Source organism: Hirundo rustica, chromosome 3 (assembly GCF_015227805.2).
Source record: "Hirundo rustica isolate bHirRus1 chromosome 3, bHirRus1.pri.v3, whole genome shotgun sequence".
NCBI lineage: Eukaryota > Metazoa > Chordata > Aves > Passeriformes > Hirundinidae > Hirundo > Hirundo rustica.
Window position 1 is genome coordinate 115,358,593 of NC_053452.1, and position 143,655 is coordinate 115,502,247.

The window sequence follows — 143,655 nt, forward strand, 5'->3', positions numbered from 1 at the left end:
CGTCAAAACGGAAAGGGAATGGAAAGGGGAACAACGACATAGGAAAAGATTCCTCGATCCCTTGTTTTGCTGTGGTCAGTGGTGCTGGTGAAGGCACGAGCCAGGGGCTCTGCTGGGAACAGGCTGCTCCTTCCCTCCCCTTCCCACAGGAGGAAGTGTCAGTGCTGATAGGAAAACCTGGGAGAGAGGAGCTTGGAGAGGCCCCAAAACGTGGCGCAGGAGGAGCGTGGACAGGGCTGACCCTGGGAATGAGCCCAGGAGCTGCTGCTGGACCGTCCCTGCCTCCCACACACCAGGGACACACCAGGGGTGACTTCCAGGAAAACCAGGGACACGGAGGCGACCACACAAGCGTCACCTTCCCACCTAGAGCGTCTCCAGGCTGCTCACGAACACCTGGGATGTGCTGAGGGAGAAGATGACATGAGGCCAAGCTGTGCCCTTCCCTCCTGTGCTCCCTCATGCCCAGCTGTGCCTGAAGCAGGGAGGAGCAGCCGAGCTCGGGTGCTCACAGGTGCGACGGCATTTTGCTCTGGGGGAGAGGAACCGGCTCCCAACCCGCGCTGTGAACGTAATCCCAGCGGAATCACACACTGGGAAGCTCCTGCTGGGACCCAGCCCCAAGCCAGGGCGTGAGGATGGGCTGGGGTTAAGGAAGCTGAGGCCCACGGCAAACCCGACACGGGCACGGCGCGCTCTGGGACGGGGATGAGGCAAAGCAGGAATTGCAGCCCTCCACACCCAGGCTGGGCTGAGCACTCACCCAAGGGAGAAGGGTCAGAGCCTCCAGGAGCCTGGAGCACCCCGAGCTCCGGCTGTGCTGCAGGTGGAGCTTCCCTAAGCCCCAGACACGCTCCCTGTCTTTAGAGGATCAGCAGGACAAGGTGGGAAAAGACACTGAGACAGCAGCAACCGAACCCCCCCGGGCTGCGGCAGGGAACGGCACAGGGCCAGAGCTGGAGCTGCAAGGAACATCCAGGCCAACCTCAGCCTGCCCCAGGGGCTCAGGGCGGGGAGCAGAGCAGAGCAAAGGGCTCCTCACCAGGTGACACCTGAGAGGCCTCAGTAGCAGCCACAGGGCAAGAGAAGCCCGGATCCCGTAGGTGGGAAGGGCTGCGCCACGGGAGGAAGGATGGGGACAGCAGGGGTGACAGGAGCTGCACCCCAACGCCTCCAACCTGGCCTTGCCACGGTCCCCTGGGATGGGCTGGAGGGTCCAGAGCGGGAAATGGGGTGGGGAGAGGGGAGGGAAAAGAAAAGAAAACAAAAAAGCGCCTCACTCGGCAAATCTAAAACACTTTCATTTTAAATAACAATAATTAGAATTAAAAAGAACGGCTGCCCTTGGCTAGTGAAGGGGCAGAGCCAGTGGCCAGCGAGCCATTCCTCAGTGTATGATCCGTGGGAGTGTCCTTACAGGGGCTATGGATCCCATTCCCTGTCTGGATGAGTCCTTACAGGGGCCATGGATCCCATTCCCTGTCTGGATGAGTCCTTACAGGAGCCTTGGGATCCCATTCCCTGTCTGAATGAGTCCTTACAGGAGCTTTGGGATCCCATTCCCTGTCTGGATGAGTCCTTACAGGAGCTTTGGGATCCCATTCCCTGTCTGAATGAGTCCTTGCAGGGGCTGTGGATCCCATTCCCTGTCTGGATGAGTCCTTGCAGGGGCTATGGATCCCATTCCCTGTCTGAATGAGTCCTTACAGGGGCTGTGGATCCCATTCCCTGTCTGGATGAGTCCTTACAGGGGCTGTGGATCCCATTCCCTGTCTGAATGAGTCCTTACAGGAGCTTTGGGATCCCACTCCCTGTCTGGATGAGTCCTTACATGGGCCAAGGATCCCATTCCCTCTCCAGGTGAGTCCTTACAGGGGCTGTGGGATCCCATTCCCTGTCTGAATGAGTCCTTACAGGGGCTGTGGATCCCATTCCCTCTCCAGGTGAGTCCTTACAGGAGCTTTGGGATCCCATTCCCTGTCCAGGTGAGTCCTTACAGGGGCCAGGGATCCCATTCCCTGTCCGGAGCCGCTGTGGGAGCGCAGGGAAGGAGGGAAGTGCCCGTCCCAATCCAGCGGGGCCGAGGCCTTTTGCTCTCGTGGCCCCACAGAGCGGCCCCGTGCCGGCCTCTGGGGCCTGGGGCCGCAGCGGGAGCTGGCAGCGTGCGGCCGCCGCCCTCGCTAGATGAACTTGAAGCACTTGGTCTTGTCGTGGGGCAGGCGGGTCTTGAAGAGGACGGAGTCGACGCGGAACTGGGTGTAGAGCAGGGGCATGTACCCGTACACCTTCACAAAGAAGTTGATGCACTTGTGCCGCTCGTGGAAGTGGGAATCGTCGTGGGAAAGCGCCTGGGGGCAGCCGGGGCAGCGGAAGGTCCAGCGCGAGGTCACCTGGCAGCAGGGACAGAGGGGTCAGAGCCAGGGGCTCGGGAGCGGAGCCGAGCTCAGCATGGATTGAGCTGGAAGGGAGCTCAAAGCTCATCCAGTCCCACCCCGGCCGTGGGCAGGGACACCTCCCACTGTCCCAGGCTGATCCAGAATGGCCTTGGATGCTGCCAGGGGCAGCCACAGCCTCTCTGGGAATTCTATTGCAGGGCCTCACCACCCCCAGTTCTTTCCCAATATCCCATCCATCCCTGCCCTCTGGCAGTGGGAAGTCATTCCCTGTGTCCTGTCCCTCCATCCCTTGTCCCCAGTCCCTCTCCAGCTCTCCTGGAGCCCCTTTAGGCTCTGGAAGGGGCTCTGAGCTCTCCCTGGATCCTTTTCCTCTCCAGGTGAACATTCCCAGCTCTCCCAGCCCGGCTCCGGAGCAGAGCTCATCTCTGCTGGGGGCAGGGAACCTTTCACTAGACAGAGAACTCAGCCTGATTCAGTCCTGCAGTGCTGAACCTCAACTCCCCTGCTCTGTGGCAGGGATCTGGCTGACTCCCAAGGCTGAGCTTTCCCACCGGAGCTGGATTTCCCTGGAGCTGACACCGCTCACTTCCCAACCACAGCTCCTCCAGCAGTGCCAGCCCCGGGACAAGGCCCTGGCTTTACCTTGATGGGAGGCTTCCTGGTGAGGTGGGACACCAGGAAGTTCATGGCGATGTCCTCGCAGTTGATGTACTCGTCCACCATGTCCCGGATGGCCTGGGGCATCACGTAGGAGTACAGGTAGGCGTAGTACTGCCAGGGGAAAGGCACAGCGTTCTCCAGGTGCTCCACAGGTGGCAGCGACGCGTGGGACACGCATTTGGGACTCAAAACTCAAGAGCCCCAGCGGAGATGTTCCCCGTAACGGAGTTAATCCCAAACCAAGATCCGCTGTAGCCGCAGCCACAAATCTTCCACAGCTGCCGCCCCTCTCCCAGAACCTCAGAAACCAAGGAATGGAGGCTCCAGCTCCCTCAGATCCCACTCTCTCTGCTGCTGTGGAGTCAGCCCAGCAGGAACAAACACTGGAAACCCCTCCCAACACACTCAGGACCAGGTTCTGGCTGTGCTTCAGTTTGGAGAAAGCGAGGGAAAAGGGACAGGGGGTTCCCACACTCATCCTTAAAAACCCCAGAGCTGCAGCCGCAGGCGGCTGTGAGCAGGAAGGGGCGGCCCCGGGGAGGTCTCACCTTGTGGAAGAAGGCAGCACCAGTGAGCACCATGGAGAGCTCGCAGGAGTAGTTGGAGTTGTAGAGCCAGGACTGGTGGGGGATGTCCCAGGCGTGGTAGCGGCCCGGGAAGCCCACGATGCGATCCCTGGCCTCCCTCCACACCCTGCAAACACAGAAGTGTCCGTGAGACACGGAGCTGGGAGCACATCCAGAGGGGCTGCCAGGGATGGAGGGGTCTGTGCAGAAAGGAGTTTGGCAACTGCTTTATCTGAGGAACGCCCCGAGGGTAAAAAGGGAAACTGTTAAAATGTGCTCCTGTCCTAGAGCACAGCCGAGCTGCTTCTGCACGGGGAAGGGCTCCCGATCCACAAAACTGGGATTTTGTACCTCACAGTCCGGAGGTTTGAAAGGAAACTAAGGGCCAGAGCAGCCCAGGCTCAGCCTGGGAGGAGCCCAGCATCTCCTGGCCTCTTCCCCAAATCCCTGGGACTTTCCATCTCCCAGCAGCTCAGGAAAGCCAAGATAACATCGACCTCCCTTAAGGAAAGCTTCACGACCAGGTTGGATGGGGCTTGGAACAGCCTGGGATGGTGGGAGGTGTCCCTGCCCTGGCAGGGGTGGGACTGGAGGAGCTTTGAGGTCCCTTCCCACACAAACCATGCCTGGACTCTGGAGATTCCATAATTCTGTGAAAATTCCCTGATTCTGTGAAAAGCTGCTGAGATGCTGAAGGCCCCGGTGTCTCCCGAGGGAAGATCTGGATTCCCAAACTGCCGGTCCTCACCCCAAACTGCAGCTCCTCATCCCAAACTGCAGCTCCTCGTCCCAAACTGCAGCTCCTCATCCCAAACTGCAGCTCCTCATCCGAAACTGCAGCTCCTCATCCCAAACTGCAGCTCCTCATCCCAAACTGCAGCTCCTCACCCCAAACTGCAGCTCCTCATCCCAAACTGCAGCTCCTCATCCCAAACTGCAGCTCCTCATCCGAAACTGCAGCTCCTCGTCCCAAACTGCCGCTCCTCATCCCAAACTGCCGCTCCTCATCCGAAACTGCCGCTCCTCATCCCAAACTGCCGCTCCTCATCCCAAACTGCAGCTCCTCATCCCAAACTGCCGCTCCTCATCCGAAACTGCCGCTCCTCATCCCAAACTGCCGCTCCTCATCCCAAACTGCAGCTCCTCATCCCAAACTGCAGCTCCTCATCCGAAACTGCAGCTCCTCATCCCAAACTGCAGCTCCTCATCCCAAACTGCAGCTCCTCACCCCAAACTGCAGCTCCTCGTCCCAAACTGCAGCTCCTCACCCCAAACTGCAGCTCTTCACCCCAAACTGCAGCTCCTCATCCCAAACTGCAGCTCCTCGTCCCAAACTGCAGCTCCTCACCCCAAACTGCCGCTCCTCATCCCAAACTGCAGCTCCTCATCCCAAACTGCAGCTCCTCATCCGAAACTGCAGCTCCTCATCCCAAACTGCAGCTCCTCATCCCAAACTGCAGCTCCTCACCCCAAACTGCAGCTCCTCACCCCAAACTGCAGCTCATCCCAAACTGCAGCTCCTCACCCCAAACTGCAGCTCCTCACCCCAAACTGCAACTCCTCATCCCAAACTGCAGCTCCTCATCGCAAACTGCAGCTCCTCATCCCAAACTGCAGCTCCTCATCGCAAACTGCAGCTCCTCATCGCAAACTGCAGCTCCTCATCGCAAACTGCAGCTCCTCATCCCAAACTCCTGCTCCTCACCCCAAACTGCAGCTCCTCATCCCAAACTGCAGCTCCTCATCCCAAACTGCAGCTCCTCACCCCAAACTGCAGCTTCCTGGGCTCTGGCCATACAGGAGAAGCCTCCTGAGTGCCTCCCTCACCCCGACACGTGTTCACAGTCCGGCCTCGGGAATAAAATCCTGAATTTTGCATGTGGAGCGTGGGATTGCCTAATGCTCTGCTCTCATCTGCTCCTCACGCTCCTCCAGAGAAATCCCCCAGGAGAGCTGCAACACCGGCAGGAATAATTAAGGACAAAGTCAGTGCCTGATGCCTCAGCAGGGAAACAAATCCAGCTTCCACAGGCTGGGGTTTGGCTTCCTTGGGATCGCTCAGTGCCCCCTCCCTGCTGCTCAGTGCCCAGGCTGCATGAGAGAACTCCCTGTGGACACAGAAGGGTTTTCCCTTCTTCCTGGGCACAAAACTGGGCAGAAAGTGCCATTTTGGGGGTTTTTGGATGTGAGTTTCTCCCACAAGCCCTGTTCTGGCAGAGCTACAGGAGGAGAGCAGCTGAGGAGACCGAGATTCCCTGAGCTTTCCTGATGGAGCACAGACATGTTTGTTGTTCAGTCCTCCGCTCCAATTAATGAAACTCCAAGATAATCCCGAGGAATCGACGCCACCAGCAGCTTCCCTGGCTCCATCCTCCCCCCAGCACTTGTTTGCTGCAGCTCCTGTCAGTCCAGGGTGATTGTTTAGAAAAGCTGAAGTCGAAACCATTTATTGCCTTTCATTTCTCCCACATCCTCGCTCTCCTACGAACATGACTGAGCTTCTCCCTTCCCAGCTCAGCCACAAAAATCAGGAATTCTCTGGAGAATCATTCTGGGGGTACTCAGAGAGCTGCCTCCAGCTGCCTCCCGAGTCGCAAGCGGGGAAAAACGACGATTTTGGCCCCAAGGAATCAAAGCCTGGAGCAAAGTTTTGACAAAGTGCAGTTGCTGTGGGCAGAGGCTCACTCCAGCAGTTCCTGGGAATGTGTTAACACGGGGAGGCTTTGTGGGAACAGGGCGTTTGCAAGCAGGGATAGGAGTGAGAATAACACAGGGCACTAAAAACCTTCATTTGACGCTCTCCAGGAGCAAAACCTTGGCCAGGCAAAGGAAAACAGAGACCAAAAAAGGGGAGAAAAGAGCCCAGTTCGGATAAAGAGCCTGGAATGGGGCAGGGAAGGGAAGCCAGGAATCCTGACACCTCCTCCTGCACTTGGATTCCTCTTACACCTTGTTTCTCATCTCTCTGAGGGAGCCTGGTGGGTTTCCAGGCATTCTGTGCCCTTTAATCCTCCTCCTGAGCAGGTTTTGGTCCCCCTCTCCCATCCCTGGCCAGCTGCTGGATGTTCTCCGGCCGGGAATCGCAGCCCCTGCTCCTTGTGCTGCCCAGCAGTTCCTGGCAGAGACAGAGCTTTGGCTGCAGGAGCTGCAGGAGCAGCTGGCACAAAGCTCCCCCGGCAGGAGCCCCCTGTGATCAGGATTCCCGTGATCAGGAAGCTTTTGCCAGGGAAAAGAGAAGGGAAAACTGGGGTTGGAAAGTGAAGGGAAAACTGGGGGGGAAAAGTGAAGGGAAAACTGGGGGGGAAAAGTGAAGGGAAAATTGGTGCTGGAGCAAAACGGGGGGGAGGAGTAGGAGCAGCCAGCACCTGCCCTTGCGGGGTGACACCTGCATTTACTGGGTGACACCTGCCTTGGCTGGGTGACACCTGCCCTTGCTGGGTGACACCTGCCTTGGCTGGGTGACACCTGCATTTACTGGGTGACACCTGCCTTGGCTGGGTGACACCTGCCCTTGCTGGGTGACACCTGCCCTTGCTGGGTGACATGTCCCTTTACTGGGTGACACCTGCCCTTACTGGGTGACACCTGCCTTGGCTGGGTGACACCTGCCCTTGCTGGGTGACATGTCCCTTTACTGGGTGACACCTGCCCTTACTGGGTGACACCTGCCTTGGCTGGGTGACACCTGCCCTTGCTGGGTGACACCTGCCTTCACTGGGTGACACCTGCCCTTGCTGGGTGACACCTGCCTTCACTGGGTGACACCTGCCCTTTATTGGGTGACATCTGCCCTTGCTGGGTGACATCTGCCTTGGCTGGGTGACATCTGCCTTCACTGGGTGACACCTGCCCTTGCTGGGTGACATCTGCATTTACTGGGTGACACCTGCCTTCACTGGGTGACACCTGCCCTTTATTGGGTGACATCTGCCCTTGCTGGGTGACATCTACCTTCACTGGGTGACATCTGCCTTCACTGGGTGACACCTGCCTTCACTGGGTGACACCTGCCCTTTATTGGGTGACATCTGCCCTTGCTGGGTGACATCTGCCTTGGCTGGGTGACATCTGCCTTTACTGGGTGACACCTGTCTTGTCTAGGTGACACCTGCCCTTGCTGGGTGACATCTCCCTTTACTGGGTGACATTTGCCCTTACTGGGTGACATCTCTCTTTACTGGGTGACACCTGCCTTCACTGGGTGACACCTGCCCTTGCTGGGTGACATCTCCCTTTACTGGGTGACATCTCCTGCTCTGCAGGAGAAAATGCCCAAAGCACCGTCACTCCCCACTGTCACACGGAGCCACCACCAGCAAGTGGGCATCACCCTTCCTTTCCTCCGGCTCATGGATGGAGGCCAACGGCCTCTCGGATTTGTTTCCCACCCTAGGGAGCCCCAAAACCGTTCAGGGAGCATTACCAGCACACGGAAGTGAGTTAAGAACTGGAGGTGACGGGTTTTCCTGCACAACCTGGGCTCCGGTTCCCCACCCCACACCCCGTCAACGGTGTTTCTCCAAGAAGCGGAGCTGGGAAGCCGCGGGAAGGGACGGGACAGCCCCACCGTGCTCAGGCTGCTGCCCAGCAGCTCCTGGCTGCGGGGAGGAGCGCTCTGGGCACAGGGCGCTCACCGGAAGCCGAACATGATCTCGTCGTGGCGCAGGTGCGCGTCGTCGTCGATGGACAGGATGGCCTCGGTCTCGATCTCGTCCCAGGGCAGGAACCGGTTGTTGAGGCTGTTCTTCTCCGTGCGCACGACCTGCGGGGTGGGAGAGGCATTCCTGGGGCTGTGGCCGTGGCGCCCCTGGCGCGGGGAGGGCTCTGAAGCCACGAAGCGTCGGCTCAGCCCTGCGGCGGCTCCAGCTGCCAGCCCCAGCCACGCACCTGTAAAATCCTCCTGGATTTCTCCCTCTTCCAAGAATCACGGAGGAGAATCACGGAGTTGGAAGGAACGCACCAGGATCACCCAGCCCAACCCCTGGCCCTGCACAGACACCCCAACAATCCCACCCTGTGCATGCCTGTTGTCCAAACGCTCCTGGAGCTCTGGCAGCCTCAGGAACGCCCCCATTCCCTGGGGAGCTGTTCCAGTGCCCCAAAACCCTCCAGGGAAGAACCTTTTCCTGATATCCAGCCTAACCCTCCCTTGGCACAGTTTCACACCGGTCCTGACAGCCCCATCCACCCTGGATCCTTTCCCTGCTCTTACACTTTCAGCCTCCCCTGGCTGATCCGAAGTCACTCCGCACATCCCACATTTCCCATCCAATCCCTCCAATCTCGGCCTCTGCTCTCAACAATCTCCATTTAAAAATTAAGCCCAGCCCGGTGAAAAGACCAAAGCGTCACGGCAATGGGAACTCCATTAAATAAGATTGCACTTGATCCCACAAAAAAAGCCCAGGCTGAAAGCATGAACAGTGGGAATATTTGTATCAGGATCTGCGTGGCAGCTGGGATGATCAAATCCCCATGGAAAGGCGCACTTGGAGCTTTCATCTGCCCATGGCTCCGGGGGGATGGAATATTCGGCAGGAACACGGTGAATGTTTCACTGAAGGGCCATCAAAAGCACCAACAATTTACTGCAGGTGGGCAAAGGGGGCAGCTCTGGGCTGTGCAAGAGCAGGGCCAGAGCTGAGCTGCATTCCCACCCCGGGAGCTCTGCGGTTTCATTAGGACGTGGGAAAAGCAGGGACAACGTCGGCACAGGAATTTCTCATCCTGCTCCTTCCCAAGGTGGAGAAGCATCACAAAACTCAGCTCAGTGTTTGGCTTGGCTGAAGGGTTATCCAGAGCCAGCAGATGCTCCCAGGGGCTTCTTGTCCACCTGGGAGCTGCTGGAAAAGAGGGTGCAGGAATCAGGGTGGGAATGGGGTGAGGGGGGAAGTGGGAGGAGGCAACTCCACACTCCGTGTTCAGCTCTGGGGTCCTCGGCACAGGAGGGACGTGGATCTGCTGGAGTGAGTCCAGCCTGGGGAAGGGAAGGATCCAGGGAGAGCTCAGAGCCCCTTCCAGAGCCTAAAGAGGCTCCAGGAGAGCTGGAGAGGGACTGGGGACAAGGGATGGAGGGACAGGACACAGGGAATGGCTTCCCACTGCCAGAGGGCAGGGATGGGTGGGATATTGAGAAGGAATTGTTCCCTGTGAGGGTGGAGAGGCCCTGGCACAGGGTGCCCAGAGAAGCTGTGGCTGCCCCTGGATCCCTGGAAGTGTCCAAGGCCAGGCTGGATGGGGCTTGGAGCTCCCTGGGACAGTGGGAGGTGTCCCTGCCCATGGCAGGGGGTGGAAGAGGACGGGCTTTAAGGCTCCTCCCCACCCAAACCCTTCTGGAATCCTCGATGTCACCAGCGTTGAGCTCCCGCGCGCTGCAGGGCAGCGGAGCTGTCACCGGGAGATCTCTGCCAGGAGGATGTCCTGACTCCACCTGGAGAGGCAGAATCCACCTTTCCCCTGCGATGTTCCCTCTCCAACATCAACGCTGCTCCTTGGGAATTGTCTCCCTGCAGCTCCCACCCCTGCCCTGGGTGGGGCTCACCCCAAGACGAGCCCAGAGGTGACACGGCCAGGCCCTCTCTCCATCCTTTTTCAGACACTGAGGTCTCAATCTCTCTGCCAGCGCTGCTCCTCCAGCCCTTCCATCATTTGAATGACCCTTTTTTTGCCACAACTTCGCTCCTTAATGGCCTTGAGCCAAGAGCTCTGTCAAAACCCAAGGAAAGGTGTTCCCTCAGCGAAGCTGAAAGGCTCTGGCAGAGCGGGGACTCGGCAGTTCTCCTTCCCAAGGAGATTCAAAGGGTGAGGAGGACACGGAATCAGCCAGAGAACCACGAGAGAGATCCCAGCCCCTCACCAAAACACCACCTCCCCTGACAGCACCCAAACAGCGAGCAGAGCACCGGTGGTGGGACCTGCACCAAACTCCAACTCCTCCAGGCTCAAAACCAGCCCAGACCGTGCCCCGCTCGCCTTATTTTGGTTATTTTTGGCTTTTGTTTGCGACGAATTATCTTTAAAAAGCTTTGCCATCAGCTAAATGGCCCAGAGCTCGAAACCATGAACCTCCTGGGCAGTTTGCAAAGTTTGGAATCACCTGAAATGCCAACAGACCACACCAGAAGATTCTTCTCCTTTTGGAAAATCAGTTCCAAGTGATTCAGTGCCACAACGTGGGATTTGTTTGACTCAAGGAGCACAAAACCCCACAACTCCAGGACGTCCATTTCCTCCCATCGGACGAATGGATCTTAAAAAAACCTGAGAGAAAACTAAACCAGAGCATAAATCCAGAGCCTGCCCAGCAATTATGTCCTTTTACCAATACTTTAAAATACGTTTTTATACATAAACACAAAAAAAAACCCCGCAGCAAAATCAATACCTTCCAGCAATCTCCTTGCTAGTGAGGCCTCACACTTAAGCTTTAAATTAGGTGTCACATACAATTTGATGGTGAGAACATGAGGAATGCCTGTGCCCTTGGAGAAGTTTTGACAGCTCAACTTAGTGAACTGGATTGATTCCTGGGCAAAGAGCAAACTCTGCAAGAACCCGGGCGCCTCACTGCTCACATCAGGTCTCCGTGAGGGGAAAAAAGCCTGAAGGACGCCCTTAGGAGAGCTGGATAATTTGGGGAGACAGAACAAGCTCTCAGGAAAAGGATCCCTTTCCATCTTGGCCAAAGACGAGAAATTCTTCCCAAACGGGCTGGGGGAAGAGAGCCGGGTAGGGTGGGGTGGGGACACCTTCGCTGAAGGACAGGCAGGACTCGGATCCTCTCCATGCAGGAAAGGGATGACGCATCTCCGGGATCGTGGCAGTGACTGGTGCGACCAGCCCAGGCTCCAGAGGTGCCGCCATCGTCCCCACCCATCAAGGACTGCCACATGTGGGAGGTGGTGATGTTCATCCTGCCCACATCCATCCCACGTCCTCGTTCCCAGCTGGGCAGGTCTCCTCCCACCCTCCATTCTTTCTGCAGGAGAGCACAGGGAGCCACGGAGCCTCCAGCTCTCCCACGCGCACGTGTGGGAAAGGAATCAATTAAAAACCAGCCAATCTAGGCTTAATAGAGGTCAGGGAGGGCTCTGTTGGAGGACTTTGGGAGATGGCAAACTCTAGGAAAAGGGAACAGTGAGTTCCAAGTATCCCTGAAACCACCTTGGCACACACATTTAATTTCCTGGTTTGACCAAATCCAGACACGTTTTGAAGAAAAGTTGCCAGACTGAGATCCACCAGAGTCCCTTCCCTCTACACATCAGGCACAAGTGCTGGGATTATTTACAAGACTCCCTGGAAGGAGGGAAGGGCGTGCAGATCCATAAAAGGAATAAATCACATCCTTCATTACCATGGCCGACTCCATTCCCACTCCCTCTGCAGCCGAGGTGAGAGATCAGACTGGCACCTGCTGCTCTGCAAAAGCCACCAGAGATGGGCACAAGGAAGAAAACAACTCTGCCCGGTCCCACCAAACAGCATCTTCCTGGGAGCTGGGTAATTCTTTTTTGGAAGTGAAGCTGTCAGAAGGAGTTTGCACTGAGCCAAGGCAACGAAGGTGGGATGTCAGACAGGGACAAAGCACACGGCCTCAGGCAGGAAAAGAGGAGGACTTTCTTCATGGAAAGGGTGGTTGGGCATTGGAAGGGGCTGCTCAGGGAGGTTTGGAGTCCCCATCCCTGGAGGTGTCCCAGGAGTGACAGGATGTGGCACTCAGAGCCCTGGGCTGGTGACAAGGCGGGGATCGGTCACAGGCTGGACTCGATGGCCCTGAAGGACTTTTCCAACCTGAATGATTCTGTGATTCCTTCAAGATCCTGGCTACAGCAGGAATTCTGGCACTGGGTAAGGCTCCACATGGAGACGACACACCTGCGGTTCCCTTTGCTAGAGATGACTTTGATCCTGACGTCTCTGAGCTCTGCCTCATTTCATGGAAGGAGAGAGGAGGCCGATCCCGGGCACGTTGGCTCCATGACAAGCAGCCAAGCTCTCTGCCAGGACAGGTGCCAAGGAGAAGCCAAAGGAGCTGCTGTCATCACCCAAAACCTCTGCAGCCCATTCCCAGCGAGATGACACTGGAGTGAATCCCACGAGTCCGACCACGGCCACATTTTAAACTCGACTTCCTCAGTGTTTTATCTTTACCCGCTCTGGGCAAGCTGAGCTGCTCCACAAAAGCTGGCAGGATCACCGTGGCTCGCAGCCCAGACCTCAAATCTTCTTGGCTGCCCCTCCCAAGGACAACCACGGTGGTGCTTACTGAAGATTTCCAAGAGCAGCCTCACACCCAGCGGCGCTGGTGTCCTGCCCTGCCCACGCAGAACCTTCTCCCTCCTGCCAACCTCAACTCCCCACCCTGAGAAAACCCTCAGAGGACAGAAATCCATCCAGCTCCTACTGGCCAGCATCCTGCTTTCCATAGCCAAAAGCACAGGTGCAGCAGGCCTTTGGCTCAGCCAGGAGTTCTTCATTTCGTGAGAACTGAAATCGTCTGGCCTCACTCGGTACAAACACGAGGCTCCTCCCGGCACACTGCCAGAGCTGCATGGGCAGGGAGGAGATGGGATGCCAGCGGGGCATTTTCACCAGAGCCAAGCCCCTGGGACGATGCCTTTCCTCCCCAAAGCCACGCTCTTTTTCCTAACACAGACCCAAAAACTCGAGGAAATGAGTCTGGCACAAGACGGGACTCCGGAGCGTTCGTGGCAGCTCCCGATGAGCTGCAAATCCAGCAGGATCACACTGCGTGAGGAGGGCGTCAAAGATCCTTCCAGACACGCTGCCAGATCTGAGCGGGATGGCATTTTGTAAAAAAAAAAATAAAAAATAGATGTACTTTTGGCTGTGTTTGTGATAATGGATGTTTCAAAAACTCAGGCCGCCGAGGCGAAATGGCAGGAGCACAAAAAGTGGCTTTGAGGCGTTTGTTAGGACAATGATATTCGGGTGTTTCCTTGGGGTCAACACCCCCAGATCCTGATAAATCAATAAATGGGAACGGCTGGGACCTCAGCTCCTACAGCAAGCCCGTAACCACATCCAGAGCCGCCCTGAGGGAGATGCCTGGATCCTCCTGCATCCAGGCAAAGCTCCTCTCATCACTGGTCTCTCCCCACCGACCATCCTCACCATTCCCAGCTGGCTCCCAGCTCTGTTCCAGGATTGGATGAGTCCCAGAACGTGCTTGGATGGAGCTGTGGGTAGCCAAGGACATCAGTCCTCACCCACCCCATAGAAATCCTCCAGAATCTGCTCCCTTGTTTGACTTGATGGCACCAAAAACATCCGTTTATCTGAGCACCCACCCCAAGCCTGACACTTTTAGCGGACGTTTCCCCAGCCATGCATCGCCTGAGGAGCTGTCCCTGGTTTTTACAGCAGTTTCCCCTGGCAATTCTTCACCTTCTTGTTTTCCCTTTAATCCTCCTTTGCAAAGATGGATCAGGAAGTTGCTGTTATCCCTTTTCTCAAGTATTAATTATTCCCTGCTCCTTTTTCTTCACCTTGAAACAGCCGCAGCCCCTCCTTTATGCCCCGAACCTCCAGCTTTGCTGCCTCCGACTTGAAGTGTTCTCAAAATCTGAATTAAAAGGATTTATAGACTATTTTAAGACTCATCTCCAGAGGTATGAGAGGGGCATTTAGCTCCAAAGCCATCCAAAGGCAGCACACGCCAAATATAAACTGGCGAAACAGACGCATTTTAAAAATACGTGTAATTAAATAATGCAACATAAAGCCCAGCATCAGTTATCCCCCGCTGAGAACAAAACCACACAGGAAGATACCAGGGAAAGGCTTTTTTAAAACTGGTGCTGTGTCCGTGCACGAAAAACGTGCAAACACTTGGTCTCCCTTTAAACTCCTCAGCTGAGATCAGTGGATCACTCATCTCCGAGAGGAGAAAACAGCTTGAGATACAAATAAAACTGATTATTTATTCATTTTCGTACAGGAGCAGCTGTCGCATCTTCCCTGAGAAACGAAAGGAGAAGGATGCTCGTTTTAACGTTAAAGGGAAGCAGATACTTATTTTTATTCTCTGTGTGTTGCTGTTGGTGGCTGTGCAATTAGAGATGCACATGGAGCTGGCTGTCCAATTAGATTTATTTTACAATTAACTGTAATTATTTGGCTCAAAGAAGGTCCCTGAGATAACACGCTGTCATGTTCTAATACTTCCACTGTTGCAGCTCATTCCCTTCCCAAAATTCCTGTGTGTGCTTTTCATGAAAGCTCACAGGGAAAAACTGCGGAGTGCAAAGCTCGTGATCCAACTTCCACTGGCAGGTCTGGGATCACGAGCCAGATTTATGAGCTGCCGCTTGCTGTGAAGCCAAGAAAAGTCATTCCAAGAAGAAAGAGCTCACTCTTTTGGGAGTCTTGATACCAATAAGCCAAATTTTTAGTTTGTTGGGGGGGGGGGGGTTGTGCAGTGGAATGGGCAATTCTCAAAGGTGCCATCATGGAACCGCAGACTCTTTAAGGCTGGAGAGATCAAAGTGATCAAATCCAACCACTAACCCACGACCCACACCCAGAACACTCCACGTGCTTTAAAACCACCTCCAGGGATGGGGACTGCAGCACTGCCCTGGGCAGTTCCAATGCCTGAGCACCCTTTCCATGGAGAAATCCCTCCTGGTGTCCAACCTGAACCTCTCCTGGCACAATGAGATGCTGTGTGCTCTCATCCTGTTCCCTGGGAGCACAGCCCGACCCTCCCAGCTGTCCCCTCCTGTCAGGGAGTTGTGCAGAGCCTGAAGGTCCCCCCTGACCCTTCTTTTCTCCAGGCTGAGCCCCTTTCCCAGCTCCCTCAGCTGCTCCTGGTGCTCCAGCCCCTTCCCCAGCTCTGTTCCCTTCCCTGGACACACTCCAGCTCCTCAATGTCCCTCTTGTCACAAGGGGCCCCAAACCAAACCCGGGATTGGAGGTGCCCCAGCAGCACCCAGCATGTGCCACGTGTGATGCCCTGAAGGATGTCACGGTTCTTTATCGATGCTCTCTCAAGATGCAGCTGGATGGACCTGCTTTCACCTGGCAAATCCTGTCCTGGTATTCAAGGCCTGAAAATTCCAATGGAATTCTGCCCAGCCTAGGAACAATCCCAGATTCCAGAGCTGAAACACCCCAGGGAGATGATGGACGGCAGCAGGAGCGTCCCCAGCACGGATTCAGCACAAGCAGAGCTTGTACACCGTTATCTGTCAACTCTGAAATTCATCCTCTGCACCTCTTCTTCCTCTCCAAATGCCCTTTGGCTGCTTTAGAGGCAATTTTAACAGCAAAAAGTGTCGTTCTGATGAAATGGGGACGCCTTCCCCACATTGCCTGTACCAAAGCCACTTTGTAACACTGAGTAAAACACAGAGATGGCGTTTGGGACCGCTGTTGAGAAAGAGAACACGCAAGGAGGCAGAAAGAGGGCAGGCAGCAGCTTCTAACTCCATCCAAAAGCTGGAGTGTTACTGCCCGGGGCTCAGGGATGAGGGATTCAAACCTCTTGTGGGCAGCAAGAACTCCCAGACTGGTAAACCCCGACAGCTCAGGAAAGGATGTGTGCAGTGCATGAGAGCAGATCCCACCCTCCCACCCCTGGGACTCAGCAGGAGTTTGGCTGAGCCAGCTGCAGCTCCCTGGAGCAGAGAGAGCCTGAGGAGCACATCAGGTTGGAGTGATCGCTGCTCTGGACCGGCTCCCATCTCCTGGATCTGTTTTGGGAATCCCAGGGAAGCTGCCGCTGCACCAGGGGCAGAGCTGCAGAAGGAACTGACTGGGAAAGCCTGGCCTTATTTTGGCAAAAATCCTCATTTTCCCTGCCTGCCTCACTTTCCCAGCTGTGCTCCCAGAGCTGTGTCAGGCCAGGTACAAGCTCCTCGTTATCCATGGAAGAGCCAAATGAGAGCCCAGAACAGCCACAAGAGTCCAAGAACCACTCACAGGCTGCAACTCCCTGACCCTGACCCAAAACTTCTAAAGTATGAAAGTCCAGACCCCCCTCAGCCCATCACCAGCTAATTCCTGCACTTCTGATCTCCCTGGAAAATTTCCCAGTCCCCTGATCCATGCCGAGAAGTCTGGCAGCAAATGGACTGGGAGCTCAGGGGTGGATCTGAGGAGGGGCTGTCACATTTCATCTGTAAGACAGGAGATGGAAAAGTCAGGAGGGGGCTCAGGAGCACCCCTGAGGTCTCCTGCCCTTGCCAAGCCATCAGAGCCGTGCAGCTCCAGGTCATGGCACGGGAGGAAACCCTTCAACTTCCATCCTGGGGACACAGAAATGCACAGCAGAGAGGCAGAGAAGAGCAAAGTGCTGGAAATCCAAGGGCTGTGATCCCAGGGGATTGTTGGTAGTACCTCCTTTCTGCTCACTAAGTGAGGCAGAGCTTATCTTTCCACACTTTGCTCTTTGGCTGATAGCCCAGCTGCTTTAATTACCAGAGGCTTTCTCAGTGCAAGTCCTCTGCATTGTTGTGCAATTACTTCTTCAGCGGGTTTCTCCTCGGGATCTGTCAGACAGGATTTCCACCACAGCAGGAAAACAAAACACCTGGCAGGGCATTTGTTCACATCGGTGCACCTCACTCTTTGGAATACATCACAGCCAAGGATGCTGAGAGATGTTCCCAGCATTTAAAACCTGCTCTGACCCATCCTACAAGAGCTTCAGTGCAAACATTCGTGTCTGAGGGCATCCAAATGCACATCACAGCCCAACAAAAGGAGGAGGGAACTGGAGTCAGACGATAACTCACTGAGCAGCTACTAAAAAAACCTCGAATATAAACTCTGATACAAGCAGAGCCAAGAAGCCATCAAGTTTGTAGGCAGGTTATTGTTTTGATGGGAAGAGGACAGCGGATTTATTAATGTTTATGTGGCTGGGAGCAGCAACCATAAAGCACTCGGGCACATAAACTCACTTTTGGCTTCCAGGTTGATTCCAGAAACCTTCCAGAGACTTCTGAGATGAGGAGGCTGAGATCTCACCGGGGAAGTTCTGGGTGAAATGAAGACAGCTTGCTGCCAGCATGCCTGCCCTCAAATCCATCATGGAGGGATGAGAGCTCCCTTATGGAATGTTAGAAGAAAAGAACCATCCCAGGACCCACACCACGATCCCCAAACTGACATTTTATCCCTTGTTGTTCCTGTTGTTCCATGAGCAAAATTCATCGTGAACTGCAATTTTCATCAGCTCCGACAGCAGAGGACGGGGCTGGGATGTCCTCCTGAAGGTGGCCAAATAAAGGGAGAGGTATCTTCCCCAAAAACGCCCATTCTCCCTCCAGGTGGCAGAGCCAGCCAGTGACAAATCTGGATACGAGGTCTAGATGGGTTTCCATGGAATTTCCCTTTGCTCGTAATCTTCAGTTTCTGGATCCCAAATGCTGGAAGCCTTGGCTAAATCCTACTTTAGCTGGTCCATGACTCACACCAGCCCCTCGTTCTTCTACCCAGAGGAGCAGAGAACTCAAGCCAAGGGCGATGTCACGTCCTTCAAAGCTTGATTTATCCCAGGGCTTTCCATACTTGGTTCAGCGAAATCCAGGAGGAATAAATGCTTCCATCAAGAGGCAGGTAATAATTCCTGCCAAACACATGGCTGGGATGAATCCAGACTCCCAGAGCCCCCTCCCACAAGCCACAGTATGGGCTGGGAATTAAGGAAAATTAGAAATTACGGCCATCACATAAATTAGTCACAATTCAAAACAATTCCATTTATAGATTCCTGATAAAATCAACCTAAATATCAGTGTTTCGAAACCAATTTGCGTTGTCACCTGCTTTCAGAGCAAGAGGAAAACGAGTCCTGTTGGAAAGAATTACCCGGTTTATGGCTGTCCTGAGGCTTTTCTTACTCCCTCTCAGCCCCAAGATGGGGCTGTCCCTTGTCACAGAGATAAGCCAGGCTCCCACAAGCCGGGCTCACAGCTCAAAGCCATGATCAGGCTGGAAATGGAACTTCCCTGCTCCAAATGCTTTCAGTGTCGAGAACAAAACCCATTTCTCTTCCCTCCACGAAGCTCAAACCCCTCAGAGTTCAGTTCAAATGAGCATTCAGGAAGATGAAGACTTTGGATCCAAGTTTGGAGCTGAACTATTTGGATCTGAATTTGTCATCTGGGAAGATAAAGAAGCTTCACCGCATCTCCCATCTTTGTGCTGTCAGAAAATCCAGGAATGGGTGAAAACAGCATTTCTGTGAACTTACATGGAGACATACAAGTGGATGTTTCGGTGACCAGGTGTGGCTTTCTCTGTGCCTCAGTTTCCCTCTAGTGCCCTTAGCTCCCCCTTTGACCAATTTCAGGAGAGGGAAAAAAATCCTCACTTCTCTTAACAGGACTAACACAGATTTTCATTAATTAACTAAAGTTTTTAAATAAACGTCTGAAAGAGTCTGAAAATTACTGATTTCCCCCTGATTTTCTCCCAGGCTCTAAAATGACATCCCCTCACTGTCATCAGGAGAAAAAGCTCCATCCTTTCTGGGTGCTTGCAGTGGAACAACTGATTCCAGGGATTCTGGAGACAGGACAAGGGGAAAACAAACTGCAGCCCTTGGTTCTGAACCCAGCTACTCCATCACCTGTTGTCAATGGCTTTTCACAGGAGATGAACCTTTTCCTAAAGTCCAGGAAAAGCCAGGTGCTGCTTTTTGGAGAGGGGAGTGCTCTGTATGCCCAGCAGGGCGGGGAGACCAACCACAGTTTGATTTTATGAAAATTATGGGGGGGAAAGCATCTATTTAATACAAAAAGCATCGATTTAATACCCAAATTCCTGACCCCGGCGAGTCCTGCTCGCTCCTTTTCACTTGTGCCAGGGGATCCATCCGTGTCTTGTGGCACAGCATCAGGTTGTGGCCACTCTGGGACACAAGGCTGTCTCCACAGATAAGGCAGCCTGTGCAGAATGGCTTTGCACAGCAGAACTGCTCCACCAGGACAGATAAAAGCCTGGGAAGGAAGGAAATGCAGATATCCAGGCTCTGGGATTTTATGGGAAGAAGGGCTTCCAGTGTAGCTTGCAGTGAACACTCAGTTCTATCATAACAAAGTCGCAGAGGATGGAAAGTAGGTGAAAACAAAAGGGAAATAGAGAGAAAATTCACCCACACACTCCATTCCCCCCATCCTCGTTCCAGCGCATGGAATAATTTGAGGACATTTGGTATTCTGTTTGGTATTTAAACAGGTCACAAAGCAAACCCTAAAAGTAGCAGGAATGCAGCCCTGGAAAGTCGGAGTGGGTTTTGCTGCCAAGTCCTGTCGTGCTGCTTTTGTCCCCCAGCAGTTGTGACAGAGCCTGCTCCAAACAGGGAGCGTTTGAGATGCACACGCTGCTTTTATGGCGATGTTTAACGGCTTCGGCACAGGGGACTGGCCCCTGGGACACCTTCAGGCTTTCACATGTGACCAAACCCACCCAACGATGTCCCCAGCAGCATCCAAGGACGTTTCCCTCCCTTGATTTTCCTTCCCAATGCCGCAAACACGCTTCCTTCTGCTCACCGACCCCATCAGCTGCATCCCGAGCCAAGGGGATTGGGAGAGCTGTGGCCACAGGAAGGTTTTGTCTGTGGAAAAGCCATCACAAACCAGCACATGGCACAGGGGAGAATGGAGGACCAGGTCTAGGCAGCGGCAGTGAGGGACACGAGCGTGTTGGAGTTAATATTCCGAGTGCAAATTCCAAGGAGCCAGCGCCGCTCGTTCCATTATCGGCCCGTGTTCACGCATCGCTGCACCTGTGCTCGGGCCCTGCAGTGACAAGCATCGGGATTGCAGGATCCGCAGGTAAACTAAGCAGCAAATTTGTTCCTTCCTCCGCTGCTACACAACGGATAGAAACACACAAGGAGACGGCAAAACTCGCGGGGATTTCAGAACTCAGCTGCCTCCGCGGCAGCGCCGGCTCAGCGGGGCAGCAGGTGGTGCTGCAAACCCGACAGCAGCAGCCAGGCACTTCTGGGGAACATCCCCCTGCCTTCTCCAACTGCTCCCCTGGAGAAACCGAGCTCACAAACCTGGGATGCGCTGCTGGTAACGCTGCTGCACTGCATACAGGCTGTTCGACCCAGGGACGGGGCAAGTCTCCTGAGGGAAGGGACCCAGTGCTGAGAAATGGGGATTTTCTCAGCTGGTTTTGTGTGAATTGTTCCTTCTGGAGGTAAACCTTGAGCTCCCCGCTCCCATATGCGATGCAGGACCTCAAAGCAAAGTTGGGGTTTTCCTGATTTGGAACGCAAGAGCTGTGAGTCAAAGCAAGGCAGGGAAAAGCAAGATAAAGCTGGGACTCACCCAAGAGTTGCTGCGGGTGAGTTGGCCCAGGAAAGCACAAGTCACATCAGCAAGCAGGAGTTTGGAAAATGCTGGATTACCAAGCTGAACCAGACCCTGAGCTGGTCTTTAGGCAAAGCTGCCAGGAAGGAGAAGGATTGACTGAAATGGTGGAGTTGGTCAGCATGGGCAGCGTGATGATCTCACCCTGGATCACACACACCACTGCAGCTTATCTCGAGCTGCTGGTTACTTTGGAAGGTTGGTGCTGCTCTCGTCAGAAAACCAAGCTCGAGGATCCAGCTGCTTGCTGAAGGACAAGCAGAGAAGCTCATTCTGCCACCATGGCCACCAGCCTGACCAGGTTCTGTCCCCCTCCTCCTCCTCCTCCTCCTCCTCCTCCTCCTCCTCCTAGCCAGAAGCATGACCTACAGATCCTGCTGTGCTCCTTAAAACGGAGATATGAAACACCCTTTGAGTCCTTCTGCTGGAAATGACGTGCAAACCTCAGGCACCCGAGCTTCAGAGCCAGCTCAGCACAGCACATTTCTCTTCCCAAAGAGAAGGCAAAGTCAGGACAGCCTTCCCTGCCCAGCCAGCTCCTGATTAATAAATGCCATGTCAAGGGACTCATGTGCAGCCAAACAGGTCTGCAGACCCGGCAGCGCTTCCGGATTTGCCGTTTTTCCACAGATTATTCCTTTTTAAACAAGCAGCTAAATGGAATGAGGCCTCTCAGCCAGCCACCAGGCCCGCGGCAAAGGACCTCATGCCACTGGAAGTGGCTGCAGGGATCAAAGGCAGCGACTTGTTCTGGAACAAAGCTGGAGGAAGGGATTAGTCACTGCTGGCAGCCACAGGAGCTGGCACTGAACCCAGCCTTAAGTGCTCAGAGACCCTCCAGCACTCCCAGCCCACCTCAGCCACGAGCAGGAGGAGAAACCAAACTGCTGCAGGGCTTTTCCAGCCACTGAGGGACCTCACAAACCCAGCAGAGGGAGAGGAGCTGCAGGTTCCGGCTGTCACTTCTTAGAATGCGAGCAGAGGTTGTGAAAATAATGCTTCAGGCTGAATAAGCTTCATCCCCAAAGCACAGAATCCCAGAATGGTTTGGGTGGGAAAGGACCTTAAATCTCACTCAGTCCCAGCCCCTGCCACAGGCAGGGACACCTTCCACTATCCCAGGCTGCTCCAAACCCTGTCCAGCCTGGCCTGGAACATTTCCAGGGATCCAGGGGCAGCCAGAGCTTCTCTGGGCAATAAAGAAGAAGCTCAGCAGTGGCTGTGATGTGGCTGCTGGAGCTGGAACAGTCACACTCCTATCCTGAGGAGTTCTCCTAAGGCAGTGCTAGAGATACAAACACATTTTTTGGAAAAAAGTGAGGTTTTGAGCTTGCACAAACAAGACTTCTCATTCACAGCCTTTGGGGTTTTGCTGCAATACTGATTAGCGTGAGATGGGAAGAGTTTCTACAGCTTTAAATGTGAGGGTAAAGTGGCTACATCTGTTCCAGGGGCAGCCCTGAGTGACTACACACAACTTCACATTACGTTGGATTTCCACCTACTCACTTCAGGCTGGGGACGGGGACAGAATATTTGATCAGACTCCTGCGTTGCTCAGGAACCTTACTGATGTTTCAGTAAATTATGCCATCTATATTTAAGTCAAAGCTGGGGTTTTTTTTTAAATCAAATACATTCTGTAGCCCTGTTTATCTCGTTATCCATGAAAGATTTGAAGTTCCAATGCAGCTTTGATTAATTCCCAGCCCACCAGGGAAAAGAAATCTGCTTGGGAGGACAAGCCCCAAATCGCAGCCAAGCAGCGCAGTTGGCAAACGACGTTTCAAGGAGCTCGTCAGTAAATAAAGTCAACACGTGGAGTAAGGAGAAGTCCAACTCTCCTTTAGGGAATTCTGCCAGCACAGAGCCACACTTCTCTGGCCACCAGCAGGTCCTGGTGGGGCTTGAGACTCTATTTTGCTTCCAAAGGCTCTTTAACATGCTGCAGGCGTTGCTTTGTTTCATTAGCTTGTAATTTGCATAAAATGATGAAACTGTTTGGGTTGGAAGGGACCTGAAAGATCATCCCATGTCAACCCCTGCTACGGGCAGGGACACCTTCCATGATCCCAGGCTGCTCCAAGCTCTGTCCAGCCTGGCCTTGGACGCTTCCAGGGATCCAGGAGCAGCCACAGCTTCTCTGGGAATTCTATTCCAGGCACTCACCACCCTCCCAGCCAAGAATTCCTTCCCAATGTCCCATCTATCCCTGCCCTCTGGCAGTGGGAAGCCATTCCCTCTGTCCTGTCCCTCCATCCCTTGTCCCAAGTCCCTCTCCAGCTCTCCTGGAGCCCCTTTAGGCTCTGGAAGGGCTCTGAGCTCTTCCTGGTGCCTTCTCTTCTCCAGGTGAACATTCCCAGCTCTCCCAGCCTGGCTCCAGCTCTCAGAGCAGCTCCGTGGCCTCCTCTGGACTCACTGCAACAGCTCCACATCCTTCTGATGCTGGATTCTCTTCAAAAACCTTCTGGTGCAGGTGCTTTGATCCTGGATCATGCTGGCACACGTGTGCCGCTGCTCTGCTGCTCCTCGGGTGCCTGGACCCCCTTCAACCACAACCCAAATCCTCCCTCATCCCCTTCTCCTCTGCCCTCAGGTTTCTTCACAAAGCCCTGTGCTTCGGGACCTGAACACGGAGCAATTCCTTGCATCCCAAAGTCACTGGGAACGTGTTTGTTGCACAGACATACAGCACCACTGCCAGATCTGAGAGAATTGGATATTCCCCATCAAAAGAGCTTTTTTTTTTTTTTTCCTCGTAAAGAAACGAGAATCGCAGCTCCTCACTTTCTGACACTGGCACACACTGGCTCGTGTCTCCTGCCTATCCCACATCCCCACCTGCCTCTTCCCCTGGCCAGCACGTCCCACATCTCAGCCAGCAGGGCTCAAACAGAGCCTCACCTCTGCTCCAGAGTTCCTGTCACCCTTTTCCAGAGCAGACCTTGGCATTTCTCACTGCCTGATGAAGCCCAGGGAAGTTTTCCATCGTTGCCACACCAAAGCATCCCTGTGGATGAATGGTACAAACTCCCAAACACCCAGTCTGGAGATGGCCTTAGCAACAGGCACGTGAGGAGGATGGATGCCTGGAGGCTGCTCAGGGTTTAACCTTCCCGGGAGAAATCCCAGATTCAGGCTCTTTTAACAACTGGGATTTAGAGAAACTGGAAGAAAGCAGAGCTGTTACCAGACCAAGACGCCCCTTCAGGAAGGACCTGGCCGAAGCTCTCTGTGATCCAGCCATCCCAGCGTGTCACCAACCACCATCCCAAAGCAGGCACACGACAATTCCCTCCTCTGGAAGCACACGGTTCCCCACGTTCCCCCCACAGCACGCGGCTCCAAGGTGACACGAAGCAACTCGTGTGTGTCAAGCCCCCAAAAAACCAGCAGGGCTCCAACACAACAGATGTGCAGATGAGAGCCAGGTACAAAAAGCCATTATCTTCCATCAGCAGAAATGCATTTTTCTTTCACAAATAACACCCATTAGCAGCTCCAAGGAGAACAATCCCCGCTCCGAAGGAGGACGCAGTTTTTTCGGCACGCACAGTGTTCAAAGATTTTGTAGAATTCGCAGGTTCAAAAGGACTAATGTGAAAGATTATTTCGCAATTATCCAAGCAATTTTCTCTCCTCATTGTTCCCGGACCATAAGGGTTTTTAAATGTGAGCAGAAGGATTTATTCATCACAATAATAATAAAACGAAATATTAAATCAATGAATCTCTTTGCATGCAGCATAAAGCTCGCATGGCCATTAAGCTCAGTAGCGCCCTGTCACATAAACCACACGCAGTTTGTGTATTTAAGTACCATCTCCCCTCTTTCATTTTTCCCTTCCCTAATTTGTAAGGCATTATCCTTCCATTTGTCCTCTAAACACAACCAGATTCAGAGCACTCAGTGTTAGTTCTTGTTAGTGGCTCAGTGTCCTTGCTCTCTTTTTGAGGGGAGATTTCTATTTAATTTTGACTGTTAACAATGGCCAGTGAAGAAAGTTATGCTGGGATGACAAGGAGGTCCTAAAATAAATTTAAAAAATGGGGAGAATTCACTCCTTACAAGTCAAGTACTCCAAGTGAGTACATTTTCATGGGTCTGAAAACAAATGTTGGCTTTTGAAGGTGTCATTTCTTCAGTTTGGCTGAGGGGGAAAAAAAAAAAATCATAGACCCAAATATATGCAAAAGTCAGCTACAGCCTTGGGAGCATGGAAGCTCTCATGGTCACGTCAGCCTCGGCTTGTAATGTTATAAAATCAGAGATGAGTTTTGAGGCCTTTGCAGTCGGCACTAATTCAGTGGGTCCCTCTTTTGTTTTAATAAAAAATTCATCTGGCAAAGTGCAGAAACAGTTACTACTTAGGTATTTATAAGGTATCAACTGTCCTCACAGGGAGGCACTTAAAAGAGCCTGAGCAAAGATTTCCAACGAGCAGCGATCTTTAGCTTTAGGCATCAAAATTCGCATTAGGCTCCTCAGAAGCAATTGGCATTCTCTGAGTGCCAAATACCCGGCACCTCTCATTTTTTCTCCACGGATAAAAGTATCCAAAGGAGGGACAGACACCTTCAGCCATCCCCCAGGACTGCAGCTGAGCTGACACGGCCAACTCCAACACGCAAACCCCACCACGAACCAGCCCAGCGTAGCTACATCTGTCTTACCATGATTGGGACGCCAATGTCTGGCCACAAGAGATCCTCGGAGGGAAGCTTGGGAGAGTTCCACACCACCACCACTTTATTTAAGTAGGGGAGACCATTGAGCCTTTCTAGGGAGTTCATCAACACCTCCTCCCGCTCGTAAGTCAACATCACCACCGTGAACTGCTCCCGCGGGACGTTGCCGCCCAAAGCAGCCTGGAACTCCTTCCCAGAGCCACCTGCTCCTCCACCAATTGGTCGAAATCCAGTCCCAGACCCCAAAAATTTTGCTTCTGATGGTAAAACGGGGTCGAAGGGAGTGTAGGGGAAGAGGTGGAAAGGCCCCGGGGCAGAATTCCAATTCCTGTAGATATCCATTGCGGTGAGGGTGAAATTGCGGAGATATTTGGGAGAGGCGTAGGGTGGTTCTGTCTCCACAGGCCCCAAGTCCAGGTCCCCATTGTCTGCCATATTGGGGTCTGTACCAGCAGCTTTGCCAGACCGGTGGGGGATCTCCACGGCAGGTTCTTCTCGGATCGGAGCAGCCGGGATTTGGATTCGAGTCCTTATGACAGCTAAGACTGTGCTGAAGACGTTGTCGGAGGTGGAGAAGTAGGTCTCCCACAAGAAGCGGCCCTGCCTCCTCATGGCAAGGAGATCGTTGTCAGAAATGCTTCTCAGAAGAAAGTGCACTTCTGTGATACGTGGCTTTGGTATAATTAAGGCTGCCTCGTTCCACCGGATCACATCGTTGTAGGGTAGCTGAACTTGCTCTCCGAGAACCACCGGGATGGCCCCGACCTCCAGAGCCTCAAACAGTCTCATGGTACACCCGGCGGAGATCACTAAACGGGTGTCCCCAGGGGTGATGATCAGTGCAAAAGTAGAAAGCTTCAGTAGCTCTAGTCTGTCGTCCCTTTCTCCACACAGAGCCCACTCAGTGGGCAGACTCGCCTTAGGCTGGTTCTTACACGTGAACTCCACCAGAACAAAGTCCAGCTTGCTGTCCTGAACAGCCTTCAAGGTGGTGATGATCCGGTCGTCGTAGTCGGCCGGGGCGTTGCCTTCGATCTCCTCTTCGAAGGAGCGAACCTCCTGCAAGCTGGAGCGGAGAGACTCGATCTTCTCGCCCTGGAAACTGAACAGGTACTTACGCTTGACCGGCACCTGGGGTGGGATTTCTAGGAAGTTGGGCTCGGACATGGCGTGGACCAGGGGCGATACCACGATGTCAAACCCCGGTCGATACTGGGCGTCGTAAAAGGTGGACTGGGCGATCATGGCGCGCCCCGTGCTGATGTTGTAAATGAAGTTCTGAGTTTCCGACTTCCTCGACAGATTGATGATGAGATGGTTGTGTCCATCAGTCCTCCAATATGGCAAAGAGTGCAACTGTTGCTCTAGTTCAGTAGGTTTTGGCATCGCGGGCTCTTGCATTTCCCCCACTAAAATTATGTACACACAAGCAATATTTGCATTTTCAGTAACATAAGCATTAGTTCTGACCGTCGCCTCAAAGGCCTGTTTAATTAAAGGGTCTAAGGAACTACCAAAAGGGAAATCGTCACTGTTGTAGACATAGACCGGAAAGCCAGACGTCAGCGGGCAGCGTGAGTAGTCAAAGCAGTTGTGCAGCCTGCAGTTCCTGTTGGATTTTGGCAGGGGGAAGGTCGCATCGTCCTTGTCCGGCAGCAGCCGGATGGGCAAGGAGAGCTTGGGCTGGTTCTGAGCCATCAGCTCCTTGTAGGAATGCTCAGTCTGACTGATGACGTTCTTCAGCTGCAGCAGGTCCTGCTTGGCATTTTCAATGCTCTTCTTGCAGGCCTCGATCTTCAGGTTGAGCTTGGCGATCTCGCTGTTGAGCTCCTGCCGCTTGGCCTCGAGCTGGAGCAGCTCCTCGCTGACCGACTCGCGGATGCGGCACAGGTCCTGCACGTGCTTCACCTCGCACAGCTCGTTGCCGGTGCGGGGGCCGAAGATGCGCTTGCCGGCATCGTCCGCGTCGTCGATGGTGGTCAGGTAGTAGTGGGCAATGAGGGGGAAGAAAACGAGGATGACGAAGAGGGTGAAGCTAAGCCAGGTGAGCCGGATCCGACTGGACCACCTCAACACCCACGGCTGGCCTCCGTTCCCCACTCCCCCATTGCGCAACATCGTATAGCCAGTCATGAGTTCCAAAGCCGCCGCGCACGCAATCACGTTGGATCAGTAGCCATAACCAAAAGAGGTTTTACAGCGAGCGTCTTGAAGGGAAATGTTATTGAGCCCGCTCAACGAGAAGCCAGTGGAAGGGGAATTTCATCTTCTTGCCGTGCCGGCGGTTCTTCCACAGTCGTTCTGCTGCAGGTGCAACCTGTGATCCCGTTAGACTCGATCATTGACCTTCTCGCCCACCCCCAGCCCACCCTTGGTCCGCAGGCAACCTCTGCTGGAAGTGTCACAGCGTTGTCATGGCGATTCGGAGTCGCAGTGGGACCGAGCCAAACTCTACTGCTGCCGCCGACATCCTGCATTACCATCCGATTAACGCACAGAGGCAGCGGACGTTGTGCAGAAGGAGCCAGAAGGGACTCGTAGCACTGTCAGTCTCTCTCATCGCTGCTGGGAGGGTGAAGCTCTGCCAGCCCTGCAAGAGAACAATCACGCAGTCAGGCAACACGACCAAAACGACCCATCAGTGACCTAAGACGTGGTTAGATTTAAAAGCAGTGGTCCTCTCTCAAAAGAACAACCTCGGGGGTGTCACCTGAGAAGGTGATGGGATCCATGAGATGTGGACACACAGCTTTCTCCAGGCACTCTGCTCTTCATTAGGGTCGCATAGGGTTGCTCCAGAACACAACACCCTCCTCAGCCCTGGATCTCTGTTTTTCCCACCTGCAAGGCCCCCTCTCCTCACATCCAAACCAGAGGCGCTGACGCACACCTGCTCTCCCTGCCCGCCCTGCTGTGATCCTGGGACGCAGCAGCGCTGGGAATTTGGACTGCGTAACTGAGCGTAATCGCCATTGTTCTGCTCTGGTAACTAGAGCTGATGAGGAATTTTTAGACCAAGTGTTTTTCTTTCATTTCCTGCTGGAAAATTTTGATTCATTGCAATGAGAAAGTTTAAAGGGGACGTGCTTGTGTTGGTTATGATTAACTGGCTGGCTGCGTGTGAGAGAATTTCTGGTCAACACTAGAAAAGTCTACACCGTTCACCAAAGCGAAGATGTTGAAGTTAGGATCTGTTGGGGACCTCTTGGGAGAAATTCTTCCCTGTGAAGGTGGGGAGGCCCTGGCACAGAGTGCCCAGAGAAGCTGTGGCTGCCCCTGGATCCCTGCAAGTGTCCCAGGCCAGACTGGACAGGGCTTGGAACAACCTGGGATAGTCAGAGGTGTCCCTGCCCATGGCAGGTGAAACAGGATGAGATTTAAGGTCCCTTCTCACCCAAACCATTCTGTGGTTCTGTGAAATTCAGCTCTGACTCAGCCCTAGGCCAAGAGATTTAAATCTAGGCCACATCGATATGCTGTCACTAGAAAAATCTCCCCTTTCATCGGCTTCCTCCAAGGTGCTGAAGTTTCTGGGATATTCCTTCATACACCGGACTTCCCACATCACTGATGGATATAGAGCTGGGCTTAGCAACAGCTCCTGCACGGCCTCAAGAGAAGCTCATTCATTTCCGTTTCAATTTTTAATTAGAAAAAAGTTATCCACGCTGCTCACGGTCATTTTTCACTAGATCTATTTAATGCCCTTCTCATCTACTCATCAAGAATTCCCAGAAAGAAGGTGAGGAAGCAAATCTCAGCTGAAAAAGTGATCTGGAAATGGGCCAAAGCAAAAAAAGTTCACCTTAAAGCAGCAGAGAGAAGTCAGGAGGAATTTTCAGTGTTGCACTCAAGTGCACGTCAGAGAAAATAAAGGGGAAATTTGCTTTTAACCATGAAAAAATCATCATGAAGAGGGGAAATATGTGGGGTAATAAGGCACAATCCCTAGGTCTATTATTACACAGCCATTTGTTGTCACTAACTTAACACCCCATGATTAAATGGGATTTCCATCCCCCCCACCGGTGTGACCCACAACCCATTTGCACAGCAGAATGAACACTTAAAACTAAGGCAGATTTTAAATTCATGACATTGGCAAGCGGCAGCGGCATAAACCTCGGAAAGCCGGGAGGATAAAGGGGCTGAAAAGTCAGCAAAAGGCTAAATCAGCTTTCTTGGATCTTGGCAGCACATGGCTGTGGGCAGATGGGAGGCTACAGCCTCTGGGAATGCTCTGCCCAGCAGCAGGATTTTAGCAGGCGCCAACATGCAACTGAAGGCAAAAATAATAATAGTATTAATTTTTTAAAAAGTTTTTATTTTTCTTTCTTTTCCCCACTTTTCTGGCCCTCTGCAGGGAGTGAAGCTCATGCTGTGTGTGTGTGTGTGTGTGTGTGCCAGTCCCTGCTATTTCAGCCTGGTCTCACAGGGCCTGCAAAGATCCTCCAGTTGCCACGGGTTTTCTGCAAACAGCTGGCCAGGAGATGAGATGCCCTAATAATGCTTTTCCTGAGGGAAGTGCCAAAGAACACACTCTCTTGAATGCCACAGAATGAAAAAATCAGCTTAACTTCAAGGCACATGTGGGGAAAACAAGCTTTGATGGGTTTTTTTTGTTGTTTGGGGGTGCCATGGCATAAGTGGGGTGAAACGCTGTAGGGGGGTGAGGTAACACAGAAATGAGGGATCACAAATGTGCACACATGGACACGTTGCTTTGGGCTGGTCAGAAAAAACTGCAGCCCAAAGGTAGGACTGCATCAAAATTTTATTCCTTTGTGGTTACTTTGCCCATTTATAAGCCATAAATGCTAATGAAATGGCAAACTGGACTCCCTAAAATGGCAACTGGAGTCTTTGAAAAGCCAAATCCATCACCCCACGCCTGATCCTCAGCAGCTGTTCTGCCACCTAACGCTTCCAGTGGCTCCTCTGCTCCTTCCCTTCCTCGACGGAACAAAATGCATCCACCTCACCTCAAAATGTGGGTTGTGGATTAAAAATATCCATATGCTCAGAAGTCAGAGGTTGCCAGTGTGACTCCGTTGCTCTCCTGGAAAACACCACATGGGAAAGAGCAGAGCAGGCTGAGGAGGGATTTAAAATGCACCACACGTGGCTTGGGACTAGTTAAAAGTATGGACTGTCAGTATGAAGTATGTGCTGGTGATAAAATGAGCACTTTAGACACACTCCTGGACTCTTCTTCACTATTAAGACTTTACTCCTCATCAACTCAATAGAGCCTGAGGTTGTCACACATTGCCATTAGGACTTACAAAAAAAAAAAGACAAAGTAAAAACCCAATCTGTGGTTTTATCAAGAGAGACTTCAGGGCTGTGCTTATCAGCCCTGAGGAAAAAGGCTGCTGATCCCCATCATTTTCAAAAAGAAATCTGGGAGGAGTAGAAGCAGGATAGCTGCTGGGCTTTCCAGCCAACTCATCCCTCTCACTCCCAAGTACTATTTAGTCCTTTAAACTTACCGAGCTCCGCACTGAAAACTCTTGCTGATGTTACAGCACAAGGTTGCTGCCTGATGGAGCTAATTACACACGCACAGAAAGAGGCAGGAAGAGCTCTTAGGAGATCAGAAGATCAATAATTACCAGAGCCTCTTCCCAAATGCCAACCTGAGTGAATTCTCAGGCACGACAGGTTTGCACACTGCAGCTCCTTCTCCCACAAAACTCAGCTGCTCAGAGCACATCGTCAAAGCTCAGGGTGCGTTCCCAGCTTTCCTCAGCTCCACAGCAGGCAATCCCTGTGCTAGAGAATTTATGGGAATACCTGAGGTTCTCTCCCTCATTTTGTATTTCTAGAAATAACCCGGCTGCTGTGATCTGTGAGTGTTCGTGGAGCCATTGCTCTGCAAATGTTCAAAGACTTGAACACACCTGCTCCTCCCTGCTTACACCTCTGTTATCCATTTCCCTATAAAATTAGGGAAATACTGCTCCTTTCTCAGCATATTTGTGAACAGAGCCTGGAAAATTTAAACTTATGGTCCTTCAGAGCTCAGCAGAGCAATGCAGAGCTGTGGTGGCACAGACTGCACCGTGGGGAGAAAAATCCACAGGGATCCTCCTGCACCTGCTGAATCAGAGTTCCCAAACTCTCTTTGCGTGCATCCACGCTCATCCTTACTCTCTTTCCTTAAGAAATGAGGGGTCTGCAGTGTAATTATCCACAAAGTTCTGTTGTACTGCTCTCCATGGAGAACAAACCCACCTCTGCCATGCCAGCTCCCTCCTGGCAAATGGACAAGGACCTCAGGGAGTGTGGAAGTGGCTCCCGTGCTTTATCTGGGCTTGGAGAGACACCTTCTACTGCAAACCCTCTCTTTCATCAGCACTAGGAATGAAGAGAGAGAAAATAAAAATACAGCATATTCTCCCCTTCAGAACAGGCTGCAGTGCAAGAAAATGAACTCGAAACAACCCTTCAGCAATGATAACCTTCTATTTCCTAATGCTCTCAAAGGGAAGGATTACATCCCAAATCCCCCAATCACTTTGGGAACAGGAACAGTTGAACAAGGAGAATGAATCTATCAGGTGTGTGCTCTAAGGTACAGTTGGTTGGGAGCAGATCCTTCAGAGGAGCAGATGGAAAACTCACTCTGAAATGCTTCGCATGCAGCAGCCTTAGGGATCATCCTGAGGGATTTGTACCATCTCCGGAGCTCACAGGCACAGAGCGATTCCCCCAGGCTGAGATCAGTGCTGTTATATGCACAGGTAAAAGGTTTTGTAATCTGGAAATTCCAGGGATAAACTGCATCCCTGGCTTTAGGGAGTTTTATCCAAACCGAGGAACGTTCCGCACATTTGCAGCTCTGTGCAAAACCAAACCTGCTTACAGCCCTGTTCCTCATCCACGTGGGCATATGTGGGATAAAGGGATCCTGGAAAAATGTCCCAAGAGCACCTCCACGTGCTCACTCTGGAAAAGCAGGAAACCACACATGCTGCAGAAGACAGTGTCTATAGAAGCGGCCTTTGAGGAACTTTGAGTTTTCCACCCCGAGTTCTTGGGGAAGAAGAGCACTCACTCCTGTCACCACAACACACAAGTCACGTTCTCCTCTGTCCTCCCAGCTGCAGGGAATGATGAGGGGAAAAGCAGGAAGAGCCAGGAGATCAATACCTGGCTCCGAGCAGGTAGAATTTTGGGGCTTTGAATCATGGATTGGTTTACACCAGGTCTGGTGGCAACAGACAGGGTTCAGCTGTTTCAAAGGGAGGAAAGGATCATCCTGCAGGAGTTAGGAGGGCTCAAGGAAAGAGTTTTAAATAGGATTTGAAGGAGGATATAAGAGACCAACAGATAGCCAAACTCACTGGACAATGGTTCAGAGACATCCCGAGGTCCCTGTGGCTCTGTGGCCAGGCCCCGAGGTGGCAGCAATGCAGAAATGTGAGGAGAAACCTGGAGTTGAGATGTCCTGGGCCTGCCCCCAGCTCCGACACTGCCTCTCTCCAGCACCCAGGGGACATCAGGCACATTCCAGGCCTCCATCTCTCCACAAAGCAAAGGTGACCTCAAACCCTTCAAGGCAGATGAGTGAAGAACTGAATCTGGCTCCTAGCCTTGTGTCTGGCTCCTAGCCTTGTGTTCTCATCTGGGCACTGGGACAAGGCTGTGCTCCAGGAGATGCTCAGTGCTGAGAAAATACAGAAACCTCTCCCCCAGGTGCTCACAGGTACCTGAGCTCTGCCCTGTGCCGAGGCTCAGGGGCTGTCCCCGATCCTCAGCCGAGCTCAGTGCTCAAACACTCGTTTATTCTGATGAGATCCCGGAGACAGGGAAACCACATCCTGTTTTCAGAGAGCAGGTAACGGAGGTGTGGAGAAACAACTCGCTCAAGGTCACTTGAGAAGCCGTGCCAGCTTGGGATTCACTCCACATCTCCTTGTCCTGTCCGCAGGATCATCCATCTTCCCGGCCTCCCTTCTTCCATGGTTTCCTTCTCCAGTGCCTTTCTGCTTTTTGCATAATGCATTGTGAAATCTACTTTACATATAAAGCTTTTAGCTCTTGAATTTATTATTTAGTGTTGTTTTCTGGTAATAAACCAGTCACACTGCTTTATTTATTCTTCCAGGCTGCACACAAGCACTTCTCCGCTCAAAGGAACATGCAGCTTAGGAGCAAATCCTTCTGTATCCCATGGGATGGAGTGGCAGGAAATCCTGGATGAAAAGCTCACACCTCGCCCCTCCAAAACTCAGAGCAAGGGACCACAGGGCAGAGTTTTCCAGGAAAGCTGGAAAATCCCTACAACCACCGTGGCCGATGTCGTAGTGCTCACCGCATTCCCGCTTACAAAGTGCTGAAGATATTTCAGGACGTGGGAAGCAAACCAAGGATGCTCCAGGATGCAGCGGCACAAGCTTTTACTCGCCTCTAAAAGGGATAAATTAGGTGTGGGAGGAAGCAAAGCTTCTCTTTGCTTTTACCTTGAAGTAATTAATGATCAAGAACTCTCTTGAGGTTAAACCACAGCCAAGAGCCGGGCGCTCCCGGTCACGTGAGAGAAGCATGAGGAGGTCAGCTCCAGGCAGGAAGAGAGGGCTGGTTTCCCAAACACTGACTCCATCAGACACCTCAAATTCTTGGTATTCTTTGTGGTTTCCAGATAGCTCAGGCACGTTATTTTTCCCAAGGCGAAACCACAAGCCTCTCTCAACCTCCCTAAAAATCTCTCGTTGCTGCTTCCACAGCAGGAAATAACCACGTGGCGGGTTATGCTCTGACAGAAGCATAATTAAGCAGAAATTTTAAAAGTTTTGTTGTCCTGGGTAAGTTATAAGCTTGAAAAGCACAGAAACACAGTGTCTAAGAGCACCTCACTCAGCAGGGTGGGTCCCTATGGAAAATAATCCGTCTGCATGGGGTTTATGGAATAACACAGGAAATAAACCAGTTCTGGAGACCGAGCACCTCCATGAGAGGCCTCTAACAAACATGAAATCACACAGATGGCTTCCTGTGCTCCTCAGGGGGGCAAGGAGGCAGCTCAGCACTGAGTCCTCACAACCCAGGGAGACCGGGAAGTTCAACAGAAACCTGGGAGCCCTGGCTGCTGCATCTGAGCAAGGTTCAGTGACGTTCATCAGCGCCACGTGGCCAAATTAACCAGCTCCAAATGTGCCTCCCTCCTCCACCTGCTCCCACGTTATCCCCGCTGTTGTGTCCAACTCCAGCTCCTCCCTCCTCCCTTGGATCCAGAACCTCAAGCTGAGGGCCTCCTGCACTTTTTGGAGACACTCCATCACCGCAGAAATGGGAGCTGGTCTGTTCCGGACAGCCTGATCAGTCACATCAAAAAAAATTAAATTACCTGATGTGTTGGATCGCCCATATTTATACAGGTGGGGTTTTATCACACACAGTTTATTGCAAAGCAATGGTTTGGGAGGGAAGGGACCTTTAAGCTCATCCCATTCCACTTCCTGCCATGGGAGGAACTATCCCAGGTTGATTCAACCCTATCCAACCTGGTCTTGGACACTTCCAGGGACCCAGGGACAGCCACAGCTTCTCTGGGAATTCTATTCCAGGGCCTCCCCACCCTCACAGCCAGGAATTCCATCCCAATATCCCATCCATCCCTGCCCTCTGGCAGTCTGAAACCATTCCCTGTGTCCTGTCCTTCCATCCCTTGTCCCCAGTCCCTCTCCAGCTCTCCTGGAGCCCCTTTAGGCTCTGGAAGGAGCTCTGAGCTCTCCCTGGATCCTTCCCTTCCCCAGGTGAACACTCCCAGCTCTCCCAGCCTGGCCCCAGAGCAGAGGGCCTCCAGTTCTTGGAACATCTCTGGATATTTCCATTTCTCCCTCCTGAGCAAAGGTGAACCAGGGCTTGGAGCAACCCGGGATACTGGAAGGTGTCCCTGCCATAGGCAGGGAGTGGAACAAGATGGGCTTTAAGGTCCTTCCCACCCAAACCATTCTGGAATCCCATAAAACCTAACGAAGGTCCCTGCAGGACGCTCCAGTAGCCAGGACCTGCAGATGTGGACGTGGCCAAATGTTTCAGAACAGCCCGAGCAGAACTGAACACAGCACGTGAGGTTTGTGTGCGTGCCTAACGAAGTCACAAACCAGCAGCAGAGTGGATGACAACAGATAAGCAGCAGCACAACCCACTGTAATTAAATTCCTACAACCCACAGTAATTAAATTCCTACAAAACGCCGCCGCCGCTCGGGTTCGGGGCGCCGGATCGTTCGACACGCGCTGTGCTCTGTCTTGTCACTGGCGCCCCAGTGCTTCCCTTCCAAGAGATCAGAAAGAAACACAACAAACAAAGCTCTTCTCAAGCTGTTTCTGGCTGGAGAAGACCGACACAGCCAGTCCTTGGGAAAGGCAGGATGGGAGATGGCAAACTCCACTCAGCATCCAGCCTGGAGAACGCTCCTACCAAAAGCGGAAGGTAGAAAATATCCAGAAGACGCTGAGGGGCAGATGTAGCAATAACAGCAGTTAGGAAGGGCAGAGTGACACTGTTCTGTTTATTGGAGGGCTAAGAGAGAGGTCAGGCAAGGAGGGATCCAAGGAACTCGACCGGAGCTGGAGGTGAAGGAAGGAATTAACTTTTCAGCTGCACAAGGTGGATTCAATCACCGAGCGAGATGAGATGGGTTTTGGAAAGCCACCAGTTATAAAAGTTAAGCTGAGGTTAAGATTGAGCCTGCCGAGAAATAAATTGATCAGTTTAAGACCTACTCACCAAATACTCAGTAATGCAGCATCGACCAAGGGAGGTCCCTGCTCTGGAGCAGCACCCTCCTGCCCCAGGCCTGTGCTTGTGTTTCACACCTCTGTGACGGCCACTTCTGGGAAATGCTTTAGGATCCCTCCTAGCCAGAGGTGATTCTGCCTGCTCCCAGGGCTGGGAACTCAAGGATATTGGGAAGAATACAGCAGGACTCTCAGTTTAAGGGCTGCAAACTTAATGAGCAGACGCAGCACTTCTTTTGACCTCAAAAATTACTTTTTAGGATAAAAGAGAGGTCTTAGAATTAAAAAAAAAAAAAAAAAAAAAAAAGCACGATGAAATGCTTCAACCAATGGCACCACTGCACGGAGCCTCTTCCTTAGCATCCCAGAGCAGATGTGCTGCACTCAAAATGTCTTTGTCTATTAAAACTGTGTCAGCTTCAGAGACTCCAAAACTCCCTATGGCATAAACAGAATTTCTAATGAACAGCTGCAGGATACAGGAGTGGCCGCACAAAATGCAGCTGCTGAGATCGTTTTCTTTGCCCCACTCCCTCACCAGCTTTTCCCTGCTGTCCAAATCCCATTTCCACCCCTTTTGGGTCTCTCCTGTCCTCACTCTCCCACAGCTCTGCTGCCTCACTGTTCCCTCTGCACCCTCCACACATCTCCCGGTCCAAAAAGAACCCTCGACCTCTCTCCTGCTGGAGTTCTGCTGCCGCTTCCCCTGCTCACACCAAGGAGGTGCAAAAAGGGACAAATTAAGGAGAGAAACATTGTCATGCCAAGCCTTGTAATTCCAGAGAACGAGAGCAATCCTCAGGGAAAGATTTATCCTGAGTAAATTGAAACTCACTAATAGATTTTTCTTTTTATCTTCCATGCTGCCTTCCAGGCCGAGGCAGCAAAGCATGACTCCTTGTGCGAGCTGGGGGAACACTTTTAAAATGCTTTTGAAACCCAAAACCTGTCAAACTTAAAGCCTGGTCCAACTGCACTTCCCAGCTGCTCTCCCAAACCTAATGGTGTCCTCTTAGCTGGAGAAAGAGCTGGAATGATTATTGATTTAGTCAAGTGCTCGTAACGGCCCTGCAATGCTCAGCATGGTATTTTGAGGAAAGAATCTGCGGTGTCAATGTGCCGCCATGAGTTCTGGGAACGGCAGCACAAATGAAGCTGAATTCTTACTGTCTGATGCCTTCAGTTTTCCATGGGGGTCTCCAGCAGCCCATAAAGAGTCTCAGTTTCCTATTTTCAGACCATTTATACAGAGTTACTGCTTTGGTGGGCTCCAAAAACTCAAATTTGAGTGCAAACAGCTGATGGATTCAACAGTTATTGGAAGATTAACAGGTAAGAGCAGATGCCAGAGCCCTGTTTTACTAGAACCCTCTGACAACTATCAAAGAGCATCCAATGCTAAGCAATGTATCTTTTTAAGGAAATTTTTATTAACTGGTATGGAACATGAAAGCCGATGAACACCTTGTGGCTTTGAGACAATCTGTCTGCTGCCATCACACCAAGCCACAGAATCACAGAATCACAGCATCACAGAATGTCCAGGTTGGAAGAGACCGTCAAGATCATCGAGTCCAACCCAAGCCCTAACACCTCAACTAGATCATGGCATCGAGTGCCACGTCCAGTCCTTTTTTAAACACACTCCACCACCTCTCCAGACCATTCCAGTACTTTATCACTCTTTCCATGAAAAACTTTTTCCTAATGTCCAACCTCTATTTCCCTTGACGCAGCCTGAGACTGTGTCCTCTCGTTCTGTCATTGCTGCCTGGAGAAAGAGACCAAGCCCAGCTGTCCACAGCCACCCTTCAGGGAGCTGTAGAGGGTGATAAGATGACCTCTGAGTCTCCTTTTCTCCAGGCTGAACAACCTCAGCTCCCCAAGTTGTTCCTCACAGGGTTTTTGTGTTCCAAATCCTTCACCAGGATGCACTCAAGCATCTCAATGTCCTTCCTAAACTGAGGGACCAGAACTGGACACAGCGCTCGAGGTGTGACCTGACCAGAGCCGAGTACAGGGGAAGAATGAGCTCCCTGCTCCTGCTGGCCACACCATTCCTGATCCAGGCCAGGATGCCATCGGCCCTCTTGGCCACCTGGGCACACTGCTGGCTCATGTTCAGCTGCTGTCACCAGTACCCCAGGTCCCTTTCCTCCTGGGCACTGTCCAGCCACACCTTCCCCAACCTCTAAGTCCAAATGCTTCAGCCACGAGTGGTGAGACCGGTGCTGTAACTGAGCACCTCCAAGCAGCCGAGTTTTTGCAGAGTTAATGGTTTAACAGCTTCCCTGGACTGGCAGCAGGACGTTCAGGACAGAGCTCATTCGTAGGGCTTTGGATAGTTCATACCACAAATGTGATTCTGTGGCCGGGAGGGAAAATTCCCAGAGAAACGGTGGATGTTGTGGATACACCCTGCGCTCCAGAGATCACCCAAATAACTCTCACCACGCAATCCCTCCTGCCTGCCCAGAGCACAGGGTGGAGGGAATCCAAATGGCAGCAGAGAGGGCACGTTTGGGAAGGCTGGAGCTCCTCTGGCTCCCAAATCCTCCAGGCAGGAATCTCCGACACACAGCAGCTATTTTTGCGGGGAACAGGGGCCAAATGTCCTCGGAGCAGCTCGAAAAATGGGCCACGGTGCCAGCACAAGGCTCATGCAGATGAAGGAACTGCTTCCAACACAAGCTGCTGTCTCCCAGCCGCCATCCCAAAGATCAGACTGGTTCCAACTGACGGAACTTGTTCCAGCTCACTTCAGGGACCGTTTGGAAAATAGGAGCTGAGAGGTGCTAATGGACGAGCAATCCACAAACGCCTCTTCTGGCCACTCACAGCAGTTATTACGGACAGCAGAGCCAGCCCCAGCATGTCAAGCCGTGCCCATCTCACCCCCATCTCAGTGGCTGGAGCCACGAGTGGTTCTGATGGCACCAAACTTCCCTGAGGGGCGGCAGAGCTCTCTCCCTTTCAGCCTCACACCATCCCAGGCTGGGCAGTGAGTGAGTTTTCTACTGCCACCCACGGCACCAAGGCTGCTCGTGGCCAGGGTAAACAGCTGATGGCCAGGCAGGAGAAGGGGAGCTATTCCCAGGGGCTGGGAAAGCTGCTGGCAAACACAGCTCCACTGTGAGCACGGACGGACACAAAGGCATCGGCCTGGAACAAAGTCATTAGGACGGGCACAAAATTCACAACTCAATTTGGCCTCTGTAGAGATTCCAAAAAAAAAAAAGTATATTAAGGAAGCACTAGGATGGCTGTATTAGATCAAGCCAATGATCCGTTCACTTCGGCCCCTCACTCCTCATTTCCAGCTGCTTTGGTGTAGAATAGCCACACATCACAGTCATGGAACAGTTTATTCAGGACAATTTCCCCTGAACCATTGACAAACAGGAGTTGTAGGAACCCTTGAGGAACAGCAGCTGTCCACCAAAATATCTTTTTTTTTTAAGCAATCGATCACAGACATTCTCAACAGCGCAGAGTCTGAACTGTTAAAAAAATAAAGGGGGGGGAAGGAAAGGAAAAAGGAAAAAGGAAAAAAAAGGAAAGAGAAAAGAAGAAAAAGCAGAAAGAGAAAAAAGGAAAAAGAGAAAAATAGGAAAGAGGAAAGAGGAAGGAGGAGGGAGGAAAGAGAAAAGAGGAAAAGCAGAAAGGAAAGAGGAAAGAGGAAAGAGGAAAGAGGAAAGAGGAAAGAGGAAAGAGGAAAGAGGAAAGAGGAAGAGGAAAGAGGAAAGAGGAAAGAGGAAAGAGGAAAGAGGAAAGAGGAAAGAGGAAAGAGGAAAGGAAAGGAAAGGAAAGGAAAGGAAAGGAAAGGAAAGGAAAGGAAAGGAAAGGAAAGGAAAGGAAAGGAAAGGAAAGGAAAGGAAAGGAAAGGAAAAGGAAAGGAAAGGAAAGGAAAAGGAAAGGAAAAAGGAAAAGGAAAAGGAAAGAAAAGGAAAAGGAAAAGGAAAAGGAAAAGGAAAAGGAAAAGGAAAAGGAAAAGGAAAAGGAAAAGGAAAAGGAAAAGGAAAAGGAAAAGGCACACCAAGCACTCAGTTTCACAGCTTCCTGCAGCAACAACTTCCACAGTTGAGCTCTGCAAGTTGCCCAGAGAAGTTGTGGCTGCCCCTGGATCCCTGGAAGTGTCCAAGGCCAGGCTGGGCAGGGTTTGGAGCAGCCTGGGATAGTGGAAGGTGTCCCTGCCCATGGCAGGAAGTGGAATGGGATGATCTTTAAGGTTCCTTCCCATCCAAAGCATTCTGTGATTTTAAGGGATTTCCTTTCACCAGCTTCAAACCCAACCCCTCCTGATTCAGTGCCTGCTCCCTTCCCCAGCATTACACACATCCAGGGGGATGGGAATGACAGGACTCACACCCAAATCCCAGCAGATCCAACAACAATCCCAAAGCTACCATGGGGACAAGAAGCGCCACCTTACCTTCTCTAAGCTGCCTGACATCCCACCACACGCTCCTCTCTGCACCAGGCTGTACAAATCTTTTCGACCCTGGCAGGCAGCAGAGTTGGCAGGGAAGCAGAAATACAAGGATCCTTCTGCCAAGGGATAATTCCAGCACAAATCTGCACTTCTGCTATTGTCTCCCCCTTCCTGATGGACACCCTGGTCCTCCAGCACACTCCTTTTGTGGAGCAGCCCTCCCTCTCTTTTATCCAGCGTCCTCTCTAACATCTTTGTTCTGTTCCCATTCCACTCATTTCCCAAATTTGTGCCTAGTTTCCCTTTTTTTTTTTTTTTTTAATTGCTCTCAATATGTCACTCTATATTAGTCAACAGCAGATTTATTTAAACGTGTCAATGCTGTTGCTTAGCAGATCTGACTGTGCTTTATCATTTCAGCCTCCTTCAGAGTCACATGTTCCCCTTCCCAGAGCTCCACAGAATGTTTGGATCACCAGGAAGTTTGAGGAAAACAAAAATAAGTCTGATTGTAAAGGCAGGCCACAGGGAAAGCTTCAGGAAAACAAAAGAACACCTCCAAAAACAACCAAGAAGAGGAACTCTGCCCAAAAGCCCACATGATTTTAATTCTCAGTTAGGAAGCAGCATCAGGCTCTGGTTTTCTTTCATTCTCTACCTTTTACCCATGAGTTTCAACACAAGCCCATCAACCAAATGATCATCCAGAGCTTTGGAAAGGCTCTGATATGGAGCCAGGATCAGCTTTCCCCTGCAGCAGCTAATTTTAGGAAATGGCCTCCAACTACTCTATAAAAGGCTGGGAACACCCAGGTGAGAGCATGTTCTGACCTTTGAAATTGGATTTGGGTCTTTGCTGAGGCAGAGACAGGAGATAATGTGCAGCTAAATCCCCCACAGGAGGTTTTCTGCTCGGGCTTTCCACATTCTCCACAGTGATGGCGTTGATTTGGTCATTGCCCCCAGGTTCCAACCTGCACATTCACAGCCCAGTAACTGGAGAGCCCAGTGGCTCCAAGCAGCATCAGCCCCGCACAAAAACCGCGGCACAGCTGTCCCAAAATGCTGGTGGAATCCTGGAATCACAGAATCATTAAGGTTGGAAAAGCCCCCCGAGATCACGGAGCCCAACTGCCAAGCCCACCCTAAACCATTTCCCCACGTGACAAAATTCTTTAGGAGAAGAACTAAGCAAAGCCAAGCAAACATCACCCTCCTGCAATCCACTGGAAGCAGAACAATCCCAAACCCCCCCGTGCACCCCAAAACCTGCTGGGTGGCCAGTGACAGATGCCAAGTGTGCACGTTCATCGAGGCTCCAGCTGTGAGATCACCTCCACGGCTTGGATCCGCTCCAGGTACATTTCCCACGCTTTCCCTAAGCCCAACCCCATCTTCTGCCCCAAAATCTCCAGCTCAACCACCACCCCACATCCCTCCCAGCCAGGCTGGTTTAGAATCCCACAATCCCAGGCTGGCTGGGGATGGAAAGAACCTTACGGCTCCTCTCATTCCAGCCCCTGCCACGGGAGGGGATGCCACTCACTAGATCAGGTTGCTCAGGGCCCCATCCAACCCGGCCTAGAGCGGAATTAAATCCCAGAAACTGATGCCATCAACACAATCTCCAGCAGCTGCTAGTTCCACATTCAGAGTGCAGATCACATCCAAGAAACCATCCAGGTTCACAACCTTGGGAACCGATAGCACAACCCGAGACAGCCCGGCCGAAGACAAATCCCTCAGCGGGACCGGCCAGAACGGCTGCTGATGGGTTTCCAAAAATAACCCAGCCCCCTTTTCACAGTGCCTGATGTCCATTTACTTACAGCCACCTAAAAATAGCCCTTCCCGTTGGGATCGATGCCGGGAGCTGACAGAAGTGAAAGGAGCTCATCACTCCACAAACACAGGACTAAAGGAGATGAAATACTTTGGAAATGCAGCGTAGGGAACAATCCCGCTCTGGCCCCGAGACAGCCAGCTGGATGAGCCTAATGATTCTTCTCCAGCACCAGCTGTGATTGAATTTATTTCCATTTGGTGTGATTAAAAAGAAAGAGACAGATAAAAGGGAGAACAAAATGTCCAAGATTTCAAAAGACACTAAAAATAAAACAGTTTGTGCGGCCTTGGCACCCTACCTTGACAATTTTTCTAAGTGTCAGCCAAGCTCAATAACCCAAAAGGAAGGCACAAGTAATTTTTAGGTGGGGGAACGAAGGCATGGAAATGCTAAAATACCAATTCAATCATCAATAAAATCAACAGCAGGAAGAGATTTAAAGGGCGGGCGTTCCTGAGGCACCTGCCTATATCCATGCCCTAAGATCCCTCTGTATTTACTCTTCATGGAGCCATTTTAATCGTTCCTATTGCCTGGCAAGTGCAGATCGATGCTGAGGAGTTCAGTGGCTCCTCATTTCAAGTTCCAGCCCATTTAGCTGATCAAAGGGAGCCGCTCAGCCGAGCCCGTTCACACCTCGCAGGGAAAAGGCACTTCCTCAAAATTCAAACCTATGAGTTTAGCAGCGGGAAGCCTGGAATTAATCCCTTTATTTAAACATTAACAACTTTAAGTGTCTCCAAGCAATTGTAAAGGCTTTATTAGAGAAGGCAATGAAAGCTCATGAGCAGCCAAGGCAAGAGGAAGCCAAGGTTGCCTGTGCTCACTTCCCAACTATTGACTTTGACAGCACAAACTCACTCTGCAGAGGGTTTGTCCCTGGAATAAAGAGGACAGTAACACCTCGCTGCCAGCCGAAGCCTGTGGGCAGGGATGGATGGAGCAAATCCTCCTGGAATCAATTCCCATGGCCTTGGGGGCATGGACATGTGCTGTGGGCAAACTGAACCTCACTGATTTATCTTCTGAAACCACCCGTGGCAGATGTTCAGTACCTTGACAGCAGCAAGGTTTCTGATGCAGTGTCCCATGTGGATGTTCAGAAATAGGAAAAGCAATGGCTGGAACAGGAGCCTGGAGACCTGGTGGACCTTCCAGCCCAGCACAGTCAAACCTCAACTGGACAAAGCCTCCAGCAATCTCATCTACCTTTGCCCTAAGCAGGACACTGAGTTAAAGACTTCCAAAGATCCCTTCCAAACTTGTTTGTTCTACATTTCACAGAAACGCCAGAGAGAAGGTGGAAGCCTTTCCTGGAGATATCTGAACTTGCTAAAGCTGTAATAGATAATAAATATACCTTTTTGTAAGCTTTTCCATGGATGTATGAGCTGGTGGCAGCGAGGAGCCACCTCCTGCACACTCTGCTCCCCTCCAACCTTTACCTCTGGACATGGGATTACATCTCCTCAGTTAAAACACTTAACACCACTTTCACACTAAAATTCAGCGTGTTTTAGTGGCATTGTAGGACTTAATACCCGTAGGAGGTGATAAAACATTCATGAGTGCAACACTGTGAGATTAAATGGGTCAGGCTGGCATTAAAAGACATTTAAGGGAGAGCCTTTTAAGGACCAACTCTCCACACAATCATTTCCCCAAATCCTTCCACATGTCCAACATGCAGAGATATACAAGGTGTGCACATCCCACCCCAGATCCAGTCTGGTTGCTGTAGTGGGAGGAAAGAAAGCATGGACTGGATGCTGTCTGAATTGCAGATATCACCAGGTTTGGCATTTTTTTTAATGCCTCCCTGTTACTGGAAAGTAACTATTGAGTTTCACCAAAGTCAAAAGCTCCTCTCAGGTTCATTTCCCTTCCAGCTGCTCCAACAACTGTCTTGCCAAAATCCATAGAAGACAAAAATCTATAGTTCCTAGGATTCACATTTTGAAACGGCTCCAAATGCAGAGCGGAGGTTTCACCTTTAAGACACTCTTGCAAGGCACACAGCTATCTCCCTGACTTTGCTGGTCCTGATCCAGATGGAAAAAAAAAATCCCAAAGCACAAGCCAGTTTTTTTGCTGACCAGGATTACCTGACTCAGTAGCAGCAGCCTTCAAGGACATGGTCTAACACACCCGAGTGGAAATCACCAGTGCTGGATGCAGTTCCCTTAAATCCTCTAAGCCTCTGTCTCTCTGCTGGAACAGCTAACTGCTGATAAACTCACTTTCAGACTATTTTCATAAAACGGAAGGTCAGCAAATGATTTGCTAATGGAATCTGTCACGTAATTCTCATCCTGAAGCGTGACTCAAGCCAGCTGCACTGAGCAGAGTGGCGGGCAGGGGTCAGCTGCCTGTTCCGAGGTGTGACAGGGCTGTGGGGTCACCAGGCCTCGGTGACAGATCCCTCAGAGCCACATCTCTGCAGCAAGCTGTGTTTTGGCAGCCTCTCCAAGCCCTGCACCCACCTCTGTCCACGTTTAGTGACAACGTTCCTGCTTTGGTGCATCCCTTGGCTCTGCACAACTCCAGCGGCTCAGAAGTGGCCCCTTGCCCCAGAGTGAGACGTTGCACTGATCAATTCCCAGCACCTAAAATGATCCTGACTCATTTCGAAGTCACTCTGAAGAAACACAACAATCATGCCCCCCCAAAAAAGTCTCCGGTCTTTGGGAGGTCGTTCTGTTTTCAACCAGAGGAGGGCAACCACACATGTTCACAACAGGCAGCAGCATCCTCCTGCCTGATACAGAAAAATGCACTTTATTCCCATTCCAAAACACCAGAAGAGCTGCTTCATCTTTCCCATTCTGCCTTATTTATGTCTATTCCCTTCCTTGTGATATGTAAAGAGCATCTACCATACAGAATCGCAGAATTACAGAATGGTTTGGGTTGGAAGGGACTTTAAAAACCATCCAGTTCTACCCCCTGCCACGGGCAGGGACACCTCCCACTACCCCAAGTTGCTCCAATCTGGCCTGAGACACTTCCAAGGATCCAGAGGCAGCCACAGCTTCTCTGGGCACCCTGTGCCAGGGCCTCAGCACCTTCTGAGTAAAGAATTTCTTTCTAAAATCCAACCTAACTCTGCCCTCTGTCAGTTTAAAGTAGCAGAGAATATTCCCATGCTAAAGAGAACCTGAATTCTTCATTCCTCCTGTTCAGCAGCAGCTCTGGCAGCCAGACCCAGAAGCCATCGAGCTTGTCCAAACTGTGTGTGCCACTGACCTGAGGAGAATTCATCAATCCCAGCTGGGAACTTGGGCACTGGGAGCAAGGAAGCTGCTCGTGGCATGGCTGTAAATAGCAAAGGGGCTGGGGATATTTTCTCCCTCTCGTGTACTGCTGCCTGTCCTGCTCATACAAACTCCTCAGAGCCCGGATCAGGCTGCCCTGATGCTCTCCTGACAATTTTGAATCACGAGATGAACATGAAAGGGTTTGTTCAGGAGAGCAAAACAACCTTAACTTTTTAATCTTGAGGGAGAATATCCTGCAAGTAACACCATTCCTCAGTTCTTAGCTGGAAAACCCAGGGGGAGGCAGGAGTTTGTGGGAGAGGCCCCAGGTGACTCAGCTCTTCACCCTCTCCCCGTGGACATTTCAACAGCACAAGGCACTGGAGTTACAGGGTGAGACACAGGGATTTACGCAGTACACGAAATGGAAATTCAGCAACCCCATCAACGCTGACTTTTAAGGATACTCATTTCTCCATCATCATTATGCTCCGTGGTAAAAGCCACTTTACGAGCTCGGCTAATCTGGGATGCAGTTGCATCATCACCTGATGTTGATAAACAATTATTAAAGAGAATAAAAAAAAGAAGAGGCAAACAAATCCATGCTTCTCCTTTGGCCTGGGGCAGTTTTTTCAGTTCCATTATCAGTGAAAAAGGGGAAGAAGGTGCTCTGTGGTTTTGGTACGGGTTGCTGTGGTCCCAAGGCCTGTTCTCTGGCCCAAATCCAGGGGTGTAAGCCAGCCACTTTCACGCTCCTGAGCTTTCTCACCTGCCCAAATACCCAGACCACATCTGACTTGCCTTGGAGGTTTGATTTTCCTGGTTGTGCCAGGTCAGGTTGTGATTGGTGTTACCCTGTTTTTTTCTGAGCCTTTTGATTTTCTTAAATGGAGTCAGATCTTTTTAGTTATTGTACAATATTAAGAGCAGTTTTCTACCTTTCCCACAGATGTAACATAAACAAATCCTTTGTTTTTCATTCTCTGTCCTTTGTTTGCATATTTCTAACCTGAAAACAATTGTAACTGACAACTGGTCTGGCCACTGAGGCTGAGGGGTGGAAACCCCAAAAAGCCAATCTTCTGCTAGACCCACAAATGTATAAAAAGTTAAAAATAAACAAAGGGGCTTCTCTTCTCTCCGCTCTTTCAGCTGGGAGCTGGATCAGAAGAACCTCTGCAAAAATCTCTTGTCTGCATCTGATTGCTTTGTGTGTCTCGGTGACAGATTGGGAATCCCAGTTTTGCACTACTCCACGGCATTCAGTAACAAACAAATCCCATGAACCTGGCGAGGGTTATTACTGCAGCATGTGTAAAGGAGATGTTGAAGTGACAGGGAACTTCCCTCCCCACCTTCTGTGGGGATAATACAAACCAGCAGAGCAGAAAGACATCCAAAACATCGCTTTTCAAAGCAGCAACAGATTTCTCTGTCAAACGAGAGATTTCACAAGGATGCCTTGGGAATGGGTGGATTCATGGCAAAACAATCAAGCAAGGCGGGAGACACGGGATCATTTTTCTTCTCCGAGCGCTGAAAAGCTTTCAGGTTTATAAAATTAGAGCTGCTTATGTTGAACATCTCAAAGGGAAAGGGAGGGAGAGGAAATCTTTCCCCCATGCAGCTCTCTAGCAGTAGCTCCTGACTGCACTCAGTGGGAAACACGGAGCACTCTCAGCACCGTCCCTCCCATCCAGCTCCAGGCACAAGCGTCCAGGGGGAAGCTCAGCAATTTGCAGGATTTGGGTCCTTGTTTCGTTCCCCTTCCCTCTCTCCCTCCCCATCCTCCCTTTGACAGCCACAGATGGAAAGACTGAGGAGAACAGGGCAATTAAGGACTGAGGCCTCGCTAGCAGCTACTCTGAATGCAGGCACACGAAGCAGCAGGATTCTGCTGGTGACATTTGGACCGCAAATGAAGTCCCCAAGAGTAATAAACAATCAGGTAAAGAAATCTGGAAAGAAATTACCCAGCACACCTCGTCTTCCTGGCCCCCATGAGATCCATATAAAATGTGTTAATGCATCTGATTATGATCTAAATTATGTACAGAGGCTCCTGCCAAGCACTGTGCTTCTTTATTGTTAAGTTGGAAGCAGTTTAAGAACGGTCCAGTCATCAAGTTTCAAATTAGATTTGGGGGGGGAAAAAAACATTTTCCTACTTTACATCCGGCTCAGAACACGGGAGAAGGCCGGGATGTGGGGTTTTTGTGCAGAAGAAAGAGCAGGGGGGAAGAGTGAGGACAGAAGAGCAGAAGAGCCAGTCTGTTACCTGTCCTTTACTGTCACCTGAGCTGTGTGGCTTTACTGCACCCACACATGCAACAGAATCATTGCAGTTTCAGCTTTCTACACTTTTTTTTTGTGTTTTTTTTTTTCCCTGGAAGCTGGGGTAAAACACCAAGGTGTTCCCATGCACACTCTCCACAGGCCCAAAACCTTTGAAAGAAAGGATTTCTGGAAGAGTTCTGCTGAGAAGGGCTCGCAAAACATCACGAGAGATCTTCCTCACACCTCTGAGCTCTCGCTTATGCTGCCAGTCCTTTGTGCTGCTTGGAGGAAGGTGAAAAAGCTGCTTCTCTCCCCAGCATGCCAAACCAGGACTGGAGCTTTTTAAAAAACGGAGACACACCACTCCCAGGTGTAAATCCAAATTTGGGAGAGCACCCATCGTTTTAACTGCAAGCCTGGCAACCTCACGTGTGCTGAAAACCCCACCAGCCCAACCTGTGCTTTCTCCTCTACAGTTATTAAAAGTCTTCCATCCATTACCTCTGCCCTTCCAAGCTCACAGCTGCAGCCACAAGTGCATAAATCTGGGCTAAGCAGGGCCTTGTGGAAGTGAAATAGGATATAAATAGTTCTTAGGGGTTTATTTTGCTCTATATATGTATATAAATCATACACACACATATATATATATATATATCAGCCATGTCTGCACCTCATTGAATCATGAAATGAGCTGCAAAGGACTTTCAAGATCCTACTCTTCCCCTGCCATGGACAGGGACACCTTCCACTATCCCAGGCTGCTCCAAACCCTGCTCAACCTGGCCCTGGACACTCCCAGGGATCCGAGGGACAGCCACAGCTGCTCTGGGAATTCTATTCCAGGGCCTCACCTCCATTCTTATAGCAAAGAATTTCTTCCTAATTTCTCATCTAACCCTGCAGATCTGCGGGAAGTTAGGGATAAGAACCACCACTTCTAGCCACCGTGGTGATGTAGTGGTTTAAACGCCCCAAAAATGCTTTAATGTAGGATCACAGGCTGGATCCCAGCCAGGCAACAGCACTGCCTTTAAAGGAGGATTTATCTCCATAAAACACTTCCTCAATAACGTGCTCAGTGCTTGAAAATAAAGCCTCACTAAACAACCAGATTTTCACCTGGAATTCTGCATGTTGGCATTCTCTGCTGCCCCAGGTAAGTCTGATTCCCTTACACAGCATGACGATTTTCTCTGTAAGAAGAAAAGGAATTTTTCTCTTTCAGTTTAACTTTGAGGCAAAGATGGAAGACCACAGCCTGGCCTCAAAGATGTGAGATCTTTTGAACTCCGAGTCAGCAGGCTCTCACAAGAGCTGAGCTCGAGGGCTGCTCTGGAATAAATCAAAAAGGATTTTACTCTTTCACTTGAATAAAGCAGGGGAAAAAAAAAACTCCACAGATGCACAGATATGGGGTTGGGGGTGGGTTAAAAAAAAAGAATAAAAAAAGGCAACTTAAGGATGCCATGATGGTTTGATAATCACAGTCCCACAAGCTGAACACCCTCCTGCACGGTTGGGTTCCCTGCAGGAAATCACAAGCACAGTTGCTAAACCTGCTGGAAGCAGTTCAGCCCAAGAATACATGGAGCAGATGCTCCAAGCACGGCCCACAAGGACACGGAGCTCCTGGAGAAATCCTCTGACAGGGAGTCAAAACTTAACCTGATCTCTTCAGAGAGGAGCAGAGCTCATGGCCAAAAGGGACCTCGAGGGCACCTAACGTGCTCTGAGCTGTGCCACGGCTCCTCACAATTCATCCACGTTTTCCTAAGAGCAGGAGTCAGATTCAGCAGCCAGACTTGAGTAACTCAGGGGGCTCCCAGTCCAAATCCACGTGCTGCTTCCACTCCAAGACGTGGGCTGAGAGAGTGGCTTTGTGCCTCGTGGTGTCCTTGTGTCCCTGTGCCAGGAAGCGCCATTCCCTGGAACAGCACTGACTCCTTTGTTTCACTCTTGACACCTTTGCTGGAGCCCAAAGTCATCAGCAGTTCTGACTATACTCCAGAGACCGAGTTTGCCTGAAGGAGCTCAGCACAGGGCACTAAATCTCATCCTCTGGCTTCCTTACAGGAGTGAGAAGAAAACTGAGGAAGGAGAAATGTGCTGCTGGCAGCAATTCCGGCCTCTGCAGTGAGACTGGAAGGTTCCCAGGCAGCCACACACAAGAGCTGTGATCAGCACCCATGGACTGATCCTCACACCTCGGTTACCAAGAGTTTGGGGACAAGGATCTGCCCAGAGAATGATGCTAAAGAAGGAAAATGTTCAGAGCTCAACTTCCCCCTGAGCTGTGTGCAGGGATTTGGATCCCCAGGCACCCGGACACTGAGCTCAGACCATCAGTGACATTCAACGCTGCTTTCAAAATCAGAACTGAGAACTGCTGAAACCAGAATATTGGGAAACGCTGCTCCTTCGCCCACAGCTCTGCCAAATGAAGCTGGCTAAAACTTTCAGCAACTAATGGATGATTAAATGAAAGAGATGATGGCCAAAAAAATATGTAAGGGGCTTGTTTAAAGCTCTGGGGGTGGGGGGGGTGACACTGTGCTGGCCCTGCCCTATTTTTACAAGCTTTCCTCATCTCACCATTATTTCAGCTGGACTATGGGGAGGAGGAGGGTGTTGTTAGAAGGGTGTGAGATGTTTTGGTAAACTGTGTTAAAATCCAGCAAGGGAAGAAGCAACTTAACCCCACAGTGCAGAGCTCCTTTGTGCTTTACCTGTTGTCCTCAGCTCCTTGGCTCAGACCCGTCCCACATCGACTCCTTCAGCACCTCTCTTCTTTCTCCCAGCGCTGATCTCAGGGATTTCCCTCCTGTTTAACAGAAAAAAAAACACAGACAAAACCACTGTGGACTCGAGAAATAAGTTATGCATGGCCTCGAGGCATCGTGCAAGAGAGGCACTCAGACACAAACATTCCTTCTGGACCTCTCCAAGCAGGGATTGAGCAATCTGGGAGAGTGGAATGAGATGAGCTTTAAGGTCCCTTCCCTCCCAGACCATTCTGGGGTTCTGTGATTTATGACAGGGTCTTAAGCCTGGAAGCTGCCACAAGTTTGACGATTTGGGCTGCTGGGAGTAAGGGAGGTTGAAGGACACTAAAGGGGGAATCAGGCACAAACGAGACGACCTGGAGGAGGGATATTGCAAATCTAGGAGGGATCAGACGCGGGTCATCAGCTCCCTGCTCCATCGGTTCTGAGCCTGCTCCCAGGCATTCTCAGCTTCCTCAGCTCACTTCACAGAAAATTCTTCCCGTTCCACGCCTGGTAACTGACGGCTCTCAGGTTACATCCATGCAATCGTTTCCCACAAAAACATTAAATAAAATCATTATCTCCATCGTTCCATGAGTGCCAAGGTCCAAGAGGATCACCGCAAACCACCCAGCCCGACCTGCTCCGTGACACACCACGAGTTCCACCCACCAAGTCCAGCCTCAAGCCCAGCAATTCCCACCAATGCCTCCTCCAGCTTTTTCCCTAGCTCAAATCCTCTCTCAGCCATGGCTCTGCTGCAAACAACCCGTCTGATCTCAGCAGACAAACAGATAAAAAAAAAATGAAAAGAAAAATAAAATACCTTTTGTTAAGAAAAGCCTGAGGCTCCGGGATTATCCTTCGGCTGGGAGACGCCTCGGCTGCCAGTGGTATTTCCCTTTGTTTTCAAACAAAAAGGACCATCCACATCCTGCCTTCATCCTCCTACACCGCCTCTGGGACAGCAGAGCATCTCAACCTCCCTCTCCCCACCCTGACTCTCACTAATTTGTTCCATACTCGAAGCCTCTGCCCAGTCCCAGCTCCCGGCAGGGAGTCAGGGCCGGTCCTTGCAGGCTGGTGCTGCTTTTAAAGGCTGCTTCCATCCATCCCCTTCCATCCCTTTCACTTCAGCTGGCAAAACACTTCCCGAGTGCCCACATCTTCGGGATGCAAAGAGGGAAACGCATCGCCGTGGGAGCTCCTGTCTCCTGGCAGGTCCTGGCACGGCTCCATCCGCACACGGCTACAAAATGTTTGCAGCAACAAGAACAGCCAGGACCCTTCTGCCTCTGCTGCTCTTCCCAGAGTTGTCCAGAAATCAGGAGTGGAGATGTTACTCAGCAGCCACAGCTGAGCGTTTCGTTTCAACACAACCGGTGAAATTTCCACTCGGAACCTCGCCCACGCCGCACGAGCCCAGCGTCGGCGCAGCCTCGCCCAGGTCTGGAGATGTTTTATGGCAAGCTTGTGTGAAAAACGCTCATTGTTTGTTTTAAAATTTTTTTTAAAAGTTGAATAGTAAATAAAATGGTTGTAAAAATGGTTGTAAAAATGGTTCCACTTGGAACCTCGCCCACGCCGCACAAGCCCAGCGTCGGCGCAGCCTCGCCCAGGTCTGGAGACGTTTTATGGCAAGCTTGTGTGAAAAACGCTCATTGTTTGTTTTAAAGTTTTTTAAAGAGTTGAATAGTAAATAAAATGGTTGTAAAAATAGAAATAGAGTAATAAAAAAATTGAATGATTAGGGTTAGGACAATATGAGATAATAAAAACAAAGTAACGGATGTCTGGGTGCCTTCTTGAGTAAAAAAGTTCTGAAGAAGGACTTCTGTTAATAAAGGATTATTTTTTAAAAGCAACAGCTTGTTGAACAGTCATACATTTCATACACGATGCATAAATTCCGTTTAAACAAAGAATTCTCTCTGGTTAGTGTTACTTTTTGATTTTCATTTCCACGGTGTCTTCAGGGCTGAGCGAGGCAGGAGAAGTTAGTCTCTTCTGATAAGGAACTCATAAATTTTTTTCTCTGAAAGATTTACGTTTTCTTGTGGCTATATAAAAACTACATTTTAACTAAAAAAACTACATTTACCACACTATCAAAATATTAATACAACATTACTTATCAATACAACATGACACATATAGTAAATATCTTGCGTAGAGCCATATAATATGCACTTTTCACGCCTGGAATCTTGGAATGCTGACAGTTTGCAAAATAAAAATCTGCTTTTTTTTTTTTTTTTTTAAATTTTGAGTCCTTCAAACTCCGGTGGCTTTGGGACAAAGGAGGCAAAGGATCATCTCATTTCAACCCCCTGCCATGGGCAGGGACACCTTCCACTGGAAGAGAGTTTAAGAGTTTTGTTTTTTTTAAAAAGCCTAGTTTTAATGTAAGCTCTGGAAAACATCAGGCTCTTTGTAGAATAAATTCCACTTTATGATTACAGTGAAGGCCCGTGTCTAATAAGCACTATATAATTAATACAATGCAAAAATTCCAACATATATTAATATTTTATTCTGATCACTGTCATTAAAGCAGTAACAGCATCCCAGCACAGGCTCACCCCAAATAACAGGGTGGTTTCTCCCTACTCTCCGCCGGAGAAGAGGTGGCAAGTCGAACTTCATTTTATATTTTTTTAGTTTTTACAAGGCAGCTACGCTAAAAGGTTGCACCAGGAATTTAAACTGCAGCTGTCAGCACAAGTGAAGGACATTGTGGGATACATTTTATTCCAGCTCTTTTATTGCCTGGCTCCTCCGAGTGATTCAAGCAGCTTAAGGATTTCAGAGGCGCTGTCACAACAGCTTCTGGCCCGTCGCAAGCTGCTATTTGAGCAAAAAAAAAAAAAAAAAAAGTACCCAAAAACTCCAACTTTCAAAGAATTGGCTGGACCAGCAGAAGCTGTTCAAGACTCAGCAACTCTTGAATGTCACCAAATTGTTCTCTCACGGGGACAAGCACTTTCTGCACTGTTATTCCCATTTGGCAGAAGGGGGATCCATAAAACAGGGGGAAACGCTGATTCCTGCAGCTCTGCCGAAGCACAGGAGCGCACAGAAACACGTCGTGACTCTCCCCACCGTCAAGAGCCAGCAGTGCTCTGTCACATCTGCTGGGACACAGCAAGGCAGGTGACAAACTGGGGACAGAGGCACACTGTGGCTGGCACAAACCCAGCCCAGGAAAGCCTCCAGCAGCGCTGGCCAGAGGAGAAATGTTTTGAAGATTTCTGAGACAGCAGGAGCCCGCTTTCCATCCCAGCGGCACCCTGGGGTTCTGCTGGATTCTTCCCTACGGATGATCAAAAAGCAAATTAATTCCTTCAACTCGGGGACCGACCCCTCCTCCTCACCACCCCGAGCTGGTGGGAGATGTTGGTTTTCATCCCCATCCAGTTGCCCCGGACGCTGCAGGGCTGCAGGGGAAGAACATCCCGCTGCTGAGACGTCTGCTGGCTGCTTGCCTGGCACAGGACTCCATTCCAGATCCCATTAGGGAAACCATCCCAGAAAACCAGGGAAATGTTACTTTGTGGGAGGGTGGAAGCATTCCTGGTCAAAGCACCGCGGTACTTTGGGCAGCAGACACACGGTGTGACTGAACCTGGGGTCCCCACTGCTCCCAAGGGTGCTGGAGCTTTCCTCAGGTCCCCAGCTCCTGCCCACACACACAGTGAGCCATGAAACACACGGGGGTCACCTCACCCCACCTCTTGGGGTGCTTGCAGAGAGGGAGATCCACGGCTGACAACCCTGGAAGGGCTCACACGGGGTCACCCGCACTGATCCTGACCCAGCACGGAGGGGACGCTGCCGGAGCCCGGTCACTCTGTGCCACGGGCAGAGGAGAGGAATCCTCATCCTCACCCCGTCCAGCCTGGCCTTGGGCACTGCCAGGGATCCAGGGGCAGCCACAGCTTCTCTGGGCAGCCTGTGCCAGTCCCACCCTCACAGACAAGGATTCCTTCCCAGTATCCCGTCCAGCCCTGCCCTCTGGCACTGGGAAGCAGATTATCAGATGATGCCACAGCGGTATTGGAGCACGGATCATTCCCAACTGTCCCTCTGCTGTGGGTCCCTTCCTGTCCCCCTTCAGGATGTGCAGACACTGTGCCAGGAGAGGTCCATGGCTCCCAGAGCTTAAAATCCATGAGGACAAGCATGTTTGCAAAGAAACATCTTTTAAGCAGAGGGCAAGTTCTTAAACCCGGACTTTGGCAGTATAGTCAAATTTTTAAGTCTGGGACACGTTTTAATGTATCCAAAAAAAGTTTTTCAGGTCACCTTTGATGCAGAGTTGTCTGGAAGGGGGAGGCTGTCTTAGCAAGGGAATATCTGTTCCCTGGGCACGGACTCAGAGCCCTGTGAGCCCCCTATGGCACCTGAATATTCTATGTTTGTACTCCGAGCCCCACGGACGCTCCTTTGATGTGCTGAGCTGCAGCTCCCAAAGGTCTCTGGAGATCACAGCAATCTACGTGATGGGATGTATTTAGTGGATAAGGAGCCTTCCATCCTTTGAAACAGAACTTTGCTGTTGTTACCTTTTTTTAAAGAATTTTAAATGGCTTTTTGTTTGGTTTTTTTTTTCACGCCTGATGCAGAGAGCAGCAGCGGAGAGATGCCCAGGAAGGCTCCTCTGCTCCACGGGGAATGCAGCCCTTCTCTTACACACATGGTCTCCTCCTGGCCTCTCCTGCTCGCTGCTCCAACATAAACAAGTCAGACCTACATCCTCCTGGAAATTAAACCCAGCCTCTCTCAGATCTGTACACAGATCTCCTTCTGCCCCCGCAGGAAACAGGGATGGAGAATTTGCAGCCCCAGGTGGCCCGGAGCAATCCCTGTCCATGGGGGCTGGGGAAGGCCAGGAGCGGAACACGCAGCACTAAATGGCATCTTGGGATATTTAACGCTCTCACTTTTCTTTTCTCACCTCATCTCTTCATCAGCCAGGAGGAATTTGTCCATTTTCCTCTGCTCATCCCCGCAGCGTTCACAGAAAAGCTTTTTCCTTTACTCCTGGTCACAAAAACATCCCAATCTTCTTCCATCTCACTCTTCCCTGACAATCATCTCCACTTGCTGCCCTATTTTCTCTTCTTTCAAGGCTCTTATCCAGGCTGGCTTTTTCTTTCCTTCACCTGCCTGCACCACCATTATTTTTCCCACCGTCAGAGGTGCCACTGCCAATCAAAAATCTGGTTTCAGTGCAGTTATTTAAGCTCATTCTCCTGCACTAAAGCAGACAAATTATTGCAACCTAATACAGAAATCATTGCTGGGATGTTCCAACCCAAGCTGAAGGCCAACAAGATGGAGACAGAGCAACACAAGCCCAGATCCACAGCTCTGGAGAGCATTCCTGGCACTCCCGTTCCAAGTGCCATTAAGGAGATGCCAAAGTCCAGCAGCTGTTTGGACAACGCAAAACACTAAATGGAGCTCTGATATTTAAGAGCAGATAAGTTTCCCAGGCTAATTCAGGCAATGTGTCCCATAAAACTGGCAAAAAACCCACCAGGGTCCATTAACTGCATTTGCTCTCCAGCATCTGCTCCTGAATTGTTTATGCACAGAGGTTACCCAGAATATTATTAATCCTCCAGAAAAGAACGTGGAGAGCAGAACTGGAAAGGAAGGAGTGCTTGGGAATCCTGTTATCATGAGTGGGATAACACAGGAAGAGTCTGTGGGGAGAGAAATCCCCAGAAGAAAACTCCAGAGAGCCCCTATTTACCTTCCACTTCAGCAAACAAAATCCCACAAACAGGAAATTAAAACCTGTTGTTGAAAGCAGAGAGAAAGTCAAAGATTTTCTGATCCCACTGCGAGAAAGGAATTTGCACAGGCTGGTGAAGGATAAACTGTTGATTTCTTCCATAAATCTGAACAAAACCAATCGATTTCCCAGAAACAAATTGGGAAATTATCTCCCCTGGCCCCAAGAGTCAAGTCCAAACCTGCCACCGAAGTTTCTCCAGCCTTTTCTTTATCCTGTACCTTCACAGACTCTGCAGGGCTGGGCTCAGACTCACGATCCAAATTCAGGCAGGCTGGAGATGCCCTAAAAGCTGCTGAATCACCAGCAGGGAAAGGGATTGAAGCTAATAATTCACCTTCCAGCTGAGCAGGAGCCTGCCAGCACACAAGGCAGGGTGTAACTCACGCTGGAAATGCTCCACTGAGAGCTCTGTGTGCTCCCAATCCCCCACCCCAGATGCTACAATTCCCTTTTCATGTCCTCTTCAGGAGACACAACTCTCCGCCTTGACCTTAGGACGGCCAAGTGACCACTGAAATCCCAAAGGTAACAAGATTCCCTTTAAAAATCCCTGAATTCCCCCAGCAAGCTCAGGTCTGCAAATCGAGCTGATAGAGAGGGCTTTGCATAGGGAAAAGGAGGAATGCACAGAGATTTCCAACGTGGAAATGAGGATGGACAAGGAAAAACAGGACATTCACCGTGGAACCGTTACTCCTAACATTCATCAACAAGGAGTAACAAGACAAAAGACGATATTTAAATTGGCTGTTAGGGATAATTCCTTCCCCAAAAAGAGTTGTCCAGCCCAGGGCAGTGGTGGAGCCCCCACCCCTGGAGGGATTTAGAAGCTGTGTGGATGTGGCACTTGGGGACATGGCTCTGTGGTGGCTTTGGCAGTGCTGGGGGAATGCCTGGACTCAATAACCTTAGAGGAGTTTCCAACCTAAATGATTCCAAGATCAGGACTCACTTTTGAGAGGAAAGAAGGAATTTTTTCCCCCCCACCTTTACCTAACTCAGAAAAATTTTATTAAAGAAATCGCTCTGCGCACACTTCAGAGGCTCAAGACATTCAGGGATAAAAACTGGACCTTCAAATTAAAGTTCCTCCTCATTTGAACCAACAGCTGGGGATATCACAAATCCTTTTCACCTTAAACCAGCTGAGTGGCACAGAGAATTAGCACAACAGTGAGGGATAAATGAACTGCTGCAAAGAATAATTCCAGGCACATCAGAAGCTGTCTTGGCACAGTTCTTCCTCCTCCAGCAGGAAGAACACACAACAATCCCCTTCCAGAAAATTGTCCTAAAGGAAAATCGTCGAAAGGATCTGGTCCAAGCAAGAACTTCCAGGATTTTATGGTGCAAAGCCGCCCTCTGTTCCACGACGGCGTTTTGCTTTCACAGCAGAAAAGGTGCCTTGAGATTTTGTCTTCAGGAAAGGCAATGGAAACTTCCTTTGCTCACTGCCACCTAACTGGTGTCACCCTCTCTGCATCTCAGCATTCCCACAGGCAAAGAAAAAGCAAGTTCAACCTCCAAAGATAAATTCAGAGGCAGCAAATCCATCCTTCCCTGGGAATTTGCTCCAGTGATTAATCCCAGCCCATGTCTACCTTTATCAATGTCACTTTCCAAACAGCTTCTCCCCACCCTCTCCCCAGAGAAGGGACTCAAGTTTTGGTTTCTCCCCTGACCCATAAATACAGAGTGGGAGAGTTTAAAAGTTCAGCTCTAAGTATTTTTCACCCTGATCCAAAAGCTGCCCTGCTGCTCCTTCCGCAGGATCTCCAGCTTTTCCCACGTCTATTTTAACATACGGATATCGGAGCTAAATAAGCTACTTGAACGGTATTTTCAGAAATTCAGTTTTTGGAGTAAAACCATCCTTTGTTCCTATTTCCCAGCTCACACGCCCATAGATGGCATTATTTTGGGAACTGAAGCAGATTTGGCTGCTCAGTCCAGCCACAATTACCTTTGCACAGCAGCTGTTCCTGGAGGGCTGAGCCTACTCTGCTCACTCCATCCTCCCGTTTAAAAATAATCTGGATTGCTCCAAAGTCATTTATCATATCCTTGGAACAATTTATTACTTCACTGGTGTTGTGAACTCCACAGATTTTCTTGTTCTCTGTACTTGATGAAAATCACAAGGGCCAGGATGCAGCTATTCCTAAGAACCCCGTGATCGCTTTTACAGCTTTATCACAGCCTTTCCACGAGTTTTATTTCCTATCCTGATGAAAAAAAGAGCAGAGACAGGGGCTCACATGATCTTCAAGACAGCTCTGATGCTGCCTGGTCACACGAAGCTGGATTTGTTCAGAGCAGCTCACGGAGAACCCACTCCTCCCTAAATTTTACACTCAATTTCTTTTCACAACGGACAAGAGAAAATTGATCAAGCACAAGAAGCACTCCTTAAAAAAAAAAAAAAAAAAGAGTCTGCTTATCTGCTCTCTACCTAACGAAAATAACCTGAAAAACTGGCAAACCCAAGTGTCTGCCCAGCAGATAAACCAGATCATCCTTCAGTGACTCCCACATTTTCCTCCTGCTACCTGGGACTCCTTGCCACCACCAGCAGCGGTGTTTAATTCTGTAACTTCAACAGGCGCAAAAGCTTTATTAAAAGGCTGTGAAGTGCAGAGCTCCGCTGCATTTTGCCATCTCCGAGACAAGCAGGCTGTTTGCTGCTTTGGTTTGTCACACAGGAAGGTGTCCTGCACGGATTCCTGCTGGGTTAACTGAGCACAGGGGAGGTGTGTGGTCACCTCAACCGCTGTGCAAGGAGAAATTTCCTCTGTCGGGAATACAGGTCCAAAATACTCCGCAATGTCTCACTGTATTTATTTTTTTCTTGCAGGTCACCGCTGCCTCCACCAGAAGGAAAAGAAGGGTTTTTATCCCCGCTGTGCTCCATGAGGCTCCGAGCCAAGAGCCTGGATTCTTACAGAAATCCAAGTTGTACAACTGTGTTCTCTGACAACGCTTCTAAAATCTTCTGAAGCTGTTTCAACCCAGATTTGGGCCAGGATGAAGCTCTTCAGGCACCAAGATTGTCATTCCACAAGGACAGGAGCCTCAGAGGATAGGCAAGGACGAGCAGCTTCTGCTCATGAGAGGACGCCTCGGATTTTAATATACCACGGAATGGTTTGGGTCACCCAAAAGCTCATCCAGTTCCACCCCCTGCCTTGGGCAGAGGCATTTTCCATCCCAGGTTGCCTCAAACCCCATCCAGCCCTGCCTCAAACACTTTCACATTTATATGCAGGTGTATTTTATCATCCTCACCACCGTGCACCAATATATCCACACCTGTTTTCATATACAGGCTCACACACCGAGGCCACTGGATTCCACCATCCCTGCAAAACTAAATCCAGTGCTCTGGGAAGAGTATTTCTGAAGAGATTGTTTCCAGCAGCTTTCCCAAAATGACACAGTCCATGGGAACAGCGAGGACAGGATCCAAGTGGAGGGTGGGATTTGGTGCTGATTAAAGAAACATAGCTTTTCTCCCTCCTCTCTTAATTCCCTGCCTCTATTCCCTCAGTGTTTCCAAACTGGCCCAGCTTTGGTGGATTTTTATGGGAACTGCAAACGAGGTGTTTGCCAACGAGCCAATCATCGCTCCCAAGTGCAGAATTGGTCACCCTGCCCTTATTTGCGTTTATTTTTAATTGGAAGGAAATGTATTTTCTCAGTCTCATCCTCCAACACCGCTGAACACTTTTCATTACTTACATCTTCCCAAAAAGCAGCAGCAAGCGAATAGTTGGAATGTTCTACCTGAAGTTTGGTGTAATATGAACAATTGGAAACAGGATTTTCAGATAAAGAAAAAGCTTAGGAATGCCACCATTCCCCTCTCCCAGATGAAGAACATCCATCAGTGCCCTCTCAGGGCCCCTCACCCACGCTTCTCTGCTGGTTTGCTTTGCTGCAATACCCAATTTAGGCTGCCTAGTCCTCTGGAAAAGACCTCAACAGTTTATTTGTCCATAAAATACACATCAGTGCCGCCTTGCACCCAAACCCATCCATTTTTCCATTTTAGCCATGGAGGTATTGGTTTCACACAGCCACCCCAACAAATTTTTTTAAAAATTCCCTTTAGATGCCCATGCACAGGCCACCAGCAGGATTTCTGAGCAGGCAGAACGTGAACGTGCGTGTTGTGATACACAATCCACATTTCCATAATCGGGATTTCACGTTACTCAAAAGCAATTTGATGTTTGGTTTGGCCTTTTTTTTTTTTTTTTTTTTTAAAGTCTCCAGCAAACCCTGAAGCTGGGGATGAAGGAGAGATGAAGGAGAGGAAGGGCAGGTCAAACACAGCCAGACACTGTTTTTACATGATCCTTGCCCAAGTTCTATTTATCCACAGCCAAGCAACAAAAGAAAAAACCCCTCACAAAAATCAGACGGCACCGTAAGGGAGCCCACCACGAATAACAAGGAATCAGGAGGGGAAGGGATGGGGCAGGACGCTGATAACATCTGATGCTGCCACTTTTGTCATTATTTCAGGCAGCCTGGGCTCCCCATGAGGTCCCACGGAGCACTAACGACTTAATCAAGGGACCTCCCTGGGGCTGAGGGAGATGCTCATGAATATCAGCATCAAATCAAAGCCTGGGAAAATCAGTGGCACCCGATGGAAAATTGATGGGATCAGCTGGTAAATCCTTCAGCTGTTAAGCCTGGCTCCTGCCTCGTGCCAAAAAAATTGCCCTGACTGGAGCTGGAGGCAGGAGGAATGCTAAAAAGCCAGAAGTGGGGAGCTGGGTTCCAGAAGTCTGCAGAAAACTGATCCAAACTTTTGGATAGTGCCACGAGGGACAGGACAAAGGGAATTCCTGGCACGGACACAGAGCAGGGAGAGATGGGATATTGGGAACGAATTCTTGACTGGGAGGGTGGTGAGGCCCTGGCACAGGGTGCCCAGAGAAGCTGGGGCTGTTCCTGGATCCCTGGAAGTGTCCCAGGCCAGGTTGGATGGGGCTTGGAGCAGCCTGGGATGGTGGAAGATGTCCCCGCCCGTGGCAGGGGGTGGGATGAGATGATCTCTGAAGTCCCTTCCAACTCAAACCGTTCTGGGATTCCATGGCTCTAAGGCAGGAGTGTTTGTGCACATCCACAGGCACACCATTCCCAAAGTTAAAAGCGCTTTTTTTTTTTTTTTTGGAGTAATCTCATTTTCAAGCCAAACCGGACAGCAGCTTTACAGTCACCGAGCTCCTCGTGCACACTCGGTGCTGCAAAATCTGCAGTGACTTCCAATTCTTTACTATTAACATATTCTCCATATTAATCTTCCCCAAATGATCCATACTGGGAATTTATGTATGACTCAGTCTTAAAATCCACTGTAACTGTGTCTCTGAGCATGTCATGGAGCTTAAACACAGGCGAGCAGAGGGCATTAAGAGGCTGCTGAGAATCATTTTCTAGTACATTGGAAAGGACAAACTGTTTTTACGAGTGTGTGTTTTACAATCTGTTTTTTCAAATTAAATCCAAAATAGTTCCCAGATGGAAGCTGCATCATTCCAGCTTCAATCTAAGGGATATTTTATTTTAAAAAATAAAAATTAAAAAAAAAAATAAATAAAGGAGGTGAAAATCTGACTCTCCACTGAAAGGCTGACAGTGTCCTGTGCTGCTCAGAGAGGACTCAGAGACACACAGTGAAAAAAACCTTGAGACTTTTTTTCTGAGCAAAGATTCAACTAATAAGGAAACAGTCCTAAAACAGTAGCATCAAAGTTTGTCCTTAATTTCACAATGAGTGCATCAGACTGTGGCAAATTTCTCTACAAAGCTCCAGGCACCCACGAGGCAGCTGGAGAGAAAAAAGGATTCCCTTGCCCACTGTGTTCTCATCCACTGCCTCCAAGCAGCTCTCCTGCTGCAAATCAATATATTCCATTATTTTTAATAATCCCATATGGCTGTAACATGGCTTTAACACTCTTCCTAACTGAAACTCAACTTTTAATGAGCATCAGCAACGACGGTCCAGCTCACCTCTGATTCCAGTGCTGGAGAGGTGATGCAGATCCCTCTGGTTTTGCCAAGCAAACTGATACTTGGAAAAGCAGGGAGCAGGAGATGAAACCGGGATGCTTGGAGTTGTAGATGAGGGTAAAAGTGCAATCAGCACCTGGCTTGATTTACATCTCCCACGGATTTGTAATTTGGCCTGGACAAACGTAGGAGGGGTTTGATTACAGGACCCCAGGGATGGAAAAAACAACTCCCTTGGCAACTCCCAGCCTGGCTGCTACAGGACAGGAAGGGATAAGGAGGGGAATCATTACAAACACCTGCTCTTCCACTATGCAAAAGGAAAAACTCCTGTGCCCCACACACTGCGCATGGCTTGGTCTTACTCTCCCTCCAGTCGGCTTGGCCACACACCTCTCCCAAACACCTCCTGGGTGTCCTGGCCACATCCCAGTCAAGAAACCATGGCTATCCACGGATCAACGGCAGCCCAGCGCTCCTCAGCTCTCTGCCAGAGCCAGAGCCCCAGGGATCACCAGGGAACAGAGTGGAAACAAATAGATGTGCTTAGAAAGAAATGCTTGGGAGGAACTAAAAGCAGATTCACATTTCCTTCACTCTCATTTCCCCTCTGTGGACCTGATCTCCCACCTGCTAATGCTGTCCTTACTCCAGCTTCTGGCTCCTACCCCAACCTTCTTAAATTCCTCACCCATTATAGAATCATGGAATATCCAGAGTTGGACCCACGAGGATCTCAATCCAACTCGTGGCCCTGCACAGACATCCCAACAAATCCCACCCTGTGCATCCCTGAGAGCGTTGTCCAAACGCTCCCGGAGCTCTGGCAGCTTTGGGAATGTCACCATTCCCTGGGGAGCTGTTCCAGTGCTCAAACATCCTCTGGGGAAGAACCTTTTCCTGATATCCAACCTAAACCTTCCTGACACAGCTCCAGCCTCTCCCCGTGTCCCACCCCTGCTCACAGAGAGATCAGAGCTGCCCCACTGCTCCCCCTCAGGAGGAATTTTCCAGCCACCATCCCTTCTTTTTGATGTCCTCCCATCCACATCAAATCCCATCCATTACATTACAAATTCTGCTGAGCACAGAGATCCCATTACAGCAAATTAACAAAATGCTGCTCTGCTTTGCAGCTTAGAGAGGATCGAGTTATGCCCCAGCTCACTCCTGTCAGTGCCATCAGGAAAGCTCCACTCTGCCTCATCAGGGACAAAACCATTCCGGACAAACTGGAGAGCTGGGAGGGAAGAGTTTTCATTGAAAAACGATCTCATAACCAGGTAGAAACAGCGCTGTCAGCAGCAGCCAGACACACCATGCCAGAAAGAGTTATCCCTTCTCCAAACAATTTTAGGCAGCACAGTCAGGAGCGGCAACACCATCTTATTCCACGCCTGCTCCCTCCTAAAATCAATTTTCCAGCCACACATCCACAGTTCATCGGCCAAGTGGCCGTGTCTTCGCTGCATTCACAGCTGTGACTCCCCTCAGTCGGAGCAGGGAGCTCTCCCTGGAGCTGGGATTAAACACAGACATCTCTGAGCAGGGATCTTTCCCCTCTCCAGTGTCACCAGTCCCGTCCTTTGCTACCGGAATCACCCAACAGCATCTCAAAACCCCGACCTCAGGCACAGCACAAAGCGCGGGTTTCCTCAGGAATTTCTGCTCCCTGAAAACCCCGGGACACAACAAGAGCAGAATAATAATACCAATTACTGCTATTTGATGCAGTCATTTCAGAGCCAATTAACATAATGAACCTCTGTCTCTTTCAGATAAGCAATCTCAGAGCGCTCCAGTTAAAGGTGAGGGGCTGAAGCACAGGACAAGAATGTTAAGCACTGATTACAGGAGTGGAATTGGGAAAGGTTTCCACACAGTCCTTCCTCCAAAAATCCAGCTCCCAGCCCCTCTCTGCCTCCACACACACCTGTAGAATTTTTTATCTGTATTTTGATGGCACACTGAAGGATTAGAGCAGGAAGCTTTTTATGACAACTCCCGAGCCCACCCAAGCCTGGCAGCCAAGAATTCGGAGGAAAGCAAGGAAAGGCAAAATCAGCAAGTTCTGGGTGAGAAGCAGCAGATTCCATCTGCTGCATGACAGAGAATTCCCTGCACCAGAGGAACAGATCCATGCCTCTCACAGGGAATATTCCTGGAGCCCTGTGCTGTTTGCTCCATGCTGGGTCTTCTGCAAGATGTGGCCCTGGAGACTACAAAGGACCCACACTTGACACACATTGGTGACAGTTCAAATCATTGCAGAACGGTCTGGGCTGAAGGCACCTGAAAGAACTTCTTGTCAAAGACTCTTAAAAATCGATTCTCTGCCACCTTCCACTATCCCAGGTTGTTCTAAGCCCTGTCCAACCTGGCCTTGGACACTTCCAGGGATCCAGGGACAGCCACAGCTTCTCTGGGCACCCTGTGCCAGGGCCTCTCCACCCTCCCAGGGAACAATTCCTTCCCAATATCCCGTCCATCCCTGCCTTCTGTCAGTCTGAAGCTATTCCCTGTGTCCTGTCCCTCCATCCCTTGTCCCCAGTCCCTCTCCAGCTCTCCTGGAGACCCTTTAGGCCCTGGAAGAGACTCTGAGGTCTCTGGATCCTTCTCTTCTCCAGGTGAACACCCTCAGCTCTCCCAGCCTGGCTCCTGAGCAGAGGAGCTCCAGCTTTTGGAGTATCTCCGTGGCCCCCTCTGGACCCACTCTAACACATCCACATCCTTCTTGTGCCAAGCATTCCAGTTCTGGAGGAAGAAAAACATCACACTAACATTCAGCACACTAAGTGCTGGGCAAAGAGCTTAGTTATGACCTCCCCCGAAGATAAATCTTTCTGCTCAATCAGTTCCAAAACCATTTGTGTGGGTGAACACGGGGATTCACCGTGGATGTAGGAGAACAGAACTGCACTGAGCAGGCCAGTGGGGGAGTGCTGGAGCTGTCCAAGCCTGTCCATTCTGGATAACTTGGATTTCTCCAGCTCCAGATGTGAAGCTCAGAGAGCCCCAGCAGCCCAGCCCGAGCTCACCGTGCCGTGGGAAGGGGATTGAGGGTGGCAAAGCTCAGGTCACCAGCGTGAGAACGGGCTGATGAAGCCACACCACGGTAATGTGGATTTCCTGCTTTTGAGGCCGCCGAAACGGTCTCAGTATTTCTTTCCTCTTCTTAGAAATTAACTAAAAGTGAGTGCAAACGGCATGAGAAAGAAGCAAAAAACCACAGGAGAAAAAAATAGGAATAAAATCCGGGTGTATGGCCTCTGCCTCCAAACTGAACGTGTCTCCTCAGCCCCCCATTCCTCATCCAGGACACCTCCCTCCTTTGCTTCCATCTCCACCACAATCCTCATTCCATATCTCAGCTCCTACACATTTGCCCTTCTCTGTCTCACCACAGAAGTGCTCCAGGAGGCTTCGGTAAACGCATCAGGATTTCTTCCTGAACTTTGTGTAGAGTCACCCCAAAATGCTGATCCTTGCTGAAGCACTACACAAGAGACCCACAACACCCACAGAAACCACGCGGCCCAAGAAGAACAAACCATAAACATGAAAGATCCAAAACACTGGCTGGGCTTTACCCAGACACTTGAAGGGAACAACCTGCCCCTGGAAGGGGGCTGGAACGACATCTTTAGGGTCCCTGAAAAGCCAAACCCTCTGTTTTCATGATTTCTGCTCTTGGGCAGAAAGGCTCCGTCACACTTAATAAATCTCGCAGTTCCTCAAATAACACAAATTGCAGACACCCAAAATGTGAGTCCAAGCTTGTGAAATGGACAGAGTTTAATGCACTCAAGCTCGTGCTCTGTCACATGGAATTAAAAATCTACCCCAAGATCCAGAAGAGGACAAGGACCAAGGATAGGTTTCAATGAGGATCAAATTAACAAACTGACAAAAATGAGGTTTGATTTTCAGACAGCGAGGTCACAGCAGTACAATCTGAGCGCTGGGATGGCCACAGCTACGCTTTGGGTTAAGCTGTGGCTGCCCCATCCCTGGAGGTGTCCCAGGCCAGGTTGGGATGGTGGAAGGTGTCCCTGCTCATGGCAGGGGGTGGAATGGGATGATCTTTAAGGTTTTTCCAACCAATCTGGAATCTGGGATCAGAATCTGGGATTCTGAGCTCAACCATCCCCTCCAAGCCATCACATCAAACAGCAAACAGGAGTTTACATGTTTAATTGGCTAGGGACTAACAAGGAACCAGGCTGAACATGCCCAAGCCTCTTGGTCACTGCTGTGGTGAACAACCAGAAGCACCAATTATCAAAACTTTGAGATACCTTAAAGGCACTAATTAGGCCAATTAAGGCAAGGAAGAGCTAAATGACTTGTCTAGGGCTACAGAAAGCTGGTAACCAAGTGGTGTTAGGAGTCCAAGGAGTGCAACCAAAACCGACCTCCCCCCCCTCTCCTTCCCTCTCTGCCCACAAAGACAAGAGTTTTTTGATGAGCGATTTCACACCAGATGTACAGCCTGACTTGAACAAGAAAGAAACCAATCACAAATCCCTCACCCCCAGTGCTCAGGGCGCCGGAACACTGCTGAAGGTCCACGCTGCTGATGGTCAAAGCTACAAACAAGAGGAAAAAAATACAACTTCCCACGTGCTGCACTGCCAGGGATGTCCCAGACAGGGATGTCCCAGCCCAGCCTCAGGAACCCCACTGCTGTGCCAGGTGAGGCTCTCCTGACCACAGTTTCCCTGGGAAAGGAAGCAAACCAGGATAAAGCTTACAGGGCTCCACTGCCTATGACTCAGGCATCCTGATACTGAAATTACCCCGGAGATGGGAGTGACTAATTAATCAGGAGTCATGGGATCCAAGTGAGCAACTAGATATTTTGGGTTAATTTAATTACTTCACCTCAAAAGCATCCCAAAGTTCCAGCAAACGAGAGATTCCCTTTACAGCATCCCCCAATACTGCAATACTCACACTACCTGTATTCCAACCCCTCCTGCAGCTCCTGACATCTCCAGCGGTTACAGATTTCCCTGGGAGAGGTTTCTGGCAGCCTCGCTGGTTTTCAGCGTTAGGATGTAATAAAAAAAGGAAATTCGTGAATTGTCTGCAGCAATTTGAGGGAGATTTGTGGCCATAGCAACATTACTATAATCTGTGCTGCAGGGAACAAAAGCCACTCTGATCACATTGTTCCCACCCTCCCCACCCCACCCATAAGGCTGGAAAATGCTGTCCAGACACTCCCCAGTCCCCAGATGCCCAAAAGTGCTCTCCCACTGGCTGCCCCTGACATGAGATCACCGAGAAGGGGATTTGGAGCCACTTTGGAAGGTTGTGCAGGACTTTCACCATTCAGACAAACCATCCCTGCTTCAGGATGGGGACAGTGCCTGGTTTTCCCATTCTCCACCAAGCCTGGTGGATAACTGGGATCAATCCAGTGAGGAGCCTGTGCCAGCTGACCGGGCTGGGGAAGAGCTGAAGACGCTCATTGCGCTGCTAACAGAAAATAAACAACTCACCCCAGGTTTATTGGGTGCCAGGCGGCTGGGAAACATGATTTTAAAGAGTTAAGATTTTAGCTAAGGGCTAGGAGCAATTTATATTGCTCAAGATGTAAGTTAGATTAGTAAATGGTAGGTTAATGATTATTAGATGCCCAAGCTAGAGGTAACTGTTATATTATGAGCTTGTTTATAGAAAAAGTGGAGTAAGTGAAGCGTCATAAGAACAGATTGAAACCACTAAGAACAATGGCCAGCACCTGGACTTGGTATCAATCACGAAGTAGGGGACCTTGGACCGTGCCAGAGGGTCACAGAGGCCTGATGAAGACTCTCCTGACTTCATCCTTTGAGACCACTGACCCAATTCGAGACCACTGACCCAATTCAAGAGAAGAATTGCACACGCATGAAGGACTGATAGCCTCATTTTAATAGAGAGCGAGAATGGGAGGTGCTGGGGTCATGCATATGTTTTGTATCTAAGATCTTGGAAAATAAATAGAGAGCAGAGAGCCTTGTTCAGGGCAGCCACGCCTTTCAGAGATGACTCCTGTGCTGCCCACCGGTGAATAAACATACCACTTTCTAACTTTAACTAGTTAGACCGTCTTTGTCCGTGATTATATCGGTTTTCAACGACTCAGCTGCAGGTTCTGTCCCCTCCCTGTCACTCTCTGCATTTCCTCACGCTGAAATTCATCCAGAGCATCTTCAGGCTCTCGTGCTGTTCCTAGCTGAGGGGCTCTGAGCTGCACTCAGGCCAGCAGGCACTCCTGTAATGCAAATAAAAGAAGGAACCAAAGCATGGAGGGATGAATCTAAGGAGCTGCCTGCCTGCTCCCTGCGCCCCACGGCTCCCACAGGGAAGATGCCTCTGGAGAGGCCGGGCTGCCCAGCGAGCTGAAGGCAGAGATTCGTATTAATGCCCTCGCTATTTTTAGCTTCACAAATCAGGGAGAGCTGACTTGTGCTTCCTGCCCCCAGCCACAACATCTGGGCTCTTTATGGCCATTCGGGCTCTCTTTTCCCACAAGGCAGAGCCTGGAATGTGGCAAGGTGGAGCTCCGGGAAAGGAGGGGGGAAGAGGCAGCGAACTTTCCAAATTAGCAGCGAGAAGCAGAGGCTGCGGCAATTCCACCGCTGGGATAACTCAGCAGCAGCGATTACAATCTGCCCGCTTAATTTGGCCCCGCGGTTTCTATTAGAGGCACAGTAGGAGGAAATTCTTGTACAGAAGTTAAAGCAAGGGCCGGGTGTCGGGTGACTGGGGTTTGATTCCCAGCTGTGCCTCAGAGCCTTCTGCACAACCTCAGGGAATTCTGCTCCGAATTCACCAGGGAGCTCACGGGTCACAGAGAGCAGCCGAGAGGAGAAATATAATCAAAATATAATCAAAAGCTGCTTCCTGTTCAGCAGGATGTAAAGCATCTTACAAATCTGTTTGTGAGGCGACCAAAAGATGTAAGCACGACCCGAAATTGATTGATCGGCATCTTTCAACCGCCCCAGTTTGACAGGAAGGAAAGGGCACGGCCTTGCTGAGCCATTCCCATAACTCCCACGCTACCAGGGAATCTATTTGAGAACATGTGTCTTGATAGTCTCAAAAGATGATCTTGGGAGACAGGAAAAATTAATCATCGTGTGCTGGTCTGACTTCAACTACTTCACAGCTCTGAGTCTGAAAGAAAACTTGAGCATGGGAGCAAGAATTGCCGGGAACATACAAAAAACTCAAACTTGAAACTTAAAAAAAAAATTTTAAAAAATAGCATTGAACATGTTAAACAATAAAAGAATGAAAGGAAGGAGGAAAAGGTGCTTATTGCTGACCCTTCAGTCATGTAGCTCTGAAGTTTGGGGGTTTTTTGGAAGAGAACATATTCCCATACCCAGGACCTTCTGCTGGTGTTCCAGACCAGGGGTAGTTCTCTGTAAAATGGTCTGAGGTCCTCAAGAGAAGGCCAAAACAGATTAATCATAGAACTTCCAGTCCAAAACTCTCACTCCACATCACCTCTGAATTGCTGAGACAATATACTAACCCCTACAGGGGCTTCAACATAGGGGAAGCAGCATGAGGCGACCTGGAATAAAAAGTTGGAATAAAAAGTTGGAATAAAAAGTTGGAATAAAAAGGGAACCCCTTGCCAGCATTTTCTCCCATCACCTTTCCACATGCAGATCCAGCAGCAGCACAGGGATGCCATGAGTCCCTCAGCACGTTTGTTTGAGTGGCTCAAAGCCTTAGAAGAAAGGCAGCGCCACGGCAGCAGACTGAAGTCACCCCGTGCCAGTTTGAAGGCCAAACACGTAACCCTGAATAAAGCAGAGGCCAGGAAACAGCCCCAGAGCTCTGCTCTGCTTTCAGGGGGACGTGTCACGAGCAGCACTGGTGCCACTGACCTACTTATCCCCACAAAAGGGCCACAGAAACGGGCAACAGCCCCAGCGCCGCGGCTGCTGCTGTGCCCGGCTCCCACGGCACCGAAATCTCTGGAAAATGCACTGTAAGGAACACGGAACAGGTGGGACCTTCCAAGACTGCTCCAGATTTCCCAGAAAGAACTGCTGTTTTTGCTGGTTTTGCCACTGTGTTACACAAGGGCAGAGCTGGAGCAAGGCTGTGTTTAGGAAATCCCATTTGCACCTCTGCCTTCCAACAGCAGCTCCTGTCCAATAATCTCCCTAAAGCTAAAACCCTGCTGTAATCATTCCAGGAGGAAAGGGGCAGAGAGGGTTCATTTTTTCAGGATGAAAGCTTGCAAAGAGTGTTTCAAAAAATGATCATTCCCACTCGCCAGTCCGAACACGAACCCACAGACAAGGACGTGGGAATGCTGAGGAGGAAGAGCCCGCGCTCCAGCCTGCTGCTCCAGCCAGAGCCATCACCTCAGGGATCCAGGCACGGAGTCAGGGAAAAAAGAGAGCAAAAGAGCCTAAGCTCATCCATTTGGCAACTCAGGAACACACCAGATACAGGACACCAGGATGAGCAAAAATCCACACAGAGCCCGACAATCCCTTCGGGGCAGCTGGTGAGGGCTGAATCAAATCTGGAGTTGCGGCTTTATTTTGAGTCACGTTGAGAAATTCAGTCCTAAAAGGAAACTTTGCAAACAGCAAAAAGATAAATGAGAACTCCACAGCAACAAAGAGACAAGGCCACACTGACAAATTTAATTAATTAGCTTAATAGTGCTGCCAGCAGGAGCAGAGCACTGATGGTCCCTCTGTGCCTGGCACTGCTGGGGCACCTCCAGCCCTGGGGACACTTCTGGGACAAAAAAGGACATTGAGGGGCTGGAGCGTGTCCAGGGAAGGGAACGGAGCTGGGGAAGGGGCTGGAGCACCAGGAGCAGCTGAGGGAGCTGGGAAAGGGGCTCAGCCTGGAGAAAAGGAGGCTCAGGAGGAAACCTATGGCTCTGCACAACTCCCTGACAGGAGGAGACAGCCAGGGGGGTCAGGATTTCTCCCAGGGAACACTACAAGCACAAGAGTGGGAGCCCAGCAGGTCTCTCGTTTCATTTTCAAGGAAAGAACTTCAGAAAACTCTTCCAATAAAAGTTTCCTGAACAGCAGCCATGACTTCTGAATCAACACTCCAGCAGCAGATTCCTCCTCTCTCCCAGCTGATGGTGTGATGGCTCTTTCCTTGCCAAACACCTGCTCGTCAGAAAGTGAAGCCGAGCGCTTTACAGCCCGAAACAGACTCTGCAAACATGTGAACCCACCATGCAAATGAGCCATTTGTTCAGGCTCCACACACAGCAGCCACACGAGCCTGGTTCCTTGATCCTCCATGGATCGGCAGTGAGGCACAGCCTTGGTGGCTCCTGGGGGTCACTGAGCCAGGCCTTGGTGGCTCCTGGGGGTCACTGAGCCAGGCCTTGGTGGCTCCTGGGGGTCACTGAGCCAAGGAGGAGGAATTTGAATCCTCAGAGCTTCACTCAGTCTGATGCCTGAAGTTTTGGCTTTTGTATTTTTTCAGATTCTGTGCTGCCCAGGGGTGCAGCTCTGAGCCTCGTGTTAAGTGTTAGTGAGCTCTCTTCACAGAGCAGGCAGACAAAACAAATCCTTTTCCTGATGGAGACCAAGGACAACAGGTACAAGTTTTCAGGCCCAGAAGCACAAACAACGGTGGGCTGAAGAGAGAAAACAAGAAGGATGGGACTTCATAACCTGAGGATGTAATTGGATAATGAACCCTGATATGCAAATGGACCAAAACTTATAAAAGTGTGAGACCTCCTCACCAGTCGTCCGTTTTGTGACCATTTTGGGTCCATCCTGGGTGTAGCCCTGGCCAGACTCTTGTGCTGCCCAAGGTTTATCCTTTCCTTTCAATAAATATCTGCCTTATTCTCTCAGCTCTGTCCAGTCTCTATTCCAGGCCAGCCTTCCCAAGACACCAACTCCCGGATTCTTCTAAAATCCTTGCGCCTCATCCCAGCAGCGCTACACAGACAGCGCTCATGGAATTAAACACTCCGGAGCTGCCAGAGCCTGAAGATCTGCCACTCGGATGAAGTTTGGCACGGAACTGCTCCGAGGTGCCACCAAGCCGGGCGGGGACAGGCGGTGCCTGCCGTTAACGCCGCGCCCCGCCGCCTTCAATTAAACCGCTCCGTCGCCCGCCACACGGGGGGAGCTCCCCGTCTGCTTTCACTCTGTGCCGCGCGCTTCACGTGCTTCACGCGGCACAGCCTTCTCCAAGGACTCTGCTGGATTCCAAACAAACCCCGAATAGTTAAGGTTGGAAAAGTTTTCCAAGACCGTCAAAAGTCCGACCATCGGGCAGCACCACCGCGGTCACCACTAAACCACGTCCTCCAAGTGCCGCGTCCACACGTTTTTAGTGACTCCAGCACTGCCCTGAGCGGCTGTTCCAATGCTTCACAACCATTCCCATGATTTAGTTTTCCCCCCATATCTAATCTAAAGATCCCCTGGTGCAACTTGAGGTCATTTCCCTTGCACTAAAACATAATCTGGGAAACTTCACATTAAAAGAGGTAATTGTTTTAAAGTTGGTCAGAATTGGATCAGCTAGAGGTGGTCAACCAAAGAGAAAGATCCAGGGAGAGCTCAGAGCCCCTTCCAGGGCCCAAAGGGACTCCAGGAGAGCTGGAGATGGACTGGGGACAAGGGATGGAGGGACAGGACACAGAGAATGGCTTCCCACTGCCAGAAGGCAGGGTTAAATGGGATATTGGGAAGGAATTCTTGGTTGTGAAGGTGGTGAGGCTCTGGCACAGGGTGCCCTGAGGAGCTGTGGATCCCTGGAGATGTCCAAGGCGACACTGGACAGGGCTTGGAGCAAGCTGGGATAGTGGGAGGCATCCCTGTCCATGGCAGGGGGTTGAAATGAGATCTTTCAGGTCCCTTCCCACCCAAACCTTTCCATGATTCTGTCACAAACAAAGCAGTTTGCTCTTTCAGCTGCATTTTTTTCTGAAGTACGGCTGCAACAAGAAACAGATACGCACAAAAGGCAACTCAAAGGCACTTAGCCCACCTAAATAATGGTAATTTCCTGGAAATTTCACTTAACTACTTGGGAGTTTTGCAATACTTCAAGCAATCGACACGCAGCGCTCCACAGATAAAAGCCGGGGGTTTCACTTCCCCATCTGAGACATCTCCGAGAAGCGCCAGCTAGGCAAAGAGAAGAACCACAGCACTGAGAATCTCAGATCTCCTTTCGGTTTTGTGTCACTTCTAGAAGGAGGCGCTTCCAGCCTGCAGAAACTGTGAGGAAGCACTAAAGAGAATAAAAGCAGTTCCCTGCTCCCACCGTCACAGTCCACAGAGTCCCATATCCATAGAGTGAGACATCCCACCCGGGAAAGGTGCACGTGAACTTGAAAGCTCAGCATCCCCTATGGATCTGGATCCATAAAAAAGGTAACATTTTGTTCAGAAATGGGAATTTCATTGTAACAGCAGACAGGAGCAAAATATCTCTTTTCTTAGACTTTTTTTTATGCGTTAGCCTCAACTGCGTCTGGTTCTGCCAACACAAGGTGTTTGAAGTGCCTCAAATATTAACACCTAAGAAGTTTCAATATTTGTGTTGGATTCCTCCTTAAAAACAAAATCCAGCCAAGCAAAAAAACACCAAAAACCAAACCAAACCAAACAAAAAAAACCAACCAAACAAACAAACAAACAAAAAAAAAAAAAAACAACAACCCCCACCAATTTTTGTAAAGTCTGAAGTTGTAGCCATGGAATGAAGAAATAGAGTTAGTGAGGTATCACCTAAGGGAATCTATTGTTTTTCTGCTCACCAAGAGAAAGCAGCCTCGTTCCCCATAAACTTCAAACCACGTGGCTTTGCATTTTGTAAGTGATTGAATGGATTAAAACCACATAAATTGTGAAATACACAGCCAATCAGGCCTCTTTTGCTGCTGATTTTAGCATATTGTGCTGAGGGATGGCGCAGATTTCCATCAGCACTGCTTCCCCAGCCACCCTGAGCCACCTCATGACCAGGAGTTGGGAGTTTTTTTGCTGAAGTAGTTTGGATTTCTTATGGTTTGATTTCGTATTAAATGGGCACATTGGCAGAGGAGGGAATTTGGCAGGATGACACCAACGTTAAGATAAAGATCAATCAGAGAAAAGTCCTGTGTTGTGACAAAATTAAAGTTTCGAGGCTCCAGACAGGACTACAGAGAAAGCCTCTGACAGAGACTTTAACACTTTTATAGTCAAACAAGAAAAATTAGAAAAAGGACAATCCTGCCGTGGAAAGACCAATAATTATCAGCAAATTTAATGCCAATATTAGTGAGACTAGAGATGGCCCCAAGAACGTGGTCCACGGGCACCATCCTGGAAAAGTGCCCCTCACCTGGAAGGGCTCAGTTCCCACACAGAGAGGCGACACAAGGGAAAAACAGAGGTTAAATGACAGGGACAAGGACTAAACCTGTAAGAGTGAGTTAAACCAAGCCAGTCCAAGTTAAGGATCAGGAAATGGCACAGGCTGGGGAATGTCCTAAAAGGGAGCTGGGACCAAGCTGTCCTGATTTTGGAGCTGGAAGTTTAACCGTGTCCAGGCTGTGCCAGGTGGGCTGAGGCCAGGGGACAGAGCAGGAACGTCACAGCTTGACTGACAGTGGTCACCAGTGACATCCCAGAGCCAGAACTGCTCCCAGACAGACTCCAGGGAAGGGCCTGGGGGTGGACGTGGAGGGGACAACGAACAGGTAAATGTTTCTTTAGGGAAAACCCTCCAGTGCCCCTGCTCGTGGAACTCTGAACAGGAATACAGCAGCTCCTCAGAAGAGAGGGCATGAAGTGGCTTCACATCCTCCCCTGAGGGCAGCAATTGCTCTCGGTGGGATCAGACAGACTCCGTGGACTGCCTGTCACACTCTGATCCCACCAGGAGAAGAAAGAGCCCTCACTGCAAAGGTCCTGCCAAAAGCCGCCATCAGTGACTGAAACACTTTCTACTGTAAAAGATCTGAGAAATCTCTTTCTTTGAGCACTTCTGGAGACACTTCAAGCTCTCTCTGCACTGCATATTCCAGCATCAGCCTGAGACACCTCAGCTCCAAGGGAAGCAGCTTTGGGCTTCTAGTGAGGCCAAAAAAAAAAACCTCCTGGCTTAAAGACATGAAACCAATGCTTTTCATCTTCCCCAAATCTCTCTGAAACCAACGCAAGACTGAAGAAATGCTAAGAACCAGCACACTGTCCATCCCTTCTCAGTACAGATAACCAAAGGGGCCTTCCAGGAGAGCTGGAAAAGGACATTTTGCAAAGGCATGGAGTGACAGGACAAGGGGGAAAGGCTTTGGGCTGAGAGAGGGTGGATTTCAATGGGATATTGGGAAGGAATTTTCCCCTGTGAGGGTGGGGAGGCCCTGGCACAGGGTGCCCAGAGAAGCTGTGGATGACCCTGGATCCCTGGCAGAGTCCAAGGCCAGGCTGGACGGGGCTTGGAGCAACCTGGATAGTGGAAGGTGGAATGGGATGAACTTTAAGGTTCCTTCCAGCCCCAGCCAGTCTGGGATTTTATGATTATCCACTGTGCAGTAATTCCTGATGCCAATCAGAGCTATCCATATCCAAATATCAGGCGGGCAAGATCCAAGCTTTTGAAACAGTCGCCACATTTAAGCTTGGTAATTTATTACAATTAAACTGCAGTCCTGTAATTCGAGAGGAAAGGATGATACTCATGGTAAAACAGCCAAGGTCTAATGTTAAGAGGGGCTTTCACAGAGAGAAGTTGTGTTTCATCTGTGCTTGAGAGCAGTGGCAGGTCCCTCTCTCCTGCTCACACTTGTCCAACACCATCTGCTCGAGTTCAGCTCGGCGCAAGTGTTCCTCTCCTTGCAGGAACGGGAGAAGGAGCAAGATTTAAAAGTCACTAGAAAGAGAACAGCAGCTCGAGATGAGGAAATTGCCTGAAATTTCATTTCTCCCAAGTACCTGCAAAAGCAGCAGCACAGCCCTTCGCTCAAAGAGCTCAGCACTTGTTTTCCTTCTTTATCTCTGTTTATTGATTTTACAAGGAAAAACCAGGGAAAAGCTCTTTTACCAGAGCTTTTGCCAGGAAGGATGAATTATGTGTGGAGATTCAAGAGGTTTAAAGCAGACTTGCACTGAAATCTGAGAATGAAATTGTAAGCAAGATTTTTCAGCCTTTACTACATCCACAAGAAAGAAGCACTTTCTGTAGGAAAACATCCATGAGCTGCCCAAGCTTTCATCTGGACCATCTTTAAAACCTTTACATCGCACAGAAACATTGTTTTCATTGTAGATTTCAGAAAGAATAAAATTAAAAACTGAAATTTCCCACAAGGATCCAGGGAGCTTTTCTTCTTTACTACTTTACCGTGCCAGAAAAAAAAAACCCAAAACACTGCGTACTTTAAAATAAATTTTCAATTAAAACTGCTCTGCAAGGCTCAAGGCATTTTATTTCACAGGGAAGGCAGATTTTCTTTGGTGGAGGGTGGATTTGCTGTGCACAACAACACACACGAGCCCACGGTCAGTGACACAAACACCCAGGGCCCAGCCACCACAGAAATGGGGAATAAATCAAAATATAACAGGAGCCCTTTGAAAACAGCAAGAACCCTTGGGTCCTACCCCAGCTCTGACTTCACTTAGTGAAAATGACTCTATTTTTAACTAAAAGGGTATTAATCCAAGTCAATTAGTCCAACCAAACGAAACCTCTATTTGCAGAAGTGACCTTCTTTCCAATTACCTTCATTTTAACTCTGGAAGTAAAATAAGACAAACCTTCAGGCAAATTCCATTCAGAGCAAGAACTGAATTTGACAAACTTCAAACAATTGAACCTGAGAAGCTGAATTCTGATTAATTTGCCCGCGTACCCAAATGCAGATGAGCCATGAAGCTCCCAGCACCCTGAGCCCAACTTTCTGCCCACGGACCAAAGCGTGACGCTGCTCCTCCTGTCAATAATAATTTTTCCACCTCCCAGATGGCTTTGAATGTTGTCTGAAGCTCACAGATCCTGGGAATGGGAAGCATTACATGATGCTTAAGGCCATTAAATGTGTGTTGATTGCTGGAGCCATCAAATGTCGAGATAAAAACCTCCAACAAAAAGATTTCCAGAGGAGGCTTCTGTTAAAATAAAGTACAAACGGGAGGCTGGGGAGTTTGAAATGTTAAGGAATAACAAATCTGTTTTCCAAGTTCGTTTTGCTGTGTTGACTCTGCTAAGTGAAAAGAGCTGCTTAAAGGGAGTGAATGGAATCAATCACAGCAGTTTAGGGAAAACATGGCCCAGAGGTGAGGGGGGGGAATAATTCACCCGGCTTCAGAAATGTCAGTTTGCTCAAAAAAAAGAGAAGAGGCCAGCGGGGCAGGTAGACAGTGCAGAGCTCTGACGCTAGGAATGGATTTCCACCCGATTTTTCAAGTGAGGGATGGCTGAACACCAGCTGAAGTTCCCGAGACGCGGCTCGCCAGTTCAATCCAACCCCAAAAAATGAGACAAACTGAACAAGAGGGAGAGACAGGAAAAATCCCTCCTCTCAAGCGCTGTAATTAAGGAATATATAAGGAAACAAATAATGACAAACTCGCTTGTTGATCACCTGTGCTTCAGGAACAGAAGAGCCCCAGAGTGAAGAGCAGCTAAAAAGGGAACACGCGCTAACGGCTCCCGGTATTTGGAGAAAGAGGAAATATCTGCCAATGACACACAAGGCTGTGCTTCTGTGACAGCATGACAATTTCACAGATGTAACTCTGAGCTTTCTTCAGGTGATAAAGCACTACCAGAACATCAAAAAGTCCCTTAAGAGAAAGAGTAGGAGCCCTATTCTTCAGCAATAAAACCACAGGATGACACACGCCAGAGAAGCAGTTTGGTTCCCAGCACAGGGGCACAACTCAGGAACTTCCCTGGATGCTCATCCTGCTCCACTCATCCCCAGCTGTGAGGGTCTTTAGGGCACAGAGCTGCTCACAGCCAGAGCTCAGGGCTACAGAAACAAGCTGTGCTCGCGTCGTTGTTCAATTTGCTTTCTTTTCTTTTTCCAGGTCTCTCCTCGCAGCCACTTTTCTTCAGAGAAGCTGTGGCTGCCCCTGGATCCCTGGAAGTGTCCAAGGCCAGGCTGGATGGGGCTTGGAGCCAGCTGGGATGGTAGAAGGTGTCCCTGCCCATGGCAGGGGGTGGCACTGGATGGGCTTTAAGGTCCCTTCCAACCCAAACCATTCCAGGTTTCTCTGATTCCCCCACCCAGGGTTGCCTCAGGAGAATCCTGCACTGCCACAGGTGCCAGATAGGAAAAAGGAAGGGAAAACCCCTTCCAAAACAGACAGGGCAGCAAAACTGATTTCCAAACATCAGGCAACACTTCCTGACATTTCTCAAGAAAACATCAAAAGCTTTTGAGCTAAAAAGGTGACTAGGAAACCTCCCCCAGCTGAGGGCAGCGCTGGGAATGCCCCTCCTGGCCACCATTCCCCAAGGACACAGCAGGAAAGGTGCTGCCAAGCTCAGATCTCAGCAGCTGCACAAAGAGCAAATTATTATCAAGGTGCTCAGATGGGTTCATCTCAGTTTTTTTCACCAAAGTTGTTGATCAAGATCACTCAAGGATTCTCCATTCCCCCTCAAGCACAGGGAGGCAGCGGTGGATCTCATCCCAGCTCCTGCTACACTCACCCGGCACATCCCAGTCCCTGGTAAGGAGGGAAGTGCATGCACCGTGGTCAGATTTATTCTTTTTAAAACCATCATTGACACACTTGGCAGAATTCAGAACTCCCACCTGGGAAGATGAAACTTGCTACATTTGACGTGGGAGTCAGACATCCCTTCTCCCATAACGGAGCTCGCAGTGACAAACACGGACACAAATCTTCGGGAAGTCACAACTCCCCCCACCCTCAGTGGGAGCCAGGGCTATTAATTTCAATTTGGAGCATCAAAGCCCTCAAGCCAAAAGCAGCAGGCAGAGAAAAACCACATTTTGCTGCGCGCTCTGCGATTTATGACCTGGAATTTCAAGAGGGGAAGAGGACGCCTTGTGCTGCATCTCGTTTTTCTGCCTTTAAAACCCCTGCCAATAGCAGCAGAATGTCACTAAGAACCTGCTCCCTTCCCAAAGGAGCAGCACACGGTGGGACAGAGCCCAGCTCCTTCTCCCACAGCATTGTTCCATGTGGAGGGCAAACAGGAGCAAGGGTTTAAGTGCTAAAGCAAACAGAGCCAGCTTTAACACACAGGTTGATGAAAGAGGCCTTACACAGCTGCTCTTCAAGTCTTTTCTTCGTAGTCTTCATCCCCGCAGATAATTATGAGCTTAGAGGTTCCAAGACTTCAAATGATTGTTCTTCCTTCAAGAATATATATATATATATAAAATAAATAAATCTCATATGCTCTTCAAGTCAAGATTAATGAATCCTCACAGAAATAACAGTAATGGGCACAGCTGCCTGAGTGATAGATTTGGGGAGGGCTCAGATGTGCTTCTGGTTTTGCAGAAAGGCTGAACCTCAACCTGGCTAGGACCTGGAACTATTTCATTTATAAATTCTATTACTGCCTTGGAGACTAGATACATACAAGCCTTCCTTTAAAAGCAGATTTGAGAAATATTGATCTTTAAGAGGATTCCACAAAGCACTGTTAGCAATAAAAGTACCGTTGTGGAGAACAAAGGTGGAAGTTTTAACTGTGCAAATGCTGTGAGTGGGAACTCAGGGGAACCCAAGACAAGGGAGTGAAGGAATTCATCTGAATTCATCAAGGTGGACACATCCACCTTGAAATAAGAAATGACAGTGCATGGGCCAGCAGGCCTCTCTGGAGTGACTGGTATTTAATAAATTATGGCAGTGTTTTAAAAAGAGATACAAAAAAAAATGAAAAAAAAAAAAAGAAGAAAAAAAGGTATTTTAAGAATAGAGACCAAAAAAAAAAAAAAAAAAAGTTTCTACTGCAAGGGCATAGACCAAAAAGAGCAAGCACAGAACACGAGACACAAATAAGCTTGTGAAGGAAAGGAACAGGTTTATTCTCTCCCCCAAACCTGCAGAATACACTCTATTTTATACAGCAGTTGTATGGGGAGAAGGAGTAGGGGGGAAGAGAGTATCAAAATCAAAACAAGTCACAAGGCATCAACAATCCCTTGATGACAGCAGAGTAGTTTTTGTTGGCACAGCTCACGACAGCTGGAGGAATAATTGCGATGCTGAGCGAGGACGCTGAGAATATTTTGCTTCAGAGACTCAGATGAAAGATGTTATCCACAAGCACTTTGCAAATGTTAATTAAACCCACACAGCCCCTTTCTGGCAGATCAAGAAGTATTTATCCCTGTTTTGCAGAGAGGGGAATGAGTATCTCAGGCACTTTTAACTTCAGGTTAAAGCTGCTCTTTGTAGTTAGGAAGTGCCCCACAGATAAACCGTTAAAAACACAAATTAACCTTCCCAGTCCAGCACAGCCAGCATGGAGCTGATCCCTCTCACTTCTCTCTGACTACAGCCTGGATTCTGCAGGAAAACCAAACCCTGAGATGAATATGGGCACTACCAACAAGCCTTAACACTGACCCTTGGTGGGTTGGAAAAGAAAAAACCCAAACCCATTCAACCACTCTTCCTTTGGTTTTGCCCTTCAAAGGTGACAGCTTTTCCTGGGCTTAAAATCATGGAATACTCTGAGTTGGAAGGGATTCATAAGGATGACTGATCCAGCCCCTGGTCCTGCAGAGACACCCCAACAATCCCCACTGAGAGCGTTGTCCAAACGCTCCCGGAGCTCTGGGAATGTCACCACTCCCTGGGGAGCCTCTTCAGTGCCCCAGCACTGAATCTTTCCCTGATGTCCAAACTAAACCTGACACAGCTCCAGCCACTCCCTGGGTGCTGTCCCTGCTCACAGGGAGCAGAGATTGAAGATGACCCTCAGGAAGAAGGTGCAGCCCCTGGAGATTGTCCCCTCTGCCTCCTCTTCTCCAGGCTGGACAAGCCCAGCATCCTCAGCCCCTCCTTGTAGCTACTCCAACAATCCCAAACACACTTCCTATTCCATAAAACACCGTTCTCCAACAGGATAAAACAGTAATAGTGTCAATTTAGGCCCAAGCAGTGAGTTTAAAGCAGGCAGAACCAGTGGAAATAAAAAGGAGCAGTGAATCATTATCAAAATCACAAAGTATCTGAGGCACCTGCACCGAGAGGGCAGGAGTTCCAATGTGTCCTGGAAGAAAAGAGCTTTTCCTCAGAAGAAAACCACTCCATTATTTGCTAAATTGACATGGAACATTTGGCATTTAAGAGGGGAAGGGGCAGCTTGTTAGATCTATAAACGAGTAGCTGAGAACATCTGCAAGGTCAGGAAGAAAATGCATAAACACACATGTGAACTAAAACACCAAAATACACAGTGGTGGCCGATGCCTGTGATCTTACCATGAAAATAAGCAGATTTGGAGTTCCTTCCTGTTCAAAAAAAAACAAAAAAACCCCCCAAAAACTAAGAACCCAACCCCTGAAGCAGCTGATTTAGGATATATTTCAGCTGGAAATAGATTTAAGGATGAAGTTAGAAAGGAAACCTAAGAGTAAGTGGAGCACTTTCAAAGATGATTTGAGATCCCTACCCAGCAGAAACGCTGTGGGACAGGGTCCCTCCTGCAGAGCTCACACCCAAAGGCAGACAGGATTACACACACAGAATAACAATGTTTTTATAGATCTGCAGCTTATATTCCATTTATGTTCACAGTGTAACCCACAGGGCACAGCACACAATTCACCACTGTGGAGGACAGGAGACTGTCCAGGGCTGCAAGCTGCACTCAGAGCAAGCCCAGGAGCTGAAAAGCTTTTCCTAGGCTAATCCAGTGCCTCAGTTTGGGAGCTTGCATGATCACAGGAACTTTAGGAGCTGGAAGGTCTGGTTGGCAAAGCCAGGCTGATTATGTGCCACAGCACAAGGGGCCACCACGGCTAACCCGGCTTTGTCACTGCCCCACAAAAGGTGCCACCGCTTTCTCATTGCTAATCCAAGGAACGGGAAGTTCCAAAGACCCAGGGAAAAGCTGGAAACCCCCCCAGGGAAGCAGGCAGCCGGTTGTGCAATTCCAGCATTATCTGTGCTGCTGCACTGTGGCACAGGCAGGAGAGAAACTCAGTTCCTCCCCTGCGACCCTTTCCAGGCTCATTCCACCCAGCCCCACCAGCCACATCCAGCTCCTGCTCTTCCCATGCAGAGACAGCAGGAAAAGGTTCTTCCCCAGAGGGTTTTGGGGCACTGGAACAGCTCCCCAGGGGATGGTGACGTTCCCAAAGCTGCCAGAGCTCCAGGAGCGTTTGGACGACGCTCTCAGGGATGTACAGGGTGGGATTGCTGGGGTGTCTGTGCAGGACCAGGGGTTGGATCAATGATCCTTATGAATGCCTTCCAACTCAGGATATTCTGTTTTTCTGGGATTCTTTGCCATCCAGAGTTGCTTCTCCAGCGTGCTCACTCAGCACCATGGTACTACAGGCCTTTAAATAATGTTTAAGTGGTGTTTTTAGCGACTAAGTGGAAGTATTTTGGCTCATAATTCCATCTGTGCCCTTGGATTCTGGTTGTATTAAAACTGCACACAGTGAAGAAGATACTGAGGCATTATTAAAGGTGCTCTGCATCCGGAGCAATTCCCACAGAAATGTATTTGCAGTCCCACTTCATCTTGATGACAAGGCTGGAATTAGGGCAATTCCAGCTGGGAACTATCCCTGTGTTTTAACACACGCTGCAGTGCAAGGCAGCTGCACTGACCTCTCCTGGCTGCTGGTCCGGGGTTTTTCCCACAAACACTGGAAGGGTTTGGACTGGTTGTGGATCTGCTGCCACTCTGCCAGGTGAGCAGCCCTGCTCCAAACTCCAAGGAGAGGTGTAAGGCTCAGCTCTCGAGGCTGCAGGAGGAGCAGGGTCTCCAGGCAAGGGGCAGGGGCCAGGCCTTGCTATTCCACGCTTTCCCAGAAAGAGACCCAGCACATCTTTGGCCTTCCCACACAAATCCATATTTGTACGGCTGCCAGCTCTTTATCACTTCCCTTTTTGCTTCTTCGCTTGCTTGTTTTAAACTTTGCCCAAGGTTACGTTTAGCAAAGGCTGCTCCCTCAAAATACAGCATCAAACCCACGATCACATTAACATCTGGAACTCGCATTGAAATCCTTCTTGAAAGTGAAATCTTTTGCAAAAGAAAGCCCTGACCGAGCAGAAAGCAGCGAATCTTTGCACCGCATCCCTCTGCACGTGAAGCATTTTGCAAAGGCCACCTTGCAGCTGTTGCCATGACCTTCTAGAGATCAATGCCCCCACCTGTGCTCACCCTCTCCTGGGGGAGCAAACACCACTCACAAAACAAGCATCACTCGGTAGCCTGGAATTTGACACTGGGTATAAACAAGCTCAAAACCTCCTACATCAAGTACAACCTGCTGCGGTCACCAACTCAAAGCCCCCTCTGAAATGGCTCAGAAAGAGCCCAGCAGCTGTTGAACTAATTCCCATTTTTTTTCCCCCACCCAAACAAGTGTTTGGAATCTGCACATCTCTGACTAGAAGCCACTTTATAACTCTCAGTCACTGCTTGCAGCCTTTTATAATTTTCCTTTGGAGGATCAAGACTGTCCATAAAGTTAAAGGGTGGGGGTTTTTTCACCACCACAGCATCATCTGTAGTTCTTATTTACACAATCAGGCACCATCTGTAATTAATATTTTCAGTAACCCCTCTGCTGGCCCTTCACCTCTGTTAGCACCCTGCAGCTGCTCAGGGATGTCTGACTGGGCTCCTTTTTGCGGCTCCCGCGTCCAGCAAACGTTCCAGACAAACAACAGACTATTCCAGATTATCCCCCACCAGATTTAATGACTCTGGAAAGATCCCCAGGGAAAGAGTGTTTACTGCCAACGAGCTCCATTAAGTATCCAGCAAAAAAATTTGGGGTTTTAACTATTTTTCAAGCTGGCTGTAGCACACAGAACATCACAGAGCATATGCCATAGGAATGGCCTGCCCGCATTGCTGCGCATTCTTTTGGGGACTGTCAGCTACTTCCAGGAGGAGTAACTTTACTCAGGATAACCAAGCAGCAGGAAAACCCTGCCTTTTGCCCCACAATGCCAACAGGGAGAGAGCAGAATGACCGGGAACACCTTCCAGACAGTGACATGAGAGGCTTTGTTAAGGATGTGAGTTTGCACTGCTGCTCAGCTGATCTCATGGCCTGGTGCTGCTGAAAAGAGGCATCTCCTCCCCGGCTCCCAAGCCTGAATCGGGGAATTGGGCTGGAGGGAAACTTTCTGGACTGAGAGGGAAGGAACTGGATGTGTATCAGTGCAAAAAGATCAGTGGGAGCGCAAAGGCTGGGAGCAAAACCTTTCCTTGCAGCACCGGCTTACCAAGGGATCAGTTCAGCTACAGTGCACAGCCACACTCTAAATTTAGAGAGCTTTCTAACTCTAAAGCTGTATCCCACGTCCATTATTCCTCTCCAACACAAGAATGAGCCGTGCTATTATAAATGCTTTTATACCAGCGTTGTGCTCTTCACCCTACAGGAGCAGACATCAATTGTGGATAAAGTGGTTCAACTTTGGAATGTAGACAAAAACTGAGACAACACTAATGGTGGTGAAAGACAGGTTGCCTGGGGAGGGAAATGATCAGAGATTTAAGAGGAAAAGGGGGGGGGGAAAACCCTACAGATAATTTACCTGTGCTTGGGTCACTGCTCATTAGTGCTCTGAAGAGAATCACTTCACACGTTATAAATTAGGCTGCTCTCGGCTTACTCCCTTATTATCCGGCTCAGGCAGCAGCCAGGAGCCTTTCACACGCACCGGGATAATGGGAACACTTACTCTGAATAAAATGAACAGGAGCAAAGGAAAAAAAAAAACAGGGGCCTTCATTTGGGCAGGAAAAACCATCAGGAGACTCAGCAGTGGCATTGGGTTTCACCAGTCACTTCTGTCACTCTGCATTTCCTCCTTCCCAGAGAAGGGAAAGCGGCTCTGAAAACGAACACGGGCTGTGCAGAAGATGCTTGCTCCTGTTGATATTTCCATCTACCCCCTCCTGATTTGGGATTTCCAACAGACTTTTTAAAAGCTTTCCCATTCAGGCTGAGCTCCACTCTTGAGAAGGTTCTGGAGAGACTGTTCAAGGCAGACATCTAAAAACTTTTTTTTTAATTTTGGTTATTAGGCAGAGCTCACTGTTCAACAGCAAGTAGTCAATTTCTGTCTCCATTTCTTTCATCTTTTGTAATCATGGCTTGAAAAAAAATGCAGCTGTAACACTTCTTTAAACATTCATGGGTTTTTTTACTGTATAGAAATAAAATCCACCAGACAGTAATATACTAGTGATACCTATCAGAGCTGGCAAGGGCAAGATCGTTCTTTTCCCACACACCTTCTAATCTCCTGCTTATATATCTCTGATAAAATAAACTCATTATTCAAAAGTGCTTTAGTCTAAAGGTTAAAGGTTGGCAAAATCCACAACTTTGGAACAACAAGAGCCAACTTTGACCAGAAAGGCTGAGACAGCCGACTCAGCCCAAAAAATGTTGGCAGTTTTCCCTCCTTGAAGGATGAGCTGTGCAGCTGCAGCCCTGCCACCAGCAGCAGCCTGACACTTGGCCTTGCTCTTAGGATTCCATCTCAGAGGCAAAAGCACATGGAAACAAAGACACACTTGGCCAGCGAACCCAAGAGGATCTGTATAAATTAGCTCCCTGGAGACCTGACAAAGGCTCCCTTCCCTCCTCAAAGGCATCAGCTCTGCCATGCCTCACGGTGAGCACTCCAGACAGAATTAAAAGGGCTCTAAATCTGTCCACAGGGAAAGGCAGCAGCTGGATCAGCAGGATGAAGCAGAGAGTTCAGGCAGCCCCACACAAGGAAATTGGAGGGAAAAGGGAAGAAGTAAACCCTCCTTTCCTCGAGGGAAGTTTCAGTGCAATCCCCTTCCACCCCTCCCAGGTTAAATCCCTCTAAAAATGCTTGCACTGGTACAGAGGGGTGAGGCACCGTGCAGCGACTCTGATCTCATTACGGATCCAGCCCCAGCTTCCAAAATCTTCCCCCTCCCTTTTCAACGGTGTAAATACTAATAATACAAAACAACAATGTGACTCATTGTTCAATAATTAATAGCAGAGATTCAATTCCCATGTTTCTAGGGGATGGTCACGGCCCCAGGGCTGCCAGAGCTCTCAGGGATGCCCAGGGTGGGATTGCTGGGATGTCTGTGCAGGGCCAGGAGTTGGACTGGATGATCCTTGTGAGTTCCTTCCAACTCAGAATATTTTTAAATTCCAGGTAGATTTTTTAGCAGCACTACCTAATGCAGGTCCAGGCTGAAGCCTGCCTGAGAGGCAGAAGTGAAACCTGTTTTGCCCAGGAGCCTCCCTGGCGAGGTAAAGCTGCCCCCCCTTGCTCACTTCTCTGGACCAAAAATTCCTCTTCTAAAATTTTAAGCATCATCTTCACACCAAGATGCCCGTGACTTCCACATCAGCCTTTCTGCTGCCTGTGGGGGGCACAGATCTTGGCTCACTTTTAGCTCCTGAGTCACTTGGGAGCTGGGAACAGAAGGAATAAGAATCCTTCAGTCATCAGCATCACCCGCTAAAAACACCCAGAGAGCAGCAGGTCTGAGAGCCATCGAGTGCAGGAAGCACGTGACAAAAACATCTCCTGCACTGAAAAATTTAATAACCTTGTCATTAATTCTGAACAAACAACAACACTGATTCCCACTCTTCCTTTGATTTGCAACAGAAGGAGGAAGAAATAAAGTTGTTCAAACAGGAACAGCTGTTACATCAATGCTGGGATAATGGAGTCTTCAGCATCCTGTTCTCGGGAGAGCCATCGCTGTTTGAGGAAGAGTTCTGCCTTTTCAAGAGGACTTCAGAACCTCAAACACCAACCTGCAGCTAGATTTTCTCCCTAATCAGGAGTCAATTATCTTGCTGAGTGATGACAGAACAATTCACAAAGTAAATCGTGCGCATATCGGGGCCCTCTGTGGTTGAGTTGCACTGGGAACTTCCTTACTCACACAAAAGCAAGGAGGATTTCACTTCTGCTTCCCACAATTATTCCCAAGGGCCTCCCTCTGAACTGCCAGGTGAACCTTCAGTGTAGAAAAAGCTTCACCTGACAACGTGAGCTAATACACTTTTATCCAGAGCAGAAGTTCCCGAGTTTTTATCAAGTCTGAGGAGGTCTAGAACACATTTACACCCAGCTGTCTCCGGAGTTCACTCACAGAATCAAACTTGTGCTTCTGCCATTGTCTCTCACTTCCCAATCATTGCTACAGTAATGCAAACCTCCTGGAGAGTCCTTTTAATCATTTTTAACCACTGTGAAATAGTTTCATTATACTCAATAATATTCACATGACAAAGAAGTTTTCATCTGTTCTCAGAATTTGTTCCTTGCAGGGTTCTTGTCCCAGCACCATTCCCTTCCCAGGTGTCTGAGCTCAGATAAACTGAAATTAGTTCCAGAGAGAGCTCTCAGTGTCTGCTGTTGGATAAATGAAGCCACAAATTCACAGAGTGGGCTGGGTTTGAAAGGACCTCAAAGCTCATCCCATTCCACAGGTGACTGAGCTTTGTTATTTAACAAGTAAAAAACAGCAAGACCAAGTGAAGAATCAGGGAATTATGAAGGTTGGGAAATCACAAAAATCCAACCATCAACTCAGTACCACCATGTTCACCAGCACACCAGGTCCTCAACTGCCCCATCGACACATTTTCTGAGCACTTCCAGGGATGGTGATCCCACCACTGCCCTGGGCAGCCCATTCCAATGCTTGACAAACCCTTTCCATGACAAATTTTTTTCTAATATCCAACCTTAACCTCTCCTGGCACAACTTGAGGCTGTTTCCTCATCCTGCCACTTACCTGGGAGAAGGCCTGACCTCCACCCCCCTGCAACCTCCTGTCAGGGAGTTCTGTGGAGCAACAAAAGGGCTGGAGAATTGCAGCCCTGCACTAACACACATGGAGGATCTCGCAGCAACCTGATGGCTTTCACTTCACTTGAGCTCCTTCCCTCTACCCCTCTGTGTGATCCAAGAAGAGCTCTGAGCAGAAATGAACACACAAGCAGCGACTTATTCTCCCCAAATCCGAAGCAGCTCCTGGAGGGAAGGGAGGAGAACAGAACCCAGGCTGACATTCCAGGCTCAGCAGGCAGGAGCGCTCCAGCACATACTGCTGGCTTTGTGACGTGCCACAAAGGCAGCCTGTTCCAGCTCCCCCCCCCGTTACACATTGTCCCACGCTGCCTCTGGTCCCAGTTTCAATGGCTGCATTAAATGGAGGAGTCCTCTGGGTGATGGCACGAGCTCGATTCTCCCAGTTCCATTTCCCCGGCGTGGCCAGATCACCGCAGGGATCCCAGGGAGATCTCCGAACCCTCCCTCGCTCCAAACTAATCCAGGAGCCTCTCATCACAAGAGATTCACTTGGGCAGAGCAAAATTCCGCCACACAACTCAGCATTTTACAGGCCCTCCCCACACTGGCTGTATTATTCAGGCAATGTGCTAAAAAAAGGTAAAATGTAAATAAATAGATGCAGTGTTCCAGCGCTGTCCAGGAAAAGCTGACCCCTCATTCAGGGAGATCAATGTCTGCTGCAGTTACACCCTCCAAGGCCAAAAATAAAGCTGGAACCACCAGGAGGAACAGCCAATTAAGCTGTTTTTCTCCCAAGCAGATTAAAAAATTACTCTCAATTTACTACCTTACTAAACTACAGCTGAAATTATTATAGCAGGCTGGCTGTGGGCTGGCAGGCTGGCTGTGTGCAGCTTCACATACACGAGAGTAAAAGAAGAATGAGAAAACCATAAACATAAATTAAGTATTTTTAATATATATTATATGAAGAGAAAGAATACGAAAAACCTTCTATCCTTCACCAGTGAGCAGGGGCTGGGGCACCCTGAGGAGTTGATAGAAAATCAACCTATAGTTTCTGGATGTATTTCTCTCCCTCTCTCTTCCTCGTGGTGTCCCCTTGTCCAGGAGGGTTCCCCAGCTGGGTTCAGGACTGGCTGAGGCACAGGTGACACATTTTGGTAAGCCAGGTGAGGCTTTGGGGAGCTTTTGGTGTTTAATTGAGGAATTTGTGCAATGAACTGAGAAGTGCTACAAGGACTTGGTCCTTTGGCTTCTCTGTGCAGAACAGAAGCCACCAGTGGAGCACAGACAGACCCTGGGAGCTCTTTGGGGTTAAAGGCAGGAAGAAATCACAGCAGAGAGGAAAGAAGAAAAGCAAAGTGGTGGAAATAGCAGTGGAAGCATGGAAGATAAACCTCAACACTGGGAAAAACTGCTCTGGATGGTCCACGGAGCTGTGATTCAGCGCTGAGGAAAACATCCAAGAGTTCTCAGCTGAACTGAGGCCCAAGTTTCCCAGGCTGCCCACAGGGCAGGGCTTTAATCACCCCTGTGGGAGCCCTGACTCACCTCAGGGCAGCAGGAAAGCCACAGATCTGAGTCAGGGCAGATAGGCAAAACCACAGACTTGTCAGTCTGCAGCCCGGGGACTGCCGCCCTGGAGTTAACGCTTTCATCGCATCCTATTCCAGTTCTACTTTTTGGAAGCCACGAATAACATAAATATCATTTATGCAAAGCAGAGGAGATGGAGAGCCAGGCCCTGCAGAACCAGAACCTGTTTGATGACTCTGATTTATATTTATCTAAATAAAATCAATTCTCTATTTTGATATCATTTCTTAACCAATGCAGAGGGGGAAAGGGTTTACGACCCAGAGTGTTTCTTGTCCTCATTTAGAAGATGCAGTGGTTTTAGTTTCACAAAATTGCTGCAGGATACAAAGATACATCCCATATCTTGGCTTTAGCACAAAGCCACACAACTCTGCCACGGCTCCTTGTTAACAATGTATTGTTCTAGTGACTCTGGTGCACTGGAATGCTATCAGGTTTATTCATAGCTTTTCTGATAGAGTTTTTAGATTAGACACACAAATCTCTGCTTTTTAGGAAAAAAAAAATAAAAGGCTATGGCTTATTATCACATGGAGCATCAAAATTCCCATTTTCTTTTCTGTGGCTAAACATACAGAGAACTGCAGCAAAAGGACACGACCTCAGAAACCCAAAGGTTCTTTCAATCTGCTAGTAAGAACACTCAGGAGGAGGAAAAAATGACCAAAAATTGGAAATAGTGAATATAGTGAAGGCGGTCGAAAGCCTGAAGCATCTCTCTAAGGACCATTAAATCAATTAGGACGTTTTAGTCTGGAAAAGAGGCCTCTGACAGAGGACACAGCAGGGATTTACAGAATTTTATGCAAATGCAAATGACAACTCCCCAAACATGAGCTTGTTGCAGCACACGAGCTGGCAGAAAGGAAGCGGTTCACCACAGAGTTAAACTTTGAAACAGAGGCTGAAAGCAGCACAGGGGCTCAACCAAGAGCAGAATGAACTGATGGGAGATGAAGGACATTCCTGCTGGCCATGGCTGGAGACAGGACAGACCCAACCTCCCACAGCTCAGTTCTGAGTTTTGAAGAAGCAAAAGTCTTGATGGGAAGAGCAGCAAGAAGCAGGAATTCCAGCCCCTCACTCCTCGTGAGCGCTGCAGGAGGTCCAGGCAGCACAAACCCGCCCTGCCAGAGCCAAGCGCTCTCCCCAGCCATTGCATCTTCGTTGCAGCTGCGAGCAAAGACCGCAGGAGCCCGTGTGAGGCGCAGGAAGCGTCAGACCCACGCTCGTGGTCACCTGGATGGTGCCACATCCTCACAGGAAGGGACCTGCTACGAAACTCCTGCGGAACTTGGCTTTGCTGCCAAGCCAAGAAGCCTCAGGAGGTGTTTGAAGGTGAGTCTGCTGAAAAGTATTTTTTTAGATTCCAGGCCCAACCCTGTTATTTAGATATTTAGTGTCATGGAGAGAGTCTTGCATAAGAATGACTTGTTAAGGAGTCCCTTGAAACAGGTTATTTTCCCATTCTGCTCCGTGGCAATCACAGACTGCTTCCAGCATCTCCTCTATTCCAGCTCCCTGCCAAGAACAGCCCTTCCCTCAGCTATCTCCTACTGACCTAAATTCATACTCCTCGCTTTAATCACAGTCTTCCACCCTAAAAAGGACTCCAAACCTGAAATCCCCGTCTCCTACATCCATCCCTCTAGCCACCGGGCCCACTAACACAGAAGGGCTTCTGAAGGTCAATGCTGAACCTGCTGCACACCACGGCAGTGTAAAAAAATGTTGCACAGGCCAAATGATGTCCTGGGGGAAGCCTGCGCAGCCCGTGGCCTTGTGCAGCCTGCACAGCTGTCAGCCTGAGACTTCCTTCTCCTTAAGATATGCAAAGAGAAGGGGAATTCAATGGTATTGACTGATTCCAGCTCCTGAAGTCAGCAGATCTGGCTCAGAGCACACGCTGGGATTAGAGCTGTCGATGGGGACCTTGGCACGGTGGCACCGCTGGTCAATACCGGCACCGTTTGTCCTTCACGTGCCCCCGCTGCTGCTGCTGCTGCTGCTCCCAGTTTTGTTATTCACTGCTGAAGTTTTCACAGGAGCTGTGCTCCAGCTGAGGGGAGTCCCTGCTGTGTTTGGCAGGGCACAAAGATTTCCTGGATGCAGAAGCACAGCAAGGAATGCTGTAATACACAGGAATAGACACCTGAGCCCAGGACATCCTGCCCGTACCAGTTGGATGTGGCAGAAATGAGGAAGCCACAAATAAGTTTGCCTCTCTTTCCCTTCTTTCCCAGAGGAACAGGAATTCTCTGCCCTGCTCCTTGGATATATCCACACCAACCTGATGACACAATCCAGTCTCTAAATGAGTTATTCCATCCTTGACTTTTGCTAACGAACACTTTCAGCTTCAAGATTCGTCATCCCACATTATCCTCAGGGAATCGCCTGCTAGGGCTGTCACTATAAACTCAATTGCTGCAGCTCCCACACCCACCTGAATTTTACAGCCCACACTAGAGCATCCTCCTGGCTTTCAGACACCTGTATCAGGCAATTCCCTATTTCAGTCTGGCCACACCACTGCACCACATGGGCCAAGACACTCCAATTAATCAGAATTTACTAGCTCGAGTATTTACTCCCTCACAGCAGCGAGTTCTGAGATGTTTGCAGACACCTCGTAAAGCACAGGCTCGTTATTACAGCCCATTAACACGCGTGCAAGAAATTTTAATGTGTAAAAATTCCCCATGAAATAAAGATTTTCTCCTCCACTTTCAGGGCAAACCTGCCATCCTCACCATGAAGTGGACAACGCTTTCCAGTGGTTTTTTCCCTTGCTCTTTTCCGCCCACCAGTCAAGCCAAGCCTCATTTGGTTGATTTCATAGCACTCCTTTATGAGTAACCCCGGCATGTGCCGTGGCAGGCCCCTCATCCACCCTCCTCACTCAGTTCCAACACCTCCAGCAAGGCTGGAATAGCTCTGGGGAGCATTTCCACTCCTGGCCCTCCAGCACAGGAAGCCTCAGGCGACACCTTTAGACCTTTAGTGTTGATTCCCCACGGCCCTGAGCAGCTACCAGATGGAACTGCAGCAGTTCTCTGCTCTGCCACCACTGGAAGTGAGGTGAGGACACAATTTACCGCTTCAGATAAAAGGAGCCGGAGCACACTTCTCCCAAAACAAGAGTTAAGCCAAGGAAGTTTGTACTTTTAGGAAAACACCGCCCGAGCATGCAGACTCAGTGTTGTGCCCCAATGGAGGCAATCTGAGGCTGACATCAGGCACTACAGAAAGTTTTATCCCTGAAATATGAAGGTACTCACTGTGCACGGTGATCAGCTGGCAGACTGGAATCTGTCCCTCTTCTGCAGCCAGCTCTCTACTCATCTGTCTGGAGCCTGTTAGAGAAGGAAAAGAGCTGTAAATACAGATGAAGTGACCTCAGATTTTTTTTAGATCAAGAAGTAGGCCACGTAATCAATGCAAAACAGACACGCTCACCTCCCCAGCCCTGAGGTCAAGAACTCAAAGCACCTGCAAAGCTCTCAGCAAGGTCTCTCAAGAAAATGCTGTGACGCCTGGAAACAGCTACAGCACCGCCTGCCTCTGGAGGCTGTCGAGGTCAGACCTGATCCAGCCCAGGAGAAATGCAAGGTATTTATACATGAGAGCAGAAGCAGCAGCTTCCCAAAGCCAGATACTCCAGAGACAGTGAATCACAGCTCTTTGTGACACGTCCTGATCCCCGAAGCGCCGTGACACAAGCAGGGGAGCAAACATTTATGCAGGCACGGTGCTGAAGGGTTGCATGGGCTCTGATCGGGAGTGCACCAGAGAAGTTCCCTTTAATGCAATTGTTGTTTCAACACACTTCATCCCCTTAATGAGGCGCCACTGAAGTTCTGCTTAAACCCATTTTGATTAAGGAAAAGATTATCCATAGAATTGCCAGCCGTACATGTTAGTATACATCACACACAGACCAACTGTGCTTCAGGGAGACATTAAATCCCCGTTCAATTAATAGAGACACCTCTTAAAATGAGCATTAAATAATTTCCCACAATGTAGCAAGACAACTGGCTACTCCAGTAAACTGGAATAGAAATAACTTCCCATCTCTCCACCAACAAAATCCCAATCAAAGCTTGCCCTTAAAACAAGAGGTCAGTGCAGAAGGATGGGGGGCAGGAATGTTACTACCTCAGTGCTATTGTGTGCTTATATTAAAAGCTCTTCATCAAAGAATTAAATGAAATGGATGCCTTTCATGTTTATCAATAACAGAGCTAATGGTTTTTATGTAAATGCCATTACTTTCAGCCAGATCTGCAAGAGACTGAAGCCACATAGCCCCATCTCCCCTTGCAAGAGACTCCCTTCAGGCAGCCAATCTAAATGCAAATTACAATCAAATGCAAAACCAAGAGTTTTCTGGATGATACTGAGCACATAAAACAAGGGACAAAGCAGAGATATCTAAGAACAACCCTCCTCTTCTGGGAAGACCTCCTGATCTCACATTGCTTTTCTATCCCTAACATACATAAAAATTAAAGCATAATTTGGTTCTCATTTACAGCCATATTATTTACCAGCTTCTTCCCTACTATTGCCTTCAGTGTTAAAAAAAAAAAAAAAAAAAAAAAAAAGAGGGGAATGTCCTCCTGTAGAGAGAATCACCTCTCAGAGATGTTTCCCCCACAACGGGAGTGTTCCATCAGCAAGGATATTAAATCAGAGCCATAATAAAGCCCCAGTTGGATTTGCCAGGAACAAGCTGCAATTCCACATCCTCAGGAGGAAACGTCTTCTCGGAATGGAGCTGTTTTGCAAATCAAGGAAGAAGGTGTTACTACAGGATGGTTATTAAGAGGCAGAGAGACACAGAACTGTTGTCACTACGTGGAGCACCATGTTCCTCTCAGCATAAAAGCTTTTTGAAGGACACATAAATCCAACCCCTACCTGGAGCACAGATCCAGCCAGGACTTTGTCAGCACTGATTAAAACAAGGTTCTGATGGCAAACCTGAAAAGAACTAATCTTAGCAACCGCGCTGCTCAGCAAGGAGAAGGCACAGAGGAGAAGCTGAGATTAAAACAAAGGGCAAAAATCTGACAACCCAACTATGGCAGAGTCTGCACGTGAGTCTCAGCAGAGACTTCCTCCAGCTACCACAGGCAGCTCCACGCCAAACTTCCATTCCCAAGAGGAACACAAGCCCTTGGAGGGATGCTGCTAATTAACAGTGGGGCTGAGCACACGCTCGTTACACGGGTGAGGAGCTGAGCACTGTGTGTGTGCTGCAGGAGAACTCACAGAGCAGAGCCTCGCTAATTAACATTAATAACCGCGAGACCACTGCTGCAAACGGCTGGATTTTGGGAATCAGCCAGCAAGAAGCCGTGCAAAGTGGGAAACCAGAGGGACAACACAGCGCAGCAGGCGCCCGGTTCGCTTCTTTGGGTATCTATAATTAAATAATTTATCATTGTGCTCCCATGTCTACGAGTGAATGTGCAGCCTGTAAACAAAGCACCTCCTGTTATGCAAAGCCTTGCTAAATCTGAAAGTTTGACTGCCTGTGCAAAGAGGTCGTCAAATTAAAAAGCACAGCCCTGACTACTTTCTCTCAGAAACGTTTCTCGTGGGTCAGCATTTCAGAAAACTCATCAACTCCTTCTTCATCTGCTCTGTCTCACAGATCTGTTGCTCTGTACACAAAACCTCTGGCTTTCTTTCAGTCCTGGATCACAACTCGGAGTTGCTAAGGCTCCCTTCTCCTCCTTCCCTTCCTCCATAAACCTGGTGAGGAAAGTTTTGGGTCCTCTCTAGCAAAAGGAGACCGGGACCCCAACTTGGGCCTGGTCACCACACCGAGCATGCAGGATCAGCCCACAAGCAATGAGAAAAGGATGAGATCCCTCCAAAACAAGCAGATCTCCTTTTTTTTACCCACTCTGAACCCGCTGTGTGAGGCCCGGCGCTGTCGCTGCCTGAACCACTCAGGATTTCACACCCAGCCACAACCATGTGTGAGCAGAGCCTGATTTCACAGCCGTGCTCCGACTTCAGCTGTCAAACCACAGCCACGGGACCTTTGTGAGCAGCAGCGTGCCTGCAGAGCTGAGCTGTTCCTTCAGCAAAGCCATTTCCTCCCAAAGCCCCCAAAATCAGAGAAAGCCACACATCCCCAGCCTCTGACCAAATGCTGCTGCCCACGGCCTCGACCACTTTGCCAGCAAGTTGGGTGCCAGCAAAATGAAGATTTTTTTGGTGGCGAAAAGCTTCCAACCATCACCTGAACTTTGTGTGAGTTTTCAAAGGCAAGGGACAAAACTAGAAATATTTCCCTTCCTAACAGCTGCTTTGCTGTACAATTCCCAACTACGCTAAACCTACTCAGCACCGTAATTTTCATTTCTTCTTTCTGTCATCACACAGCCTCATGCACAGCCCATGACTTCACTTGCTGGAGCCCAGGGTTTTCCCTTTGCAAAGGTTCGGGTTTATGCACAGCAAAACGGTCTCTTAAACAGTCTTTTCTTATTTCCTTTTGTCAGAGGCTTCATGCTATGATGAATGTGTAGAAATGCAAAGCAGAAGTCCATACAAAAAGAAGCCAGTGTGTGAGGTGGTTTTGTCTTATAAAAAAAAAAAAAAGAGAGCCAGGATTGACTTACGCCTCATTAAAGAGCTCCAGTCTGCATTTTTATTAGATATATTTAGACACCGACGGCTTTAAAAAAAAATAAATTAAAAGCAGTTATATTCTTAACGTACGGCCCTGGATCAGTCACATGGATATAAACGAGAGTGGGCACAGCAGACTCTCCAAACACAGGCACGGAAATCATTTTAACAGCGCACAGGAGCTGCAAAATTTCAGGCAACACCAAAGTACACAACGGTGTGACAGAACTCAGCTACTGCAGGGCTGTGTCCTGTCCCCAGTCCTTGCATCACCACACATCCCTGTGCGTAACACAGCATCTCCAGGAGACAGGGAGGAGACAATTCCTGCTAATTCACACTCAGCAGCATTCATTTTTTTGGTGGAGAAACTGAGGCATGGAAGAAGCATTTTCTGCTATAATTCGTTTCCTTTTATCAGAAATAAAACCCAGACAATTTCCCAGCCATCAGCTTCTTCACTACCAAAGCGTCTTTGGCAACACTGCTGTCATCCCCTCCCTCCTCACACCCTGGTCTCTATTCTGACAAAACGCACAGCTCCAAGAGAAAAACTTATGTCCAAATCAAGAGCCAGTGTAGCTAATTCTGGCCTGCACAAAGCATTAATTACTAATGCAAATTATACCTCCCCAGCTTGATGGCAGTGATGAACGATGGCCAATCATATGGGCAGAGACTGGCACCGAACAAAACAACGAGGCACACCCAGAGCAAGCATGTCTTGCAACCACTAAACACACATTTCTGTGCTCTACGTGGGCAGCAACTGCTGTCCAGAATATTTTAACAGCAGCAACTGCACTGGGAAAAGAGAAAAAAAAAGACAAAAAAACACCACCACAACGTAAAAAAACCTGAGTACATTCCTCCTCTTAGCCCGAGCCAGAACATAAGAAACAAGCAATATAATTATTTCCACACCACAAGGAAAAAAAACCCAAGAACACACAGAGGGAAAGAAACAAGCCTCCAAAGCAGATCTGCAAAACAGTTCAGGGCTCCTGTGCTGGGCTATAATTTCCCAGCACAAATCAGGAGAGTAAAAACTACAGAGAAGACAAATTCGGGGTGAACACCTCAGAGCCCACAGTACCCCCTCCTCTGCCCCATTCCCCATAGAACCTGCAGAGTGGGAGCCCGAAATCCTGCACACCCTTCAGCACATGACCACATTTCATTTTGCCTGAAATGACCCTTTCTGGTGTGGTCTCCGGTAGAAATATAAAGAAAAACATTATCTTGACTTTTCTGCATCAAGCACAAATTGCATCAACCCCACCAGTGACTGCTGGTCCCACCTGTCCAGAGGTGCTCATCCACAAGAAGCACAACATCCCAAGGGGAAGAATCCGGCGTGCCCAGCCCAGGTTCTCCAGCTGGGATAGCAGTGAATCCAAAAGCCTGGAAGGCTGGAAGCAAACAGGAGCAGGAGCAGAGCCTCTGCGCTCCATCCAGATAACGGACTCACTCTTCAGGGATAAGTAAAAGCACTTCAAGGAGAGCTTTTTAATTTTTTTCCCTCCCTTCACTTTGTTTTAAATGGCTGAAGAATTTCCTCTATGAATGCTCCCAATTGTGGCTCACGCTGAGTTATTTTTAAAAGCACAGAACCAGATTTTCAAGGCCCTGAATGAGGAAATGCAAAGCTTTTATTAAGCAATAATAGCCCAGACAATGGTCACAATTTCCCAAGGATCTGAACACGGCTGCTGACAATGAGCTTTATTCCTCCACAAAACCCCCTTCACAGGCTCGGAGGGTTTGCTTTGTATGATCCAGGCTCAAGTTAGGGAGTTAAAACAGAAAGCCCCGTGGTGGTTTTCAGTGTAATTTCCTCCACCAATGCACATCTGATCAGAGATACAAAAACCACTGGGAAAAGGAGCCACGCACCGTCTCATTCCCTCCTTTGCTACCAGGACATCATCCCACCCAGCTGGACCTTTCCTTTGCAGTGCGATCCCAGCTGACAAACTGACCAATATTCCCAGGGCCAGGAGAGTGAAAACAAAGCCTTTCAGCTTTCTTCACTGATATCTGAACCTCTTCAAAATGCCTCTCACTAAAACGGCCAGAGATACTCTTCAAACCTCCAACCTGCTACCACGGGGTTTAATCAGATCCAGCGGCCACATCAGCTCCTCTTTCCTTCCAAGCATGAGGAAATTGCAACTATGAGGAGCTTGTACTCCAAACCCACTCAGCAGCCAAGGTCTGGCCTTGCAAAGGCCCAGGTTTCACTCAGCAGTGCTGGCCACAAGCGATTCCCAGCACACCTGAGCCAGCTGGGCTGGCTCTCTCTGCAGCCAGCATGAGCAGCAGGCACCGCTGGAGCACAGGAAATCACACTGGTTCAAGAGGAACTGTGCTGCAGAAAGGGGTGCTTTTCTCTGCTGGTTATAAAGCAGACCTCGAGAAAGGAGGACCAAAAAAAAAAAAAAAATTAAAAAAAAGGAAATAACTTGATAAACAACCAGATCCGTTGAAAACAGTCCAAACCTAAATGTCTCCCACACGAATGCTGTCCTCACCTTCAGCAGAAATGCAGCTAACACCATAAATTCAGGAGCTCTTCCAACCAAAACAAGTATATTTCTATCCTCCCACCATCTCCCCTCTTCCCTGTCCCACTGAAAGCAGAGTGTGGCTGCACAGCAAACCGAGATCACAACTAAACCTCGCAAACAAGAACCAAGCTTAGATTCAATCTGAGCACTTCCCAGACTGCTCTGCCACACGGCCAGGAGAGACCACAGGAGCTCTTTCTTCCAGCGTACCACAGCCTCCAGGGCTTGTGAAAACACTTCCTGATCTTCTGCAGATCTGTCAGCCAGTCCACAACCAAGAGAGCTCAGAAAGGAGAAAATACTTCAAACCCCTTCAGAAACACCTGCAATGCTTCTGTCGGTGCAGCTCCACCACAGCTGCACACCTCTGGCACCAGGGGTGAGACCTCTGTGCCTGCTGCATCAGAGATCCTGCTCACAATGGACACCAGAAAATGCTTTCACGTTTGTCTACAACTTCCTGGAGGAAAGGAAAAGGTGTTTTGAGGATTAATGAAAAATATACTTTGTCCCCCTTGCTGTTTTCAACCTGGCTATAATGGGACATAATGCAACAGCCTCCACCATCCTTTGTCTTTTTTACTGTGAACTTCAAGGCTCCTTGACCCACTGTAATCCCTGAACTTGTCTTAAAATGCTACTGAAAAATTATTCATTTTCTGCTTGTGTGTAAAACAGCTGTCCATGTCCATGTCCAGACAAGTGTGCAGGAATTCAGGAAATGGATGCACTCAAAGACTTGAGGATGCCAAAGGTACCCCCGATATTGCCGTTCAGAGAATTCACAGAAGCACTTTTTGTGCGGCAACATCTGTAAATCACAGCGTATTATTTTCCACCCTCGTAATCAAGAGATTTGCTGGATGATCTAGAGCTTTGTCTGATCATGACAGACGAAGCTGTTGAACCTCACTGCAGCTGCCTGAAACGCACACTCGGGCAAAGAGCTCGAACAACGAGCGCAGCCCCTTCAGCGCTCACTTCCAATTACGAAAACTCTCGGAGCAGTGAGGAAAGAGCCCCTCACAGCCAGAGGAGCGGCCACAGGTGACAAATGTGCAGCCAGAAGCCACGGCTCGGCAGAGGAGCTGCAGGCAGAGGGAGGATCAGGCAGGCTGCAGTCAATGAGAAACCAGAGAGGCTGGAATATCGTGGGGAGGACAGACAGCAGAACTTTACAAGGCAGCTCTGCCAGCGAGCACAGCTTCAATTAACAAGCTCTGTTTGCAAGGCAGGACTCCAAAATGCTCCTCGGTATCCAATCATCTAACCCGTGCTTAAAGGCACACCATTATAGCCTGGAACTGGGGATCAGCTGGCTGAACTAATCCCAGGCAGATGCTAAAACTACCAGCAAATTGGTCAGTCACGTATCCCATGCTATGCAGGGCCCTGCAGTGGGGAACAGTCACACAGCACCACTCCCGCACCTGTGGAAAGGGTTTGAGAGGTTCCTCCCAGCCCCGAATCCATTTGCTAAACATTTCATTCTGTGGTTTGGGGGAAGGGAAGTCGCAGCCCACCTCATTGCCAGGAAACCTTTTCATTGCTACCTTTCCAGGTGATGTTAGGCAACAAGTAATTCACTCCTACACAGGCAGGAGCAAAAAATGCCCTTAGGCATTACTGACAACTCCAAATTACTACAACCGGAATAGAAATCACACCGCGGAGATTTGATTATACAATTCTGCAAATTACTTAAATCAGGCAAAAAGGGGCAAGGTTAAACTAAGATTCCTTTCTCCACACCTGCCTGTGAGAGTACACATGACAAAATTAAGTACAGCTGCCCACTTTCTGATGCAGCACAAGAGTAATTTATTAACCTACACAAAGTCCAAACACATACCTCCAAAACCATGGGCTGAGGATAAATTGTTCCAGGTATTTTTTAAGACACTGCTCTCCAAAGAGAGTGGTGACAGATACCATCTTTGGAAAGATTCAGGACCATATCTTACAGAGCCTCCATGCCATCAGCGACCTTTACAGTAACACAATAAATATTTTAGCATATAATGAATTTGCTGCATTACACTTGCTCTCTGGGCTGCTGAAGATCAGCCAGGAACCAATCGATTGGGGGCACAAAAAGCTCTCATAAAACTGAAAGTTACAATGGAGGTCTTACTACCTGCAGCGAAGAGTTAAGGGGTGAAGAGAAAAAAAGGGCGTGAAAAAAAATCCAAACAACTCATGAGCTCTCCATTCACATGAGCTTCCATCAGATTCCCTGTACCAGCCCTGAGATCCCTGCAGTCACTGAAGCTGCATCTTTATTGTTTTGCGTTCCAAGATTCATTTACGCCAGCAACAAACCTTTCAAAAATAACCTCAAAAACCCACAAGCTTCCCAGGAGTTTGAAGGACAGGCTCTGAAACACGAGGGAAGCCGCATGGTTTAGCTCCAGTTCTGCCATCAGCTCGTTTGGATCACTTGGATCCCTTCAGACATCTCCTTGCATCTCCATTTCTTTGCCAGCTTGGAGGTGTCAGGGCTTTGTCATTTTGCAGCAGCACCTCAGGAGCACGTGGAGTTGTTCACCTGCGGAGGTGAACACACAAAGCCAGCAGATACCAGCACCAGATATTGAGGCTGTTGATCTGTGCCAAAACCTCAAGCAGCCAAATAGTATATTTTTTTTTTTTAGATCTAGTTTTCAGCAGATTTAGAAAAATTATCCCAGGGGTATGGCAAGGGACCAGAACGCAGAAGATCATTTCATGGCATCTCTAATAGCACGCAGTTAACAACACCACCTCAATTCTTGTCTTATGACCTCACTCATTGGGAAGAGTTTTTATCACCCTCAATATCTTTACAAACACTCCCCTTCTCTGTCTCTAAGTCTTTCCTTACTGCCATATAAGCCCAAGGCTTCTCTTTCCTCCCCTTGAGCTGCAGTCAAGGTAAGATCTTAATTTCCTCTACCATCTGCAGTGAAACTGCCTCCACATCCGTGCCAAACAAGCTGGAATTACACCATTAATTTCAGCTTAGTCAGCTCACCCTACAGACTAAGTCAATATTTGACAGATATTTAGCAAAGACTACAATTTACTTAAATTCAGCACATCGTGCCCACCAGAAGAGACAGAGCAGAGATGAGAGTCAGCAGGACTTGCTTCTTAGGGAAAAAACCACCAGAAAACCAGACTTCTTCTGGCTGGAGACCTCCTGTCATCAAACAAAATGGGGTTTAGGGATAGAAAGACCAGTTCCCTGAGCTCAGCCCTCCAAAGCAGGCCTGCTCCCCGAGAAACAACCAGCATTCCCGGGAATGGCACTGCGGGAGTGAGAACATCTCAGCTTTCAGAGGCAGGGTTGCTACGGCAAGCAAACAAAAGGCTCCTTGTCCGCAGCACACAGCTCCTCAACACATCCCCACCACTGCTGGAGATGGGGTGGTGCAGCCCATCCAGGGAGCTCCAGCTAAATCCAGGCTCCGTGGACAAGCTGTGCCTCTCTCTGAGCAGCCCTCCAGAGCAGTTTGTGTTTTCCGGTACCTTCCCAGCTGCTCCGCAGCTGGCAGGGAGCAGGGAAATTCTGAGGGAAAGGATTTATGTGAAAACAATGCCAAAGAGGAAGGAGTCAAAGCAGCAAGCAGAGTGTGGGGAATAAAATCATAATAAACAGAACAGATCAAGCACAACACCACCACAAACTGCAAGTGGCCCTCTACTCTTAGTTTTCAACCATGGAGAAAACAAACCATCAGCTGCAGGACAGCCCCTCAGCTTCCCACCCCTCACAGAGTTTCTGTGAGATTCTGAACTCCAGCTGTTTGAAACCAGCACATCCCAGCAGATCTCGACGCTGTGAGTCAGCTCTCACAGATGTGATCTCTCCCCGAGTGCTGTTTTCCAGAGCCCCAGCGCGGCGTCAGCACAAGGCGCCCTCAGAGCTTTCTGCCAGCGCTGCTCAGAGGAAGAAAAACTGCTGAAGCCACCCCACATGCCAGGCTGGGTCATGACATCCCCAGGAATGCTCTGTGTAGGCACTTAGTGGGATTAGTGGCATCCCCAAGAGGCTCGCCCCAGATTGGGGCAGCTTTTAAGATGAAGCTGCTCCAAGTTCAAAGATGGGCATTTTCTGCTTTTCCATAGAAAAAGCCAAAGATGGAAGCAATTCCTTTAACTGTCACTTTCAATTTCTCCTGTCACATCTTCCCTCCTCCATCAGCACTGCAGCTCCTGAGTGTCTCTAACCCTGTTGTGTGCCCTGGTTCATCCTGCTGGCTGGCAAAGCCCTGTGCTTACACCAGCCCTGGGAAACAGTGCCAAAACTGAGGATTAAAGGAATAGGTCAGTAAAAATTTCCAATAAACAGACCATCCCAGGGAGGAGGAGGGGAGTGTTGATCAAACCTCCCTCTTCCCCAGCCAAAGTCCCCTCCTGTCAGCAGACACAAAGCACTACACAGACCAGAGCTGCCACCAGCAGAGAACGTTGCTCATGGTAATTTTTCTTTTTTTTTTTTTAATGTGTGAAAACTAAGTGTTCCTTGTTTTGTACAAAAACCGGCTGGGAGAGGAGAGTCCGAACACCAAGTAAACAATCCACAGGCAGCCCAAACCAGCTGCAGAACAAGGAGTCTCCCACCCAGCAGCGCCCCGGGGACCTCGCAGGGGGTGAATCCTGCTTGGCCAAAGGAACGTGCCTGTAAAGAGACGAGACCCAAATTCAGAATAAACCCTGCGCTGCAGCTCTTCAAAGGGACGGCTCAGGATTTTAATTCAGTCACAAAGTAAAACTCAAAACCAAAAAGATGCATATCAAGGTTTATAGCAACAAAAGGTTTCCAGCAACATTTTCTCTCGCCCCTGGACAAACTCTTTGGCTGCAGGAGCTGAAGGAAACCACACAGTGTGGACACACAAACCGTACCCTGCATTTGAAAGCAAAAAGAACAAAGCTCTGGTGAATGTGGGAAATTAGAAAGCCTGACAGATTTCACCCTGGTTTATCCCCTGGCAAATCAGCTACTGTTTAAACATGGAGCTTGGGCATTACATCATCTGTTTGCAGGGGAGGGTTTTTTGGTTTTGGTTTGTTTTTCTTTTTTTTAAAGCTAAACCATTCTTGTATTCACAGCTTGAGGAACATTGTTCATTCCAAACAGACTCAACTAAATGAAGGGGTGGATCAAGCTTTTTGCAGGAACCCTTCGAGCAGGGAAGAACACAAACCTAATCTGCTTTGCAAGTTCAAACAGCAAAAGATCTTATCTGGAATTTAGCAGGAAATATGGAGCCCCTCAGGTTTGTCTATTCAGATCCAAGGATGAAAAACCTACTTTTTCAAGTCGGGATGCGCAAAACCAGCCTGCTGAGGAGGCTGAAATCACACAGGCTGCTGCTCACTCGGCTCCAGATCATTGTGGCTGGGTCCCTTTTGATTCTTCCAGTCCTTTCTGTCCCCTGTGGAAACAGCTCCAGATTCAGCCCTTCAGGACTCCGCGCTGCCTTGAGGGATCGGCCTGAGAGGAAGGGAAACTCCAAACTGAGCTGCTGGACGTATTCCTGGCATCTGTTGTCGTGTTCCAGCTCGGACACTCATTTTGGAGATTTAATCTTCCCTTTAGAGACGCTGATCTCCATCAGTGCAATTCTTCCAAAGCTGGCAGAAGCCGAATTTTGCGGCACCTGCTCCTTGGCAGGGCTCTGACGGAGTTTTCTTCGGTGTGTTTGGAGGAGAAGGCTCTCTCACAGCCTCAACAAGTGCAGCTCCAGCAAACACACAGAGCAGTGGGCTCTCGTGTGAAAACTGGAATGCTGAGAGATTTTCACAATGTGTTTTTCTGACCCTTGGCTCTCAAAGGCTGTCAGATTTTAAAGCAGAAAAATGCCAGAATTTTCAAAAGGGAAAGTGGAAGAACCATTGGTGTCAGCCCTGAGAAGAGCAGGTTTCACACAGCGTTGGTGCGGAGCAAGGCCCTCAGATATTGGACATTTTCCTACAAACCAAACCCACAGCGGGCTCTGACCACAACCCACTGGCATTGAGGAACCAGATTTCACAAGAGCTCTGCTAAAACTTCATTAAAAAAAAAAAATTAAATTCCTTTTTTTTCCTTTCCCTAAACCTGGTAAGGTTCTATGAACTCATCACATTACAACCTCTAAAGCTGAAATAGACAAAAAAAAAAGCAAACAAAAAACCCAAAAACAAAATAACACAAAACCAAAGCAAAGCCACAAATAAAGCTGACATAAAACCCACAGACCTTTCATCATCCCATCTGCAGACATTCAAAAGCACAGTGAGAATTTTCTCCTTAAATAAAATAAAAAAATAAATAAATGTTTATTTTGTTAATACCCAGGATAAGCAATTCTGGCTTAAAAAAAATCCAGGCAAACAATCACACCAAAAAGTTTCAAAAACTTCCATCTGTGGAAGTCTTGTCAAATAGAGCTTAACCTTTAAAAAAGCAAACAACAGTAATGCACACAGAAAAACAGGCTTTGCTGTCAGAATGTAATTAAAAAACCCAAAACAACTCAATTTTTGCTCTAGATCGAGATTGCCAGGAGCTGATCTGGGAAAAAGTCAAGCAAACAAATTTTCTCTCCAAGATTCCAAAAGGTCATTTCAAACAATTACTAAAACACGGTACTGCAAACAACATATGCCAATTCTTCGGGTTTTGGGGTTTTTTTCAATTTACAAGATATCTTTACTGCTCCAGTTATTACCTGGAAAGAATAATAATCCCAGGGATTGTGCAGCCGATTAAATAATTGCATGAATTACCAAGGAACCATTAAAACTGCATTTCAAAGAGAATTGAGAACTGTTTGTTGCTTCTTCCTCTGCTTTTGCGTAACAGTTCCCAAAACAGGTCTCATCTGCAGCTCAGCTTGGGCCAGGATGAATTTCCTTCCCATTGGACAGGAAGTAAGGGAGATTATTAATTTCACTTCTCAAAACAGAAAAGCGGAATACATAGCAAGGAGACACCAGAATAAAAAGCCAGGCAATAAAAAGAAGCCCCAAAGTCTGAAAAATCTGTACCCAATACACATTTTTCCAGTCGTCTCGCTACCAAGAACCTTCAAAACGTGGCATTTCCTTCTCTCAGTGCCACCCCAGCCCCACTGACAGGAACTGCCTGTGTCAGCACAAAGCTCTGCTGCACCCAGCAGCAACCAGGAGCTGAAAAATGAGCATGTGATTCTGGTGACCTTCATAGCCATAGACAACAGCCAACAATTCCTGTCCATTCAGCGTGTTCACGTAGGACGAGCCCCTGCGCTTCATTAAATCACCCTCCTTGGTCCTGAGCACACTCCGGGGCTGCAGGGAAGATAAAGAGGTGCTGGGGCAGCTCCCTGACACAGCACGGTGGCTGTGGCACTGTCCCACTGCCCTTTCCTCACCTGCCACTCCCTGACTGCCAGGGGAAGGGGCTGGAAAGCTGCTGGGTGGCAAAGGACCTGGGGGAGGTGGCCCACAGGCAGGTGGCCGTGAGCCCAGGTGGGCAGAGAGTGGCATCTGACTTGTCACAGCTCTGAGGCGGGGCACCTCTGGGACAAGGACATGGAGCAGCTGGAGCGTGTCCAGGGAAGGGAACAGAGCTGGGGAAGGGGCTGGAGCACCAGGAGCAGCTGAGGGAGCTGGGAAAGGGGCTCAGCCTGGAGAAAAGGAGGCTCAGGGGAGAACTTTTCCCTCTCTGGAATTCCCTGACAGGAGGGGGCAGCCAGGTGGGATCAGGCTCTGCTCCCAGGGAACAGGGTCAGGATGAGAGAAACGGCCTCAAGCTGTGCCAGGGGAGGTTCAGGTTGGATAACAGCAGGAATTTCTTGACTTAAAGGGTTGTCCAGCCCTGGCACAGCTGCCCAGGGCAGTGGTGGAGTCTCCATCCCTGGAGGGGTTTAAAAGCCATGTGGAGGTGGCACTTGGGGACATGGGGCAGTGGTGGCCTTGGCAGTGCTGATGATGGATGATTGGACTCCATGATCCCCAAGTACTTTTCCAACCCAAACTCTTCTCTGATCCCCCTCCAAACCTCCCAAGGCACCAGCCCTTGCCTTGTGCTCCCAACCACTAAGGGGACTTCCCATCTCCTACGAAAAAATCCCTCAAGCAGTTTGCTGTTGGATTTTCAAACTGAATCACTTCACTGGGGCATTATCTGAAAGACAGGGACTGCAGAGCTGAGAGAGGGAGAGGGACCGAGGCCACCCCTTCTAGCAGCAGGCTGTGAAATCAGTACAACCATGTCACAAATCTCAAATTCGAAGGTCGGTGTCAACGAGTACCGGGCAGCACTTTCCTGCCTCACAGACATTTTGCGACACGCTCAGACACTATGGAAACGTTAACCTGTATTTCCTGAGCAGTTATAAAGCACAGAAGCAGCAGGAGGTGACACAAAAGCTTGGATATAATCCCCTCTCTCCTCAAAAGACTCCACATAAACGCACAGACAGCCTGAACAGGGAGATCTCTCGATGCACATACAACAGCTTTTGGTAAACAGGCTAAGAATAGGTGCAGGGACAGCAAAGTGTCCAAGTGAGACTCCTCTACTCACGAGCAGCATTCCCAATGCCGCTCCTGCTTTAATCAGTTTTGAGGAGAGGAAAATCGCTTTGGTTCTTTTTATAACACTTGCTCCGTTGCATTTGTCAAACAGCTGCCACTTTCTGTCCCAGGGAGAGCTGCTGGAACCCAAGGCTCGCGTGTCGGCGCACGCAGCAGAGATCAGAGATGCACATGGAAGCGGGCGCCAGATCTGTCTGCAGATTCCAGGTCACTCCTTCCACGGCAATGGAACGATACAGAGACACAAGTCAGAGCAAAGCCTGGGTCATGCTGGTATAAACTACCCACAAAGATGCCCCTGGCACTGCCCCCCGAGCAATGTCACCTGAAACACAAGCTCAGCGAAACACCCAGTGAAGCAAAAACTTCTTCCCCAACATCTCCTTCGACAAGGGAGAAATAATTCTGTGGCTTGGCCTTTCTAATCAAAATCATCATTGTCCCAACAACGTAAAAGTAATTTCCAGAGAAAGAGCAGGTCTGATCCTTGAGGGCTGGGGGGAGATCAGCTTGTGTACAGAAACCTTGAGATACCTGCCAGCTCCAGCTCCATTGTTACTCCTGACTAACTACACCCTTGAGACACTGGCAAAAGGCTTGGTGCTATTCATCATTGCCACAAAGTAAAAACAGAGTCAGAAGACCCTGGAGGCAAATGCAAGAAACCAACTGCAAGACTGCTTTGAATCTTTTTTTATTACATGGTGATTTTTGTTAAAAATTCCTGGATTAACATCAACAACGACGCTTTGCAGACGTTACTGATTTACAGCTTTCCCTGTGAAGAACGGTGGCCTCAGATCTGTTCGAAAGGTAAGGAGTGTAAGAAGTTTGCAGACTACAACAGAGACCAGCAGCAAAAAAAACCAAAATGCTTCTGGGTCCATCAAATCTCACCTGCTCTGCTGGAAGGGAACCACCTCAGGATCAGCTCCACCTTCTGCTTTTAACAACCACCCCTACAAGATCACAAGGACAGCTCTCCCCTTTTCCCAGGTCCTTGTTTTTGTTTCGGGATGCACCGTTGAGAACTTTGCAAGGAAAGGCTCAACAGCTAATTGTCAGACGCCACAGTAATTAGTGGCACCTTTCCAAGGCATCCATCTGTGGCTGCTTTTCCGATAGCTGGCTCCTCCTCAATCCCCACATTAAAATGAAGGTACACAAGGTAGGCAGCAGTTTCATTTACAAGCACCAAGGTCCGCCCAAGAGAGATGCCTAAGGAAAGAAATATCTTTGCTAAACACTGCACTGGTTGGGTTTTTTTCCTTCCTATTTGCTATGGAGGTGCTATCTTTACTAATCACCTGAGAATGATGCTAACCTATTCCCTGACATGTATTATTAGATGTACAATGCATTGCTGGGAGTCAGTGGGCTCCTGACTCATGTGGCCAGCAAATTACCTCTAAATGAGGAAGACAAGATCATCCTGTCCTGACTTCTGCCCACCTGCTGGTCACACATCACAGCTTTGATGTCACTGCTGCACTTTTATCAAAGGTTTCCAACCTATTTTACTTGCAGACCCTCACAAGTTCCCCTGCAGACAGAAAGGCTCTGGTAGGGAATTCAGGAGTGTTCTGCTGAGACTTTCCAGACCCCTTCAGAAAGATGCTCACAGCACTGCTCTATATATCTAGGCTCTGCTCCCAACTCCGAGGCTCCCCGCTTGCTTGGCAGCTCCATCTTGTCGCAAGCTCCGACACTTCCATGCCAACCTTTTCCAGGCATCATCTGCGTGTCAGCAGCACTCCCCAGCATATCCTCTGCTCCACACCAACACAATCCAGACCACATCGCTCCCCACTAAGTGCTTACACAGAGCAGCACAATGATTTCCTCGTGCCCGCAATAGAAGCACTAAAAGACGCGTACGAGTCCCAGCCCGACGCGCTCCGGCGTCACGCGTGAGGCAGAGGCACTGGATCACAGGTGGAGAAGATAAAGAAGCCTTTCCCACCTTCAGTGATGTACTGGATTATGTAACCTAGAAATGTGTATTCTGTTTTATCTGTTGAAGGGTGGGTTTTTTTGGGAGATGTTTTGTCCTTCTCTTGCCCCTCCAGGGGGAAGGAGGGCAGATGCCTTCTGATAATGGCCCATCCATTAAATCCAGGTGGGGCAGTGTTCCTTATCTCTTGCACCACCCCTCCATCCTCCAGGGGGACATCTCCTGAGAATGGGCCATCAGGGCCCACCAGTGACATGACACATTCCATCATCCCATTGGGAGATGCTGCACACAGTGGGGAGGAGCCAGCTGTTCCCAGCCAGATAAAAACTGGGACTGAAGGACACAAGGGATCTGGTTTTTCACTGGATTCCCGGAGGAAGACTGGACCCATCTCGCCACTACTGGACTTTCTACAGGACCATCTCTACTCCACAGAACCACATCTGTTATTCCAGGAGGATTTATTTGGACTGCTTCCAACACCCTGACCACCAGGGTGCCAGCTCGTATCCCTGAGCCTGTTAGGGCTTTTTCCAGGATCTTTGTTTGCTTCCTTGCTTGTTTTTTTTTTGTATTATTACATTTGTATTTTCCTTTTTAATATTCCTAGTGAAGAACTGTTACTCCTATTTCCCATATCTTTGCCTGAGAGCCCCTAATTGCAAACTTATAATAATTTGGAGGGAAGGGGGTTTACATTTTCCATTCCAAGGGAGGCTCTAGTTTTCCCTGGCAGACAACTGTCTTTCAAAACCAAGACAAGTGGTGTGCTCAGTTCCATCAAACCTGGGCCCAGAAGGTGGGGTACGTATGGGATGGGGAAAAGGAAAGCTTCTCTTCACGTTGGAAGTGGAGGTGTGTTGATGGGACAGCGTAATGGAGGATGTAGGATGGATTTAATCGTGTTGTTTTTATAAGCAGAGAGGACAATTTCCACGTTAAGCGTCCAAACTTGAATTCATCATCTCTTTGTCTGCATTTACAAAGCACCCAGCCTGTCGAGAAGTGTTCCCTGAGGAAGGCAATGCACTTCCTGCTCCGTGGCACTGTGGCCTTTAAACAAATACAACTCACTTCCAGACGAATCCATCGATGCCAAATATTGTGGCACAGATTTGAGATGACTTTGTTACACTGAAGGGTAGCACTGAACGGGAAAACAGCTCATCCAGAGGCAGACGCTGGAATCCACACTTCAGGCAACGCTGGTACCAAAACACAACAGGAAGGAAAACAAACCTCAGGCTACCTGCACTGTCACTGTTCCTAAGATTAAAGCTAGATGAGAAGATACCTGGAAGTATTTTGAACCATAAAAGAAAGCACTTTATGAGAAAAGACAGGTAAAAGACCAAGCAGCTGGGCACTGTGCAAATAAAATGCGGAATAAAAATGTTACTTCTGCACTGGGAAATGCTCTTAACATTTGCTATTTGAAGAAACTTGAAAGTGTTTCTTAGAATCCGTGGGTTAATCCCATGTTCTGATACCACTCTCAGGCAGGCACTGGCATTAGAAAAGTGCTACATTTTCTTAATGCACCATAATTCACAGGGAAAGGGGAGGGCAGAGGATAGCACAGAGAAAACATTCCCCGACTCCAGGCAACAAGATCCAGTCGTTCAAGAAGCTGAGTGTAAGAGCAGAAATTCTGAGACCCATTAAGAATATGTGCTTTAAAATAGTCCTTATGTCCATTAATGGCTACAGATTAATAGCAGATGCTGGTTTGGAGGTTTAGGGTTCTGTCCCACCCAAACAAAACCTACAGGATTGATCTGATTGATTTGTAAGTCTCAATTTTCTGTATTTCACTCGATTTTACCCTTGAGGAACAGATCACTCTGTAGTGATATTGGTTATGTCAACACAGCCCTGAGAAACCATTATCCATTTACCACTAATTAGCAGGGACAGATCATCAAATCCCAGAACGGTTTGGGTTAGGAGGGGCCTTAAAGCTCATCCTGTTCCTGAGCATGGACACCTTTCACCATCCCAGGTGCTCCAAGCCCCGTCCAACCTGGCCTTGGACACTTCAGAGATCCACGGGCATCCACAGCTTCCCTGGGCACCCTGTGCCAGGACCTCAACACCCTCCCAACAAAGAATTCTTTCCTAAAATCTAAACCAAACCTGCCCTCTTTCATCCGAGATGGATTAGTCAGACCTCTGAACTGCTCTTGCCGGTAACAGGCATCAATTAACAAACAGCAATGACTTCACAGAAACGGGATTTCAATTTGCACTTCAAAACTGGCCCTGCAAGTGCTGTAATAACACCAATTTACCTGGTGGGCCAGCGCCGGAGGCTTCCTACGCCCAGGCAGCCCGGGGATCGATGAGCTGCAAGCCACGGAGCTGCACATGCTTCTGCCTTTATCCTTCCTAAACAAACCCCAAAACCTCAAACTGGCTTTGCACCCCTTCTCAGGCAGCATCCACCACCGCGATTTGCATGTGCCGAGCTGCAACTCGACCACGACAAGCTCCAGTAAACAGCACTTTCAAATGTTTTCTGAGAAGAAAACTCTGCTCTTGAGGTTTGCAGCCCCACAACTGCAGCTCGTACCCGCGCTGGCTTTAGCCCAGTGTCAGCACGGGTTGTAGGAGACAACTGGAGGCCCCATCTGTGCCCCCCAAATCCCATGGGAATGTTCTCCCCACTGCCAAGCCACACAGCAGCAGAGGTATTTTTTTGTCTTTCCAGTACAGAGTGGCATATCTAAAAAAGCCTATGAGTTACATTTGGTTTTTTTCACGTGGAAAGAAAAAAAAAGCCCAATATTTTGCTTGTTGGGTGGTTAAAGCACAGGAATCCCACTCTGGGTTTCACTCATTAGGGGTAACACCAAATATTCTACCCCGAGTTAAAATCCCAGAGTTAGGGATTTTAACTCTCAAAAAATAAAGGTATTTAGGACAGATTGCAGGAAAAATCTCCCGGTGATGAGACAGGAGCCAATGAGCATGAGGTCCCTTCCAGTTCACTGTTTCTGTGAGATCTCCAAGGCAGGAAAATTGTCTCTGGACCAGGAAGCAATTCACAAAGGGCTGCCGTGATCTTGGCATCAAACAGGTAACATCTGCGGTTAGCTGCAATTCCCAGCCTGGTGAAAACATTACTGTGGGCAGCACGAGGAATGAATGCCCTGGGAAAACAGGCAAGGCAACTGGGAGAGGCGATAGGAGTCAAAGGGTAAGGAGAAAAAAAAAAAAAGAAAACAAAAACAGAGGCTGGAAGGAAAAAAATAAAACAAATATACACAAAAAATAGACAGCCAGAAGGGGAGAGACAAAACTAAAAAGCTGAAAGTGTCATGGCATTTCAAGAATTAATAGTCATGGGAAGCAAGCTCAGGAAGGGCTCTGGCTTCCCATAAGCAAACAAAACTTGGGAATGCATCAACATCATCCAACTTATCAGCTAAACAGTCCCAGAGATCCACAAATATCCAAGGGAAGAAAAAGATGATGATGATGATGATCTTATTTTGTGTATCATTGAGACCCAGCCTAAGTGAAGGCAATTCAACAATCATGTTTTACTTGTTCCCAGCATTTGCTGCTTTTGCTGTGACTTGACAACTGCCAAAAATCCATCATGTAAACAAACACGAGAGCTAACAGTCCCCACTTGAAAAATCAGAGAATTCCAGAGAACTGCTCTGGACTTCCCTTCTGCAGCACAGCATCAAGAAGTTCAAGAACTGTCTGTACCACAGCTGAGCTGCTGGAAAAATTTGCTCAGTGAAGGCAGGCAATTACCCCTGCCCCAGAATCGCTGAACACCGAGCTGAACCCGTGCAAAATCCCATTTCTGGAAGGAGAAATGGAAAAGCAGAGGCATCCCAAAGGCTTGAGTGGGTACAGATAACACTGCATGATAACAACTGGGATCTCAGATGCTACATGAAGTTAAGGGATTTGTCAGAAGGAGATGAATCTCTCTCCCCATCATCACATAATCAGACTGTGGCTCATTTCTGATGCTATTTCTGCATAGAAATGAGTTTAAGGTTACTCAGTACTTGATAAAACCCCGCCAACCCACGTTCCAAGATGTTACTATCTCGGATATCATAGATTTCGCCATGAGAACAGAAATATCTTAAGATAATCACCTGCATGTGACACTCCTCTCAGGAAACAAAGTTACTTAATCTTCTTCACACACACAGGAGGGCTTGCAAGCACAAAAAACCCAGGCACTTTAAAGGCAAGTTATCATATTATGGAATCAACAAACACGGTCTATCAGACTCACGCAAAAGCAACAAGAGGTCAGAAACTGGTCAATGTTTGGATTTTAACACACACAAGCAGCAACAGAACAGCTTATCTAAAGTGCTCCTCAGCATCTCTGTGAATCCTTAATACCACTTGAACCATTTCCAGCCCCTTCAGGCTCCAAATTGTTTGGGTTTGGACCAGCCTAATGGGGCATTAGCCTGTCGGCATTAGGTTGTTATTATCGCCACACAGGTAAAATTTTTTGGTAAAGATCCCGCTGTTTCTTGAGCAGGAAGAGACCTCATGTGGGGAAAACAGCTGGGAAAAAAGAATAACACGGATCTCAACTTTAGCAAATAACTCACAGGAGCGCAGTACCGGCCACGCTAAGAAGCCCAGAGTGAGGGCAGCCTCGTCCTTGCTGTCCTCACCACCTCGCACGGCAGAACCCCACAAGGACCATGACTCAGACACTGCCTCAGAGTGGGAGAAATGGGGCTGCACTGGCCAGGGTGGATGCGAGGATCCCTTAGACGCTGAGGATCCACAGGCGGGACAAGGGTGGGTCTCAGGATCCTTGCTGGATGCAGGAAGGAGGACGTGCAGAAAGGCTGGACCCTGTCAGCAGCACCTGGGCACCACCTGCCACCACCGTCCTTCTGCCATGAGGGTCCCCAGGCTTGTGGGGACCCCTCCAGTGTCTATCACTCTGTGAGACCCCCACAACGCCCCTCATGCTGCGATGGACTCTCTCACAACCCACCAGCCCTGAGGGGCTCTCTCAGCCTTGCGAGGGTCGCCTTTGGCAGTGTGACACCCCCACAGTGCCTCTCACGCCGTGAGGTGAGGGACTCCCTTCACAGCCTCACCACGCTTGAAGGAACCCCGAACCCTGAGGGAGCTCCCGTACCGTGGCCCCAGCTCTGAGAGACCCCCTCACAAACCCCCAGCCCTCAGCGACCCCCTCACAGACCCCTCAGCCCTCAGGAATCTCTCCCCACCGTGCCGCCACCCCTGAGGGATCCCCGCTCACAGCTCTCCGCAGCCCTGAGGGACCCCCATCAGATCCCCCCGGCCCTGAGGGATCCCCGCTCACGGCTCCCCCAGCCTCGAGGAACCTCTCTCGCAGCCCCCCCAGCCTTGAGGGACCCCTGCCCAGAGCTCCGCCGGCCCTCAGGGACCCTGCGCCCCGCTCCTGCCCCTCAGGGACGCCCCAGCCGAGCGGCCCCCCCAGGCCGCCGCTCCAGGGGGCTTCCCCGGACTGTACCATTCCCGCCTTACCCGGCCCCACGGGCTGCCGCGGGGGGGGCTCCTGGGGGGGCGTGTTACCGCTCTCCCACCCTCCTCCCCCTCTCCCCGTGCGTGGTACGGTCCGCTCCTACCTCTCGGCGCCCTCACTTCGCCCTCCCGGCGGAGCCGCGAGTGGCTGGGGGGGGAGCCATAGCTGCTGCCTCGTCTTCCCGCTCCGTCCGCCCTCCCCTGCTCCCCCCCCCCACCCACCCCCCACGGGCCGGACACAGTTGGTTTATTCCGAGAAGCCGGCCGATCTTCTCCCCTTAAACCGCTGGGTCTCGCACGTCTTCGGCCATTTCCGACCGAACCGGCGGAAGTTACCGAAGTGGCGGCGGAACTTAACGAAGAGAGGCGGAGATAGCCGAAGCAGGGGCGGAGATAGGCGAAGCGGGGGCGGAGAAACCCGAAGGGTTGAGGGCGGGGAGCAGCGAGACTCTCACCTCCGGAACCTGCCGGGAACAGCCGAAGCTTCTCCGAGCTCGGCTCTTGCCATTGCGCACGCGCGCGGCGCGCGGACCCGTTTTCCCGCCTAAAAGGCAGGCGCGCGGCCCCCGTGCCTCGCACCCTCCATTCCCCTCATGAGGGAGCCGCCATGTTGTCGGTGTCCGATGCTGCCTCGAAGGGGCAACGGCAGCCTTGCCGTATGGGCACGCGGCCCTATGTGTCGCCCTAAAACCCTGCCAGAGTGTCCACCTGGAGCTCAGGCAGTCCATGCAGTGCTGTGTATCCTCCCAGGAACCCCATCACGATGCCCCCATGGAACTTCATCATGCCTCAGCCCTATAGTGATGCGGACGTCCAGGTACCTCCTGGCAAAAGGGGTTAGGAAAACAACTGTGTTGGGGGAAAGCCATCAGCAGATACTAAAATACCACTGTGGTTTGGAGCTTGTTACAAAATAACATCCAAATCCACGCTGGAGGGTTGGTGTGAACAGAATCAGTGGTTAAATGTTGTGAAGTCAGAGGAGCCATGTAGAAATCGGAGTCTAGTACTAAACATAGCATGCAACAGATGGTAACTGAAGCAAAAGAGGAGGGGGGGAAAGCAATGAAGAAATAAAGGTGGGGGGAAAGGCAAGTAACAGTGCCAGCATCTTCTCACAACAAAACCACATCACACAGGTCCAGTCCTCTGTTTATACATTCTAATTTTCTATATTAGCAGCTCCATGAAAGGTATTTGTATCTATGGCAATCAAATCCCATACCAAAACACGCAAATTACAACTTTGGGGGAATTAGAGAGTTTGTCACAGGAAGAAATGGGGGTTTATCTCCAGGAGTAAAGAGGGTGGTGTGTTTCTGGCCACAAAGCTCCAGGAATCTCAGCTTTAATAAAACATGAGCACTTCAAAACAGCGAAAAACCACTTTTCCATCGCTTTGCACTTTTTAGCAGTCATTTACACATGTGTAAAAAATGCAAGGAGAAACTAACTTTTATTCTGAGATGAAAAACCAGCGAGAGGTGAGGTGGGGTCACAGGTCTGCCCTTTGATAAGCGATACAAAATCCAATCTCGCCGCAGGGAATGTGCTGTACGGAAGGGCAGGAATAGGAACTGCAGGTTCAAAGGCTTGGAGAAACAATACTTTTTATATTTATATCAGGACAAAATTTTAAAAAATACTGTGACTATGGCACAGTATAAAGACTAAATTAACATTCAAATCACTGAACACACCCACGTTGTCCTACCACACACATCTGTTCCCACTGTGCCATGGCTCAGGGTTTTGTATTCCAGCCTGGTCTACCTGGAGCTCTGCAGGAGGAAATAGGGAGAAAATCATTCCCTTCAGGTCCTCACTGAGGAAGAAACACCAGTGGAGGCTGTGCACTTCAGGGACAGCTCTGGAGAACAATTTTTCTCCCAGCTGCCAAAAGAAAAGAAGCTGTCAGGATCAGCAGCCGGTCTGGCAGGTCTCCCTTTCAGGAAGCGCTATCAAGGCTATTACAGATTATATTGACAGAGACACCTTTGGATTTAATCCCCTTCTCTGTGTGTTTCCTCTTCCTTCTCTAACAGGAATTGGTTTTAAAGAGGAGTTTTCAGCTTCCCTGCTAACAAGTGAAAAATCCACTGCTCTGCTGCCTTCTGCTCATTCCAAAAGAAAAATTACTGTATTCAAATACCCTCATCTCCCACCTTTTCTGCCACCTGGGCTTTTATTTTCTCATATACATGTAAAATTTCCACATCAGAAATGGATCCTAAAGGGCAGGGTCCATAACCTATGATTAATAATTATTTAAACAAGAAAATAATTTGCCGATAAAGTTGCCCGACATTTTCCTGGCAAGGAAAAGCCTTTTACTCCTATCAGCTTCCAAAGCTGTTTTCCCAAAGGAGCAGACTCAATTCACACTGCCAGTCCTGTTAGAGACTTGGAAACTCCATGGTGACCTTGAGTTGAAGCTGACAGGGCACAGGACTAAAAACACTAATCCTGCTGTAGTGCAGATGTAAAGCAAAGCCACCTAAAAAGCAGCCCCACTTTAGATCTTGGCCTTCTGTACAACCTTTAGGAAGAAATTCTTCCCTGTGATGGTGGGGAGGCCCTGGAATAGAATTCCCAGAGAAGCTGTGGCTGCCCCTGGATCCCTGGAAGTGTCCAAGGCCAGGTTGGAGCAAGCTGGATAGTGGAAGATGTCCCTGCCCATGGCAGGGGGTGGCACTGGAGGAGCTTTAAGGTCCCTTCCAACCCAAACCAGTGTGGGATTCTGCTTACAGAACAACTTTAGACACCTGTGTATCATTTCAGGCTGGGAACCTTCCTTATATTTATTACCCTTCAAGTTACTCTGCACTTGGCAGCTGCAGCTGAACACAGCGAATCGCATCACACCTCTGTCTCCTCTCTATGTAAATGGCCCCCGCTTCCCCTCTTTTCCTTATCCTCACCACATTCCCTCTTCCTCATCCCGCTTCCTCCTGAGCATGTCTTGCGTCCCGGTGTCTCCAATCTGCTCTAAATTGCATTGAGTCATTGCGAGCAGGTATTAAGGAGTTCCAGAGCCAGCTAATGCACATTTCCATGGCACTCTTCCATGGCCTGAAATAAACCTCAGAAAAACACGGAACAAGGATGGCAGGGAGGACCCTGAGCTTCCAGCTTTTCCCTGCTGCAATCCTTTTGGTACATCTTTTTTAATCTCTTTCTCCTCCCTTCCACAGGAGACGTCACCAAGGTCGGACCATCTGCGGATTTTACAAGTTCCATGGAATGTTTTCAGACCGCACTCTTAACCTCAGACGCTCCTATTGGATTTCATAGGATTCAGCCACTTTTTAGCCCCAGGGTGCTGTAGGTGCTAAATAGATTATCTACATCTCTCAGCCACTGTGGAACAGCTACACAGCAAAGCTCAGTTTTTAATCCTGCTGAGACTCCGACTGCTTTTGGCCATCAGGTATCCTACAGCTTCACGAGAGGAAATGTTAATCTGGAATGCTGGCCAAACTCCAGTTTGGGTAATTATATTCTGACAATTTACATTTTCCCTGCAGTTTTTTAATGGATATGGATTTTTTTTTTTTTTTCCTTCCCTTACTTTATGACATAAAAGCGGTGGCCCGGTCGTGCTCCTGCTGTTGGAGCAGCTGCCAGGCTCTGCAGCTTAAGTCGCTGCATTTCAGTGGTAGGTAAAGGCATCTCAGTAGAGTTAAATAAAGCCCTTTGAAGACCCCATGGGCACGAGGATTATTGTTACACCCCACTGCTGGCCATAAAGCATGGCGAGGGCTGGAACGTGAAATGAAACACCCAGGAGCAGGAAAAGGAAAAGTCAGCGCAGGAATGGACACGCAAACCCTCCCCTCCCAAATCCTAATTCTGCTTTGGACCTGGTGCAGCCCCAGCTGGGATCCAAAGAGCAAGCACAATGAACTGTCAGCATCCTGCACAGAGGAACCAGTTCCTGAGAGCAAAAGAAAATAAGCTTATAAAAGTAGTGGAAACTTTTAGCAAGGTGCTGGAGGACACTGTCTGGTGCTTAAATGAGACGAGGAAAAGAAATGCCTGTTCCCTTGTTAATGAGGGCAAAGTCACTGGTTTTATTTTACCTGGCTTTGTAAAAGTTACTGGTTTTATTTTACCTGGCTTTGTAAAAGAAAAATCATTGGGCAAGAAATGGAGTAAAAGCTTTTGTTTGGGGTGGAATATTATGGATCACACTCTGGGTATGTCGAGTTGCACCACCACATGCCTGATTAGCGACAAACATTCTGAATAAATTAATTAAATGACTGTATTATCACAGCATCACACAGTGGTATGCATTGGAGGGGACCTTAAAAATCATCTTGTCCCAACCCCATTACCACAATGCTTTGTTTATAAAACCACTCATAACCACTCTGAGTTCTTTTCTTCACAAGAAGCTTTCTGAAAGGCTCATTTTCCTATTTCAGCAACAATTATTTAAGTTCTGAAAGATGAAGACAGCGGTGACAAATAAACCGTGAGATACTGGATGGATACAGACACGTGTAGCTTTCCCTCCTTCCCAGTATGTCCAAGATCACTGTCAACCAAAGGCTGTTACCAACACCAGGTGAGTCTTTTTCACAGGTAGTTTGTTGATCAAAATATGTTTTTCCCCATCCCCAAAATGACCAAAAATTAATTTCAGTGTGATGGGTCACTCCTGGCTTTGGTGGAGCTGGACGTGGTGAGAGAAGGTAAAGGCAGAGCAAGTTTCTCTCCCATTGCTCTGTAACAGCTCACAGTAATTCTACACCAATCCTGCATCAAAATAAATTATCTAAAACATATCTAAATAGAACTTATTTACAGAAATCATTTTTAAATTCCATTAAGAGACTTCCAAATTGCAATACTCCTGGAAATTCCATGGACTCCTACGAAAGACGGAATCCAAAGCAGGAAGCAGCAGCCCAGCCTGGTGACAGCCAAACAAAACTGCGACTGGGTCTTGGCAATGGCTGAGCAACGGCACAAAATACCAGCGCTGCCTCTCTCCTCAAGGCTCCTTCCCCTTCCAAGCCCTGCTGCACTAAGGAATCAGCTGCATTTCTGGAAAATTCCCTTGGATTCCTGGAGTATTACAGCTAACCATGCTTCCCCTTCATCTCGGCACAGATGCTTTGAAGTTTTCCAGAGATACCCAAGGAAGAAGACACATCCAAATACCTAGACTATCCCCAAACTCCACCCTGGAACAGATGGCGGGGTTCTAAATACAGACACATCTGGTAACCACTGGTATGAAAAAGCTGGCAGGCATCAGCTTATTCTGCTCTACTAAATATTCCATCATTTGAACTATATTTAAACTGAAGTTAAAAAGAAACAATCCTTTTGCTTGTCTATAACATAATCCCCAAACACCTACATATCATAACGGTGGTGTAGCTCAGGCATTTACACTCTTGTCTACCAAAAGCAAATTTTTTTTTTTTTAATTAAGCACTCAGCAGTGTCTAAACTTAAATTAAAAGTGACTGCAAACCAAGCAGTTGGGTAAAGTACAAAAGCATCGTTTTCAGCGTGTGCTTCGTCGCGCCAGACTCAAGGCTGCGATGCTGCAGCCCTTCAGCTCGCCCTCGAGTCCACACAAATTGAGAGGCCTTTACAAGCTGCCAGATTGCTGAGAGTGCTTGAAACGACCGGGGAAGAGCAGACTCTGCTCACACAGACCTGTGTGTTTAAGCCAGCTGTTCCATTTCTCCCTGGGTTCAGCTCCCACAATGTAAACCAGAGATAATTCTTCCTTGTCAGGAAAACAATCTGTTAGGAATTATCATCATCCTGTAGTAAAGGCAGCTGGGAAACACACCTGCAGGTGGCTGGGGAAAACTTTACCCACCTTCAAAGTCAGACCTTGAGCCTGCACACAACCTGTGGTGCCCCCCCAAACCCACGCCCAAAACTCCATTTAAATAATCTGTTGGGACATTGTTCCACGGTTCTTTCTGTGAGCTGAGTGAATCATCTGTGTTTGCTAAAAATCCAAAGCGATAGCAGGCATGAAACGATCGTTCTGGATTAGAGTCACTTTGGGAAAAGGCTGTAAAAGGCTGTCTGCTGGGATTGTGCTAGAGGTCCACTGGAGACCCCGCTGTTGGGTTTGGATGTGTGCAGAGAGCTTTTTAAAATGGCTAGAGAGAAAAAGAAATACTCCAAGGAACTGGCTGATAAGGGAGTCTTAAATTCCAGATACAGAAGGAAGAACAAATACCAACAGTGGGGCCCTGTAAATCCGGGATGTAAGAGCCAACAGACCTCAGAACGAAACAGGCACTGAGCAAACGGGATGTGATTCTGCAGGAGACTTTTGGCAAATAGTGAGGATGCTGTCATAAAAGCTGCTTGTGATCACTCAATTCAGGCGTATTTCCCACAAATTGACTCAGCTCAAGCAAAATAAAAGCAGGTCTGCAAGGTTTTCAGTTTCAAAAAGTTGAGGTAATTAAGCGAACTAGTTTGAGAGGCTGAATGGCTGAAATGCTCCGATGAGAAGACCTTGAAGCCAAAAAAGAAAAACCATCTGCCATTTGCATCCTGAATGGAGAAAGTGAATAAGCAGCACGTGGGAAGCGAGGAGAACGCGCTGGAGATTGGAGATAGTCAGGGTCAAGCCCCCAGGCTGAATAGAGATGCTGCTGCTGAGTGGAGAGAGTGTAGGGGTGAAGGGAGGGTGAGTTCTGACATCCCACAGCCACTCTGAAAGCGCAATTGAAATTCTCCTGTAACCACAGGCATCCCAAATTTCCAGTGTCCCTCTGGAATCATGGAGACCTCCAGGCAGAATATTCCAGTTTAAGGAAAGAGGATGGGGAAGACTCAGCTCTCAATGGCAGACAAGGCTGGAGAACTGAGGCTGAACCAAAGCATAAAAAGCGTGGAAATCCTGAGCACAAAGCGCCCGTGAAATCAAAGTTACACTGTGCTAAAATGGCCTGGCACCCGTCTTTGATAAAATAACCACGGCCTTCTGACAAAAAGCCACTCGGTCTTATTTATTGGGATTTTAGTAAAGCAACCAGAAATCTGGGGACTATTTGTAAATGGGGAAAACGGGGATCAATAACGAGAACGCCAGGATCAATAATAAACACTCGTGTGCCTTAAGTGCTGCAGGTTTTATAAAAAGCGCCTTACAGTGATAAATAACGATAAATAATTGTCAGCGTTTTGAGCCCGATCTATTTCAAGCCCTAACTTCACTATACAAAAGGCTTTAAATTTTAAAAAATAAATATCTAAGTAGCACAGGCCTGCTGCCAAAACCGACCACTAAAACGAGGAAGCAGGTGGCAGCTGCTGCTTTTTCCCAGCTCAGAAGGTACTTCCTCCTTTCCACAGTTCACCCAATTCAGTTATTAGTGCATTGGAAACAGCAAAACCCACTCCAAGCTGAATCATAATGAAAATATCTCTTAAAATGTAAACCTCCCGTGCTTTTTTTCAGACCTGCAGGATTCTTAAGTGTATTTGAAAAAGCGCAGAACCGGAAATCCAGAGCCTGATCCCTTAATACTGAAGCCAACCACATTGCATAATCCCATTAATACATTTATCAGGCTCCATCTTCGCAGCAATCGGGTGTTTAGCCCTTTACACAATTCCCATTAGAGGGCTCTTCAAGCACCTCCCTTGGTTTGAAGCTGTTCTGCTCTTTTCCAGCCTAAACCTTTTCAGAGCCTTTTGTTCTTGTGCCAGAATTGTCATTTAACTCAAAGAACTCTTCTCCCTCTCTGGTATTTACAACAGTGTATTTATAGAGAAGGAACCTAATTTTTCTCTGCTTTTTTTTTTGTCAACACCTCACCATCCACGTTCCTTTAATCATTCTGGGAGCCAGATTCCCTGTTCTCCAGATCATTTCTAGCAGATGCCCTCCACTGCACCTTTTCCAGCTGGAATCCATCTTTCTCCTATGGACAAGGAAAGCAGAATGCATTTTAAGCAATGCCTTGCTAAAACCTGTTGCGGTGGCATTTGCATTTCCTTGTCACCAGTGGGAATAATTCAGTTGACAAATGTGATCCCAGAATGTACCTTTATCATCAGAACATCAGAATTATCCTATGGTTGATTCATACATCCCAGTTCCCACCCAGAACCCCCCAGCTTTCTATCAGAGTTTGCGTTACAAGAGCTCATATTTGCCTACAGACAAATGGTCCCAAAGTCAGTCATTCTTCTCCTGGGATCTCCTGGTTTTTCTTGATGACACTTCCAAATCCCATTTATTTCTGCTCTATCATTAGTCAATACCTTGATTAACACCAGGCTTGAGACCAGTCCATAAAGAACACTGCTGCTAACTTGCCTGCTAATCCTTCTTCAACCATCCTGCCTTTTCAGCCTTTAATACAGGACTTATTGATGCAAAACAGGAGCAAAATACTTCAATTCTGATTTATTTAAACTCTCTTGCTTTGCATTTTATTTGGTTTGTTTTTGTTTTTGTTTTTGTTTTTGTTTTCCTTTAATGAAAGGCTGATTTTTGCTGGTGGAGAACAACAAAGGCATATTTCTCCATAAATCAGGCCTTTGCCTGAACTGCAAAGCTGTGCTATTTTTACAGTTGGGCATCTGTAAAAATTAATAAACTATGCAAGTCAACACATTTGATGTTTAAAATGGTAAATGAAGTTTCTTAATGACTAGTCTGACTTTTTTATCGTACTTTGGGTTTATGTCACAAATTTAAAAAACAATGAAAGACATGTCGAACTTGTAGGTAAATAAAATTAAGCTAAATGTGCTGAATACATAGCTTAAATTAAAACAAACTGGTTTATTGCACAAAGAAATTCTGCAACCTATAAATAGAACAAACTTCTACTTATTCAGCATGTCTTCAGGTTCCCAGAACTTGAAACAAAATTAATTTCTATTCTCATGCAAAGGAAGAGCTGATGCGCAAGTAAAATGAAAAGTGGCAAAAACCACTTCACTAAACATTTTCTTTAATGCCCCTGTCAAGGAAAGGACACACACACAACCCAAACACATCCACTGTCCTCCCCACATCCCTTTTTTCCCTCCCCATAAATCCATGCCCACACGGGAAGCGCAGAAACACGGGGGCTGACACCATCACAGCAGTCTGAAATCCCACCAGCCGCACCAAGGAAGCTTTTCCTGGTGCAAGTGCAGCCAAACAGAGCTCAGGGAGAGGGGAGAACCGGAGAATAAACATGGGAATCACCCCAGCTGCTGTGGAGAGGGTTTCAGCCAGCTCTGCACACTCACTGCTACGGATCAGGAGCTGTCCCAGCAAGCATCACCTCAGTATCAGCCTTGCAAAGTCCCTTCAGCTTCCTCGCCAGAGAGGAAAGCAGAGGAAGTGATGGCGTTGTACAAATCTTCATTCACCAGTGCTGAAGTGCTCTGAGATCCTCCAACACGTGGCAATGCTTTAATCAATGTTTAATCAATACCAGTATTGGCTCCCAGGAGTGCAGGAGCAAACAACCATTGGCCCTTCCAATTACAGCAAAGTTGCACTAAAACCACTATGAATGTTGAGATTTAAATTCAATCAGATTTAAAGATGAAGGAAAATCCTCCCTTTCTCCCAGAACCAGTGACACAACAATACTAGGCTCTGCCTTTTTTTTTTTTTTTTTTTTTTTTGGTAATTAAAAATAGACTGAACTTTAGGAGTGTTATTGCACTTGAAGCAGTAGAATAAAGTGCATCATAAAAAGATGCCACTGGGATCGGCTGAAGCCAAGAAAATCAAAAACGTTTTGAAGGAGCGAAGCCAAAAACACAGAACCAGATTTAAACTCGGCGTGCGCTGTGGCAGGAGGCCAGTGGAGGCACTGGGGGAGTGTGGAGAGGGAAGGCTCCCCGCTGCAGCCCATGGATCAGGTGTGATGGGCCAGGTAATGGGGTGGCACAGCTGGCACAGCTGGGGGACATCAGTGAAGTAAAGCCCACTGCAACCTGCTGGGCTCCGTCCAGGTTGAGCTCAGCTGTGAAACGTTCTCATCATATTAAGCCGTGGCATTAATAAACATGGAGCTGTAATCCACCGCTTGCCTTCTTCAAAGAGCTCTAAACCCAATGACTAATTCTCACAACCACCTCCTCAGGTGCAGGAGCTGTTTATAAAGATGAGAACAAAGGCAAAACGGTGAAGTCATTGGCCACAGCTCCTAAAAAGCTGTTTTTTAAACCAGAGGAGCACGAGGCTCCCAGTGACACAGCCCCCTCAGTAGGTGGAATTTCCCTCGTGTTTTCTTTGACAGCAGGACACATCCACAACCTAAAACACTTGTCCCCAAACCTGAAACTTCACATATAAAGTTACTTCTCTAATGTGTGTGAGACTGATTTTATTTCTTCCCGGTGCAGGCAGGGAGCAGCAGAGCAGCAAAGGAAGTAAAATGGGTGAAGTGATGCTACGATGGAGATCATCAGGAAGTTTTGGCCACTAAGCTTGCATTTCAGCTGATATGGTTTAACCAAGAATAAAAAAAGCACCTAGGTTGGTAAATCACAGTTCCTAGATTCTCTTCTTCATCTCAGTTTTTCCTCCAGCAAATAAAATTACCTTAAAATTTACAAGAAAGCTTTGAAACAGATTCAGGGAAACTCTTGGAGAAAAGATGCACAGAGCCATCTCTGTTACCAATGCTCAGCTCAGGGGAGATCCCCAGAGGAGACCAGAACTAAAAAAAATATCTTAACAAAATGCCAGAAACAAGAATAAGTTACTAAAGGGAAAATAAACCCAACACACTTGTGTTTCTAAGCACCTCAACAACGTTATCAATAAACCCAGATGCAGCCTTTCCACAAAAGCTGCAGCGACAATCGATTCAAATGGATGGCACTTCTGTAATGCCCCTATTTGACTCTCTCGAGCTGAAGCAGATAAAAATTCAAAGATTGGACTTCCTCGGTATTTTTATGTTAATCTGCACAGCTTTAGGGAAATTGTTGCGACTCAACTCCAATTCACTCCGTGCAGTCAGAGCCATTCAAGTGCCTACCGGCAATTTTCATACCCCTCGAAGTCTATCTCATAAACTGTCATCAACCCAGTGCATTATCTTTTCTGAAAAAATCTGTCAGGAGCACCAGGCAGGCTCCCCCTCGGTTCAGATAAGCAGACCTGACTCATCCTCTTTCTTTTTTCTCCTCCTTTCATCTTGATTTGTATTGTCTCCTTTACCATTTATTTTCCCGTGTAGCACAAGATCAGGCTATGTATATGTATAATGTGTGTGCAAGGGACAACGAGAGAAGGAAAGTGGTTTTAATCTCCACCTACCTCTCTTTCTAACAGTTCCTCTTGCTTCATCTTTTTGGAGGTATTTTAGCATTAAATTCAAATGAATTCTCCCTTTCTCTTGCTTTTGTTGAAAGAAAACAAGAGATGTGAGAAACCCAGGTAAGAGGAAATGTTTTCCTGGTCTGGAGCGCTTGGACTTGCTCGAGCCTTTTGCTGTGTTTCTGCAGAAAGCAGACGAGCAGCTACACCTCACTCCAGGCTACTTTTGCCCAAACTGCCACTGCAGTTAAACTGAAAACCAGTTTTGCTGCAAACAGAGATGGGCATCCACGGGCCTGAGGTCTGCCAGGGCAGCAAAGGGCCCCCGCTCTGGCTCCCGTTGATGGATCCCGTGGAACAGCTGGAAGATCTCCCTCCCTCCTGGGGACTGTCTGGTATCCGCTCAGGCAGCTGCAGCTCCTCCCCTGCCCGAGGCTCTGTGACTGCCTGGGCTATCCCTCATGCCTCGCTGCCTGTTTTTCATGAACTTACACAACCCTCTTTACCCTTCAGCCCAGTGTCTCTGTGTCAGGCTTGCCTGAAACAGGCTGGCAGGTTCAGAAGTTGTTGGGGTGGTGATTGGGTGAGACTGGGGCTCATTTTGTAAGAAAAGAACACGGATGTTTGTTGTTGTGTCACAGATATGAGCAGAGATCCCGAGCAGGGAAACAACATAAAGATTTAGGTGTAACCACGCAGAAAAATCAGTATTTGGATGAACATGGGAACAGCCAAATGTCTCAAACACCACACCCCAGCTCAGCTTCTTGGCATCAGCCAGCACCAGAATGACACTGCCGAGGTCCCAGGGCAGCTGATGCCACCAGGAGCCCCTCACAGCAAAGGTTGCACCACACTCCCAAACTGCTTCACCAGCGAGCCTGGGGTTTCACCCCAGACACAGGAAGAGCAGAGCTGAGGTGAACCTAAAGGTCCTTCCCTTTACTCCAGGCTCTACAAAGTTTCACTTCAGTCATTTTCCTCCACAAGTCCACCCGAGATTCTCCAGGGTTTCTTCAGATTATGGTTGTCAGGCCCTGGTCAGTGACAGCCCAGGTGGAGCAAAAGCCCCAACTCATCAACCCTTTTAATTCTTAAAGCATCTCTTTGCACCACCCTTGTGATCATGTTTTCCTTTTAACAAGGCCTTCAAGGCAACATGGAACACAAAAGAGCAAGGAGTAAGAAAAGTCCTCAAGTGGCCAAAGATTCATTACAACAGACAGAATCATTCCCTTTATCCTCTCTCCAGCCCCCACTTAATTGAGTAGCCTGATAAATTGATGGATTACAGTTAAATGATCTTGCTGTGATGCCTCTTGCTGATGAATAAAGAATATCCTGCCAGAATCTCCTGGTTTCAGGTGATGGATTCGAGCCCAGGCTACAAAACAATTCCTTGTGACTGACAAGCTCAGCTATCTGCACTCTTAATCTTGATAATATTTGATTGAATAAATCCAAGGTCATCATTTCCCAGGTGGATAAAGTGTTCAGAATATCACCAGCCCTCCAATTACTTCAAACCGCATTAACAAAAAAAGTTGAAGAATATTCGCATAAGAGCTGCTGAGATTTCAGCCTCGTGGCTGGGAAATACCTACAACCCAAAACAAAGCTTTGCTGGAGCATGAGCGAGCAACTGTAGAGTTCCATTTGTCATCTCACGGCCCACAGCCCTTTTCCTGCAGCCCTCAAACCTCAGGGACATGGACCCCTGGGGTGTAACATTGCTCATGTTCAGTCACAGCCCAGCAGATTCTTTTTTGTGTGTGAAAGTTTGATAGGAAGCAGCTTGGCTGAACTGGAGTGGTTTCAAGACGTGGGAAGCTGGGAAAGGGTAATTATTAATTGGCATCATTTTCTTTCAGCACATACAAACACTTTCTAATAGGGGGAAAACGTAAAACTCCCATGCTTGAGCTTTAGTGAGCGCTTTAGGAATGCAACCTGATTTTTCCTTCCCATTCTCTTCTTCTTCAAGAGGCAAAAATGGGAGTAAAAACTGCTGCACCTTGGTTGCACAGAACTTTCACACAGATCTCTGCACAGCATCAGCTGGATCGAAAGATGGTGTGTCATTTGTGAAATATTCCAGTCCTTTATTGTGCAAGCTCCTAATTATTAATGTCTAGGCTCCGTATTTCTGCAGTGAGATTTATGATGTAGCTCAAGGTGGTGGATTTGAACGAATTTTCCCTCAAATCTACAGATGGGAAACCACAGAAGTGCTTTTTATCCCCTCAATTTCTGCAGCCTCTAGTGCAGAAAAACCCCAAGGAACAAACAAGCCCCTCAAAAGAGGAATCTGAGGTGAAAATTGTCCTTCTGTGCCTCCACCACCACCACAGTGGCATAAATGTGTTTTAAACAGCTCCACATGTCCCTTGGGGGCAATACAGACAGATTTTAGCAAAATTTCACTCTTGTGTCCGTTTTTAGGGGACATAAACTGCACTGCTGCAGGCCTCCTTCCATCCCACTGGGGCTTTTCAGACCAGGTGCAGAACGGGGACTGCAGGAGGAACAGCACACAGCTGGTGCCCTGGAATCAGGAGAAAAGAAGCAACTGATGCAAAAGCCAGTGGCCACACGTAACCCCTGCGGAGGGAGTCAGAAGCTGTCCCCGTGGAACAATAGCAGGAAACGCTGTCCCTGAGCTGGGCATGGAAAAGCAGAGAACTTCTGGGGATAAAGGGTTTCACTTCTTCGTGTGATTCCCACAGCAAACTGAAAGGGAAAGATTTTAAGCCTGGAAATTAAGATGGTTTTGGAGATAAAAGCATGGTTGGAGAGTCAAAGGAAGTTAATCCATTTTTTCTCCGAGGTTATGATACATTGGGAAAAAAAAAAGCACGTAGAGTCTGCAACCAGCACCGGGACTGGTGGCACACACTGCTCTTACTGGTCTGACAAGGCTTGACACAAACAGCTTGTGCTCCAGAAAATACTCATATTTATATATTCATACACACAGAGACATGCTGGCCACATCTAATGCAAACAGATAATAAGCCCACAACATCTTTTGGCTCCAGGATGCGGGTTTTAAAAAAAATAACAGTCTGCACGTGCTACAGCAGAAGTTGTATTAAAACAAGCACTGCTGGTCCCAGTGAGTTATGGGTGCTTGCAAGAGGCAGGATAATGGGATTTCACCACGTTTCGTTCCCTCGGAGGTAACTGCACTCTTATCAGGAGATGCAGGATATGAGGCTCTGACACTGCTCTGATTCATGCTCTGGAATAAAGCAGACATTTGATGGCATCTGCATTGCTGACTCAATTGCGTATCTTCTGTGCTGATCTTGTTGGTGCTGGGAAAAGGGATGGGGAGGGAAAAGTGCTCCTGCTGCCTGCGTGTCACGGCTTTGCTGTTTGCCTTAGGGCCTCACCGGTAAAAATAGGTAAATAAAGAAAATAAATGTGTTCCTGCCTCCATCCCACATCCACCAAGGCAAGGCTTTCAGCTGGTTTTCTCCACCCAAACTTGGCAAAGCAGCTTCAAGGAAAAAAGGGAATGTCAACTGCTCTGCTTTCGGAATATATTTGAAATTAAAAGTAAACCTTGCCCTGTCTTCTCTCTGCACTTTAGTCCCAGCCAGTCTCAAAAAAAGGTGGAAGAACAAACATTTTCTTGTTGAGGCTCATTCTACCTCCAAGTGGTTGTTTCCAAAGCCTGGATTTATTTATTTTTTAAAGTTTCAGCTCTGGCATGTCTAATTCTCTTCCTTCTGGGGAACAAACAAGAAGAGCAGCAGCCCAGCAGGAAATGAAACAGATTCTTCTCCAACTCTACTTGTAGAACATTGAGATCAAGAAGGTGACAAAGAAGATAAATGAACACCTTAGAGGATGCTAATCACACATGGGAGTGGTGATTTCCAGCAGCTTCTGCCTTGTCTGGTGCTCTGGCAACCCCTGGAGAACATTCACAGCCCCACAGACCCAGCATGGGATTGCTGCTCCTGTTCTCCTCTTGCCCTGCCTTCACCACCAGGGCTGTGATGGATGTGGATCCTCAGCCTCTTCTCACAGAGTGGGGCTGTGACACCTTCTGTGCTTAAAAGTGGGTGATTTAGCAAGAAAAAAGACCCACAGCTGCATTTTATAGAACCATGCAAACACGTAGTGGCTTGTGTTGGGAGGGAACTTCAAAGTTCATCTCATTCCACCCCCTGCCATGGACAGAGACACCTTTCACTAGACCAGGCTGCTCCAAGCCCCTCCAACGTGGTCTGTGTGGAGGTTCCTCCCCATGACCCAGATTGTATTATCCATGTTGGACAAAGGTAATGTGGAAGAGGACTCTCTATGCCTCATGTTCCTCTTGATATTTTACTCATCGAGGGTGCAGACAGGACCTCAGGGGGGTCAGGCTGAAGGTCCTCTGCTGTCCTGGTGGAGACACTGTGCAAGAGCCAGAGCCTTGCCCCCGCAGTTCCCCCCAACCTGGCTCACTGGAGCACACGCTTGGCAGCCACATCCACGCCGGCTCTGGAGACCTTTGGGATGATCCAGGAGGAGACATTCCCCACAGGCTGCTGAGACAGCCAAGACCAGGCCAGTCCCAACTCCCACCCTCCCACGTGGCCTGCAGCAACGGCCCCACCAAACCCAAAGCCTGAAAGAGCCAGAGCATTTAGAGCAGACAAGAACAGGCCCGGGGTTGAGAGCCTCGATGCCCAGCGCCAGGGCTAAGCCTCCTTTCCAGGGAAGTCGTGTCTCATCAAGCCTTGGCTGAGCGCTGGCCCAGGCTGGGGCTTGCCCAGCTTCCCAGGGCTGGTGACTAATTACCCCTGACTAATAATCACCTCTTCCCTCCATCATGGCACTTCTGCTGGCACCCACTCATTTGGCACAAAGCCCCTTGGGTTCCCTTCCCTCGGCGACCCCACTTCTCCACCAAACGTGGTCAGAACTGGTCCAGGGCCACCAGGGATGGACAACAAGGAGCCTCTCATTAAACCTCCAGGTTTTTTGGGAGCTACCTCCAACTACACCCACCACCAGCTGTGCCTGTCTCCAGGTGTGCCAAGCAGCCAACCTGTGCCCCCCTGCATTCCTCTCTGGAGATCCACTGAATTTTCCCCTTCCCAGTTCATCTCTACTGTTTAATTAATCACAAACAGAAATCCAGGGGAGGGCGGCTAGGCAGCTCTAATGGCAGCACCAGCCATTAAATAAAATATAAACACCTCATCCATACTTAACATCAGGTTTGATCTACACTGTTTTCCTTTCCTTTTTCAAGGTGATTTGCAGTTTCTTTGGTTGCATTTTGGGAAGGGGAGGGCTGAATTACTGCATAATCTCATTTTTGATCTATTATTAAATGCCTGCTTTTTTTTTTTTTTTTTTTTTTTTTTTTTTACCCTTTTTCTTGGAAGCCAGAAGCCCCAGCAGGAATTACAGCCAGAAATGAAGGTGAACTGTGAAATGAAAGCTGGGAGAGAAAGAATTGCTCAGGCTTTTGTTCGAAATTTTCTGGGTTTTCTGATTTGGGGTTGGAAAAAAATCTCAGATTGGCAAACCAAGGCCAGAGCCAGGACTCAATGGAAGTCTGGGACAGGACCACAGCACATGGGGGCAGTGGCACTCAAAGCAGCCAGGAACATCAGATTTTTTACCATTTTGATACCATCTGAAGGTGAATCCGTTCCTAATCCCACGCTGGAGATGCATCAGGGCTGACGAGCGATTTTCATCACCCTTTTCGCCTCCTTCCAGCCCCTCTACATCGCTGGCAGTGATTCCTCCTTCTGCTGTATTTCAGAAAGAAGGAGTTTCTCCTCCTTTGGCACCAGGACACGCTCCCACCTCCCAGCCAGATGAGTCGAAAGCGAGCCTGGCTTTGCTGCCAGCTCCTGCTGAGAGCTGGATGCTCCCCTCGCCACGCCGGTCACTCGGCTGGCCAGCAAACGGCTCCCCTGTGGAGCCACAGGGCCAAACTGGGTCCCCCAGAGAAACCTCTGCTCTGATATCAGAGATCATCCACTGGCAGCCCCAGAGAAGGGCAGATGCTCATTAGCATTTCCTATTAATTGAATTAATTAGTTTAACAATTTCCTGTTAATTTCCTATCGTAATGATTGCCTTATTAACGAATAGGAGCAAAGCCATCGTTTAACCACCAGGAATGTGACTCAGTGACAGTCACAGCCACCAAAGCTATTTTTTGGGGAGAATATTAGTTTTTTTAAGTGCCTTTGTTTTTAAAGAGTGGCCCACGCAAGTAGCTGAGGGGTTTGCAGCTGAACTGGACAAGTTCAGACTCATTCTGAAGGAAAAAGCATCCCTGGGCCACATTCCATAGAAAACTCTCTGTTTTTTCCAAGGGAATACAGAAAAATCCCACAGCTCCATCACCTTCTGCAACTGGACATCCCAGTACCTCCTCCCTGGGAAATCCAGGGGATGTTTGGGGAAGAAATCAAAAAAAAAAAATGGCACATCTGGAAAGAGGCACCCCTGGCTGGGAGCAGTGAGCAGATGTGAACATCCATCTGACAACCACCAGTGCCCACCACTCCTCGAGCATTTGAAGGGCCACCAGGACCTCTCCTGGTCCTGCTATAAGAACCATAAAACTTCTGCTTGACTCTTTCCAGGCAGCTGCTTCCAGGACCTACCAGAGACCAACTATAGATATAACAAAAACAAAAGCTGACCTGGGACTGGAAACCCATTCCCGAGGTAGGCAGAAAAATAGAAAAAATGAAGGAAGCAGTTGTGAAACTTCAATTCCAATTCACCCAACAGTCATAAAATCTTTTTTGGGATCCCCAGTGACCAAAATCACAGCTGCCACAAAAACTGATGTCGGTGACATGAGAGCAGATGTTCCCTCACCTTCATATTTTTGCTGGATGCGACTGATTCAAGTTTCTGGGCACAAACCCAGTTGGGAATGAGCCTGTTCGCAGAGATGTGTGTCTGCTAAAAACACCAGAGCTGGATGCCACCGTGACATGAGGGATGTATGTGCCACCTCCTTCCTCCACCTCCAGCCCGAATCCCATCCTGCCTTCCCTTAAACTCCGCAAAAAGGAGCCAAATCAAAGCAACTGTCTGCTTTTGGCTTTATCTGCTACAAAATGTCAAACTCTTCAACAGGAATTGCAAGATTTCCATCCTCCCCCCCTCCAAAGCGGGAAGACTGGTACAAAGAAGCCAAAAATGTATCAGAAAAGAAAAAAAAAAACATCACTTTACACCAGCCATAAATAGACTGAAGCTGGAGGTCCCTCTTGGACCACAAAGGGTCCTGCAGGGGAAAAAAACACACGAGTTTCTCCACATTCCCTTGTGTCACCTCTGAATTTGCTTCCCATGCATCCATGTATACGAAAATGTGAGTGCACGTGTGGCACGCTGGAAATATTGTGACTAATGGATGGAACCTGTGCGGCGTGTCAAAATCTTCCCCCTCTCCTGATGGAACAGCATTTCACACGCACTTGAGACACTGGCACCTACATTTAATCTGTTTCCTTGTAAGAGGATGAATTTAATGAATTACAGCGATTTTATGTCTCACCAGCGGATTCTGCGCTGGCATCGCTGCAGAGAAGCCACAGGTTCCCCCAGGCCATTGCTATGGGATCAACAGGCTGGCATCTCCCATTGTTTGTTTTGGAAGAGCGCATCAGGGCACAACACATAATTTGATTTCTTTTTGCTTTTTGGGGTTTTTTTCCTTTTTCCTGCTAATACCCCATTTTTCCCATCTCTGGTCTTTGGTGGCACCAGACTGCATCTCCTCGTCACTCCTGCACGCACACAGTGCCCATCCTGCATTGCTGGGACTGCACGGGCTCTTCCAGCAGGGAGAAAGCTCTTACCCAAGGTTTCTCTGGGACCATTTATAATCTCATCACAGTGATACGTGCCAGCACCTCCAGCCCTGAAATCCCCTCAGCTCCTGCTTTGGACCAGCACGGTCCCATGGTCACTGGGACACAGCTCCAGCACCCACACCTGGCCAGGTCTGCAGCAGTGAGGGCGGGCAGAGAAACAGCTCAGCGCCTTTTGCCTTTATCTAGCAGGGATAAAAGCATGTTTAAGGGATAGAAGCACCCGTGTTTTCCCGCCCATCCTTTCCCTCCCGAGCTGAGCAGCGCTGGCCGCGGTGCCGGCACATCCCCGGGCAGGGCAGAGCAGAGCAGAGCAGGGCAGAGCAGAGCGCAGGGCTCCGGCTGACGCACGGCCCTGCCAGGTCAGCCATGCTCACACCTCCCACGTCTGGAGCAGAAACCCTGCAAAGCCCCTTCCTGCAGCAACCGAGGCAAGAAACACCCAGAGAAAAGCCCGAGGGAGGCCGAGGACAGAGCAGCCTCCGCGGGGAGCGGGGTTTGCCGCAAGGAGCAGAAGTTTCTTTGCTGGGCCACTGAGGCACGTTCGAAGGTGAAGGTTGGACGGGGCTGTAGGGAGCCCAGACTGCCCAGAGCAGAGCGGAACACAAAGAAACTCGGCCCCAGCATGATGAAATACAAGTTTATTTGCTTTAGCTCGGGTTCAACTTCTCTCCCTGGCTCAGGAAAAATTTCTTTAGTGCTCTTCTGGCTGGGGGCTTTCGTGCAAACCAGGTTTTTAAGCGGCTCAAAACACAACTCGAGAGACGTGGTGAGTCCTGAGCACCCCGAGATCCACGACGCGGAGGGAGACCTGAGCAGGGAACCGGGGCCGGAGCATCCTGACTTCTCCAAGTCCTTCTGCTCTGCTCACACTCTCCTGGTTCGCATCCCAGGCACGGAGTTAACGCGGCCGTAGCTGAACGATGAGCGCTACCACGACACCGGCGCTGCCGAGATGCCTCTTTAAGGGAAGCCCAAACCATTCCTCTGCTCTCGGGGATCGCTCGCCTCCTCTCTGACCATTCCCGGCTCCCCTCCCTGCAGCGATTTCTCCTTGTTCCACAGAAGCCTTTCCAAAGCTTCCCATTTTCCTTGCATTCCCCGTGGCCCGAAATGCCAAACTCGAACGCAACTTTCACCGGGGGCAGAGCAGCTCCCCGCCCGCTGTTCCATCGCAGCCGTCACATTAAACCTGATCTATGTTGCACCATCCCGGCGCAGCGGGAGAGGAGCCGCTGCCTCCCCCAGGGCCACCGGTACGAGTTTCCCACAACTTTGGGGACCTGGATAAAAATCCATCCCCCTCTCCCTCCGAGAAGGCTCAGCCAGGGTTCATTCCGCTGGAAAAACCCCTAGTCCCCAAACACCGCAGCCCCAAGGACGCGCCCAGCCCCCGGGACATCTCCAGCCCGGGACAGGGAGGGGAAAGGAGGAGGAGGATGGGTCCCTTCCTAAAAGGACCCATCCCGGGAGGGGCTGCTGCTGCTCCCCGGGGCGTCCCTCCTGTGAGGCGGGGAGCGATGACAAAGTAGAATAAAATAAAATAAAGAAATATAATATTAAAATAAATGCGGAGAGGAGAGGGGGGGATGGAAATCAAAAGAAAAGCTAAACCAATAAACTCAAAATTTTAAAAACAACGGAGAATAAACCCAATAAAACAACCTACCTCAAAACGAAATGCCATTCAATAACACCGAAGTGTCCCGGGGAGCGGCGCTTACCTGGCGGAGGGGCCGCGCTGCCCCGCGGAGCTCCGCGCTGCCCCTGCGGCCGCAGCCCGGCGTGCGGAGCCCGCGGAGCCCCCGGCCCCACTCGCTGCATTCTGGGAAGCGGCGCCCAAAAATGGGGGCGCGGTGCCCTCTGGTGGCACCTCCTGCGCGTGGGGTCCCCCCGGGGGGCGCCCCGAGACCCACAGGGCGCTTTGGGGTTCTAATAGGGTGTGTGCGTGAATGTATGTGGCTGTGTGTCTATGTGTGTGTACGCGTGGTGGTGTGTATTCATATATATATATTCGTGTATATTCGTATATATTCATATATATTTTCACATATCTTCGTGTATGTATATTCACATACTTTCACATATATTCAAATATTTATTCACATATATTTTCACATATTTTCACGTATTTTCACATATTTTCACATATATTCATATGTATGAATATATATTAATATATATTCATATGTGTGTTCACATATATTCATCTATATGTTCGCATATATTCATATAGCTTCATATATATATTCACACAGATTCATATATATTCACATATATTTGTATCTATTCACATATATATCTTCATATATATTCACATATGTTCATATATATTTTCACATATATTCGTATGTATATTCACATATATTCATATGTATTCATCTATGTATGCATATGCGTATGTATGTAACTTTATGAATATCTGGTATGGATATATTTTATGTGCATATTTTAATATATATATTTATGTATGTGTTTTTGTATGTGTAAAAAGCTTAGAATCCCAAAATGTTTTGCTTTAGAAGGGACCTTTAATATCACATTGTTCTACCCCACCTGCCATGGGCAGGGACACCTCCCACTGCCCCAGGTTGCTCCAAGCCCCGTCCATCCTGGCCTTGGACACTCCCAGGGATCCAGGGGCAGCCACAGCTTCTCTGGGAATTCTATTCCAGGGCCTCCCCACCATCACAGCCAGGAATTCCATCCCAATATCCCATCCATCCCTGCCCTCTGGCAGTGGGAAGCCATTCCCTGTGTCCTGTCCCTCCATCCCTTGTCCCCAGACCCTCTCCAGCTCTCCTGGAGCCCCTTTAGGCCCTGGAAGAGGCTCTAAGATCTCTCCCAGAGCCTTCTCTTCTCTGTGCCCATTCCCAGGCAGAACCAAAAAAGGTGTCTCAAAACATCTCTGGAAAATCAATGGGAAGCACCGGTTTGGAGAGGAAGGGGCAGATGTTGGAGGACATCAGCTCTTGGGGTGGAACGCATGGCTGGAAGTGTGAGGTTCAGAGTATTCCCCTTGTGAGAACTTGTTGGACACACATATGGAGTGGTCTGTAGTTAAAGAAATGTATGTATTGATGGACTGGAATTGTATGGACTGATGGACTGGAAATGTATGGATTGGTGGACTGGAAATGTATGGATTGATGGCCTGGAAAATGTATGGATTGATGGACTGGAAATGTATGGATTGATGGACTGGAATTGTATGGATTGGTGGACTGGAAATGTATGGATTGATGGCCCTGGAATTTTATGGATCGATGGCCTGGAATCGTATGGATTGATGGACTGGAATTGTATGGATTGATGGCCTAGAATTTTATGGACTGATGGACTGGAAATGTATGGATTGATGGGCCTGGAATTGTATGTATTGATGGCCTGGAAAGTGTATGGATTGATGGACTGGAAATGTATGGATTGATAGACTGGAATTTTATGGATTGATGGACCGGAAATGTATGGATTGATGGGCCTGGAATTGTATGGATTGATGGCCTGGAATTGTATGTAGTGATGGCAGGAAATGTATGGATTGATGGCCTGGAAATGTATGGATTGATAGACTGGAATTCTATGGATTGATGGACTGGAAATGTATGGATTGATGGCCCTGGAATTTTATGGATCGATGGCCTGGAATCGTATGGATTGATGGACTGGAATTGTATGGAATGATGGATTGGAATTGTATGGATTGATGGCCTAGAATTTTATGGACTGATGGACTGGAAATGTATGGATTGATAGACTGGAATTTTATGGATTGATGGACTGGAAATGTATGGACTGGTGGACTGGAATCGTATGGATTGATGGACTGGAATCGTATGGATTGATGGACTGGAATTGCATGAATTGATGGATTGGAATTGTATGGATTGATGGCCTAGAATTTTATGGACTGGTGGACTGGAATTGTATGGATTGATGGACTGGAATCGTATGGATTGATGGACTGGAGGTACCGGTGGGTGTTGCAGGAATATGTGGGGCCAGGGTGGGTTTGGGGACTCTGGGTCACAACCCCATTCCTGACTCTTTCTGCCCTGCTTTTCCCCACAGACATCTTCTCTCTGTGCTCAGGCTGCTTGGAAAAGGTAATTAATGCATCTCAGGTGGGTAATTAATTCATCTCGGGTGGATAATTAATGCAGCTCCGTAGCAGAATCACCTAAATATTAACGAGACTTTGTGGCTCGACCTCCCTGGGTCAGCACTGCAGGAGCTTTGCTCTGCTGAGCCCGGCACTGGGATTCTGCTTGGAGACCAACCAACAGCTCAGCAAAGCCCTGGGGAAAAGCGATCCGGACTGGGATGATGATCCTACCCCCAGCCACAGTGGGATCACCCCAAAAATGGGATTAAATCCAAATACCGCTCCGAAAGTGAGACCTCACAAGCCTTGATCCACATTCCCAGTTTGCGTCAAGATCCACTAACGTAATTCCTGGGGTTTTTTTCTGACAGGAGAAGCAACTGCAGGTCATGGACAAGAGCTGGAAAAGAGCCACCCGTGACAAGAGAGGAGAATTGCTGAAGGACTCTGAGGAAAACCAGAGGCACAGCAATCAGGTGTGTGTGCACCTGGAGCTCCAACGCGTCTCTTCCGTGGCAAGAGGAGCCTCACAGGAAGGACTCGGCTTTCTGATGCCACCTTGTGTCTGCTGCAGATGTGAAGTGACATTTCAGACCCTGCCAGTGCCTTCTTCTGAAGCAAAAAGCTGCTTTTCCAACCAAATTCCCCATCCTGCAGCCTCTATTCCCATCATGGCTTTCTACAGGCTCCTGTTCCTTCCCAGGAGCAGGGATGTGACCCTGTGGAGATCAGGGTCCCTGTCCCAATCAACATCTGGCCACGCTCTGGGGAGGGCTACAAGTATTCCTCAAATCCCAGGAAATCCCTTTCAGGAAAGGAAACGAGATCTTGTAATTTCCATGAAGATCAACTGGGCAAGGTTTGGGCCATTTCTGTGCATTTCATGTGATCTCCTCCCTTCACTTTTCTTGCGTTCATTTTTTTTTTCCTGAATTTTCTCCCATCATTTTGGAGCATTTTGTTTCTTCCGTTGTTTACCCTGTCTTTTTGTTCACCATCCTTGCCTGATTTCGGGATATCAGTGGCAATAATTTCAGCAGGTTTCTGTTCCTTTTCACTGCTCCTCATTTCATCTCAGCCTATTTGGTTGTAGTCATACATTTGCAAATTTTCGGGGTTTTTGCAACCTCATTTAATTTGATCATATCTCCTTCCAGAGAGTTTTTTTCCACTTTGTGCTCTGATTTCAAGATTTCTTTTCCTTTCCAGAAAGGAAATATAAAGCTTCTCTCCCTGTCCCTGCACTTCTCGTCATCCCATTCACTTTTTTTCTTTTCACTTGGCTCCAAAATTTATCCTTCTTTTAAGATTTCATTTAATCAATTTCTTCTCTCTTTATTTACATTTCTTCCCCAATTCCAGGATTTGAATTGGAGTAATTTAAGCAAGTTTGGGTCCCTTCAACTGCCCCTCATTTCATCTCAGTCCATTTGGTTGTACTCACTCCAGTTCCCAATTTTCTCGGTTTTTTCAAATACATTCTTTTTCATCCTATCTCCTTCCCAGAGCGTTTGTTAGAGTTTGTTCTCCAATTTACAGATTTCATTCCTGTTCCTGAAGGGAAGACTTGTTTTTCAGGAAAAGGAATGAAATCTTCTGATTTAAGTAAGGATTAATTGGGCAAGCTTTGCTCCCTGTCCCTGCATTTCTTGTCATCCCATTCACTTTTTTCCTTTTCACTTGGTTCCAAAATTTTCCCTTCTTTTATTTTAAGATTTCATTTCCTCAAATTCTTCTTCTTTCTCTTTATTCACATTTTTTTCCTTGATTCCAGGATTTGAATTGCAGTGATTGCAGAAAATTTTGGTCCTTTCAACTACTCCTCGTTTCATCTCGGTCCATTTGGTTGTACTCACTCCAGTTCCCAATTTTCTCATTTTTTCCAGTTGCACTGTTTTTCATCCTATCTCCTTCCCAGAGCGTTTGTTAGAGTTTGTTCTCCGATTTCAAGATATCATTCCCTTAGAGGAAAGGAAGAATTTCTGTTCAGAAAAGGAAATGAAATCTTGCCATTTCAATGAAGATTTATTGGGCAAACTTCACTCCCTGTCCCTGCACTTCTTGTCATCCCATTCACTTTTTTTGTTTTCACTTGGTTCCAAAATTTTCCATTTTTTTATTTCAAGATGCTCACCCTGTCTTTTTGTTCACTATTCTCTCCTGAACTGAGGATATCAATGGCAAGAATTTTTGCAGGTTTCTGTCTGTTTTCACTTCTCATTTCACCTCAGCCTATTTGGATGTCTTCATGCCATTTGCAGATTTGCCAGGGTTTTTGCAGTCACATTTAATTTGACCATATCTCCTTTCCAGAGTGTTTCTTCCACTTTGTTCTCTGATTTTGAGATTTAATTTCCTTTCCTGAAAAGGAAAAAATCCTTTCAGGAAAGGAAACTAAATCTCAAAATCAGAGGAAAATTCCTTTCAGGAAGGGAAATTAGATCTTGTGATTTCCATGAAGATCATTTGGGTGAGGTTTGAGCCATTTCCATGCATTTCGTGTCATCTCCTTCACTTTTCTTGTTTTCACTTTTTTTTTTTTCAGAATTTTCTCCCATTATGGAGCATTCATTTCTTCATTTGCCCACGCTGCCGTTTTGTTCACCATTCTTGCCTGATTTGGGGAAGTCAATGGGAATAATTCTGTCCATTTTCACTGCTCCTCATTTCATCTCAATCCGTTAGGTTTTCGTGATGCCATTTGCAAATTTTTGGGGTTTTTTTCCAATTGCATTTGATTTGATCATATCTCCTTTCCAGAGAGTTTGTTCCACTTTGTCCTCTGATTTCAAGATTTCATTTCTTTTCCTGTGTTTGTCAAGTCTCGTGTCCAGAGCAGCAATGACTGTTCTAACAGCTTAAATAAAGTAAAACTCTGTTAATGTCCCCGGGGAATGACCAAGGATTGGGATAGGGGCTCCTTTATGGGAAATTTTGCCTCTGACTGTTTTTCCTGGCACCATTTCCTCCAGCTCCAGGCTGCAGCTTGGACACAGATAATCCGACGTCTTCAAAGGAGCCGGTGCTGCCAGGACGTCCTGGTGGAGCACAGCGACGGAGTTTGTGGAGATTACAAAGGCTGGAAACATTTCTCTGGAGCATCCAGGACTGGTCAGACGGACAGAGAACAGCAAGGAGCATCTCCTCTCCATCACCTGCAGCTCCTGGGTGACCTGGGGGGGGCGAATTTAATCTTCTCCACTCGATTTTAATGGGCTCATCAGCGACGGGCACCGACAGCACGCCAGCTAAGAGGTTTATGTCTGCTGTTCCCTAAGGATTAGACTGTGGAATCCGAGAGAGGGAAGTGGCTGCGTCTCCAGCTCGCTGGGGATGTCACACCAGAGATTCCCTGCAAAACTGTCTCCCCAAAATGCCCTGCTGCTTTTCAATTATTGCACAACTCAGGGATTCCTTCCTTCCTTCCTTCCTTCCTTCCTTCCTTCCTTCCTTCCTTCCTTCCTTCCTTCCTTCCTTCCTTCCTTCCTTCCTTCCTTCCTTCCTTCCTTCCTTCCTTCCTTCCTTCCTTCCTTCCTTCCTTCCTTCCTTCCTTCCTTCCTTCCTTCCTTCCTTCCTTCCTTCCTTCCTTCCTTCCTTCCTTCCTTCCTTCCTTCCTTCCTTCCTTCCTCCCTCCCTCCCTCCCTCCCTCCCTCCCTCCCTCCCTCCCTCCCTCCCCATCAAATCCCTCTTCCAGCCTGAGGATCCCATATGAACCCTGTGGGATGAGGGGATGCCTTCCCAACAGTCCTGGTGGGGTGTGTGGATCTGTACTCGTGCCCACCTGTGGAGGAACTAAAATAGCAAAGCCTGACCCTAAAAATGCCCCAAAAGCTTCTTGTCCCCGTTTGGCACCCTGAAACTGGCCATGGAGGGAGCCGGGATGTGATGGGGGATTGGGATCTGCTGTGCTGAGGAATCTTGGAGAGCTGACCCCAGGAGCAGGGCTCTGCTCCCTGCTCGCTTCCCAGGAGCTGAGCTGCACCTGGAGGCTCCCTCGAGGTCCCCGGGGTGTCAGGGTGACACCCACTGGGTGTTTCTGGTCTCTGGGGCACGCACAACACAACTGCTTCCGCCCGGCCCTCAAGCTGTGACAAAGAAATTATCCCAGATATCCCACGGGGGCTTCTCCCGGGCCCGGGGCTCGGAGAGAGGGACACGGGACTCCTGCAGGGTCGCTGATGGGACACTGCCCTGGCTGTCCCTCCCCTCCAGAGGACGGGACTGCAGGGCGCCGGAAAAGATGGGAAAAGCATAAACCGGCACCAAACTCCCGTCTGCAGCTCCAGGAAGCGCCGGGTTCGATGCGATTTCCGCGCTTCTCCAGCTCTCACGGTGTCCCTACAAACCACGGGCGGTTTTGGCCGCGGCGGGATGCCGGCTGCAGCGGGATCGAGGGATTCGCGTGGGAATGCCGGCCTTTCCCTGCCGCGGGCGTATCCATGGATGCATCCATCCCCGCCTTCCTGCCTGCTGTCGCTGGGGTGTCCCTGGGAGCCCGGCGCTCTCGCGGTGCGCAGGGTGGCACTATTGCCTTAAAAATCCCGGCCGGCCTCTCTGGGGACGCCGCTTTGCGGGGCTGATCCTCCGCAGCCGCCCCGGCCCCAAGGATGGAGCCCCGCGGGCTCCCCAAATCCAGCGGCCAGGTCGGGCAGTGCTCAGACGGGCTGGGATGAGCCCGCGCATTTCCCTGGGGATTTTTCTCTTCCAGGATAACGCAGGCGTTTCTGCCCCGCGGTTTGGGTCCTGC

At 49.0% G+C, this 143,655-nt stretch overlaps 1 protein-coding gene across 2 annotated transcripts; it reads right to left on the reverse strand.

The window, feature by feature from the left end:
- Positions 1–1,280: 1,280 nt before the first annotated feature.
- EXTL3 (exostosin like glycosyltransferase 3) lies at positions 1,281–115,876 on the reverse strand. 2 transcript variants are annotated; one of them, XM_040059453.1, is made up of 9 exons: positions 115,774–115,876; positions 93,706–93,780; positions 50,967–51,061; positions 31,909–32,031; positions 25,657–28,261; positions 8,257–8,384; positions 3,605–3,749; positions 3,039–3,167; positions 1,281–2,390 (listed from the first exon to the last, which is right to left on the reverse strand). In XM_040059453.1, exons 5-9 carry the CDS (start codon positions 27,802–27,804, stop codon positions 2,181–2,183), a joined length of 2,760 nt encoding a protein of 919 aa, XP_039915387.1. In that variant the 5' UTR covers positions 27,805–28,261; positions 31,909–32,031; positions 50,967–51,061; positions 93,706–93,780; positions 115,774–115,876; the 3' UTR covers positions 1,281–2,180. The 2 variants fall into 2 exon arrangements, with proteins under 2 accessions (XP_039915387.1, XP_039915386.1); XM_040059452.1 differs by lacking the exon at positions 31,909–32,031.
- Positions 115,877–143,655: the final 27,779 nt, after the last annotated feature.

Excerpts from the sequence above, each read along its gene's own strand:
- EXTL3 (XM_040059452.1), bottom strand. The coding sequence starts at position 27,804 with ATGACTGGCTATACGATGTTGCGCAATGGGGGAGTGGGGAACGGAGGC. Across the intron at positions 8,385-25,656 it reads ACATTGGCGTCCCAATCATG|GTCGTGCGCACGGAGAAGAA; the intron begins GTAAGACAGATG and ends CCCACCCCGCAG. Across the intron at positions 3,750-8,256 it reads GAGATCATGTTCGGCTTCCG|GGTGTGGAGGGAGGCCAGGG; the intron begins GTGAGCGCCCTG and ends CTGTGTTTGCAG.